The sequence below is a fragment of the Anastrepha ludens genome, chromosome 2, assembly GCF_028408465.1.
Source record: "Anastrepha ludens isolate Willacy chromosome 2, idAnaLude1.1, whole genome shotgun sequence".
In the NCBI taxonomy this organism is placed as follows: domain Eukaryota; kingdom Metazoa; phylum Arthropoda; class Insecta; order Diptera; family Tephritidae; genus Anastrepha; species Anastrepha ludens.
The window spans coordinates 168315752-168436359 of NC_071498.1; the positions used below are offsets into that span (position 1 = coordinate 168315752).

At 37.3% G+C, this 120608-nt stretch overlaps 1 protein-coding gene across 1 annotated transcript; it reads left to right on the forward strand.

The window, feature by feature from the left end:
• Positions 1-10818: 10818 nt before the first annotated feature.
• Positions 10819-113352, forward strand: LOC128855701 (serine-rich adhesin for platelets). Its single transcript, XM_054090837.1, has 6 exons — positions 10819-11065; positions 41904-42268; positions 67340-67647; positions 72869-73099; positions 86229-89491; positions 110366-113352. The coding sequence occupies exons 1-6, from the start codon at positions 10819-10821 to the stop codon at positions 111661-111663; spliced, it is 5712 nt and encodes a 1903-aa protein (XP_053946812.1). The 3' UTR covers positions 111664-113352.
• Positions 113353-120608: the final 7256 nt, after the last annotated feature.

A 120608-nucleotide genomic window follows, 5' to 3' on the forward strand; every position in this document is an offset into this window, starting at 1 on the left:
TTTAGTTGGTTTGTGAGAGCCATAAATAAGACAAATGTTTTGAGTGTTCGCATTTTCTTAGACAAACGGCGATAAAGAGGCCAAGCGAATGGGTCTGATGGTGAACGAAGACAAAACGTCTTGTTTTCAAACAAACAGTCGGTGCACTCGCGTATCGGCACCCACGTCACTGTTGACAGTTATAATTTCGAGGTTGTAAAATACTTCGTATATTTAGGAACCAGCATTAACACCGATAACAATGTCAGCCTTGAAGTCCAACGCAGAATCTCTCTTGCCAACAAGTGCTATTTTGAACTAAGTAGGCAAATGAGTCATAAAGTCTTCTCTCGACGAACAAAACTAACACTCTACAAGGCTCTCATCATACCCGTCCTAACGTATGGCGTAGAAGCATGGAGTGTTTAAGAGAAAGATTCTGCGGAAGATTGTTGGACCTTTGCACGTTTGTGACCGAGAGTATCGCTGTATGAGCTTCACGACGACATAGACATAGCGCAGCGAATAAAGATCCAGCGGCTACGTTGGCTGGGTTAAGTTGGAAACAAACGCTCCGTCTATGAAAGTATTTGATGCGGTGCCAACTGGCGGTAGCAGAGGAAGAGGAAGGCTGCCTCGTCTCCTCTGCGTTAAAAAGATCATGTGGAGAATGACTTGGCTGCACTTGGTGTGTTCAACTGGCGCTGGTTAGCACGAGATAGAAACGACTGGTGCGCTTTGTTAAACTCGGCCAAAATTGCGTAAGGGGTTATCGCGCCAATTAAGAAGAAGAAGAAGAAGAAAACAACCGGGGCATAGTATACTTCAATTTCTTATCGAAACCATGTTCGTTCTGCTCTTCTGCAAAAAATCGATGAGGTTTATTCCTCCTCTGTGGTGGACCACAGCATCATCAAAAATCTTCTTCCAGTTCACTCTCTCTCTGGCTACATATTTCCAATTACTAACGCTCATCACTATCAAGTCTGTTTCGACGTCATCAAGCCATCAAGTGGACTAATTTGACTACATGCAAAACAGCACAAGATATGTGTAGAACTTCCGACAAAAAACTTCACAATGCAGGAAATACAGAGAGGATGTTGAGAAAACTTTAGAACACCTTCTGTGCGTTTGTCCGCTATTATTAAAAACGCGTTTAAAATGCCTCGGAGCCCCACGGTTTGAGGGTCTGGAGCATCTCCCAGCTCTGCTTATATTCGCCAAAAGCGTTGACGTCTACTTTCAGTATTCATAGAGGTCGGTCTCCATCTGGTATCGCTAGGGGCCAAAAGGCAGCTTAATGCCAATCAGGCTAACCTAAGCTAACCTAACACATTTCTTTCTTGTTAGAAATATGAATATTTTCCATTTTCTACGCTTGTTTTCCAATATACAATTTTATTTACATAATTTTAAAACACATTTTTAAATTAAAGTTATTAATCATGATTAGTATCTCTTTGTTGCTTTGAAGGACTTTCAAAACTATTCTGGCAAGCTTGGGCCAATACAAATACTGTCACAGAGGGTAACTTGACACTTATACTGCAGTTTGTGTAATAGGGTTCAAATGTACCTGGCCACTTCTGCTAATCCATTTCTTATTACCCATTTGCTGGGTGTAAGAGCCATATGCTACATACATACAAAAGTATCTGCAAGTATCTGTAATAAAGATTCAGAAAATAATCGTTTCAAATCTCACCAACATATTTTTAAATGAGCGATTTGCCCAACACATAAACGCTATGCGCAGTTACTTTACTCTTCGCGGCATTCATAAAAAATATGAAAGGCTTGAAAATATAAAAACGTAAAGATAAAAAATACTCGAACGCCACTCGTTGTGAGACGTGTAATTGACGAAGCTAATAAAGCGTTAAAATATGAATTATAAATTATTGTTGGCCGCTGATTAATTAATAAAAAGGCGTTAGCTTGAAACGAAAATACACACATACATACACACATAATTACTGAAACGAGGAAATTTCTTATGTATCAAATCTATTACCAACAAGTGAAATGGGAAAGCGAAGAAAGCAATGAAATAAATGGCCACGTAATGCGTAATGCCGATGACGCACATTTCCCAAATGTAATATTAATTCATTTATTTTCATTTACGCTGCGCTGCACTAATTAACTTTCACTATGTTGCCGCATATGCAACTGCAACTGCAACTACAACAGCAATACGCATAAGGCGGGGCAATTTTGTATGGTATTTCGCCAAAATTAAACCTTAATTGCGTAAATTGCAATTATGACACTTTCACAGCAGGACGCAAGGCACACGGACACACTTATGTACATATGGCTATGGAGTAGGGATGTCGACAATCTCGTGATTCCTGAATCCCGGAATTTTTTAAATCCCGAAAACTTCGGGATTATTTGCCAACGATCTCGAGATGTTCTTCACTTGTAATTTCTTACGAAGAATGAAATGAATACAGAAAAATCCGCTTTTAGGGCAAAAAATAAAAATAACACTTACTTAAACTGTCCTCTTTGTATAAGGAGCTTTGCGACGGCAGAAATATATTCGAAGGTTTGCCATTGGCTGTCGAGCGGCACGGAGATTCGAATATTAGTCACGCGCCAACCTTTCCGATTACGGCAGTCGCAACTTTCCGCTTATTCCGCTTAAACTGTACGTGATTAAAAAATATAGCGTCAGCTGGGGTAAATATGAACATGGGGTAATTCCGAACAAACGCCGTTAGCGCTCCTACAAGTAGTGTAGAAACCAAAAAGTATTATAAAGTTATGGTGCATCGCTCGACTGATAACTATCAGCTGTTTTCCCACAGTTTAACAACACTAATTACGCCTTTCCAGTTATTATCAAAGTTCACATCTACGGAAAGTGCAAATAATTTATTGTATGTATTCAATTTTGTGACTGCCTCATCACAGAAAATCGAAGTAATACATTGTTCTCAACCATTTCATATTTAGTTATTAGTATTTCGATGAATTTTAGGCAGATCTCGTTCTCATTGATTCACGGAGGAGTGTTCATATTTATCCCATATTTTTCTTCTAATGGGGTAATTGTGAACATTTGTTTCAGAGCATTTCCTAACCGACATGCGAGTCACATGAATGTTCGAATCATTGAGCAAGCAATATCAAATAATGTGGAGCAAAGAAGCTCTCTTCTCTTCTCACCTCACCGATCAACCCCAACTACTGGAGAAGCTGGTTTTTGGCTCAATAATGACAGAGTGGGGTAAACTCTTGGTTTGCTGTGGAGAACAAAAATGGGATTGGTGCTTTCTCGCTTGAAAAAATAACGATTTTTCAGAATTACTTGGAAAGGTTTGTAATAAAAACAAAGTTGACAGCATTTTTAGAGGCTCTCTCAAGGTGATGAGAGTAAATTGGCCGTTCTCTTCGATTCACATGACCTGGCTCGGTACAAGCAACGGAAAGTCACCGAGCTGCAAAATATTCAATCACAAACACACAATCAGAACGATGAGAATGAATATAGAAATAAGGAGAATGCTCCATCCTCCAGTTAAGCAACAGAAGAGGTATGAATTCGGTAACACCAAAAGCTAAATAAAGTGGAGCAATGGTTAAGTGAGCGAGAAGAGACGTTTACAATTTCAGTGGCAGTGTGAATGAGAAAGAACAATTTTGTGTGGGAAAGTTGTTGCTGTTTGACCGGTATTAACCTGGTATTTGCTATTAACCTGGTATTTACCAAAGTGTACATTTTGAACTTCATTACTCGAGTTAATGCTCAATAAAAAATATAAAAAATCATCGCTGCTTATTTATTATAGTTTAGGAGGCTTCAAGAAGTGAAATAGGGATGGAATTGTTTTTTTTTTTTTTTTTGTATTAAGTTGTTACAAAATACTGAATATCTAAAACCTGGCACTGCAATGACCAGATCCCGAAAATCCCGAGCTCGTAAAAATCTAAAACAAAATTACATCTCAAATACGAATTTGCTTAGTGGTGCATTGGACATTTATAAGGTTGCCACATATTGCATTTCATGTATTGCAACCACATAAACTTACATATAAAATATCTGTAAATATGCCTGTGTATATCCGAGTCATGCCACATGGAAGCAGCGTCTTGTTGATGAACGAGACCCTCAAACTCAGACAACTTGGCTGGTGGCCAATTTATGCACAGCGCGCATGGAGCTTGGTCATTACCCCAAACAATTGGCCTTACCACCCGTTGCTATTAACGCAATGCACGCGTACAAATGTATGTGTTTGTGTATATAAGCACGGCCGCGTAGCCTAAATTTATCAGCATTTTGCTGATTCAACTATTTGACTTAAATGTGGCATATCTTCTTGCAGTTTTGTGATTCTTACTTTTTGGCATGTGGCATGTGGCATGTGTCGTCTCCAATTGTCCAGCAAATACACCACATTCGTATGCGCTGTCAGTTGCTTGGCTGGTTGCAATTTTAAATTAACAACGAATGCAAATTTTGATAAGCACTTTTCATGTAATTAAAATCCCCATGCAAAATGGCAGACAAAAGGAGAGAAAGTGAAACGAATGACTTTACTTGCTTTTACTTGGATGTTCAAATAAAGAAGAACTAGCGACCTCTGATATATTGGGGCTTCATTCTGGTCAATGAACGTAGATTTTCCTAGTATTGCGGATATTTGCCTTCAAACCATCTCGATCTATTGGTGAACTCATTTAGCCCCTCCAGAACTTATGGCAGGACTAAGAAATTAGTAACAAGGCACAAGCCTTGAGAAAAATGTAGATCTGAAAAGGACAAAATTTCGATCAATGCTTCAGGAGGTGCTTTTAGCCCACTAAAAGCACTTGTAATGGGAGCCAAATAAGTGTAAGTTGATTCAGCAACCTTTACATGAAACGGACGATGAAAACGGAAAGCTCTCTGTGGAATGTTAAAGCGTATCCACTGCAGAAGAGCACGAAAATTAACGAGACCACATACTATGCCGTAGAAAAACTTTGCAGACTGCATAGTGTGCAAGGAAGCAAGTGACTTCAAATCTACGAGCATACACCGGGAACAGTAAGATGAGGGGAGCTCTACAAAATTAAGCTGTTGCCAAGCAAAGCGAATGAATCTACGCTGAACTCTTTCGATTCTGTGAGAATAAAAAAATAATAGTAATTGGCGCGTACTCTTCTGTTAGGTGTTTGGTCGAGCTCCTACTCCTATTTGTGTAGGCCTTCCTCTTCCTCTGCTCCCACCAGCTGGTACCGCATCGAACTGGAGCGTTTGCATTCATTCGGACGACATGACCCAGCCAACGTAGCCGCTGGATCTATATTCGCTGCGCCTTGTCTATGTTGTCGTAAAGCTCATGCAGCTCATTGATCCAACCTATTATGTGGATCGATACAATATTTTCAATAATTTTTGCCACGGAAGGGAATGTCGAAGGTGATTATCACAACCGTTTGACCCCACAGCACGAGTTTATGATGCAACATACCGCGAATATCGAAGAATATTTCAGCCAATAAAGTCGGGCGGAAGTTATATTTGAATGATTCAGCGTAGTGAAGAAGATCGTTGAGCTTCTTGCCTTTAACTTTCAAGCGCTTTTTTTATAGAATACGAAATTTTCTTTTTTTTCTGTTTATTTTTTTTAATTTTTTATTTTTATTAGAATTCTAATTTTTGTTTTTTTTTCAAACTTTTTTTTGTTTTATAGCATTATTTTATTACGATGTGTTTTTGTTTTAGTATATTACAATAAAAATTTTATTTTTTTTATTTTTCATTTTTTATTTCATATTTTATTAGAATTTTTGTTTTTGTTTTTAAGTCAAACAGAATACGAAATTTTTTTTTCTGTTTATTTTTTTATTTCATTTTTTTTTTTATTTTTATTAGAATTTTCTTTTATTTATAACATTTTTTTTGTTTTATTACAATTATTTTATTACGATCTTTTTTTATTACAATAAAATTTTTTTATTTTTCATTTTTAATTTTTAATTTTATGTTCTATTACAATTTTTACAGAATTTTCGTTTTTTTACAGAATACTAAATTAAATTTTTTTCTTATATTTTTTATTTTACTAGAATTTTATTTTATTACAATCATTTTTTTTGTTTTTGTTTTATAACAATTTTTTTATTACGATTTGCTTTTTTTTAAAATGCTACATTTTTTTCTTTTTCATTTTTATTGTTATGTTTTATTAAGTTTTTTTTGTTTTTTTTTAAGTCAGCTAATTTCCTTTCGCTGTTTTTACAGAATACTAAATTTTATTTTTTGTCTGCTTATTTTTTGTTTTTATTAGAATTTTATTTTACTTTGTTTTTTTTTATTACAATTTTTTATTGCAATAAAATTTTTTATTTATTTTTTTCATTTTTTTTAAGTTTTATTACAATTTTTGATTTTGTTTTTAAGTCAGCTCATTTCCTTTCGCTTATTTTACAGAATCCTAAATTTCATTTTGTTTATTTTTTGTTTTTTTTTTGTATTAGAATTTTATTTTACTTAGTTATTTTAATTACAATCATTTTTTGTTTTATTACAATTTGTTTTCTTTTATTACAATACAATTTTTTATTGTTGTTTACTTTTCATTTCTCATTTCCTTTCGCATTTTTTAAAGTATACGAAATTTTCTTTGTTTTCTGTTTACTTTTTTATTTCATTTTTTTTTATTGTATTAGAATTTTATTTATTTTATTAGAATCATTTTTTTTTTTGTTTTTGTTTTATAACAGTTTTTTATTACGACTTGCTTTTTTTTTACAAGGCTGCATTTTTTTCTTTTTAATTCTTAATTTTATGTTTCATTAATTTTTTTTTGTTTTTTGTTTTTAAGTCAGCTCATTTCCTTTAATCTTTTTTTACAGAATACTAAATTTTATGTTTTGTCTGTTTATTGTTTTGTTTTTTTTTTAATCGAATTTTATTTTATTTAGTTTTCTTTTATTACAATAGTTTTTTTGTTTTATTAGAATTTTTTTATTACAATAAAATTTTTTATTTTTTCTATTTTTTCTTTTTCATTGTTATGTTTTATTACAATTTTTGATTTTGTTTTTAAGTAAGCTCATTTCTTTTTGCTTTTTTTACAGAATACTAAATTTTATTTGTTTTTTTCCTTTTATTTAATTTTTTTTTTATTACAATACAATTTTTTTTTCTTTTTAAAATTTTATTTTATGTTTTATTACATTTTTTTTTCTGTTGAAGTAAGCTCATTTCCGCAATACCGTTACCATGTTTTTATATTATTATAAAAAAATTTATGATTGCTCAACCAACTTATTGCTTTTTCCTCTCACCCCGTTTGCTATGCTTGTCTCTCCGCGTCGCATTCAACATCCGTGTCCACAATTGCATTTCCTTTTACATCATTAAAGTCATGCAGCCGCTCAACTCATGTCGCTTCTTCTTTCACTAATACTTATGCAACTCAAGTATGATTTGTGTGCTTGAATTAGTTGGGTTGGAGAGGTGGGGAAGTGCTGAGTAAGCGTCCATATATGTAGAATGTTTAAGGCACAATGAACTGTCCATAATTGGAAAATCCAACTAATTAAACTGTAAATTGTATTTTTCCTGCAAATTCATATAATTTCAACTTTTATTCTCTAGCCTTTGCTTTGCTTTGTTTTGTTTTGTTGCCGTTGCTGCTGCTGCTGCTTCTCTGTGGCCTAATGTTGTTGCCTCGATTGCTGCATCGTTAAGTTCTGTTGCTTTTGCCGCGCCAGCAGTTTGCTCTGAACTCTTTGTGGTTGTTGTATTTTTTTGCTTACTAAGGCAGAAAGCGTTCGTCTGGAAGTCATTAGCTCAGCTCAGTTTAACTCGATCCAATATGCAGCTACACTTCAACTGGCAATTCAGTTGTCATTCAATCCATGCAACTTATGCAACTTATGTGTAAGGCCACAGCTATGCAGGCAAACCTCGTTGGTTGCAGCAAACATTTTCTACTCGCATTCAAGCATGCACAATTTTTAAATGCGTGCGTGTGCGTGTGTGTGTGTGGCAGCAGTAAACAATGTGTTCAATACATTTTGCTCGATACATAACGCTTAACTTGGCTGCATTTTATGGTATTCTCACTGCAGCAGACGGGCACGCACTTATATACAGTTGGACATATTTGAAGTAGGCAGCCGCATCCCCTGTAGCAAATGGGAGTACCACTGCCAGCAACTTGCAACTACTCCTTGCTGGCTGAATTTTGAAATTAGGAGCTGGATTTTAAGATTAATTGGCAAGGATTTGTAGTCTCACATCATCTGCATCACCAGTAGTTTTTAACTTATCGGCATTCTGATTTGGAAAGAAAAATTAACTAATATAATTTGTTAGAGTACTGAAGAGAAGTCAAGATAGGATTTTGAGAGGTCGTCAAGGACAAAGAGGCTAATATTAAAAAAAAATTGGAAAGTGAATAATCTTCGAGTATTTAAGGCCTTTCGATTTTGCTGTATCGGTAGTTATTCAATTTATGAAAAATTCTCAACCTACTTGGGTTTACAGTTGGATATCATCGACACAAGCGTTCACGCAGCCAACCACTCAAGCAATTGTCTTGCTGCCACTAATGTAGCAAAGTGCTTCAAGCTGACATTTTCATTGATTTTTCTTTCTTCTTTTCTTTTATATTTTTTTTTTTATTGCAACATTGAATGCTTTGACATTTTTCCTGCCACTAGAACGTATATAAAGGGTGATCAGATTGGAGGTACTTTTTCCCACAGAGTTGTTTTGTTTTTTGACAGATCACGGTGGTTTTTTTTCCCCTTCCCTTTTTTCTCTCCCTTTCCCCCTTTCTAGTTTTCTTTAAATCTACCCGACCTCCGAGGAATTCTGAGTAGATCTTGTGGAGCCTATGAGTCAAGGTGGTCGCTTCTTAACATAGCAAGGCCAAAGACCTCGGGCCTGATTCGTGCGAAGGTCCTCTCCACATGTTGGGCAAAGTGCACCATCTGAGATGCCTAAGTTTTCCATGTGCTTCGCGCATAGAAAGTGGCCCATCATCAGACCATCCAGCTGCCTGCAGTCCCTTCTGCTTAGTGACAGGATTATTTGCCACAGTCGGTCAGACATAACAGGTAACATCAGTTTTGTCCATCTGCAGCCTCTCTCAGCCTGTGAAGCTCGCTTATGCGTTGAAGTAGCCCATTTGATAAACGCGGCTTTGATGGTTGCAGAAGGAGTTGGCTCCGGGCCAAAGAAGTTGGCTTCAGAGCCCAACCTAGCTAAAGAATCAGCGGTCTCGTTACCCATGTGTCCCGGGACGTCAGTCATAGTCAGTTCATCCAGGATTTACAGGACTCAACTACTCTCGCGCGTGGTTACTGTCAAACTAAATACTGTCATCATGGAAAGACTTTCGCCTCAACAACGTTTAAAAATCGTACTTGGATCGGCCTCGTACATCGGCAAAATTGAGAATACTTTTCCATCATTTAATGATACTCGACCGATGAGACCACGTACAGTCCGAAGTGAAAAGAATACTGTGGCTGTAAATGAGAGTTTAGCCGAAGGCTAATCGATTCGTTGCCAATCTCAACATCTTGACCCCTATCTTAGGGCACTACTTGGGCGATTTTACGCTGAGATCTTGGTTTGAAAGCATATAAAATACAGCTAGTCCAAGATTTGAAGTCGGCCGATCTGCCAAAGCGTCATAATTTCAGTCGTTGGAATTTTGAAAAACTCGTCGAAGATCCGCCTTTTGAGACCCGAATTTTGTTTAGCGATGTGGCCAATTTTTGGCTTAATCGCTACGTCAATAAGCAAAATTACCGACGCTACTTACTATACAGTCCGTGAAACAATGGATTTACTGCGTTACGGCGTCGTCGTTTCGGTCATCAAATATTCACTCGTTTCGAGTCAATGGATTAGCCACCACGTTCGTGTGATATCACACCTCTGGATTTCTATTTGTGGAGGTATGGAGAGTATGTAAAGTCTAAATGGGACACCGTAGCCGAATGGCGAATTGGTACGTGATTACCATTCGGAACTCGGAAGACGTAGGTTTGAATCTCCGTGAAACAACTAAAAGAAGGATAAGTTTTTTCTTATAGCGGTCACTCTTCAGCAGGCAATGGCAAACTTCCGTATGTATTTATGTTATATGAAAAATAATAAAATATCTGCCGTTCGGAGTGGGCTTAAAAATGTAGGTCTCTCTATTTTTGAATCAACACAAATAGAAGGAAGAGCTCGGTGGAGGAGTCCAAATGCTTTGTGGTTGAACCAGCTTCGATTGAGGCATTGAAAGCCAACATTACTAAAGTTATTCAAGAGATACCGCCCGAAGTCCTCCAGCAAGTCATTCAAAATTGGTGTTTACGGATGGTCGATTTACGGCGTAGTTGAGGCCAACATTTGAAAGGGAAATGGAATGTCATGAATGGTTCTGCACAAAAAAATGTAAGTGTTGGTTGGGCATCCAAATTTTCGTTGTTTTATTTCAATTAAAAATCCGATACCTCTAAGCTGATCACCCTTTACAAGCACTCGTATGTGTGCTCTCTTATCCCAAATGTGTCATACGTGCAATATATGGCCACACCATCTCTGTTGTTGCTGCATCAGCTAATGCCACCGGACCAACTCATCATTGCTGCACAATATCTAAAATGGATGTATGCAGCAAATTGCATGATTGTCATGCATTTCAAACTACCTTTGAAGCTGCTGCCGTTGTCGCTGCCGTTGCTGGGGTTTATGTTCTTATCACACACACTTCAGCCACACCAATCGCATAGATATCTGGCTAGCAGGCACTCATCTACTGATATACTCGCATGAGTGTGTGTGTACGTGTGTTCATGTATGTGTATAGTGGCATTGTTATGGCCTGCGGCTGTTGTGGTTGTCTGTTGTCCTCCTCATCAATATCTCCACCGTTAGCTGCAGCATCAACAGCATCAACGACAGCAGCAGCGGCATCATTATTGGCATCGTCAGCCCCAACAACCGCAATGACAATGAGAAGTAGCCACATCAGCAACAGCAACAGCAACAGCGGCTACAAAGTTGTTGGCAATGACGCTGACGACTTTGAGTGCCAACATCAGCATCCAAGTCATTTGCTGCAATGTTGTCTGCTTCTGTCCAAGCGATATTTGCACTGAATTATGCCTGTGGCCACAACGACAATGGTTGCATGGTTGCATGTGGTTGGTAATGTATGTACTTGGGTTAGTATGCTAGCAATATTTATAAGCAGGCACAGGCTTACGTATACTACAGAGATATGTGCATATATGGACACGTACCTACTTGCATATAGCCATATATCAATAATACATAAATAAATATGCTTAGAGAAGTCTTAGTCATTATCCCACCAACACACATACACACACCATCAATGTGCCATAATCAAGTATTACATTTTTTTTTAATAAAGTTGGTAGCATGAAATTCCTGGAGGTGGTAGTTAGTTCACATACTAGTTCTTAACATAAATATTTTTTTAATTATAATTAAATTTAAATAATTATCGAAAATGTTCAGTTCCTTCTCGTTCTCCCAAATATTTTACATTTTTCAACTCTAGGCAATTTTTTTCTTTTATTTATATCCCTACTCTATTGCACTGAGTTTTATAAATAATTTCCCTGAAATTCCAAAGCTCTTTTTAAAAACGCCTGACGTGAGAGAGAAAACTGTAAACATAAAAAAAAAATAAATAATTGGCGCGTACACTTCTGTTAGTGTTTGACCGAGCACCTCCTCCTATTTGTGGTGTGCGTCTTGATGTTGTTCCTCAAATGGAGGGACCTACAGTTTCAAGCCGACTCCAAACGGCAGATATTTTTATGAGGAGTTTTTCATGGCAGAAATACACTCGGAGGTTTGCCATTACCTGCGGAGGGGCGACCGCTATTAGAAAAATGTTTTTATTAATTTTGCTCTCACCGAGATTCGAACCAACGACCTCTCTGTGAATTCCGAATGGTAATCACGCACCAACCCATTCGGCTACGGCGGCTGCCTGTAAACGCAGTTCTACTATATCTGGCCCCTCATTTCGCGGATTTCCTCTGTGTGTGTGTGATTAAATATCGCACGATATTTAACATATGCATGTGTTGAGACTAACTCAATGCTCTCACCTCCTTTACGAAGTACAAAGATTTATATTACACGCAACAAAAACAAAAAGTGTGTGAGAACTTTGGCTGCATACTGAATTTGGCTATACATATAATATTATTGAGGGCATGTGACATGTACCCGATCAATGTATTAGTAAATGAACTTGATCAGAACAATGATGGAAAGAATAATGATTTTAAAATGTGTAAAAAGGTTTTAATGTTAAGAAGAGTTAAGAGAAGAAGATTTCATATTCTAATATAACTTTAAAAAGAGGAAAAAATTAAATTTTCTTTTTCAAAATATCAAATTTTATAAAACCCAAAAATTTTTCATTAACACTAAAATCTTCTCAGAGTGACCTTTTTAACATTATTTTGTTTAATAATACAGTTTTTTTTAACTTACAGTTTCGGTAGCTTTAAATTAAAAAGAAAGAAACAAACACTAACCTTAAACATTTTCGGATTTTGGGTAAAAAAAGCACTAAATTTATTACGAAAAGCAAATGGTTGGCAACACTGTGCAACTCAGCTAATTTGACGTCACGCACTCTCTGATGGGCGCAATCTTCTTTCTATCATTCTTGGGTACTCACCACCCTACCCATCACTCACGCCTGGTAGCCTTGTAACTGGCAACCGAAAGGGCAACGTCATATTCTCTCTTGCACGCTTAAGCTTAGTTTTATTTAAACTAATTAAAAGGCGAATAAAAAAAGAGGTTGTCTGTAAAGTCGGTTTACTGACGATAGTTTAACGTGATAACGTCATAAGAAAATACTGATTGAATGGTTGCATTTTTCAAAAGAAAATTTTAATTTTATTTGTTTGATAGATATTTGGTATGGATATAGAGAATGAGTTAACATTAACATAACATAATATAACATAACATAACATAACATAACATAACATAACATAACATAACATAACATAACATAACATAACATAACATAACATAACATAACATAACATAACATAACATATCATAAAGCATTCACCAACAGCTTTCATTTGATACCCATATTGTACATACACATCCGAAGGTTACCCGGGTCCACGTTTTGTTCTATATCTCGATACCCCAGTCACGGAGCGGCATGAAAAATACTCTGGACTAAAGCATTCACCAACAGCTTCCATTTGATACCCATATTGTACATACACATCCGAAGGTTACCCGGGTCCACGTTTTGTTCTATATCTCGAGACCCCAGTCACGGAGCGGCATGAAAAATACTCTGTACTAAAGCATTCACCAACAGCTTCAATTTGATATCCATATTGTACAAACACATTCTAGGGTCCACGTTTTGGCATATATTTCGAGACCCTAGTCATCAATAGGTATGAAAATTACCCCGTATTAAACCACTTATCAACAGCTTTCATTTGATATCCATATTGTACAAACACATTCTAGGGTCCACGTTTTGGTCTCTATCTCGAGACCCTAGTCACGGAGCGGATGGAAATACTCTGAACTAAAGCATTCACCAACAGCTTCCATTTGATACCCATATTGTACATACACATCCGAAGGTTATATATCTCGAGACCCTATCTACCAATAGGTATCCAAACTATACGGAAACCATCTTCAATACCTCCTTAACAATGTGTGTAAGTTTGGTTTAATTCGGTGCAAAGACACGGCGGGTCCACGTTTTGGCATATATTTCCAGACCCTAGTCATCAATAGGTATGAAAATTACCCCGTATTAAAGCACTTATCAACAGCTTTCATTTGATACCCATATTGTACATACACAACCAAAGGTTACCCGGGTCCACGTTTTGTTCTATATCTCGAGACCCCAGTCACGGAGCGGCATGAAAAATACTCTGTACTAAAGCATTCACCAACAGCTTCAATTTGATATCCATATTAAACAAACACATTCTAGGGTCCACGTTTTGGTCTCTATCTCGATACCCTAGTCACGGAGCGGCATGAAAAATACTCTGGACTAAAGCATGCACCAACAGCTTCCATTTGATACCCATATTGTACATACACATCCGAAGGTTACCCGGGTCCACGTTTTGACCTATATCTCGAGCCCTATTTCCAAAATAAAATATAATCCATGTTACTCGTGGGTGATGTAGCTTTCGAATGGTGAAAGAATTTTTAAAATCGGTCCAGTAGTTTTGAGCCTATTCATTACAAACAAACAAAGTTTTCCTCTTTATAATATTAGTATAGACAACATATCTTATAAGGTATATGGTAAATATTAAAATACATTTTTTCCTTCATATATAATAAAAAAATTAATAATACAATAATAACATTAAAACAACAGGTATTATTAACAAACTTGGTTTTATTTTAAATTCTTCAAGTGAATCAAATTAATAATAATCAATAAGAAGGCATATGCAAATACAAATACGTGAATTTATATACAGTGCACTCGCGGTAACTCGAATAGCCGCTAAGTCGAACGACGTGCTAACTCGAACACATTTTTTCCCCTATTGACTTCTTTGTAACTCGAACAATAAAAAAGCGCTATAACTCGAACAAAAAAACAAATTTATTTGTACACACATTCTTTTCAAACATGTACATTTTGTAATATACATAGATACATATGTAATATATTAGTATATATATATAAATTATATGTATACTAGTGTATTGTCCATATGAATATTTCGGCGTTAATATCCCGTTAGTTTTCTGGGAACAACATCTTGCATTGACCAAATTGCTTTAAATTTGTCATTTGTAGTATATCAGTGCACGTGAGTAATGGATCGTAAAAGGTTGAAGTGTTTAACATTAAAAGAGAGGGCTGAAGTCCTTAACAAAATTAAACGTGGACGTAGTGTTACTTCTCTAGCGAAGGAATATGGGGTAGCCAAGTCCACCATAAGTCTTATAAAAAAGAAAGATAAGGCAATTTATGGCTTGCACTAACGCTACCGGCAACCATAAGCTTAAACTTCTCGTTATTGACAAAGCAAGAAATCCTCGAGTTTTCAAAAATTTTAACTGTCCGGTGGAGTACAAAAATTCCAAATCAGCCTGGATGACTTCGGCGATTTTCAAAGACTGGTTTCATAATTCGTTCGTGCCGCAGGTAAAATCCAGATTCATTAAAACAATTGTTTTAACCAAGTAAAATGACTTTAATATTTAGGTAAGAAAAAATTTGAAAGATGGGGACTACCTGAGAAGGCTCTTCTTCTAATTGATAATGCCCCATCACATCCCAACGAAATCGAATTAAAGTCCGAGGATGGTTTAATTTTAACTATGTTTATGCCGCCGAATGTGACACCATTGATCCAGCCAATGGACCAAAATGTAATTCGTATAACGAAACTATACTACAGAAATTTTCTACTGGCTTCCATTTTCAACAATCGATCGAAAAATCGATATCGATGACTGTTTTTTTCACATAGCACACTCAATTGATAAGTCGAACAAATTCGATAAATCGAACAGCGCCTGTTTTAATTAGTTCGAGTTATCGCGAGTGCACTGTATGTACATATGCGCATATACATACATATATACGCTCACTTAAGTAGGAGAGAGCAAGATGTCGAACGTTGCCGTTCGTTTGCTTTGTTTGCTTTGTCGTTCGTTCCGCGCTTTCGCTTGCAGTTCATGCAATGCAATGAGCAAGGTAACTACATATGAGCAAGGTAACACTAAAGAGCAAGGTAACACTAAAGAGCAAGGTAACACTAATGAGCAAGGTAACACTAATGAGCAAGGTAACGACACATTTTTTCGTGCGTGCAGCCTGTTAAATCGAATTATAAGACGTTATCACGTCAAAAATGTAATTAAATAAAATGGCATAAAACTAAAGAAACTGAAATGGTTTAAAATAAATATATAAAAAACTAAATTATATAAAAAAAAATATAATATTAAATAATACATATTAGTGAATATTTAGACTTCTTAGATCCCACAATACGTAACCAGCAAATAAAATTTTTAACGAATATTTATCAAACAAAAATCGTACTCCTCTTTCGCATCAGGCAATAGATTTTTTTTTGTAAATTTCTTGCAAGTACTGTGGCTTTTCCCCCAACACTGAACAAATAAGATGGCCAACACAATTCAACAAGTTAAGAAAATTTCCCTGAAATTCGCACTTCACTCTTTAAACTTTTCAAATCGCATACCGTCATATTCTGTTCGTCTAATGCACTGAAATCTGAGGTCTCTTTATATCCGCAGATCTGTATTGCGTCTATCTTTTACTTAAGTCGGTATTAACAGTGTGTTGTTTTCATTACTTGTTGGAAGAGGTTAGATTTAATGTAAGCAAGCGATCTCTGCGAAATTTTCTTGCATTTTATTGTAACAATGTGAGAACAAAATGTGCCGGTAATGCTCCTATTTATCGTCCCGTTAGAGAATTGCATAACTAATGCATTGCTTAGCTGTGCCGCCTGATTTTTCTCTGCGAAAGGTAGTTTCTTTAAATCCCTTGAACTACGTTGAATAATTTCTTTATTTTTATTTCTTTATTCCAACTATTTTGTACTCTGTTATAAAATAAATAAATAAATACTTGTAATATGTTGAACATTTTATATTCTCACATTCAGCACAATGCAATGTACACTTGCTTAATCTGTAATATTATTAACATTTTCAATAAATGGATCATTTTCTCACTAATCTCTCCTCAAATACTAACAAAAAATCAGCCGACAGCCAATCAAAGTACAGACTTAGTACACAGCATAACAGAATTTACATAGGGGCATTCATAGCAGGTGACTTCGCGACTACATTTACATATACCTACTTTATTTTTGCAATTTGATAGTTGTATTGAAAAATTTCATTCGTAAACAAAACAATTAAGCAACAAAACACAGCATGGCACTTTGACATTCCAGCTAACAAATTGCAAGAACAAAAAAAAGTTAGCTGTTATAGCGAAGTCACTTTATGTCGCTTTGCCTTGGCATACACTCAATCCAACGAAGTTGCTGGCAATTGACAAATATTTTCTCTGATCCCCAACTGATGCGGCTGCATTTTAGATTTCCGCTGCTGACACGACATTTCTGCATGCCACAATGACATTTGTGTAGCATGCGATTTTCTGCATTTGAATTTGCCAATGGCAAGCTGATATTGGGGGTTCTCGGCAATAACCGATAGTTTCAACAGACAGCTAAGTAACTCAAGCAACCAGGCGACATGCCAGCCAACTGTGCAGCCTAACTGCTGTGGCATTTTTGGCATCAACACCGTTGCACTTAGCACTCGTGCACATACACACAAACGAAATTTGGTAACATTTCGCAAATCTGGTAATATAAATTTTACGGCAGCCAAACGAGCGCTCTGCTTTTGAAATATTGATATAGCTTAGCCTGTTGGCTTACGGTTACAATATTGCGTGTGTAAATGCATGCGGCATGTGGTATCATGGCAATGGCGTGAATTTATGCAACTTGGTTCACAACAACATTTATAAGTGTGTAAGCAACATGGCTGTCATCGGTTGAGTCGCCATCGGTATGCGCCATCAATTTCAGTGCCATTGCCGTCAACGGGCAGCGAACGACAAGTGTTTGCTATATATGTAAATATGTACGTACGCGTATTTTTCTGTGGTGGTCCATACAAACATATAAATGGAATTTTTTTAAATATAGGCAATTTGATGTTTGCTATTTGCTTGTGCATGCAGCTGGTCTGTTACATTGTGAGGAGAAGTTATGCAAGATTTAAATGGCTATTTTTTTATATTTTTTTCCTTTAGTGAATTGAAATTTTTCTACAATTAAAAACGAACATCCTGAACATACATCAATTACGTAATACGCTTTGCTAATCTCACTCAGCTTAGTTATTGCGTATTAAAGACTTATTTGCAGAGGCGCAAAATATCGCGTGCCAAAAAATCAATTACTTAATTCGTTCGAGTTGCATAGAGATTTCCTGTTTTAGGCGAAAATGCAACAAACTAAACTAAATAAAATACAATGAAGTTAAATAAAATAAAATTAAATTGAGCTCAATTCGATGAGTAAAATGAATAAAATAACGCGAAATTAAATAAATTCGAAAAAAAGAAAATTAAATGGGATAAATTAAAATGAAGGAAAATAAAATTAAATAAAGTGAAACAAAAACAAATAAAATTCAATAAGAAAAAAAAAATAAATTACAATAAAGGAAAATAAAATCAAATACAGTGAAACAAATTAGAATAAAACAAAATCACAAAATGAAAAAAAAATTAAAATAAAGTAATATAAAAATAAAATACAATAAAGTATTGTAAAAAATTAGAAACTATAAAAAAAATACATGAATAATACAATATTATATTTAAAACAAATTGAATGAACCAAAGTAAAGTAAATTAAAATAAAATTGAAACTTAGAACATAAAAATGCATTAAAAGTAAATAAAATAATAATAAAAAATAAAAACTAAGCAATAAAAAATAAAATAAAATATGATAAATTAAAGTACAACAAAATAAAAACGGGAAAATATCAAGACGCACCACAAGTAGGAAGAGGAGCTCGGACAATAGGGTGTTCTGGTATAAGAGCCAATTTATATATAAAGGGTGATTTTTTAGTTATTCTCTTTTTAAACAGTTGTTTCACTGTCAAACATCTTCAGTTTGGTCTATAATTTAACCATGAATCGTCTTACAAACGAACAACGCTTGCAAATCATTGAATTTTATTAAAAAAATGCGTGTTCTATTAAGTTTATCGCGCGCTTCTTCCAATTTATGGTCAGTTTAATCGACCCACTGAAGCGGCTATTCGAGCTATTTCGACTAAATTTAGAACCAAATTTACATTATTGGACATCAAACCACCAACACGCTTACGTAGAGCGCGAACTGAAGAAAATATCGCAGCTGTATCGGCAGGGTTAATGATGACCATCAATTATCGATTCGTCGCCGTTCGCAGCAATTGGGCCTCTGTTACCCAACAACGTGGGAAATTTTGCGAAAGGATTTAGGAGTGAAGCCTTTCAAAATACAGCTGGTGCAAGAATTGAAGCCGAACGACCTACCGCAACGCAGAATTTTTGGTGAATGGGCTCTTGGAAAGTTGGCCAAAGATCCACTTTTTTATCGAAAAATTGTGTTCAGCGACGAAGCTCATTTATGGATCAATGGGTACGTACATAAGCAGATTTTCGATTTTGGAGTGAAGATCAGCCAGAAGAATTGCAAGAGCTACCAATGTATCCAGAAAAGGTCACAGTTTGGTGCGGTTTATGGGCTGGAGGTATCATTGGACCGTACTTCCTCAAAGATGCTGCGAATCGTAACGTAACTGTGAATGGTGAGCGCTACCGTGAAATGATATCCAACTTTTTTTTGCTCAAAATGCAAGAGCTTGACTTGCATGACTAGTGGTTTCAGCAAGACGGTGCCACATGCCACACAGCACGCGTAACAATGGACTTGTTGAGAGGCGAGTTCGGTGAACATTTTGTTTCACGTTCGGAACATGTCAATTGGCCACCCAGATCGTGAGATATAACGCCTTTGGATTATTTTTTGTGGGGCTATGTTAAAGCTCATGTCTATTCAGACAAGCCTGCTTTAATTGACGCATTGGAAGACAACAGTAAAGCATTTATATGTGAGATACCGGCCGAAACATTGGAAGGAGTACGCCAAAATTGGACTGAGCGGATGGACCATTTGAAGTGGAGTCGTGGTCAACATTTGCATGAAATAATCTTCAAACATTAAATTATATGGACTGTACTATCGATTTAAATAAAAATGTCATGCATTTTTCTGAATTTTACGTGAATTTTACGCTATTAAAAGATAACCCTTTATTATTGGCTTGCAGCTAAACTGCCGCCATTTAAGGTTAATTACTCTTTCGGATGCAATAAAAAAAAATAAAAAATAAAAACAAATAAAAAAATAAAATAAAGGCAAAATTAAATTAAGCGAAGCGAAGTGAAATATAAAAAATAAAAATGAAATAAAACAGTTAAAACAAAATAAAATAAAACATAATAAAAAATATAACAAATTAAAAATAAACAAAAAACAAAATGAGAATAAAATAATATAAAAAGTGTATAATAAATATAAAAAAAAATAAAAAATAGAAATAAAGAAATAAAAAAGAATAAAAATAAAAATAAAATTAAGTGAAATGAAATGAGATAAATTAAAATTAAATTAAATAAAAAGAAAAAATGTAATAAAAAAAAATTTCAACTAAAGTCAAGTAAAATAATATTAAAAAATAGAGAAAACTAAAATAAAAACCAAAAATTGCATTAAGTTTAAATATATTTCTATTTAATTTACGCCTACTTTTTTTTTTTTTTGCTTTCTTTGTTTTTGGTGGGTTTGGAAGGGTTCAAAATGCCTTCACACTTCTTGTTACCACTAAAACAGTCCCTCCTCTTCTTCAGGGCGGGCATTCTTCCCGGCACTACTTTCTGCATTACTTCGGGAAGGCTCTGACTGGCATCCAGAAAGGACCCATTTCTATTCACCCACGTCTGGGTCCACCGTATTAGGCTCATCTTCTGGTGTCTCTATGAGGCTTCGCTTTGTTGCACTTACGACTACTTAATTAAATAAATAGAAGGAAATACATAGAAAAAGAAATAATGTCCATAGGAATCCCTTTCATTGGAAAATCAATATCTCTTTAGGAGGAATTAATGAAATGAAATATTTATTTATTAGTTATTACAAATTTGCTTACTCACTTATTAAAAAAAATAATTCATTTTTTTCGCTTAAGTTGAGAATGAATTGTTGTTTATAGACAAATATGAATGCAGTTTCAAAATGTGTCATTTCAGTGTTCATGTGTCACATACATACGTACACACATGCAGAAGGTTATACGATGCATATATTTATGTACGAGTTTACTTAAATGTGAAAGAACGGCAGCGTTGTAAATTTGTTTATAATTACTCAGATATGTACAAAAAATGTCGAAATTTATTGTGGTGCTAAAAATAAAGGCTATTACAAAAACAAGAAATGCAATGCACTGCCGTCATGGAAAGGTTGTTCAACTCTAATTTTCGCACTTCACACAATACTTTTGGGCTTAGTTTTGCGCACTTGGTCATTTTGACACAAACGTTTTTTTGTTTTGTTTTTTCTCTTTCCCCTCAATAGAGTTTCTGCGCATACAAATTTGTTTGCAGTCTGCCTGAGTCAGCAGTGGCGCGCACCCGATCCTCAATAATTATTTTGCATGCGCAACAGTCGACTATGGTTACAAAACAAACAACAGTAAACAGAACCACAACAACGCAGTAATAAAGCAACAAAACAGCAACAACCATAATAGCCTTGACTCTAACTGCACTGCTGTTTGACATACGCAATACATTTTCCAATATTGCATTGTTTTTTTTGTTTTTCCCCCTTTTTTTCTTCTCTTTGGTTTACCGGTGAATTGCGACGTGGCGGCATTTGTAATTGATAATTGCTCTCGACGCTGAATTGTTGGCAATGAGTTTGCGATATTTCTGCGCCACGTCAGTGCGGGCAACAAGTGTCAGCTGTAAATGGGTATGCGTATGTATGTGTGACATATGTATATATGTGGATATACATATATTTATGTAGGTATGTAGCTACATTTCCATACAACCGTATTTCCATATTTCCCTCTGTATTTATTTTCCTGTGCTTTGAATAGTTGCCGAGGTTGGCCAATTTAATTCAAAAACTTTTAACGTTCACGCTGCGTGACGGCGCTCAACTCCTAAAAGCGGTTAAATTGTGCTTTTGACATTTGTAAAAACTTTTTCCTCAATATTTATGCCATTTAAAGCTAATGTGTTTCTACTTGTATGAAAATATTAGTTTTTGCCTAAATATAGGGACGCTCAAATCCGAAAAATTACTCTCGTCGATGGCGATTTTTTCTTTTACAAGTAGAAAGGTCGCTAATTTTAGGGCAAATGTGGCAGGGAAACTGGTTGAAAAGCTTTGAGGTCTAAATTTTTTATTTTTTATTTTGTTTTTTTTTTCATATATTTTTTTTTTATTTTTTTTAATTTTTTTTTTTATGTATCTTTTTATATTTTCTCAAATTTTTTTTTGTATTTTTTTTTTATTTTTTTATTTCTATACTTTTTGACATTAGTTAAAGAAAGGCAAAAATTTTCAAAGTGTGACTTGATGTAGGGCATCTGTGGAAACTTCAAAAATTTGCAATATCTATTTTTTGCTTAAAAAATGGCCACTTACATCCTTTGTCGGTTGTTGGCCTAAGCCCTTAACCCTTAACCGCACATGAGCTCATATATGATAATTCAATTTTGACTCAATTTTATTTCCAAATTACAATAAATATTATAAAATAATCCAAACTATTTTAGTCCATCAAACTTATATTTAGCAATAATAAAAAAAGCAAAAAAATTGTGTATGATTTTATAAAGTTTCGAATTAACCTCACTTTTGCGCAAGTGGGTGAAAAAGCAGAATTGCAGTGTGAGTGATGCATTTTGAAAAAAATATTTTTATGGATATATCGACATAGCCATCTGTCTCGGCGAATAATAATTTTACAGTTGCACAAGAGATGTATGTATATCTGTGGTTTCATCATCCTCCAGACAGATTCTACACTCGGTCTTATTCTCAATGTGAATTTTTATGGTAATGGTAATTTAAGTAACAGTGACCTGTCAAAATACCAACTATTTTCCTTATGTCTACCTTACGTCCGCCATGCAATTCCCTATTGTGGGTAAAAGGTCTTAAACGCCTTTTGACTTGACAGAGTTCTTGTGTGACTTCCCAAAAGGTAATTATTTCAGTATTCTCTAACATATAAGTATGTATGAGGAATATTTATGGTGCTACAAAAACAACTACAACCACCAGACATTTCCCCTTCTGATTGTCAACGGTTCTTGTCGATGGCGCATAACCTGCCCGAGCAACACTTTTCGTCATATGAAGATAACAAAAATTGGGTCGATCGTGGAAATTAACAGTTGTTCCGATCTGGTATCCATATACGTATTACAAAAAATACGGAAAAAAGTGTTTGCGAATAATGGACAATACTTTCAATAAAAGTCAAAGTCAAAGTAAAAGTTCTTTGAGGAAAAGTTCAGAATAAAATGCGGTGTGTTTTTTTTTTTTTTTTTTTTTTTTTTTTTTTTTTGTTTTGAAAAACGGCGAAAACTTAATAATTTGGCCCAATAAAAAACCTTTTCTTGAGTTTTTTTTTTAATTTTGATTTATTTCATTTTTACTGGTAGAAAAAATTCCCAAAAGCATGCCTGCATTTTCCTTCACCACCTAATAAATGAAACACTCGCAGCTTATTATGTAGGTCAATGTACAAGTCGTATGAAAAATTAAACATTCTCTCATATTTTTAAAGAATTTGTTTCTCTAATTACAATTTTCAATATGTATGTAAGCAGTTGCGATTTTCAGCTGCATTCCTTTTTCCAATATTTTCATGGCCTTAATACCCGACTGAAGATTAACAAGTAATAATTGTACTGTTGTGAAATTCCTTTCTTCTCCTCTCTCAATAAATTTTTCGCAGACTAACGGGAAATTATACTTCCTGTAAATATCATTGCATGGCGAACGTGTGAATCGTAAAATTTTGCGTTCAATTAAAATCCACTAAACACACACTGAAATGGATCGTAAAATTCAATTTGCAAGAGACTAAAATTAGAAACAGCAATAACAAGTTTGCTATGCTGCCTTTGGTAGCAAATGATTTTGAAAGTATGTAGTTATGTATGTATAAATGAATGTATGTATGTATGCGCAATCGTATGTATTCTAGAGTAAAATATTTTTTTGAAGATTTTTTTTTGGAGTTTCCTAAGAAATAGTTGAGGTAATCCAATGAACTTAACTACAGCTAATGCTCGTTAATTTTTTGAAATAGTATCACAAAGTTGCAAATTTCAACTGATTACAAATTTCACAAATTTTCACAATTTTTTTGATGAGCTGTCACGGCTTTTCTTTCTACCAATCGATGTTAGCTCCTCGGATCGTACGTACATCTAATACACCAGAAGCGTGTCTTCCATCTATCACAACATGATTGATTTGGTTTCGCGTTTTCCGATCAGGAGACAGCCACGTTGATTGGTGTATTTTCTTATGCTGGAATCTGGTGCTGCAGACTACCATGTTTCGGGCCCCGGCAAAGTCGATCAGCCTCTGTCCGTTACCGGATGTTTCGTTGTGCAGGCTGAATTTTCCGACTGTGGGACTAAAAATTCCCTCCTTGCCCACCCTGGCGTTGAAGCCGCCAAGCACGATTTTTATGTCGTGGGGGGGGCAGCGCTCATAGGAACGTTCCAAGCGCACATAGAAGGAATATTTGGTCGCATCGTCATGCTCGAAGTTTTTGATGTGGAAGAAAAAAACTAGCACTGTCAACAAACAAAATTTCCAAAAATGTACAGGCTTTTGGAGTCACTTGAAACTTGCACTTTGTCATGAAATTTCATAATTTATAAAATTTTAGTCTAATAAAATCCGGTTGTTTTAAATAATCATTTTTTTCGACGATGTTGTTCATTTTCTTTATATAGTCATATATCCATGCTCTCACTACCAACAACACACATTTCATGACTTATTCCCTCCTTATCTCTCCCACTTACTATATTCTCACATCTCTTCTTCACGTTTCTTAATTTTCTCCCTTACTAACTGAGAACTTCTTTAATGCATTATCTGAACTCTTTGTTACATAACAGCAACAATTTACATTTTGACTCTCACTATCAGTTTTAAGCTCTTATTTGTTAAGTTGTAGGAACTATGTAATCTTGGTATAATTAAGAAAGCTACCAGGAAAAATGTCGTGCATTCGGAAAAAAGGTTGGAGAAAATGCGCAACATCATAGCGAAAAAAATGATCAGTTAATCAAGCAGAATTTTGGGTATTTTCAAACTTGCCTTTTATTATACTAGAATTCAATGGGCTATAAAACCGCATACCCAAAAGAACTCTAAAAATTCTGGTAAAAAAGTTGAAAATTTTGAGAAAACAAAGAAAAAAACACCTGAAATTTTGTACAAAACACGAAACTTTTAGTTATATTGTTTTTGTTCGGCGTTTTCTAGAATCACACCTAAGCTGTTGGGTTGCGATGTGCTGAGTATGAATAAGCTTCATACTCTTCCACTTCTGGATATCTTAAAATTCATCAATGAATCCAAAAAATTTGCTGGGAGTGACTTCAAAACAAATTTGTCCGTCTTCTTCTTCTCTTCTTAATTGGCGCGATAACCGCTTACGCGATTTTGGCCGAGTTTAGCAAAGTGCGCCAGTCGTTTCTTTCTCGTGCTAACCGGCGCCAGCTGGAGAAGTGAAGCCCAGTACTTCTCCACCTAATCTTTCCAACGCAAAAGAGGTCCTGCTCTTCCTATGCTACCACCATCTGCTACCGCATCGAAGTCCGTCTTACCATCCATATAACATCAATCCTGTCTCTTTATTCCTTCCACTGTAGGCTATCCAGGGGTAGTGATATGGTCTTCCTGACTGAGTGCTTGGACCTGTCCAACCCTTCAGAAATCTGAGCTAATCTAAATGATTTTGTTATATAAGGTGGCGCAAAATTAATCATCCAATTTTGGCTTTTCAATTACTTTTTTACTAAATAAAAAAATGCTTTTAAGTGATTGAGCTCTTATTTTGACCTTTACGCGCTCTTTTGCTTGTCTGTTTGCATACTGCAGCTGACTCAAGTGTGAGTGACATAGACGCCATTTTGAAAAATTATAAATCTTCGGAATAGGTGATTAATTTTGCGCCACCTTGTAGCATTAACTATATTTGTATATATAAAAAAATAGTGATGTATTTATAACTTAGCAACGGGGTGTATTTGAGGTACATGTGGACCAAATGCTTTAAGGTTGGGTCTCTCGATGGTTTGGTGCTAACATGAAAACACATTTTCACCAAGGATGATAGTTTCACCATTAGCAATGGTGAAAAACATAATTGTGTGAGCAACTTCGGCTGCTACGTCATCGGATACTCGAAAGTAGAATTCTGCCCGCCCATTTCACACACTCGTCCAATCAGTCCCATCAGTTGTTGTTGAGATGGCAAAGAAGGCAATTGTTGTGTTGTTTTTTTTTTCGTATATCACCAACACAATCTGAGTTTTTTCATAAACACATTTGCTGTTAGGTCAGCCAATCATCTGATTCCATCAAATTCGCTGAGAGCCGGTTAACGGTCTAATATTGGGCACCCTTTCTCAATTCTTTTCACCATGCCAGCATGCCAGTTATTAGAAACGGTAGCACAGTATGGGGTTTAGTGGCTGGGAATAAGAATTACATTTTTCGTTGTTGTTGTTGTTGAACTGGTTGGGTATGTCTACTGAAATAATCCTAATTAGCGACCTGCACCAGTTTACTACCACTGTCTTCGTGTGATGATTTTTTTTTTGTGTTTCTTTTTTTGTGTGTTTTTGTTTTGGTTCTAAGTCAGATCCATTTTGTGAGATCCAAGTATAGCAGTAAATTCTTTATCTCGATATCTGAGATCTCATTAATCTTACCGAAAGAGCGAAGTCGTGCCTTAGCTAACCCTGGACATTCACATTAGTAGTGGAAAAGTCTTTCCTTCACCCCTTCCGCTTTACAGCTTCTGCAGATAGGATTGAAGGGGAGGTTGAGTCTGGCTGCATGATCCCCTACCTTCCAATGACCTGTAAGGGTTGCAGTGATGCGTGGGATGTTTGGTCGAGAACATCCTAACAGGTAATTCGTCCTTGGGATTTTGTACAACGGCCACGGGCTTTTTGTTGCAATACATGTAGTGTTAATTGCTATCACCTTCTTTCGGCTAAAGCATGGTAGTGTTAAGCAATGGATGCTTTTATTGTGTTGAGTGGTTTAGCAACTGCCACCGCCTCTGCTATGTCTAGTGTCGAACCTTTTCTTGCTCTCTCATCTCATTACCCCGTATGCTACTATGACCGGGAACCCATATCAGAGTAATTTAAAGCCAATGGCTAAGCAGTTCTAGTTTCTCTCTACACTGAAAGATTAAATTGGAAGAAATGGAGTTGGAGTCTAAGGCTTTGATAGCTGCTTGATTGTCTGAAAAGATAGCAGCGTTAGTTACGGTAACTGTTATTTGGATTGAATCTCATAATTAATATACGATTAATTAGTTATTTTATCAATTTTTTTTCACTGAAAGGTATAATTTTCAGGTGATTACATATTTCAATAACAAAAAATATTATTTAACTTTATGCTTGTACACATTTACATGTATAAACACGCCCATATAACTAAAAAAAACTTTCCTTATGAAATTTAACGTCACTCACACACTTTTCGAGGTAAATGTTAGTAAATAAAAAATGGTCATAATAAAAAGTTACGTAATTAAAAAATCACAGCTGGGCAGTGAGCCTCAAAGATACAATCATCGCTTAGATTACGAATATTATCGTAAAAATTATGTGGCAATCAAAATCGTCAGCGTCAGCATCATTCTCCTCTTCCTCATGACTTTGGTGCTCTACCGCGTCGGCATCAATCAGTGCTGTCGGAGTTTTGTTTTTGGATTGGTTGGTCAAATACGAACCACATGCCGCATACTTGAACATAAATAACATTAAGCGGAGACAGTAAAACGGCAAATAGCAAAACGGGAAAAATGGAGTTGTCACCCCATAGGAATGTCTGCTTGTTTCGAACTGACGAGTTTCTATATAGTTAATTTGGAGGTAGTACTTGAGGGAGTATATGTAAACTTTTTTCTCGATAAGCTAGGAATGAGTTTTGTACGTTGGTGGACATGAAAGTATGGAGTTTTTCCAGTTGCAGCCGCTTCACTTACCTGATTCAACGGATTATATTTATGGAGTTACTTTTGAAATCCTTTTCGATAGTGTCACAGTATTTTCAATTATTTGCAGTTCAGATTCAAAAATTCAGAGCATTTTACATGTGATTAGCGAAATTTTTACACTTTTGCGTAGAAACATAAAATAGTTAATGAAAAAATTGTAAATATGTATTATACATTTTTTTTAACTAATTCCAGTAGGTTGAAAGATTCGTTAATGAACTCCCAATAAATTAAAAAAAAAAACAAAAACGCATCCAAAAGAAAATATTTACTTAAAAATCATATTAATATTTATTATAACATTTTTCTCACCAAACTTACTGTCGAATATTAACCCTCTGTTGGTTCTCCAGGTCTGGCCGGACCTTCTTTCACGACTTTGGACATGAATTTAATTTTTCTGTTATAGCTAACGACTTGAGCTTTCAGGTAGCTTTCTAAAACTTAATTTTCTATCGATTTATGGATATAAGGTTAGGTTAGGTTGAAGCGATTGTCCATTGTAGGACACACTCAGGCTCATGGCCCATTGTAATGCCGCGTGGGGAACTAGCCCTTATCCCTCCTGAAACCAATGTGTAATTTTCAAGAATTTTGTAAGATCCTTAATCTCGACAGAGCCGAGATCTTCTAATTCATTAACGACATGTCCGCCCAAAATGGCGAGTCTACGTCTGAATAGAGCAGGACAGTGACACAGAAGGTACGGGATCGTCTCTTCCTCGTCTAGACAACTTCTGCAGAAGTGATGTGCTTGCACACCCATTCTCTGGGCGTGCCTACCGATAAGACACTGCCCCGTAATAACTGAAATCAGCGTGTTAAAACTGTGCTGATCTCTTCTTAGTAGAAATACCGTGCGTTTAGCATTGAGAGTCGGCCACAGCTGAAGGGCGACTTTACAAGTGGCTTTATTACGCCATCTTTCATTCGCTACTCTTATACTTTCTTCGAGGGTACGTAGTTTACATGTTTGCAAGGCTATACCTATATCATTGTCTATGTACTCACCAGTCAATTTGGTACCGATTTTCGCTAGTTCATAGGCTCTGCAATTCCCTTCAATGTCGCAATGGCCAGGAACCAATGCTATCATTAGGTGAAATGACCTTTTAAAGCAATCCTCGAACAGGACGAAAAAAAGGATTTAAAAAGTTACACCTGCAGTTGGGCATCTCGGGTCTGGTTGGATCCCTATATATTTACATGCATTTGTGTGGTAGTATGTGGCAAATGCGCCACATTTATAATTCAACTAAAAGTATCGCAGGTTTACATGTTTAATTTCTTACCTTTTTAATTGGTTTTGGCATGCATTGAGTTACAATAATGTTAAAATAATCGCTGAAAATATTTTCGCTTGTGGAAAATAGTTTGATTTTAACTCAAGGTTGTAGAAAACAAAGTTGTTTAGAAAGAAATTTATCGTAAAATATCAAATGATATCTATTTATGGATTCGGTGGAAGGCAAGCAAAGCATGTATAAGAGATTTTTGAGTGCTGTTGACATACAGTATTCTTGCATCGGCTCCGGTTGCTTAGTTGACTAAAATATTCGTCTCGCATCACTTTTTCTGAACCCATCAACTTCCTTGCAAATACAAAACTTTGCAGTAGTTGGTAGGGTACGATCCAACAAACGTTGCATTCCACCAGAAATGAAAAAGAACAATTCCTGTCCAGTGCTTTCGTCATTGTTTGGTTTTCATGACAACTTTGACCAGACCCGGGTGCCCAAACGAAAGTTTTAAAAATGGTGTCCAACGAAGGGCTAAGGTGTTAATACTAAAGTTTTTACTTTTTTCTGAAGATTTTTTTTTCATATTCAAATTTATTTTATTGATTTAAACTTTTTTGGCAAGAATATTAGATAATACAAACAATTATTATTATTAAAAAATATTATTAGTGGAGAGTACAAAACATCGTTGTTGGTCTAGTGCTACCACCTTTAATGAATACGCCTTGGATAAATCCCTATAACAATCGACTTATGAAGCTGTATAAATAAACCCACATACATGGAAATGCCAAATATTTCTAAACCTGCTGACTGACAAGAAACTCTATGCCTTGGCGAGCTGTGTTTAGAATTTTAAATCTTACTGTAAACGAATTATCTAAATAAATTCAGTACAATTCACTTCAAACCAATTAAAAAACAAAACTCAGAATCAATAATTTATATAATTTACAAATACAGATGAAACTGTTGACAGATGCCAGATAACAGAACTGCTAAATATGTAGGCAAGTAAATATTATCTCATTTTTCCCCTCACTCAAAATTTAACAAACCAATTCTGGTATCTTCTAACTGATACACAATTTTTAGAAATATACCCAATTTCATGTTAGAAATTCTATTTAACTAGTTTAGCTGTTCCCTACCGGCATACTGAGGAACGTTAAGGTGCAATAAATCCACGCCACCGTCACTACTGTTTAGTTCAGCTCAGCTCCATACATCCAAACTTTCTCCTTACCGAAGTATAAATACGAATATGTCCGACTACCGCAGACACCACACCCAACACTCGCGCGCCACGCACTCACATACATACGTTTGAACATAATTTCTCATATGCATGTATTTATGTATGTATGTATGTATGTATGTATCAGTGGTATGGCGAACTTGAAATTGAAAATTGAAATTATATTAAGTGCGCGACGAGATGGTGATGATGATGCTGATGCTGATGCTAATGCAACGGGCGGCCGTAAAAAACTCAACACAGTGGCGAGCTATTAATGGGGCCGGCGTATGCATTTACATGTATGTATGTATGCGTGTATATTCTTATAGACACTTATACATATGTGCGCAGTTTTACATGTGTGTATGCATGTTTCCAAATATGTTGTTGTGTTAGTGCACTTTTGCGGCGGCCCAAGAGGCGTTCATGCAATTGCCAATTGTAATGGCTCTATAAAATTACGCCAACGGCCGTAGACAGTCAGCGAGACGTGCCGGTAAACTGTCGCAACGAGCGACTGGCTGGCTGGTCATACAAGTGTGTTCTTATTCCATGCATAAGCAGAGCATCAGCCGGTTGGCGTATTTTTGGGTGGAATGTGGCGACTCGCTTAGCTGCCTGCGCCTTCCTAGTTCCCTCTGGACTGCCAATGCCCAATATGAGATGTTGGCATGGATATATATGTGTGTGTGTAGTGCGCACACACACACACACACACACACACATGCCCGTATGGCACTGGTTGTTAATTGTCAGTTGTCGGCTTTCGATGCGGCTCTTCAGTGCTATGATCCGGCCAGCAGTGAGTGGCCTTTGACGTGACTATGCCAGTTGTTTCTTTTGATTTTTGCAGCTACTGTAGATTCTTTGATTTTTCTACGTGCAGTTCTGTGTCTGTTTCTGGATTTTCTCATGTCAGTTGCATCTTACTTTTTTCTTCATATTTTTAAATTGTTTATTCGGTTTTTATTTTCACAGTTTATGAGACTCCTTTTTTGCTTTCTTTTCTTATTGCCCCACTTGGGTTGCCCTGCATGGACGTGCGATTGTGGTGTATGCAATTTGTTTGCGAATATAAAAAAAAAAATTTACATCGGCCTGTTTTACTTCACTGGAGAATTTCCATGCCGCGACGGTGTGCAAAGATATCGCAGCCGTTAATAAATTTGTAAAAAAAAATAAATGTTTTTCCCTATTAATTTGTTAATCTATATTTACTTTGTTTTTGCAATATTTATTGCTGGCTGCCGTAGCTGTGTGTCTTTGTGTGTGACCACTATTCGTTCGATTCTGAGTTCGGTCCGCACAGTGGGTATTAAATATCAAATGATTGAAGGCATTTATTTTATTGTATTTATAAGCGCTGGCTTCTTTGAAGGCAATTATAAAAAATTTAAAAATATAAGCTCAGGCTTTTAAGAAATTTCTTTGCTCACAACGAAAGAATTCCTAAAAATGGCTCATAGGCTCCTCCTATTTAGGTTGCGACAGTTCTATGCCACCTCCGAATGGCAAATGGTTTTTTATGAGAAGCTTTTTTCATGGCAAAAATGCACTCGGAGGTTTGTCATTGCCTGCCGAGGCCGCTTGTTGTATCATTTTTGATGTTTCACATCTAGGGTCTCGATCGCTGACACTACAGAATTGTGGTCATGCACCAACCAATTTGGCTATGGCCGTTTTTGAATCATTGCTACTATGAAAAACCTTTAATCGTCTACTGTTCGTAGGTGACATCAAACTGTAGGCACCTTCAACACCAATACTCAAACCACAAATCAGGTAGGCAGCTCAGCCCTTGAATTGACATCCTCATCCAATCGGTGCTTGAATACGTGTTAAATGAGCGGGCAGAATTCTGGTGTCACGTCCCCGAGCACGTGGCAACCGAAGTCAATCTCACTCACTCTTATTTTTCAATATAGCTTTTGGCCAAGCCTGCTAATCTATCATCCTTTGTGCCCCCTATGCTCCCTTTTCTTTTCCTTTTCCTTCTCCCCTCAAATGGGATCACAAATGGGCCCTTACATGGGCAACCATAAAACCTAACCTAACCTAAATTCTGCTCAATATTCTTCAAACATCAGTTATCTGAAAGTTTTAATACACGTTTTTTTATATGGTTTACTGATGGGTCGAAATTAGAGGATAGTAGAACAGAGGCGGGAAGCAATGGGGCTAAATTTAAAAAAATCGATTGCAATGAGTTTTTAACCAACAATATTCCAGGCCGTCATGCCACTGAGATATGTGTGAGGGAATGTCTCCGCAGGAAAATGTAGGAACTCACATTTACATACTTTCAGATAGTCAGACGGCTTCGAAAGCCCTTCTATCAACTCTAATCATCTCAAAAATGAAAAATGACTGCTTGAACCTTCTTAATACGTTACGGAACTTCAACACAGTATTCTCATGTTGGGTTCCTGGATATGAGGGAAATGAAATGGCTGACCATCTAACCAAAAAATGGGCAAACATGCCTGTAATTGGTATCTGAGACTTTCTGTAGACTTACAGAAGTCCAAATTATCAAAAATCTCAGAAAATGGAAGGAGAAGAAATTCGTTGAACACTGGCGAAATTCTATCGGTCAGCGAAAAGCGAAACAATTCCCAATTCGAGGGACAGAGGAATGTTTGATAAGTTGCTTTCGCTCAGCGGAATAGACTTACGACTTTTAACTGGTTACTTTACAGGCTACTGTAGCCTGAGATATCTTCTCCTTCTTAATTGGCTTACGCGATTTTGGCCGAGTTTAACAAAGCGCGCCAGTCGTTTCATTCTCGTGCTAACCGGCGCCAATTGGGCACACCAAGTAAAGTCAAGTCCTTCTCCACCTGATCTTTCCAACGCAGAGGAGGCCTTCCTCTTCCTCTACTACCACCAGCTGGTGGTACCGCATACTTTCAGTGCCGGAGCGTTTGTATCCATTCGGATGACATGACCCAGCCAACATAGCCGCTGGATCTTTCTTCGCTGCGCTATGTCTATGTCGTCGTAAAGCCTGAGATATCACTTAAACAAAATTGGTCCCTCAGAGACCATCAATTGTTAATTCTGTGAGATAGGCACTGAACATTCCATATACTATCTTTGTGAATGTTCTGCCCTTGGCAAAAAAAGGCTACCACACCTTTGTCGTATTGCCGTGTATTCATATAAATGATGGAACAGTGAACCCCAAAATGTGCTAAAATTAAAAAAAAAACCTTAAAGCATAGGGTACCTCAGCAGGATTTGCAGAATAGATCTCTTTTGGTCGCAGTGCGCAACAGCCTAATAATAATAATAAAACAAAATGAAAAATTTGACTCTCCCTAATAGCTTTCATAAATGTGGTGGTTAAATTTCAAGGGCCGATGTTGAATGTGAACCACACCTAAATGTCAACGACACCGTTGGACTTCTTTCTTTGAGGTTATTTGAAAAAAAAGGCATACGTCGATAAGCCAGCAAAACTATTCAAGAGCTCAAGGATGAGATAATTCGGCACATTAACGGCATAGAACCTCAATTATGCCTCAGCGGCATCGAAAATTTGGACCATCGGATGGAGGTGTGCCGCCGAGGCCCCGGCGGATATTTGGCCAATATTTTGTTCCATACGTAATTGAACCATACCAATATTATCATAATAAAGAGAAATGACAATAATTCCCTAAAAAAATTGTATTTTATTCAAAATCAACACCGGCCCTTGAAACTTAACCACACTTTAGAAAGGCTCCAAATTTGAAAATCTGATGATTTTGGTAATTTTAATATTTTTTAAATAAGTTAAAATTTCTGCAATTGCCAGAATGCACAACTTTGTAAGAACTTGAAAAAGCCTAATTTCTCTATATGTACATACATAAGTGTGTAAAATGGCAAAATGAACAGTGACAGTTATACTTGACTCATAAACATTTGTTCTCTGTTTTCTTATATAGTTTCGATGCAAAATCATCTCAGAGGCCAACGCCTGCAATTCATATAAATTTTACATATTCGGTATTCAAAATGCGAATTCTTACACTTCACAATAGAAAACTCATTCCCACAGTCACTTCTCAGTCAATTAAATGTGTGGCAATAATTCTTTGTAAATGTAAACGGACAAATGCAGAACAGGGAAGTACTTTAATGGTCACAATGGCCTTGTGCCTGTTGTCTCTTTGTGTTAGAGTTGCCAATATTAGCGAATATTTTTTATTCCGGGATTTCGGGATATTTTTTAAGTAATAACGGGATATCGGGATTTGTCCCGGAATCGATCTTGGGATATAACTCATTTAATATGAGGAAAAATTTAATGGCTGAAATTTTTAAATGCTTCAAGAAATAAATAAAATATGAAATAAAACCGTTAAATAGTAAATTTAAGATAACTTGGTTTAAAAAATCACATATTTTTTAATTTAAGAAAATTTTTAAGTAGTACATTTGTTTCAATTTTATTTAACCCTCGATTGGGTACTCGGATCTGGCTAGGCTGGCTTTTTCCACTTTGGACGTGAATTTTACATATTTCTATTATAGCTAAGGACTTGAGGTTCCAGGTAGATTCCTAAAATTTAATTTTCTATCGATTTATAGATACAAAATTTTTTAAAAAGGATCCTCGAGCAGGAGAAAAAATAGCCAGACCCGGGTGCCCATCCGAACATTTAAAAAAAGATGTTCAACGGAGGGTTAGAGAGACACGAGGTTCAGAAATAAAATTGGAAGTGCAAGGAATTTTTAAAATAAATAATTAATATAAAAAATATTAAACGAAAATAAAAAAAAATGGACAAAAAACAAACCTTTCGTATATTCTTTTTCCTTGTTCAATCCTCTCGGGAGCATAGGGCCTCGACAAGACTCTTCCATCGTAAACGGTTCTGTGCTGTCGTTTTTGCACCGTCTCATGAGATGTCGGCATCTACTAGTTCGCGTAGCATCGACCTTCTACAAGTGTTTTTTGGTCGACCGCGACCTCTGCTCCCTTGCGGGTTCCAGTCCAGTGGTGGTTTTTTCAATGTGTGACCTATCCATCGCCACTTTCTGCGTTTGATTTGCCACAGTGCGTCGTTACTGATGGTGTTTGGCCAGAATATTCTCTCGCATTCAGCCAAAATCATATTGAAAAGAATAAAACATTATGTAATTATTGCATTTAAAGTTTGTGTATAAGAACAGCAAAGCATTCAAAATGCAGTCTGCCAACCTTTACCTGAATCTATTACATACGAAACCTGCTAATAAAGAGCATCTTTCGACCTCAATACTTGTCGGCCTCATCACTTGTCGACTGAACTAAAAGAAAGGTAACTAAACTGATAGATTGAACTGAAAGAAAATGATCTCAGATCTCCACAATAGGAAGTATAGTTTCAAGCTTTTTCTTATTTGTAGCCAAAACTGGCATTTTAGAAAAATCATACTTCAGCTCATATAGATTACCTGTAGGTTAGGTTACGGTGGTTGCCACTCTCCATAAGGGTATCCCTCTGTACCCACTCACGGCTGGAGATCCCTTTTGATACAACTGGGTTGAACTCGAGTTCACCCTATAATTCTCAATGTGACGAAGCTATTTCTTGTCTCGAAAATGTGATTAAATACTGAGGATAGTTGCCAATATCAAATCTACTAGACATCCAACGAGCTAAGAGTTAATGCAGCGATATCGCAAAAGCGAGGCAGTGGCAGGGGAAGCATTCAATACTCTCCGTCTCCGCCTCGTTACTCCAGCTGCAACAGAAGTAATTGGAGCGAAACCACATACGTTTCCCATGCCCTCACACTAGGCAGTGCCCGGTAATGGTACCCACCACCATAGCAATGTAAAGCCGGCCTCGATTGAATAGGAAACTGGCTCTGTGCTCATGAATTCTAGGCCAAACCTGTCTAGCTCTCTCGCAAGTCCATCTGTTGGCTTGCGTGGTGTAGACCGATCTGATTCGGTGTCTACTAGAGAGTAAAGTAATGCTCAGCTTATACTCGTATATCCCGTAGCGAAATTATAAAAGCACCAGATGACAATTTTTTTTTTTAATTTCAATATTTTTTTCTAATAAAAGTATACTTCATTCGCTGGGTTAATGCACTGGCGTGCAAACTTACGAGATTCTTCTGGTCAAGGGTAGAGCGGGAGCGTTTGGGGCAACTTCTGATGCTAACAAAGCATCAAAGCAACATCCGGTATGGCGGATGTCCATACCGGGCGTTGTCCGTTAGGTATTCATGCGGTGAGACTTGGGATTGCCTCAAGTCCTTTCTGCAGAAACACCTTCTCCCCAGCTGCCCTGCTCTTGTCGGGCTAAAATTCAGATATCTGGGCTCTCACTTTTTTGCTACACCTGCGGATATAGCAAGTTTAAACATCACGCACCAGGTGAATTTCATGAGCAGCTTGTAACGGTTAAGGCAATGTAATAAGACGCCGTTTGGTCATCATCTTCCAATGCTAAGTCCCTTCTTTTTTCTTTCCCTTCTTCGGTTTTTTTTTTTTACTTTTTCCCCTCAGTTTTTCTTCTGTATGACATCACTATGGCCGAATTTGATTCTTGGTTCAAGTGGACCCTCGTTTGGGCAGCCATTTATCCTAACTTAACCTAACCCACGCCGGACCCAAGGTCTAAGCGGGCGTCGTAGCCGATTGATTTGGTGCGTGACTACCATTCGAAAATGCGTAGGTGCGAATATCCGTGCATGGAACACCAAACTGAAGAAAAAAATTGTATTAATGGCGGTCGGCCCTCGGTAGGCAATGGCAAACCTTCGAGTGTATTTTTGCAATGAAAAAGTTCCTCATAAAAAATATAAAAATAATAAAAACAATCTGGGTAAAAATTTGACAAATTTTAAACAACATTTCAAACTTTTCAATCAAAATTAAAATAAAAAAAACAAAATGGGATAAACTATTATATTTTATAGCCCAGTTTGATGTCGCTTAAAATGTTCGTTTATTTTTGAACGCGCTTTAGAGCGCTCGAGCAAACTGAACCAGGTTTCTTGGAAATTGAAAAGCTTTTGTTGTAAATAAACTTTGTAATTAACAAGTTTTTACTTTGCTCAATTCGCTATTTAAAGTTTTTCACAATAAATACAACCCAATACTGGGATTTCGCGCACCAGAAAAAACCGGAATCTCGGGATTGGCATCCCTAGTATGTGTGTATATTTGATTTAGAACACCGATTTTTATTGCTTCATCATAAATTGTTCTTTGTTCGATTACAAAAAATTGAAATGAAAAGTGATTGTGCTTTTTGATTGTGTTTTTGTCTACAAATACGTACATAAGTACAAATGTATGTAAGTGTGTATATATGTAAGTAAAGCAAAAAATATTAAATTTTTGTAATTAAATGAAACTCAGAGGCAGTAAATAAAAGTTAGGTTTACTTTACTAGCCGCCGGACCATTGCCCATTTTCTTTGTGTCTACTTACGGCTTCTTGTATGAACATACAAACACATATAACTACATATGTACGCATGTTTTTAAGCGTATTTAAAGGAATTTTGGTTTATTTTTAAAAATTCTGCGCGTTTTATTAAAAAAGGAAAAACCTACAAATGTATTTCGAAATTAAATTGAACATCTGGCGATGTCTGATCGATCTGAGATAAATCAGTTTGCATTTATTGTGTGTGTACGTGTATGTGTATATCTACAGAAATGTGCGTGCTAAAGCATGCTTGTGCACAAAGCTTTTAATAGAACACGATTTCAAGTAGCGATATAGATTGCCCAATGATGGTTTACGAGTGGCTGGATGGGGCTTAAGAGGCAATATGGTTATGCTTAAATAAATTTAAACATTCAATTTTTCTATGCACTTTTTTCTATTTAATATTTGATTACAATTTTTGATATATTTTTGTAACTGCATAGCAAAAAGATTTTTAATTCAAGTACGTACATAAATACATATATGTATATACATACATACATACATACATATAATATACGTATTTTATATCTTTCTAATTTAAAAATATTATATTTAATGACAATCGCGCATATGCCGCAAGCACCTCAGTATTTTATTATCAGCAAATTTTATTACTATTGTAGCCATCATTTTGGCGCATTGCTAACACTTTCAACAGCTCAGAAATCACCAGGGTGAATATTTTTCTTCACGCATCAACGGCCGGTCTGAGTCTCAATGCAGATTTTACATATTTCAAGGGACACAATTTTGTAGTGTAGCAACAAGAGCTCCAATTGCGGCCTGAGAGTCAACCGGAAAATATAATAATAATAAAATTATAATAAACTTTCCAAATTAAACAACCACATTTGCCCGCTTTCATCGGAAGTTAGGTATCTTGTAGTGATATTTGACTCCAAGCTCCATTGGAAGCTACACATTTAAAATCGAGTGCAGAAGGCCACCACTGCTTTCTACTCTTGCAATTATATGTTGGGTAAAAAATGGGTATTCAAGCACAAAGCCTTCTTTGGACGTATAAGGCAGAGGCTCTGCCAATTCTAACGTACGGATGCCTGGTTTTGCATTTACTTCCCATCGACTTAGACGTTATTTCGATTTCTGTTCAAATTCTGTTCAATTTCTGGTTAAAGAAAGTAGACCTCTGGAAGCAATTTTTCAAGGTACATGGCAGCATCTTCAGGCAGTTAAACCCGTATTTCTCTGAACTTCGTGCAGATCTCTGTATGCGCAAACTGAAGTTTCGAGGGTCGTGCCAGGGCAATCTTTCTAAGTAGACGGGATTGCAATAAAGGGAAAATCTGTGGCGATGCTAGTACCTCTGACTTTACTAACCGTTTCAAACTGAAATCTGGAGTTTCTCTAAATCAACCAATTTATCTATTTCCTAAACACTGCCGAATACTGCTAGTGTTTTTCAGACAGAAGTCTTTGCGATCCTGCAGACATTAAAAAAGGAGAAAAATTTTAATAATTTTTTCCAAAAGGTTAGGGAGCGAGGGAGAGAAAAATTTTAATATTATAATTTTTTCCAATAGTCAAGCCGCGTTCAAGGCACTGACGACGCCATGGTGCATCCAAATTAGTCAACTACTGTAAGGAGGAGATCAAATCTCTTGGGTGCATGTCACATTTCTATGATCTAGGTTCCAGGACATAAGAGGGATGGACATAAATAGAGGGAAATGAAATTGCTGATGAGCTTTCCAGGAAAGCGTCGACTGAATTGGTGACAGAGGTCTACTACCCGATCATCGGCAACTCCTGACTTTTGCTTAAGGGGAGATGCACGAGTTATTTCTCAGAAAAGTGCAGCTCAAATGGAACAAATGGATTTCTTCGTGTGCGATTTCGTAAACCCTTTGTCTACAGTAAAATAGACGCAGGACCCTTAAAGTTTTGGGAACTCCTCGTCATTCAATTTCCAAACTCGCTGCCGTGTTTACTGAACTTTGGACGATCGGCACACACGCAGAAAAGCTAGGTTTACCATTTAGCCACATTGCAAAAGCTGTGGGGACCGTTCAGAAGAGGGGACTGAGACTGAGCTCTTTCTCTGTAAATGTCCAGGCTTTGCAGCTAGACGATTAAGGTCACTGGGCGCTCCATTCTTCGACAGCATGGGGCAGTGCGCCAACCTAAATCGCATCAATTTCCCCCGTTACATCAAAAGCTCTGGCTGGCTGTAGATATATGCCTGTTTGAGGTCTCATAATGGTATCAAAACGGCGTTTCAGTACCAGACTGGTACTTCAATCATATCACCTACCTACCTACTAGAGCTTTGGCAGTACGAGTAGCTCGACACTCACTCGAAACTCGTTCATTGCCCAACTACCAAAATATTTGTTCGAAATTTTTGAACATTTTATTTGTCAGCATTTCTGTAGTTTTACAACGACGTTAACACTATGTAACGATAATTTGCTAAACTTATAAAAAAGTGCCTTCAAAAATATTAAAATAATCTGAAGTATTGTTCGAGTTACTCGAAAAAGCTTAAGGTACACGTGCTCAAGCTTAAAAAGTTTCGAGTAAGAAATATCGAATGAAGCAGGTACGCGTTGCTCATTTGCCCGGGCTGTTCGAAAATATGCAAACCAAGTAGCAAATATTGAGACGCATTTATGCGAAATGAGCTGTGAAAATTGTTTTTAAATTCTATCTTGTTCTTCTTGGTTGGTGCAGTGATTCGGTCTGCTAACAGCGCCATTAAAGAGACCCAGAACTGCTCCACTGCGGCTACTAAACTCATACAGTTCATCGTTACATCAACTACGTTAGCTGGAGTCGTTTACCTGTAAAGGCATTAGATCTTCCGCAGAATCTTTCTTTCGAGTACTGATAAACACAATGAAATGATTGGTCCGACCAATTTGAATACATTGCGCAGGAAGATGATTCGCTAACAGATTGAGAAGAGTCGATAACAAAACTTAACTAAGAAATTTCATTACCCAGAAAGCAATTGGGACTAATTAGAATCAGTGTAAAACAAATTGGTTTTGGGGTAGTTAAATTTCCTAGCTGAGTGTTGTTGTTTGGACTCGCCCCTTTTTGTCTTTACGTAGTTTGGTTCAACGATGATAGATTGCCAGGTTTGGCCTTCAACTGATGTCATGACCGCTGTTACGTCAGCCAATCAGCTGATTCTTTCAAATTCCTGATAGCTGGTTAACGGTTTGATATTGGCCACACCGTCCAAATTCTTTTGATCATCATTTTGGTTCGTCACCTACATTATAACAAAAGAGATATTGTCAAAAGGTATTCTTTGTTCGATTTGAAGGCAAATTTTTGAAAGAAAAATCAGGCACGAGTTTTTTATGTTTTTCAAAAGCAGTAAAAATTTTAATAGAAATCTACCAAGCGGTTTTTAAGTTTTGAGAAAAACGCATTTAAAGTTTAGCTACTTGCTCCCGAGCGCTCCGGAGCGCCCGAGCGCCCTTTGTTAATTGTTGAATAACTCGAAAAGTATTTTTCGGATTCACTTCAAATTTTCTCACAATAGTTTTAAGATATTATGCTTTAAGAAAAAGCAAAAAACAAAAATCCAATTTCTTGAAAATTCTGACTACTCCTAACCCCTTAAATGTGCTTCAATGAATTAATCCCACGGCGCCAATAAACTTTTGAGATCAACAGTTTCACATATAAAAGAAACTTAGACTTCAAGCTGCTCGTACCGATTTAGTTTTTAGGTGTTTACCCCTTCATACATCAAAGCAACTTTTTCAATACTTTTTAAAATATCAACAACAACGTCACAAAACTTTGCAAGATTTCTTTACCGTCGCTGGCGCAATTTTTTAATTATTTTACCCCAAATATTTTTCGGCTTTAAATAATTTTAGCATTAAGCAACAAATTATTTTGCTTTCTCCTCTGAAATGCACCTTAGCGGCAAACTGTGTTATTACTTTAAGCACTTAAAGTATCTAATGTCACTAAAAGTAATTTGGCTAAGAAAATGTTCACCTATCTTTTCTAGTTTTTTTTTTTCAAGCAATAATGTTAACCTCATTCTTTTCTCCTTTCTACTTTCAGCTGAGAGCGACCTCTTAACTTTCGCGCAACGTAAAACGCATTTCGAGTGCGACAAGTCGATTCGCAAGGAGCTCTTCACCGCCACCACACGTCCGCCGAGTGTTCGCGTTCTCTACGAGGAGGCAGCCAGAGTGAGGCCAACACCCTCCGCCCTTTGCTACCATTCACCGCATTCGCCGCGCTCATTTACATCGGCCGATGGTTTAACGGTTTGCGAAGCCACCAACGCTGATGGCGCGCTGTTGGATGGCGCGGCATCGGTCATAGGTGCTGGCGACATTGACGAACTGGTTTGTACGCCCGTCTTTGGCAAGACCAATCGCAAGATGCGCACCAGAATTGATGCTGAAATTGAAATAAGATTGGTAAGTTGCAATAGTAGATATTTACATACATACATACATGCATACATACACACATAGGCATGCATGCACGGTGTGCCACTATAAACTTACCTCTTTCCCATTTTCTCATACTACGTTTTACTCGCCTTGCAACATAGACTTGTTTTACTATTAACGGTTTTATTACTGCTCAGTAGTTATATTCGCATTTCGCACATATGGCAGCTTGATTGGTTGCTGCTGTACTGCATCCTAGCGGCTACAACGGTATTTGCAAGCATTCGCCATATGTGTGCAATGTCTGACATTCTCTTCTAAATCGGCTGTCATGTCGTTCGCACAGCCACTTTGTAATTCCAATGTTGTAATCTCTGCTGACTATTTGTATTCGAAATGGACATGTTCTTAACTTGATTGAAAACTTTGTAAGCCAATCGCAAGAGTTTTATGTGCTCGTACATTCACACACACATACATGCATATGCCCGGCTGTATTTGGGGAGCTCAATTGTAGGTGAAAAACTGCACTGTGGCAGCACTGCATTATTTTTTCATTTCCTCTAAATGTGAGTGATTAATTAAAAGTAAGTGTACCAATGCAGCTTTTCTATACTGAGTGTAAGGCATGCAGATGTACTAGGGAGATCCATCAAAAGTCGAAGTACTGACTTTTATTTTATTTTATTACGATACCTCCAGAACTGCTCTACGTACATATGTATGTGGGAAAAGAAAATACCAGTTGCTTGCATTTCGAAATTGGTTGATATTTAATGGTGCATTAAAGCCCATGAAGTTTTCATGTACTTTTATTTTTCATATACTACAAGGTGAAGTCCAAAATAAACAAGACTGGCGTCATAAAAATGATTTTGATGGAGGTATCTTTTAAGTGATTTAGTGCGTTGGAAGCTGACTCCCAGTGAAAGCTTGGTGACATTCGGTTTAGTGGAAGCGAAGTTATTGCGTCTAAAGGGTCAGTATGTTTGTGTCATCGGTACAAAAATGAGTTTCGAACAAAGAGCTAAAATCAAAATTTGTTTAAAAATCGGTAAAACGTTTACTAAAAAATTTGAAATGATAAAAAAAAGTTGATGGCGATGTTTGTCTATCTCGTGCCAGAGTTCATGAGTGGCTTACACGTCTCAGAGATGGTTTTTAGGGCATAATTGACAATAAACATACGGCATACGGACCGCCCAAAATCAGTAACCACCGAAAACTCTATCGAAATTGTTCGAAAATTTATCAAAAATGAACCGAAATCATCATTGAAATTATTGGAATCAAAGTTGAATATCTCCAAAACATCGATCGATTTAGCGCATTTTAATTGATCATTTGGGCTTACGAAAGGTCTGTGTACGTTTCATTCCGCACAAATTAACTGAGGACCAAAAATCGGTCAGAATTCAACATTCGAAAGACCTCATTAAAGAGGCGAGAAAAGAAGAGAACTTCCTTTACAACATTGGAACTGGTGATGAAAGATGGTGTTTCCAACATTAACCTGAAACCAAGCGTCAAAGTGCCGATAGGTTGGCCCGAGACGAGCCACCGCCGAAACAATCGCGTTTGGAGAAGTCAAAAATTAAGTCGATGTTCATTTGTGTTTACGATTCCAAGGGAATTATCTACAAGGAGTTCGTGCCAATAGGCCAAACCGTCAATTCAATTTTCTATCTTGGCGTTTTGAGGCGTTTGTTGCATCGCATTCGTCGATCCGCGAAGAAGGAAACTGGCGCTTATTGCATGCTAATGCACCATCTCATCCATCCACTTTTGTGACTAATTCTTTGACTACAAATCGCATTTTAACCATCAATCACTCGTCGTATTTGCCTGCTATGGCTTTCTGTGACTTCTACCTACTCGAAAAATTGCATTTGTCCATGAACGGATACCGTTTTGCGTCCATAGAGGCCATCCAAAAGGCTTGTACCGACATCCAGAAGGACATTCCGGTCAATGACCTGGAAAACTCTTTCGAAAAGCTTTTAGATCGCGCAAAACAGTGTATCGAGGCCAGAGAGGACTACTTTGAAGAAATAAACTCAAAGTTATCAGAACAAAGCTCCTGTGGTTTCTATTTCAGCTCAGTCTTGTTTATTTTGGGATTCACCTTGTGTGCAAAAAAATTTGTTTTCTCACAAAATCGATACAAAAACACTAAAAATTAATATTTTTGAACAGGCAAGCGACAGGCAAATGATTAAACTATCCAAATATAATAATTCGTATCACTGTTAACTCGTTCTCCTATGAAGAAAAGAAGACAAATAGATATTTGGACAAAACTAATATTAAATTAAATCTTAAGAAAACAAAATGAAATAATATTTAATAACTTGTTGTGTGCCCTACGTTATTTATTGTAACTGATACAAATCGTCCTGGCATCGAATTTACGAGTGACTAAAGGACACTAAAATCCATTTTTGACCATTCCTCTTGAATAGCCTTTTTAAGCTGCAATAGGCTATCAAACTGGCGTCCACCTTTATAAACAAGCTTACTAAGAATACTCCAGAGGTTCGCCATTGAATTTAGGAATTAGTGGATTTAAATTTTACGACTAATTGCGAGCCACTTCAGCACAGGAATTCTTTTCGACGCGAAAAAGTCCTTTGTACGCCTAGAGCAGTGGATTCTGGAGCATTGTCCTGTTGATACATCCAAGACTACCCTTGAAATTCTTCGGCAATATGCCATAAAACATTTTCCAGGACCTCTCCGTAATTTTCGGCGTCCACTTTATGCGAAATAAAACAAATTCGGGCCTTATCACGGTAGCTAAAAACACAACAGGTGATACGAAAACCATCGTGGAAGTTTCAGGTGTGACGCGTTTATCGCTCACTTTATGGCTCACGAATATCTATCCTATACATTTGACAACCAACCATCAGGCCAATCGAAATTAAATTTTTTTCTACACTAAAAATGATGGATTTCCACTTAAAATTGTAACATTGAATAAAAGTTCACATCTAATTTGGTTAAGGCTGATGTTTTTATTGACAGCCAAACTTCTTATCTCTCTCTTACACCTGCCGCCAATCTTAGGCTTTGGAGCAGTTTCATTAATTTTTCTATAGTCATCAGGGCGTTTCCAAAAGTTCTTGATGGTATTTCTAATTTGATTTACTCCTCGGTAGATAGCTGCGTTCCTCATGGCATAGCGTCTCAAAAAGTTATTTTCCATGCATGAAAATTATTTATTTGCTAATGGAAACTACTCAACTTACCTCGGTCTTGTAAAAATAGTTAATATAAATTTTTTTTTGTGCACCACCTTAACATGTAACAGGGCTACATGAATAGCTAAAAATACATTATTTTTATAATCATTTGCAGAATGGTTTTCATGTGAAATATTTTTTAGTGTGAAGTATCAAACACTTAGGGCAAAATCGTAAATTAAATACTGTATCAAGCAGGGCTTGGTGTAAAATTACATTTTTTTAATTTTTCTTATTAATAACTTAAGTAGATAAGAGGGTCTTTCAAAAGAGGCGTCTAGATGTTGTTTTAAAATAAAACATGTAAAAATTCAGATTCTTTCAAGCTTCACTATTTTTCTTCAAAATACGGCACTTTATTTCTAAAAAATTACATCATTTAAATGCCCTCCGTGGTCACTATAGGTCTACAGATAAAATACGTCAAAACAGTCGATTCATGGATGTTGAAAATGAATTGTTAAGAACCGCGAAATGTCAATGCTGAAGGTTGTTCCCCAAAACTTTGCGCTACAGCAGCGCAACTATCAACAGAATGTCCAGTTTTTTGTCCGCCAGTTCTTTTTCTATCCTAGTTTCTTGAACATTTTTCACAAACCTTTGAATTGTCGACTCATTTACACGTTTAACTTCAACAAAAAATTCCGGATTTTGCGATATGTTGGTCTTAAAGATTGAACATTTTCGAAATACATAGATTTCAATAATATTTTAAAGTGTCAAATTGTACATCTGTCGACTTGACAAATATCAAAGATGGCATAAAATAAGGCATCGTCTATGAATTATTCACTACTGACATCTAGGCGTCACGTTTTAAAGGCCCTTTATTGCATGAGGAACATAGGCATGTAGTGAAATATTTGTGTAATATCGCTTTTTCACCTTCATATGCATTCATTATTTTTTCATAATTTCCTCCCTAAAACGATATTTAACATTAATTTTTATGTGTCAACCACATTCTGCATAATTCTCGTAGATGTGTATGCGTAAAACAACCCAGATATGAACTCATTTGACAACTATCGACTCCCGCGATTTACGTTCTCGATGTTATTTAGCATAGTATTAAGAGTATTTAAGAAAGTAGTCGCTGCAGTGCTTAAGAAATCACTTATCATTTCTAAAGTCTGCCTTACCAAATGTTGCGGCTTTCGGTTTCTTGCCAGTTTCTTCGAGTTAAAGTTACTGAAAGTTTGTAAAGTATTTATGCAAACTTCTAAATCAAAAACTCAAACAAGCACTTCTAGGTTAATAAAGCATTTAATCCAAGCAAAAAACAATCATCCAAACACACAGGCGAGTTTCTGCTTAAGCGTCAAGGCTCTTGAGTTCTTCTTCTACAACTCCCTTTTTTTTTTTATTTATTACCCAGAGTAGTTTTATTCCTCTAGGCTACTACGCTGTACGTCCTCTTTTGTGTTTGTACAGTAAAGCCTATATAATTGGACACTCTTACAGTTTGTACGAGGCCCTATACTCCACTGGAAGATAAAATAAACGATGATGCTGATAGTTTGTTGTGCACCAAAATGAAATACTAGTAAAAAGGTTCATATATTCCTTGCTTAATTGGCAAATTATCTATCTGGAATGTTGAAAATTAATTATAAAATTTATACACTCTGATTTTTTTTTTTCCTAAACCTTCTACTTTTTCATATCCAATCCTTATATTATTGTTTTGTTTGTGTCACTTGGTTCATCCAGTAGAAAATAGAAGAGTAAAAGTAATATATTGATATTCTCCGTTTCCAATTCGTTTCGTCGTAAAGAACTCAAGAACAAGAAAAAACCTTCAGTTGACGTCGAATCAAGATACATTATGAACGGTTTCTTTAATTTGAGGAAATATGAAACCCGAAGCTTCCAATTATTTGCTGAGTTTATCACATTTATATTAGCCGAACCATATGTAGATCGAGGCAGAAATATAACAACAGATAATTTCTTTTTAAGGCGGTTAGCTAAAAAATTGACTACTCGAACAACAACTTTGATTGGGACCATCCGGGCAAATAAACGAGAACTGCCAAAACCCGTAAAGTAAAACAAAATAAGATGGCTTTGTTATCCTCAGATTTATATAAATAAGGAAATTTCATCCATACTGTATCTAAAAGTAAGCCCAACATTAAAGCTCTCACAAACTACAAACGTCTTCCAGAATCTATTTCATACTACAGGGTTGCCAATATTCGACGGACCCATCTGGCAACCCTGTATCTTTTGACAGAGACGTCAGATCGCTTAATGACATAACGCGTTGGAAGCGTCAGTCTAAGCAGATTTTTACCATGGAACAGTACACGCCAAGCGAGCGCTCCCAATTTGTTGAAATTTACATTCAACAAAAGAAGTCAATTGTGCGTATAAAAAATTAAATAATGTGAAAAGTGCGCCTTCTAAGAACACCATTAAACGTTTGTACGAAAGGTTTTCGACTGGTGATGCTCTTTCTAATCCAAAGAGGCCAAATCAAAACCGACCAAGGCGTCGCCAAGGACATCCCAAAATCGCCGTTCTCAGCAGTTGGGCATTGCTCGGACCACTTTACAACGAATTATCCGCATCGATTTTTTTTTTAATCATTTTTTTATTATAATTTTTTATATATTTTTTATTATAATTTTTTGTTTTTTTTTTTTTGTTTTATGACATTCTTCTAACGCTCGTTTGTACACAAAATTATTAACCAATTTTTATATATATTTTTTTTTCATGATTTTGTTCATTTTTTTTTAATAATACTTTTTATTATTTTTTTTTTGTTTTTTATTATATTATTTTTTATTTTATATTTTATTTTTTTGTTATTATTTCTTATATATTTTTATTATTTTGTTTTTATTATTTTCTATTTTATTTTGGCGAATGTTGGATTTTTTGTCTTGTGACATTCTTCAAACGCTCGTTTGTACACAACATTACTAATACATTTTTATTTTTATTTTTGTTTTTAATCATTTTGTTCATTTTTATTATTGATTTTTTTTATTACTTCTTTTTTTAGTTTTTATTTTTTATTTTTTTTTTTTGTTATAATTTTTTTTTGGACTAATTTTGGATTTTTTGGTGTCCGACATTCTTCTAACAAATCGTACACAAAATTATTTATTAATTTTTTTATTATTTTTTTAATCATTGTTTTTCCATTATTTTTTTTAATAATATTTTTTCATTATTTTTTTCTATTTTTTTTAATTTTTTTTTTTTAATTTTTTTCCTATTTTTTTATTATTTTTTTAGTTTTATTATTTTTTTATTTGGCTGTAGTTTTTTATAATACATCAGCTGGTTGGAAGTGTAATTTTATTTGCTGCTATATTTTTTGCATTCCCCGTAAACTTTTATTTAGTTTTAGCAAATATCTGTAAATAATATAATAATTTTTTACATTTATAAACTCGCGTAAGTTGAATATGCCTTTCACCGCTAGTGTCTCACTTAACGCAGTTCAACTGTATTTGTAAATAAAACAGTAACTACACAAACATAATTCCCACAACAATCATAACTATTGAGCGCGTCCTTAATCTTTGAGTATTCACCGTACGAATAGGCCTTGTAAGTACTACTCTACATACACGCACATATACTTACACATCTACACATATACACATATACACATATACCCCTATACGTTATTCGCACATAAACAGAGTACTCGCACTACTAGACCGTACATACAGAGCTTTGTGATAAAACATTTGCACATAAATGTCGCCAATGCGTAATAGTGTAATTTAAGAGGCAACAATTCAAGAACACACTCAGCAACAAAATCCCCTCACCCCACTACGCCTCAAACACCCAACGTAGAGTAGTGCGAGTACAAAGCACCCGTAGCCAAGCTCACCGTGCCACCACTCAGAGCCGACCAGAGTCGGCCAAGCAGTGCTTTTAATTTGTCGCGGTCGTAAAGTAGATATGTGAATATGCAATTATGGGTAGAACCTGATACGAAAGTTATGGGATTAAGAGTAAACGGAGAAGAACTCCTGCCGGCTTTTGTTTATGTTTTCTTTGCGTTACCTGTGTAGGCCATTAGGCGCGCGAGACTCGCTGAAAGGCTTTTAACTAACTTGATGCGTAAATGTGAAAAGGATTAAAAGTCATTCCGTCAGCGAGATAGGTGAACGAGTGCCGTGTCAGCGGCCAGGCAACGCGCTGTGGTAACGCTAATGGATAAATTGATGGAGGCACCGCAAACCAAACAGAAAAAAAACAAGGAGTCAAAAAGAAAAGGAAAGCAAATGGAAATATTGCGAAGCAACGAATGGGTTTGTTGAGAATTATGTGAGCGATAGCAGTAGAAAAAGTGAGGCCATAGCTTGGAATCTATTCACTATGTGGATTGCTGGAAGTCAATTGTCTAATAAAGTTCCCAAAAGTTAAATACTTTGTGGGTTCGAGAATCCCACACCTAATTGATTTTCCGTTGAAATTTCGTTCAAGTTAGTCCCTAATTTGTTTACTCCTCCAATGTCCCAATGGACGTTGGTGTTGGATAAACAAAAATAAAGAGCTAAGTAAATATGACACAAGTGTTGGAATTGAATTGCAGCGGCACACGTACACATACACATGGAGATAGTATTCACATTGTGCCTCTAAATGTATGTATCGTACATACATATGTGTGTATATGTATATGTAAATGTATATGTGTATGTCTATGTATATGTATATGTGTATGTCTATGTATATGTATATTTACGTACTTGCTTATTCATGCTAACATTTAAATGGAAATTGTGTGCCTCCAGCGATGTAGTTACCGGAGGAAGCAGCTTAGTAGACGTAACCAAAGCCAGCCACTACTCGACTGGCCAATCAACCCACCAGCCAGCCTATCGGGCTTTTAGTCACTTAGGCAAGTAATCAGGCAATTTGGCTTTAGTTTCTGTGAATTGGCCACCAACAACGTTGCAGAAATTTGCAAATTTTCGTAGTGTCGTAACTTGCAAATCTAGACATATTCTTATTATGCATGTGTGCATATTTACATATGTATTTTGTATGGTACATGCACATGTAAGTACAGGTTGCAATGAAAGTTAAGGGACAGCGTACCAGGTGGTGGTGGTAGAGGTGTTTTCTGAGTGACACAACCCAGGCCCAATTAGCGCAAAAGATGCCTTTATGACACACCACTTGTAGGACCACTACTTGGATCTTAAGGTACAACAGCAAGCAATAAAAGCAATGTGTAGACTCCATAAATATGGTTTCTGGCACGAAGACACAGACAAAGCTTTAAGTTGCTATCTGAGCAGTATCCACTGTTTTTGGCACCTAAAGACGACCTGATACCCACAGTTTCATTTGGAAGGTAATTTGATGTCAGATTTCCATTGTGTGAGCAATGGAGCAATCCGGGGAGCATTCAGGGAGGTTTGACGGATATTTTCTTTATCGATGGGTCCAAGAATGAAATAGGGTCCGGAGCCGGATGGTTCTTAAACGAGAGTAATAAGTATCACTATGCTATGGGGGAAATGGCAACTGTTTTCCAAACGGAAATTTTTGCAATCCTGAAAGTAGCCGAATGGATGATTGAGAGGAGATGAAGCGGGAAACAGATTTGAGTTTTCAGTGACAGTCAGGCTGCACTGAAGGCGCTGGAGAACGCGAAGCACACCTCAAAATTGTTCAAGAATGTAAGAAGAACCTTAATTCACAGGCTTGTACTTATATGGGCGCCAGGACACTCCGGTGTTCGAGGAAACGAAATTGCCGATGAATTGGCCAATCGTGGACCAGCGGTGCCCCCACAGGGGCCAGAGCCAATAATCGGAATCAGTCCCGCAGGAATCAAGAATTGGATCAACGATTATGTAGGCAATCTACATAAAGAGCGATGGTCCGGTCTAGAACGCTGCAGAACTGCAAAGTGTTTTGTGACAAGTCCGAACAGAAAACTGTCAAACTTTCTACTAAAACTTAGAAGGCAAGACGTTCGGTTGATTGTCGGTATTATTACAGGACACAGTCCATGGGGTCAGCATATGACCACCATTTGAATCATTGAGGACCCGATGGGCCTGTCTTGCTTGGAGGAGGCGGATAGATCTCTGCACTTTCTCTGTGAGTGTCCTGTCTTTGCTAGATCAAGGCTACGGATTTTGGGTTTCGATGTCGTGAGAATGAGTAATATTCGTTCTCTAAAACTGGAGGATATTTACAGATTTGCCAAAGAATCTGGAAAATTCTCACATCTCTATCTCTGTCTCTATTCTTTCCTATCTCCTTCTCTGATACTTTTCTCCTTTCCTCCTTGACTATCTACCCTCTTTTCAGAGCTCTAAACACAATGGGCTTTTTGCCTGAGAATTTTAGGAACCACTAAATCTCTTGGTGCTCCTTGGCTCGACCTTTTCAAATTTCAATTTCTAGAGCACCTAGACTTCGACACTCTTACAGATAGTAAAAGGCTGTTTCCTTAGATTCTTCTTGATTGCAGCTTCTACATCTATCGTTGTACGGTCACCCCATCTTCATGGCATGGCCAGTGGCTGGTTACTATTGATTCATATGTCTGCTCGTGGGTTTCATAACAACTCGTCACTTCTGGATTTGATGAAATTGGTCCACGTTTGTTTACCTATTTTGCACGTAGACGCGCTAGTCCATCTGTCAACGGCCTGCTTCTAGAATAGCGAGAATATCTCCCTTTGGCGCGCGCACATCGAGGACAGCCTATTTTTACCGCTTCGGATTCGTTATAGGAAGCCACCTGTCTTGCCAATTCAACAGGAAAGGAAATGAGAAAGTTCCTTCCCTGCTCCTATGACCAGGTACCCAGATAAGAGTAGCTGACGTCTGTCGTGCACACCAAAGCAGTTCTTCTTTGCATTATCTGACGATTCTGAATTGAAAAAGCTAAGATGTCTGCTTGACTATCTGAAAAAATACATACCTTCGAAAGTTTTTAATTATTCTGCAAGCTTCCCTTATCCTAGGAACTTCTGCTTGAAAAACCATATGCGTATAGATTTAAAATTTTCGGTGTCCTTCGAAAATACAGCGGCGCCGACGCCGCAATCCATCTTTGATCCGTCTTTCACTACTGAATTGAAATCCTATTCCTTTTGTTTTTATAAACAAAACCTAATTCCTAAGGCAGCCGCCGTAGCCGAATGGATTGGTACATGACTACCATTCGGAATTCAGAGAGAACGGAAAAAGGTTTTCTAATAGCGGTCGCCCCTCGGCAGGCAATGGCAAACCTCCGAGTGTATTTCTGACATGAAAAAGCTCCTCATAAAAAATTTCTGCCGTTCGGAGTCGGCTTGAAATGGAAGGTTCCTTCATTTGTGGAACAACATCAAGACGCCCGCTAACAAACCAAGTCCAAGGAGTGGGAGTCTACACGGACATAGGCATCCCTGTATTAACCGATGGATTCAAGATGGAAACGGAGGTTTTCTCCAAATCAGCCAATATTTCAGTTTCCTTTAAAGTGCTGAAAACTAATAGTGTTTTCCAAGCAGAGATCCTTCAGGCATTCAAAATGCTTAGGAACCGCTGTTGAGAGGAAAAGATCAAACATCTCGAATTTGCAGGAAACATCTCTCTTATCTGAGTTCAAGAGCATAGGAACATAGGGGGAAGTAAAGTACCGATGAGGAAAAAGTCGACAGAAACAGCTTCAGTTGTCCCCAGAACAAACATTGGTGTCCACTTTACCGTTGTTTCATTTTAAAAATTTCTTATACAGTTTCTTTCTTCAAAAAACGCAAGAGAAATGGACTTCCATCTTATCGTGTGCTATCTCCAAAACACTTTGACCTAAGTATGATAAAAACAGGACGCTTAAAGTGCGAGTGATACCCCCGCATTCCATTTCTAAACAAATAGCGGTGGTCACCGGTCACTGAGTGTACGGAACTCATACGGAGATGCTTGAACTTCCATAGAACCCCCGTTCCAGATGTTGGAGCAATGCGCCAGAGAAGGAAACTGCTTTCTTTGCAAATGTCCGGGTCTGGCTGGCGGCTAGGCGCTTGAGGTTCCTTAGTGTACCTTTCGGGGATAACCTAGGGTTGTTCGGCAGTCTAGATTCCGTTTCCCTCCTCCATTACGTCAAAAGTACTAGTTCCCTATAGATGGCTTCTCTTCTCTTAAGTTGTGAGGTATCCTAGCGACACCCTAGTGCTACTTTTAGTGTACCCCTGGAACTCTTGCCATCTAACCTACCCACCTGCCATGGCCGACTGACATTAAAATTTCAACGTAATTGTTAGGCCACATAAAAAATATTGTACAATATTGTACGAATATGACTGAATGGCGCCGTATCAGTTGCAAAAATTATAATTTTTCCGATAGGCAGATTAGTTTTGCGCCGCCTTGTGTAAGCAACTCGAGAAAACAAAAAACAGTCCCTAATAACAGACTTTGTTACAGCCAATAACCAACAGAAGCCGTTAATAATTTGAATGAAACCCGACAGATGGGCTGCACATATCTGGCATATCTACTGATGATATATTAGCATTTTTAGTCGAGTATGTAATAAATGTGCACGCTTGTTGTCAAGTAGCGATGAATAGTTGCAAAATTGGTTTTTATTCTTAATTTCAATTTGAATTTCTATATTTTTTGTAGTTATGGATTGAATTTTCACGGGACACTAGAAAAAAACTAAAACAATCTTCCCACTCCCATTCGGTGTTTCTTCACTTTTTTGACATACTGTATTCGTACTATTACGCCTGTGGTGGAGGCTCAATTAGACGGCAACACTTAGTAAACACAGCTGAGGCGAAGCCAGTTGCATTTTGGCGACGAGTACCAAATACGGAGCAAAAGTGATGTTGATGGCAAGGAAGACGACGAGTCTGAACGGATATGCACAGACTCAAACTGCAGTAAATGAAGAGGTCAGGAATGCGAAATCTACCAACATGCAATTGTTTCAAATGCATATAAGTTTGTTGGATTCCCAATGGAAATTAAAATGGAAAAATTTGTATCCCGTGCGTTAATATTCAATTGGTCATGTGGATCTATAATACGAAAAAATACTTAGTTATTAATTGGGGTTTTCATAATTAATTTGTTTTCTAGGCAATGATGGATTAGAAAATTGGTTATATGGAGATTGAGAAATAGTTTGTAGGCTTTTGGTGGTCTAATGTGAACTTTATTTAACTCATTTTACCCATATTTCAAGAGGCACTTGTTTCCAGGCAGTGTAAACTTTTCACTTTCTCGAATACTTCATGGCGGTAGATATAACTGCGAGGCGGGTTCAATATATTTTCGGCATCATTAAGAAAAACAACTCGAATATTTAAGGTTCACTATATTTGCATTTTTCGAAATAGTCCCCCATAACCCCAATACACTTTTTATACCTGGAAATTAATGTTGCAATGCCTTCTAAAATCGCTTTCCTCTTGCGTTTATTGCCGCCTTGAGCTCTTCATCGCCAGCAAGTTTTTTCCACGAAGATGTTTTTTTTTTTTCAAAAATGGGAGCGAAGAGTAATCATTAAGGACCAGGTTTGCACTACACTGATTTCTATGAAACCACATTCTCATATAACGGCCTTAAAAACGCGCGTAAGTTTATATTAAATTTTGCGTTTAAAATGGATTGAATGTATTTTGAATTTTCTGAATAAGTTAGTTGGCCTAGTTGGCTGAGAGCCATCACATAGACCTATCGGTCCTTAGTGGTACCAAATGGAGCTTGACCCTTACGTTTCCTTATAGTAGGCTTCTTGTAGTAAGCCTGCGCCTTTTGCGAATCTAAGTAAGCTCTAAAGCTGTAACCCCGAGAGACATTCTAACCTCTTCTTTGTAGAGCTCATAAACATTTCGTTCAGGTTATTCCGAATATATTCCGTGAACTTTTTGATTAAGTTTGCATAACTTTGAGATACTACCTGTGAAACCGATATCAATATTATTCAAAGGTATTTCATAAAAAAATTTACCATTCCTGGATATTCGCAATTAACGAGAAATCAAAAAAATAATAGAAAAAATGTCTGCAGTAAAAAAAAAATAGTGTCAGGCGTTTCTGCTTTGCGCGCGCCTACTCCATTTTGCTACCCCAAGCGATGAAAGTGCTCCCTCGTCTTGGTCCTTCCATCAGAGGCTTAGTCTTCTCTACGTCGTTGTCCTCTAACTGGCTATTTGAACACCTTTTTTGCTGAAGCTTCTGCATCCATACGCTCAACATGGCCCAGTCAGCGCAAGCGCTAAATATTGTCGCGCTTAACTATGTCCACCTCGTCGTAGAGCTCATACAGCTCGTCGTTCATTCGGTGGTAGTAGTTGTCGCCAACACGTGGCGACCGAGGTTTTTCCGAAGTATCTTTCTCTCGAATACCCCAAGAGCTGCTGTATCAGTCGTAGATACAACCCATGCTTCAACGCCATAAAGTAACACGGGTAAGATCAGCGTCTTGTGGACTGTTGGTTTTGTCGGGCGAGAGAGGAGAGAGGTCTGTGCTACACATTTGCTTACTGAGACCATAGTAACATCGACTAGCAAGCGTGATTCGTCGGTTCATCGTCAGGCTGATCCAATTGCTGTCTACATTTTCTAGTGGGCAGCATATACTTCGTCTTGTCGTCGTTAACCACCAGACCCACTTTAGTTGAGTCTCTTTCGATAGCGAAGAATACTGCGGTAACATCTCGCTTGCAGTTCCCTATGATGCCACTATCATCAGCATATGCAAGGAGCTAGTGTCATTTCGATGAACACCGGCTCTCTGCACTATCCCTTTCATGAGGAAGTCGAAGAGGTCGCATAGTAGTGGATCGTCATGTCTGAAACTTCGCTCGGTATTGAAAGGTCCGAATAGGTCTTTTCCTACCTTGACAAAACTGGACGTGCTGCTCAATGTCATTTTGCAAAGTCGAATTAGTTTTGCGGGAATGGAAAACTCAGGCATTGCGGCTTATAGGCGTTTCCTAATCGGGTTATCGAAAGCTGCCTTATAAACGACAAAGAGTTGATGGGTTATTTCGTTATCTTTTTCATGGGTTTTTTCCAGTATTGAGCGCAGTGTGAAGTTCTGGCCGATGGTGAACTTTCCATGTCTAAAATCACACAAGGTCCAATCACTGGGCTGGCGGTGTGCGTCTTGATGTTTTTCCAATGGAGGACTTACCCTTTGGTAAATAATTTTTTATGAGTAGCTTTTTCTTAGCAAAAATACACTCGGAGGTTAGCCATTGCTTGTTTGTTAAATTAAGTTTGCCATTATTCTCCATTTACCTCCATTTCTTGATGTAATAGCCAGCCAAGGTCATCAAATTAATGTCATCATTTCCTATAGGGTTGTATTTTGTGGACTGTCACATCTGCACAGCGTTTGTTTTAGTAACTACATACAAATGCACATCCAGTCACATCATTTGCGACCAAAGCTGTCTGCCGGGGAGCCTATTCACAAGAGTCGTGCTGCGGTTCATAACAATCTTCAATGCCAGCTATCCACAATAGCAACATCGTCATCATTTACTCGAAGAGAAAAGCAACATCAGCAACATCACTGCTTTTCCAGCTACAACAACGACAATCGTCGGTAGTTGGTATTGTTGCCTTTGCCATTATTTGCTCGCCTGTTACTGTTGCTGTTGCTGCCGCTCGACCACACATCGCACAGTTCCTATGAAAGTTACACAGATATTAAGCGTATTATTTATGACCACAGATTAGAGACAACGAGGCGAACACAACGAGGCACTTACAAACTCACACACGCATGAATTATATAGTTGCACAAGAAAATATCTGCTTTTAGTTAGTGCCTGGTAGGAACTTTGGTAGGAACTGGAATTATTTCATGTTCGTACTCTCTCATGCAGTGGAAAATCAAATGTCTGGAACTCTCTTCCTTCTAATGTACATATCATGACCCAAAACAAGACTTAGGCTAGGTTAGGTGCACCGGCTCATTTAGTCCAAAGACGGAGGCTCCTTGTAATATGACACTTGGCTTTACTATGCTCCCTTGAACCCTCTAGTATCCCTGGTGAATCCATCAATTCTTTTAAGTCGGTACCCGCCATCTCATTTAGAGTGCCTAACAATTAAATCCCGATATGTGAAGGCCTGTTTCGGAACAGAGCGAAACAGTTTTAGGGATATGAGAGATCATATCTTCCTCTTCAACGTTTTTGCAGTCTCTACATCATCTTTCGATAGGCTGGACGCAGTTTCTGCATGCTTGCTTTTAAGTAGGCTTCAGTGTGCACTCCATTGATAGTGGCACACTCGAAATTGCTCACTCCTCGTGCTCGTTCCCTGTCAAGTTTGGAATAAGTCTGCCTTGAAGTTCCCAACTTTCTTCAACTTGTCTACTGGAACATTTTTTAAGTGCGAATAGGTGTACCACTTCTTACTTTGAAAGTTGCATAAAGAGAGCCAAAATGCGCTCTTTTCCAAGAAGAGCCTGCTTAATCGTAGGCTGACTCGTCATCTAAACTGCCATACAACTTCACTCAATGTCTCTATTGCCCGAGGTGGAAGTATATTTTGCTTGGTTATCTCCTGCAGAGACCGATAAAAGTCCAGCACCAGTTTAGAATTGCAAGTGGTAGAGCTCATAATTGTTATTCCAATCTGACTTTCACTAAATATGAATCTATGCCTTTCTAAAAGTTTGCTTCCGATCTGTTTCCTAGCCTTCATTACGGCTGATACGGTATCTTGGAAAGCACTACAGTGATTGAGTAATCGAAGAAAAGGCCAACCTGTATCGTATATTAAGCTTCTGTCTGTAAAGTAGGATGTCTTAAGGTAGCATCTTAAAGGTATGAAAGAATTACCAAACATGAAACAGTAAAATACTGGTTCACGCTTGAGACAAAAATAAGAAAAAAAACGGAAACAGAAGTAAATCTTTTGAGCGAGTTCTGCTGATTCAAAGGGTTTTCCAATAACAGGTGTTATTTTGCATAGCCCGCTATTTCGGTAGATGTCACTTTTGAAGCAGTCATTTGACAAGTACAAACTGCGCCATTAATAAAAATAGAACGATTCACGCTTCAACAGCGCATTGAAATTATTAAAATTCCCTATAAAAATGGTGAAAATTTGGCAGAGACGGTTCGTAGAACTCGAACATTTTTGGATCATCGTAAGGGACCATGTCGGACCGCAATACAGAAATTGATGAAAGAACTCGAGCTTTTGGGACAAGTTAGTGATGTGAAGAATAAAACCCGTGCACGACGCTCAAGAACAGCCGAAAATATTGCTGTTGTAGCCGAAAGTGTTGAAAAAAACCCAGGTTTGTCCATTCCTCGTCGTTCTTTGGAATTAGGCATTCCACAAACGTAATTACACCGTATTTTGCATAAAGATTTGGGTCTTAAGGCTTATAAAGTCCAGTTAACACAAGAACTCAAGCCGGCCGAACATCAACAACGTCGTGTCTTTGCTTGATTGGGTCGTTGAAATGCATGAAAAGGATCCAAAATTGCACCGAAAAATCATTTTGAGTGATGAGGTCCATTTCCATCTCGATGGCTTCGTCAACAAGCAAAAATGTCGGATCTGGGACTCAGAAAATTCAAGAGTTATTGTTGAAAAGCCTTTCTATCCTGATAATGAGACTGTTTGGTGCGGTTTGTGGTCCGGTAGAGACATTGGACCTTACTTTTTCGAAAATGAAGCTGGAGCAACAGTTACGGTGAATAGATTGCGCTATCCAGAGATGATTGACGATTTTTTATGGCCGGAATTGGATGGTATTGATCTGGACAACGTATATTTTCAATAAGAGGGCGCTATGTGCCACACGAGCAACGAAACCATTGATCTAATATCAAAATAACACCTCTTATTGGAAAACCCTTTATAATAAAAACCTGTCTACAGTTTCAATACGAGTAATAAATTTAAAGCAGACAAAGTATCGCCTAATCCGGGAGGACTTACGAGCTACTAATAGGTGTTCCATAGAAGAAATTAAATCCCCTTTTAACTCAGTGAATTAAATATTTGAGATACAAGTGTCTATTCTTTTTTACGTTCTAGAAAACGAAACTCCAAAGCATATATTCTGAGGACCACTACCACAACCATGCCTCAATGCCTACTTTTTCCTTCAGGGCGCGCATATTAAAGTACCGCCGCCGCAGATCTGTGCACTGTCCAGTATTTCGCTAGTCGCACATACGATTTGCGTTTTTCGCTATCTCGTTAGTTGCTGTCTTTTAGTTTGCCTCGCGAAAAGCAATGAATAAATTAGTGTGTGCGAGGAAAATGGTAATAAGTAAGTAGTCGTAAGTAGTCTGTAGTCGTTAGTCGTTAGTCTGTCTGTTCATTCATGTGGTAAGCGCGCAGGACTTCAGCGTAAATCCTCTTCCGTTCAACGAATGCCATTTGTCGGTCTTAACTTCCAACGACTGCCACAATATTGTCTTTATTTTTTATTTGATTATCTACTCTACTTTCTCTTAACTTTAACTTGTCACTGGGTTTTTCGTTTTACTTTTTTTTTAGTAGTTTTTAATTCAATTTAGCGCAAAGTCTCTGCTGCCAACAGAATTTTATTATTTTAATTTGCTTGATTGAATTTTTATACACAGCGCGGGAAGAAATTGTTTCTCGCTATAGGATTTTGGCAATTTTTTATTTCTCGGCTACATTTTTTTCGTTGTTTTTCATAAAAAGCCACACTAACTTTACTTTGAAAAATGGACGCACATGAAATCGATTGGACTGTTAGGAATCGCGTGACTTTATCGCATTGTGCACGTAGTTGCCTGTGGTGATGGAATGTCCTGCGCTTTGTGGAATATTTACATACATTTATATACACATACAAGTACATACAAAGCACAAGTTTTGAAAAAGGTATTTCGCACTGGTTCAACCCTTCGGAAAGTTAAATAGTACGCATCAGTTATTTGGAAATGGTGTCAGACCGAAACCGATTTTTCGCGTCATTCGACAAAATTTTTTTTGCATCGGCGTAAAAATGTTTAAATTAAATAAAGCCATGACCAGTTTGCATCCAAAAAACATAAGTAAATAAAATAGCAACTACTGCAACTGCTAGGCATGCAATGATGAGCCACTGCGTATATTTCTATCATGAAAAGGTTTCTCTTAAAATCCATTCTGGCATTCGAAGGCGGCTAAAACTGTAAGAAGAGGACCTCTATTTGTCGAACAACATTCAGACACACACACAAATATAGATAAGAACTCGGCCTGTACAACTGTTAAGGATGTATGCAAAAGTATATTGGGACGAGATTAGATTATTTTAGGACCAATTCCCGTAGCTTCTGTTTTCAAGAAACCATCTGGTAAGTTGTGCGTGGCTCTGTCCAAGAATCAGTAGCATCCAACAACATTTTTTTTTTTAATTTCGCCGCAACTTCTACTGACTGCTAAGCCATATCAAGTTTTTTGTTTGAAGCACTATGCTAAAAGGTAATAAAAACATAGATAAGGTAAGTTTAGGCTGGTCAGCAATGTTCTCACATAGAGGTTTGCTGATTAAAATTTTCACATTAAAGTGGGGCATGGTTAGTTCGACTCCGGCCCTTTGCTCTAGGAATTTATGATGATGAGTTCGATTGCCAATCGAGCTGCTTAGACGCCGCGTAGATTTCTGCTTGTACGATTTTTGAAGAACGAAATCTGATAAAAAAACAGTTACTTCCATCCTCAAATAGTTTTAGATCGAACCGCGAGAAAATCGTGGGTGGGTCGATGAAACCAAAGCCCTTGCTTTCATCCGGCTTTGTTTACTTATTATTATGTGTAGCCGTTTCCGGATAATCGGTCTAGTATTCTGCTGAAGTTCAATCCTCATACAATCCGATTCACTTGATTAGAGGCAACAATTCTTATGGCAGGAAATAGTTATTAAAGCAAACGTATTTCATCTAGTAATCCAAGGTTTTCCGATTATCCCAGTAAAAACTATACTTTGCTCGAAAATAAACATGCATAAAATTATTATTCCATCTAACGGTATTTCGCAGCAGTACTCGTACAACTTCAGCAGCTGTAACACTGTGCTTCATTTATTGGTTCACTTGAATAGAGAGGCGCTAGCCCAATAAGGAAAAAATAATAACAAATTTAGTATATTTTATTTTTTAAGATTTATTATTTAATGCTTAATAGTACGTACTGCAACTGGATTTGTACAAATTCTTCAGATAGCCTAATGAATTTTTAGACCAGGCCATTTTAATGATTCGAATTAAAGCATTTTTGTCTTCAAATCGTGGCCCATTCTCATAAATCTTACGAAGAAGTCATAAGGTTTTTAATAATGCTCCGATATGGGGAATACGTTGCCCATGCTCAAGTTTCAACGTTTTGGGACACAATCCAAATTTGGCCGGACGTGAAGTGTGTACAGTTGCATTTTCCTGTTGAAAGATTCAATTAAAGGTCTAAATGTTTCACGAATCTCGGAAAAAGATGATTCTAACAGAACTTTATAGCTGTTTCCCATCATTATGTAGTCTATAATTTTCAATTCGAACACCACCTTCACGGCTGTGATGTCGGAATTTGTAACTAAACTGCGAGCCATGTGCTCTCTTGCAAAATCCAGGCGGCGTTCTTTACGAAATTTATTCAAGGGTGCTTTTTTTTGTAATTGTGTATGTATCCCTCGGCAGGCAATGGCAAACCTTCGAATGCATTTCTGCCATGAAAAAGCTCCTCATAAAAATTATCTGCCGTTCGGAGTCATCTTGAAACTGTAGGTCCTTCCATTTGTGGAACAACATCAAGACGCTCGCCTCAAATAGGAGAAGGAGCTCGGCTAAACACCTAAGAGTGATGTACGCGCCATTTATATACATATATGTATGCATATCGCAGATGTGTCGCCTTTTGAATACCCCTTCGAATGGCGGAATTTCTAGCTGCAACATTTGCCATTTCTTAAATTTTTGCTTATGGATGTTCTTTCTTGATCTCTCAAACTAGCCTGGTTATAACACACGTATTTTCTTCTCTCCACGACCTATTGGCCTCTTGGAGAATATTATTTTTTATCCTTAATTTGCAAGTTGCCATGGGAGTTTCAATGTTACTTCTGTTTGCAAGCAGTGGAAGATTAGTACCCTTTCTGTGTACCTCCTTCAACATCTTACTCTATAATTTTTTTTATTTGAAAATGTTTTTTTAGCAAATAAACATATAAAAAAGTTAACAAACATGTCTGGTTAGATCATATTATTTATAGCTTTTTGTTTTTTTGTAATCTATATTCAATCAAAAATTAATATTTTCCAAGTACTACCAATACTACTATCGTCTTTATCCGTATCTTCAAATTTACTAAACTAATCAATGAAGATTGCACCATCGATAGTTTTGCAGTACAGCTACTCGCACTGAACTAGCAATTTTTTTTACGAGTCTAGGGATTTTAGAGCTCAGAATTTCGCTTAATTTCTATCCATGCATTTATCCTCGCATGTCTTTCGCTCATATACTTGTACGCCAGTCGATAATAAAAATTATATTATACTTACGAATTCATGGTTTCAAAAAGCAGTAGCACTTTCCACCAAACTGACCTCGATATTGGTGCGGTTGTTAGGTGTTGGTTGGCTTTATTTCGAATCATTTCATTCTTATTGTGCCGATTGTGCAAATGACTTTTAGACTAATAGTTTTAGAGCCAATATTCAAGTGGGTTTGAACACGTCATTTTTGTGTTAAGGCAGGACGATACTTGCCTTGATCTGGTAGTTTGCATGTACATATAAACGAATTCGGCAAACGTAATAGAAAATTTTCGTAATATTTTGGGTTGGGTTCTTTTCCTACACGCACACATTTCGTGTAAAACTTTTCTTTACCTATATATGTATGTACATTAGAGTGTCTCACCCAAAAATAAGATATTATTTTTTCACCGGAATTATACAAATCTTATTATGTCCCTGGGCTTCCGTCAAAATATTTCGGAAAATATTAAAATTTACATGAGCAGAACCGATTTGGTAATACCTCCAAAAATCGAGTTTCTTATTAAAAAAAATATATCATATTAGGTGCGCAAATAAATTCTAGCTGTTTTTTTTTTGTTTGATAAAAATACAACTTTATTCTGAAAAATGGTTATAAGTGAAACATTGAAAGCATTACCCATCGCTGGTTACTACTTTCCCCCATATTTCTGGTAGATCTCGTATACCGTCGCGGTAAAACTGTTCATCTTTTGAGTCTATCCAAGGATCAAGCCATTTTTTGATGTCTTCATATGAATGGAACTGCTGGTCAGCTGGTCAGCTAAACCATGTGCCATCGATCGGAACAGGTGATAATCGGACGGCGCAATATCTGGAGAATCTGGTGGGTGGGGTAGGTTTTCCCATTTCAGTGTTTCCAGGTAGGTTTTGACAGGTTTGGCAACGTGAGGCCGAGCGTTGTGATGCTATAGAATTTCTTTTTCATGCCTCTCCGCGTATTGCGGCGGCTTCTCGCGCAGTGCACGGCTCAATCGCATCAATTGAAGTCGATACCAATCCCCAGTGCTTGGTTTCGCTTGGTTTTAACAGTTCATAATAAATAACACCAACTTGGTCCCACCAAATACATAGCATAACCTTCGCAGCGTGTATATCCGGCCGTGGTGACGACGTAGAACCATGACCGGGCAGTCCCCATGACTTTCTTTCTTTTGGATTGCTGTAATGAAACCATTTTTCATCACCCGTCACGATGCGATGAAGAAAACCCTTCCTTTTTTTTGCCGCTGGAGCAGTTGTTCTTAGGCGAAAAAACGATGTTCAATATCCCTTGGTTTTAACTCATAAGGCACCCAAGTCGCCTGTTTCTGAATGATTCCCAAAGCATGCAATCGCTTGAAAATGGATTGGCGGGTAACTTCAAATACTGAGGCAAGATCTTCTTGCGTTTGACACGAACCCTCATTGAGCAATGCCTCCAATTCAGCGTCGTCGAAGGTGTTTGGACTTCCTTCACGCGGACGGTCGTCAACATTAAAATCATGCTATTGACAAATATATTTCCCAAAATAATGTCAGATAGTAGAAGAGTTTAAGTTTAAATGGTTTCCATACAAATATTTACAAATTTTATCAACGCAATCGAATTGATGAGATTTTCGCTGCTATTATTTGACTATTTTAGTAAGATAGATTTAAGAAAGCTTGAATAACTCACCCAAATCTTAACCGATTTAGATTTATAAGGCATCATTAGAAAGTTACTTTATTACTCCCTTTATTTCTTGGAAAAAATAAACCACTCACTCTTTAAGAACTACCCCAAACAAAGCACTGGAAGTGCTAAACAATTTGCCTGCACTAAACACCAGGTTACGCCTCTGTTTTGCCCACTCTGAATAATTACAGACAACAAATAGACTATTCTATTACTAGACTCACCTTCGACAGACTCTTTAAGACGACCATACCGCCAAACACTAAAGCCATGGAGAAGGGCGGAATTAGATTTCTATACAGTTCATTCCTGGATAGACAATAAGGTTGGCTATGGAGTATTTTCGAAAGAATTAGGACTTGAACTATCTGTTCGACTACCAGACTACTGCAATGTCTATTAGACAGAACTTTCAGCTATAACAGAAGTGGCTACGTATCTATTAGAAATGCGCATGTCGTATCAAAAACTGCAATAAATAAATGCTCGGATAGCCAGGCGGCCATTAAATCAATGAATGCGGCTATACTAAGATCAAAGGTTGCAAAGGTCAGCTTTATTTGCGTACTGGGGCACAGAGATATTGAGGGAAGTTGTAAAGCTGATGAGATAGACAGGAAAGCTACTATTCTGTTCAGTGATAGAAATACGGTTGAGATACCTATGGCCAGGAGCGAATTAATAATTAAAATTAACATTAACATTAACCAAGAGGTCATAGGGCATGGGGAGATGAAGACACATGCGTAATAGCTAGGCTACTATGGCCAAAAATAAACAAGAAAAAAACAAAGGACTGCTTAGTATCTCAAGGGAGGATATGTCGAAGGTCGTGGCTTGTTAACTGGACATTCGCTATTTGGCAGGCATTCCTTGCCGAGGCTGTAAGGTCTAAGGGAGTTGGTTGTACGGGCCAAATACCACCATAACCTAACCTAACCTAGAATATAATAAATCTTAGAATTCCGAATACCATAGCTTTATCTTCTTACCAAAGCTTTAGTAAGTAGTGGGTCCCACATCCAGCGCACAATCAGAGATCCTCAACAGTCTCCATAGAGAAAAGATTTTTAGAGGTGCATTACCTAGCAGACCGTTATTCGGCTCTGAGCGAATTTGACAGATATGCCGACTTCACTCGTTTTGTATTTCACTAAGCTAATGCTAAATTTTGTGAAATACAAAATGACGTGGACTCCAAACTTCCCTTCAATTTTTTGTTTGTTCACCATACCTAACGAGCAAACCCTTACGTTCGCCCGACAGTCGGTTCTACGTTACCGGAGCGACTCGGATTTACTATATATTCGGCCAAGGACTGTCACTCCAGCAGCACTCCCCGCACTTGTATGGGGAATGTTTTTGCCGTTACAACAACAACAGCAAAACCGGGTATCTATCATCCTCGAACAATTTCGACTTCTCACATTAGCTCGCTCTCAAACTACTTGTACCCTTGGGGTACCGTTAACCGGCTCTCAGTGAATTTGAAAGAATGAGCTGATTGGCTGATGTAAAAGAGGTCAAGACAGCGGTTTGTTTACGAAAAAAATGAGATTGTGTTCGTGATATACGAAAAAAATCAACACAGCTTACGCTCATTTTGCCATCTGAGCAACGACGATTGGAGTGTGCGAATACGTATGAAATGAGCGGGTAGAAGTCTGCTGTGCTGCCGAGTGCCCGGTGATGTGGTGGCCGAAGTTTCTCGCTCAATTTCGGTTTTCACCGTAGCTAATGGCCACACCTGTGGTAATCTATCATCGTTGAACCGAACTACATAAAGACAAGAAGGAAGCGGTCCCAACAACAACACTCAGCTGGGAAATTTAACTACCTTAAAACCAATTTGTTTTAGACTGATTCTAATTAGTCCCGATTGTTTTCTGGGTAACTGCTTTAGTTGAGTTTTGTTATCGACTCTTCCCAATCTGTTAGCGAATCATCTTCCTGCACAACCGATTCTAATTGGTCGAACCAAACATTTGAAGGAACTTTCAAAATCATTTTGTTTATCAGTACCCGAGAGAAAGATTCTGCGGAAGATCTATAGACCTTTACACGTAAGCGACTCCAGCTAACGCAGTTGATGTAACGATGAGCTGTGTGAGTTTCGTAGCCGCAGTGGAGCAGTGCTTGGTGTTTTTAATAGCGCCGTTCGCTGAAATCACTGTTTGAACAGTGTGCAGAATAATCGCCCTGGTTAGTAACTAGTGAATGGCGATCAGAAACTTTGCCCATTTGCGTGGAGCTCTACACAGGGAGCCATCTTGTATGGAAAGTTATGCACCCTAATATACATACATAAATAAATATATGCATACATGTATTGACTACTCAATTTAGTTGAAACATTCAATATCTACAAAGCAATCCCATAAATAATTCGATTATCGTACGCCCCACAATCAGTTCTACGTTAACCGGCACGACTCGGATTTAAATCCAGCCCAGTGGAGGACTGTAACTTAGTTTCAGGGCAACAATAACAACAACATTATAATTTAATTATAATTCCTTTTAATCAGATTTATGGCAACATTTCTTGCTTATGCAAATTCAAGTTCGCGTGTTTCCTTTGCTCCACTTTTCTTATAAAAATTGCAATTAATTTATCAAATTTTGACATTCTCCAAAGTGTAATTAAGTTGAATTAATTTTCTTATCTTTTTCTCCTCTCTCACCCTTTTTGCAGCCTGCCGCCATTGAAGATCTCCGCAAGTGGACTTCCAGCGAAGCGTTGGGTGACGTCACGGTCACGCCCGATTGTATGCATCATGTTGACACGTCCATTAGCACCTCGATGGTGATCGGCGACAATGGGGTATTGACGCCCGCCCTATCTCCGTCCGTGCTGTCCGCCGATGCGGTCGACGCACTCTACGCCATAAATGTCAGCCAAATTGGCGACAATACGCAACTGCCTAACGACATAAATAAAGATGTGCCTTTGAATCATCGACTGCCTTCACCTGAGGAACAATGTAAAATTATAGCTTTAAGGTGAGTCGAAGTGTGGAGTCAATGTTTTTTGTATTAATTACAATTTCACGCATGCATTCGCAGCATGAAATTCTTAAGTTTTTGTCGTTTAGTGTGAAAAAGTTCACTTCACAACTTACTTATGGACACACAGTGATCACACTATTTATTCGTACACCCTGCGTAGTACGTAAAAAATTTTACTGCAAAAGTAACGGTAAAAATCGTTTGGTTTTTACTAATATTGCTAAAACTGAAATAAAGTAGGTTATTTTTAGTTTTTCTCGCCGATTCAGTTTCAGTTGCGCGTAATATCTCGATTGAAAGTAACAAAATGGAACGAAGTGCGGATTAACCATTAGAAATGCGTAAAATCGTTATTGAATTGCATTTGGAAACAAGTCTCTGCAGAAAATCGACAACAAATTGGCAAATCGCATTATACGGTGCAAAGAGTCTTTGCTAATTTCGTTAATACTGGTAAATTGGAAGCTAATCACCACCAAGCCGCAAGGCAAGAAATATTGGATCCATGTGAGGAACGCAACATAGTAGCATCAGTCGCGCAAAATCCAAAAATAACCTCGCCGATACTATGCCGAAATATTCAAGAGTCTTTGCACAAAAAGTTAGCCCGCAAACAGTTCGGAATTGCCTGCATGACGCTGGTTATCATATCAGAGTGGGACGCCGCAAGCCCTACATTTCAGATATTAACAGAAAGAAAAGATTAAAGTTCGCCAAACGCTATATAAATCAGTCAGATTCTTTTTGGAAAGACGTCTTATTCAGTGATGAGTCGAAATTTAATGTTTCGGGATCAGATGGCCCTCGAAAAAAATCGTCTTCCTACCGGTAAGCATAGAGGAAGAAATTCAGTGGTTTGGGGGTGCATAGTCGCATCTGGAGTAGGAAAAATGATTTTTATTGATGATAAAATGGACAAACATCTGTATTTAAATATTTTGAAGAATAATTTGCATGATAGTGCCGTTAAACCACCACTGTAACCAGCTTAAAACTTCACCCCAATCACCGGTTGTGAACCCAATTGAGCAGGTCTGGGAGCTCTTAGAAAGGAGAATCAGAAAGCACAAAATAACATCAAAGGCGTCATTAAAGACAGTTTTATCCACGGTGAGCTTCTTCACCACCTGTACAAAAGAGGTCAAGCTGCAACTTAAGGTAAAAAGCAATGACATACCAATTCCGACGGTAAACAAACCCAAAATATTAGGAGTTACCTTTGACAGCTTGCTCTCTTCCTCAGCGCATACAACCACTATTGTAACTAAAGTACAGAATCGCAGCAAGGTCCTTAAGTCGCTTGCCGGCAGCACTTGGGGCAAAGACAAGGAAATGTTGCTGTCAACTTTCGAGACAATAGGCCGAGCGGTTCTAAACTATGCTGCGCCTGTCTGGTCACCTGGAATCAGTGATTCGCAGTGGACGAAGCTTCAGACCTGCCAAAACACTGCCATAAGGGACGCGACATGATGTCTCATGATGTCCCCGATACAACACCTACACGACGAGGCCCATATGCTGCCTTTGAAGGAGCATAACTAACTGCTCAGCAAGCAGGGTGCTACTGTAGGCCTCACCCATGCAGACATCTGCTTGAGCCTGAGCCAGAAAGAATTTGTTTGAAATTTTGTTATTCCAACAAAATTTCGGCTTCAGACGCCTTAAAAATGTTGCAGACAACCTATGGGGGCTCTGCTCTATCGCGTGCACGTGTTTTCCAGTGGTACAAATCGTTCAAAGAGGGCCGTACATCGGTTGAAAACTTGCCTCATGAACGTCGTCCAGCAACATCAGTAAACGACGAAAACATCGGAAAAGTAAAGGAAATTGTGCTTGAAAATCGGTTAACGCTGAATATTATTTAGACGTTTTAAAGCGTTTGCGCGAGAACATTCGTCTTAAAAGGAAGGAATTGTGGAACAACAAGTCATGGTTCTTGCATCACGATACTGCACCAGCTCACCCATCACGTCTTGTTCGCGATTATTTGATCAATGCTAATATCGTTCCGCAAGCACCGTATTCGCCTGATATGGCTCCATGTGACTTTTTCCTGTTTCCCAAGCGCAAGTTGCCGCTCCGTGGAAAACATTTTGAGAGAATTGAAGTCATAAAAGAGAATTCGAAGAACACACTCGAGCTTGACTTGTTTACAGTAGCACAGAAAACAAACTATGTGGCATATCACGCTGAAATTTGCCATGTAAGCTTATAACAGTCCTACCAAAAAACAAAAATTTATTTTTGCCATATGTCATCCGCGGACCGTTTTATTGATAACGTCTCGTTCATATTTGAGCAGAAGGTATATACCCAAAGTTTGTTCTTCTGTATAAATTTTGTGTTGAGTATCAGGTGTACCTGCTTATAAAATGTGAGTGTAGGAATAAATTGTGTGACCACTGTACGCATATACACACACATATACACATAGTAAACAGGTATTTGTCAATGACAAACAAATATCAAATAAGTGTGAAGTGTTTGGATGTTAAGATTTCCTAAATAAGAGCCATTAAAATAATGAGTTCACGCGCGCATCAAACGAATTCCTGACTCCACCACACAAATGTTTGGTTAGTTTTTCGAACTTTGTTTGGCGGCATTTTTGGAATTTGTAAGAAAAATAATTATTTGCGTCCGTCTCTTGCAGCTAAAGTTTGCAAACTTAAATACCATTACTAATTAATTACTTTCTACGATAATTAACTTCTCAACTTAAGCACTTAATGTTTGGAAAGGGTTGCTTCTTTTACTACCAAAAGTTTACTTTTTAACGAGATTTCAATTTTTCTTTTTCTTTTCAAGTATGAACAATTTTTTCTATAGGCAAGTTTTCCTTGCTGATGTGCAGCTCTTTTCTTAAGTTTAGTCGTACTTACTTAAATCTTTCGCTTAATTGGCGCGCATTTCATTTAATTGCTTTACTTATGACTGCCTTTAGTGCCTTTGGCGCCATTTACCAAGTTGGTTTCTGCAGACGAGGTTCATAAGTGGAAAGAGAAGTATGCAAAGTAAATATTAGAGCAAAATCAAATCCGTTATGTGATTTCTTTAATACCAGCAACCAACAAAACTCCGACTGGACTTGCATTTTTGTTTATGGCATTTTTACAAAGGTAATTTGCTCTAACGCCCTGAGACTGACACTAAACCTGTGGCTTTTGCTACTTGTGTAAAAAATAAGTGAACTGACCGTGTGAAAAACACAGATTTACCAGATCTACAGTCTGTGTCAGAAGAAAAGAACCGGTTTTTTTCTTGTAATTTCAAGATATATTTGGTTCTGCTTTTTGCTGCGTAAAAATCCCACTCAAAGGCTACGACGCCACTGCTAACTCAGGTTAGTGTCGTTCGCGACTTTTCCGTAAACGCAACCAAAAAGAGGTTGTCTGTAAAGTCGGTTTAATGACGATAGTTTAACGTGACAACGTCATAAGAAAATATTGATGGAATGGTTGCAATTTTCAAAACAAAATTTTAATTTTATTTGTTTGATAGATATTTTGTATGGATATAGAGGAGGAGGTAAATGGAATTGCAATGGAATAGGTCAAGTTACATTTACACAAACGTGAAAAATGAAGAAACATTTATCAAATTCATGAAAGATATCTTCAATTTCGATTGTGCATCAGACGTTAATAAGTCAACAACACTGAGAGGCACCATCATCGATTTGCCTTTTTCAAGACACTTTACACTCGAAACACTCCCTTTCATTTCCTACTTTTTCTATCATCGTCCTATTCTCAACAGAAAAATGGTTCATTACCATGCACACAGGAAGAAGGCATATGCAAATACAAGTATGTGAATTTATATACAAATGCGCATATACATACATATATACGTTCACTTAAATAGGAGAGAGCAAGATGTCGAACATTGCCATTCGTTTGCTTTGTTCGTTCCGCGCTTTCGCTTGCAGTTCATTCAAGGTAACGGCAGTGAGCAAGGTAACGACAAATGAGCAGGGTAACACTAATGAGCAAGGTAACGACACATTTTTTCGTGCGTGCAGCCAGCTAAATCGAATTATAAGACGTTATCACGTCAAAAAAAATGAGTGAGAATATGCGAAGCGTTTCGAGGGGGTATTTTTGTGGAAACAAGAAAATGGCGTCACATTAACGGACTGGCCTTCAAAGTCCCCAGACGCCAAACAACGATCTGTGATACTACGGAACGGAACGGTGGTGAGAATTCATTTACATGGGGCTCTCATTAGTTTCATCGTGTCGGGTGATATGGGCGTACGTTTACGTTGGTGAGTGTGAACACCATTAGGCAATGCCCCCGTTATAACTGAAATCAGATGCTGTGCGTTTAGCATTGAGAGTCGGCCACAATTGTCGGGCGATCCTCATTTTTTAGAAATGAGATTTACCAATGACAATTTTAGGGCCAGCATTTTTAGAAGAAAATATTAATCAATAATTATGTATATGTCTTTTTAATACCCAAGGTTTTCTTCTACCGCCCAGGCGTACTCGATTACGGAGACTAAAGAGTTGCGAGTACATGCCACCAAATATAATAAGCGGCTTCCCCTATGCAATGTTTTCTTAGCGGTAAATTAATGCTGAATCTTACCCTCAAGCTATTTTTTTTCTCATCAAAACTGACCTTATAAAACTCCTAACCCCGACCAGTAATTTGTGTTTCGCTTAGTGAGTCATACGAGCGAGCGGTGGTCCAAAATATGCCATCAACCCACTCTGCTTTTCGTACACACACACACATACACATACAATGTCGTTGAAAATTACCGCATACCCAATGAAAATTAATAAGATAACTTCGTGATCTCGTGTAATGACCGTGAATGCAATTAACCTCTAAATTATTCATTCCGATCGGCTAAGAAAACAACAGCAGCAAAATTAAAAGAAGAAAAAAAAATAGCAAGAACTAAGGCAGTTACTGCATAATGAGGACGGCTAGAATTGAAAGCAACTGTTATCCAGCCATTAAAATGCCTCTATTCATTCGCTGTTAGCGGACCCAGCCATAGCAGTTGTGCCGCCGCCGTTGCTAAACCGCCCCTTTGATCGACTATTTACAATAAAATTTTATTGTTTATCCAATCTTAGTTGCGCACCACTTACTTTTGTGCAAATGCAGGAGCATCTTGTGATCCTCTATGCTAACAATTTTCTTATTTTTTTTTAATTTGTTTTTTTTTTTTTTCTTTCTCATTTTCTTCTACCAGGTATCCCGCCGAAGTGATCTCGGTGGACACATCGGGCAAACGTTTCCAGCGCATGTGTGCGGCGCGCAAATCCACAACCGGTTGCTACACCGGCAACATGGCCGAGACGAACAATTTGAACGATGACGTTCAAACGGTGAGCCGACGTTCACGTTCGCGACGAGTGCGCGGCAAGCGACGCAACACAATCGCCGGCACCGATCAGAAGGAAATTCAAGATGCGGCAAATGGGTATGTTGTTGTCTTATCATGGTTTCGCTGCTTTAGGTTTTCCTGTTTTTAAATTTGTCGACGTCGTTGGTGGCTATTCTGCAATGCTAAGGCTGGTATGTTGGCCAATAAGTTTACAGTGTTTAGCGAAAAGCTTCATGAATTGGTATCGTGAGCACAAAAAAAAAACAAAAAACCGAATCGAGTGACATTTTAACTGCATCAAAAAAAAAATTTTAAATAAACGAACTAAATTAAAAAAAAGTGTATTAAATTAAAAAAAAATTAAATTTAAAAAAAGCGAAAATAAAAGAAGTAAATAAAAAAAGTTACATTGAATAAAAAAAATTAATTAAACTAAAAAATTTATTTTAAAAAATTAAATTATTTTAAAAAATTTAAATTAAAAAAACTAAAATTAAGAAAATTAAAATAATAAAATAAAAGAAGTAAATTAAAAATAATTATTAAATTAAACAAAATAAATTAAATTAGGAAAATTAAATTAAAGACAAAAAGTAAATTAAATTAAAAAAAGTGAAAATAAAAGAAATAAATTAAAAAAAATTATTAAATTAAAAAAATTAAATTGAATACAAAAATTAATTAAATTAAAAAATAAGATAATTAAATTTAATTTAATTTAAAAAATAAAATTAAATAATAAAAATTGAATTAAAATAATAATAAACAAATTAAATTAAATTAAATTAAATTAAAAAAATAAAACTAAAAAAAAAATAAGTGAAAATAAAAAAAGTAAATTAAAAATATGTAATTATTAAATTAAACAAAAGAAATTAAATAAATTAAATTAGGAAAATTAAAAAAAATAAAAAAATTAATTATATTAATAAAATTAAATTAAATTAAAAAGAGGGGAAATTAAAGAAGTAGATTAAATAAAAAGTGAAAATAAAAGAAGTAAATTAAAAAAAAAAAATATTAAATAAAAAAAATTAAATTTAATAAAACAATTAATTAAATTAAAAAACTTAAATTCAGTTAAAAAATATAAATTAAAAAAATTTAGTTAAGAAAATTAAATTAAATAAAAAAATTTAATTTAAAAAATAAAATTAAAATAAAAGAAGTAAATTAAAAACATTATTAAATTAAAAAAATTAAAAAGAATAAAAAAATTAATTAAATTAAAAAAAAAATTAAATTAAAAAAATTAAATTAAAAAAATTTATTAAATTCAAAAAATTAAATTGAAAAAATTAAATTAAATTTAAAATAATTTAATTACATTAAAAAAATTAAATTAAATTAAAAAAAAATTAAGTTAAAAAAAAATAAGTGAAACCGAATGAAATAAAATTAGTTGTTCGCTATTTAAAAAATGGAATTCAAAATATTTATCGCTTTTAGGTAAGCTGTAAGTATAAATAAGTCACACATATTTTTCTTTTTTGTGGTAAAGTTGAAGAAAAAGACATCATGTAGGCGTGTAAGCAGAGACCTTATTGCAAAAAAATAGTAAATTGTAAACTTTGTTGAGGCAACATTCATGTATTCCAAAGATACAATTTTTTAAAGGAAAAAAATGAAGATGTTGTTGTGGTGCTGATCCGATGCAAGCGTCTGCTTTGACTCAATAAATATCTGAAACTAAGAGAAATTTTGTAAAATTCATGAAATCGAATAGTTTTGGTTCGGATGGTACACTACTGTCTTACGGGTCAATAAATATTTTATTTGGCGCAAATCTGCTCTTATTTTTCCATAAAATTCGTGAAAAAAAATCGTCTAAAAGAGAATTAGTTGAAAACAATATTAAAAAATTCTTTTTAGAGTTCGCTTCAGAATTTATTTCGTGCTTAGTTACAGATTTTAATTTATTAAAAATAAATTATTAAACGACGCGAGCAAAATCTACCGAGTCTCAACGCTTGTCTATACATATGTACATGCGTCGAAATATCTCACTCTATTTGCTCTATTAGATGAAAGCACAATATATAATATAAAATATTGAAAATCGTGTGAAAACAAAACAATGCGTGCAAATTTTTCCTTATATCAAATTCATGGAAATAATTTCGTGTAAAAAAAAAATTCATGTAAAAAAAATCCCTGTAAAATGAGGAGTAGATGTTCACACACATTTTACTGTTAATTCATGCCATCGCACTGTAGCCACCAACGAACAGAACAACTAGAGATTTGATGTAATTTATTTATTTATTATTTATATAGAAATGCATATATAATCCTAATTTTAAATGTGAACGATTGCAATCAAAATTTATTTATCTATGGACATTTGTGTAAAATAAAATTATTGCGAAAAATACTTGTGTATTAAGAATAGATTTAATAATAAAACGACTAGAAAAACAAACCAATGTTTTTGTGCTCCAAATTACAGCATTTTTATTTACTTGTAAATATCATATGCATTTACATACATACATACTCGTGCATACATATAAACTCGATTGCATTTCTCCTCAATGTAAATAATTTTCAAAAAAACGAACTTAGGCATATATATGCATACCATAACATACATATTAGACATACATACCTACATACCTACATAAATACAATACATATGTATATGCATACACTTCTTTTAGTTATATGTATTACATAAATTTAGAATATATCACACACGCATATTATTACATACGGCCAAACATATGGCCAAGCCTAGTTGAAATTATTGTGATTTTAATTCTTTGTTATGCTGTTTGATTTCGTTATGATTATTTTTTTTTGTTGTTTTTGTTTTTTGTTTAGTTTAGTTTGAATGCATTTTTGCAAAATAAAATGACTAAATAGTTGTGAATATTTTGAATTGATTGCCTCTAAATTAATGTTTGATGTTGTGTTGAATATTGATTGCAAAACGAAAGTAAATGTTCCTTAGTTGGCTCTCAAAAGCTCTCTGCATGCTTGCTGTAAATACAAAATACCTACATACACACATACATGTGCATATTTACGTTGTTACGCTGCGCTCTCTTTTTTTCTCTTCTTTTTTTTTTGTTGCTAAATGAAACCTAACTCTACATTACACTTGAGCCTCTCAATTTCCTTTATTTCTACTGTACAGTAAATTGTTGTAATGAACGAAAATCGATTGCACATAACTGTAAAGAATATTTGTTACTAAACCAACACTGCAACCAAAAATAACAGCTTAACGAAATTTAATTGAAACTAAAAAAAAATTATAAAACAAAAAATGCGCGCTAAAAAAAATGCTATTGTAAAGCTGGAAAATCAGGCGATGCTCAACACCTACAAGCAACTACATACATACATACAAAAAACATTGCTGACGGTATTTTCAACATACAAACATATAAACATGCATACATACGAACATACAAATATACATATGTACATGCATACATACATACATAACATACATACAAACATACATACATGCAAAATACGTACATGCTTACCTCTGCATACCTTTACATACATCCATACATACCTACAAATTTATCCTTTAACGGCTTTGCGCCTACAGCCAGCATCATTGCAACCTACCAGCCAGCCCGAGCGCAAACAGCTTCATACATTTCATCATTTTTATCATCAAAAAGTTCATTTAATGTCATAAACATACCTACATAGACACTCACAATGAACCACAACAAAAAAAACGACATATACTATTATCAAATATAATGAAGAAAAAAACGGAGGAATACTTAAAAAGTAACAATAGCAAATATTGCATAACAAAATCATAAATCAACATAAGGATTTCAGTATTACAGTGACACTCAAGCTCCCAAAAAAGAATAAGACACAGCCACATATCTGCATACAGCGAGTGTACATACCCTACAAGACAATGAATGCTGAGCACTTTCGGCAAAAATTCCAACATATTTACAAGTATTATACTATTAGTCTCTAATACATGCGCATTATCAGAATTGCATAAACAACATTTTTTAATGTGGAAACAAATATTTGATTTGATATAATATTTCTTTCCCCTTCTCGGTGTGATATTATCTCGCTCTTAATAGTATCTCTCTCTTAATAGTATCTCTCTCCAATAGTAATTTCATATAAGTGAGAAATATATATATACTGTACTCTAAACGGCACACTGACAAGGGGAAATTTTCAGTTTCCGCCCATGGCTAGCACGAAAATGAGTAGTTTAGCACTTTTGTAGTAAAGGATGATAATAATAAAAAGATGACTTTACTTATATGATAGTCAACTGTCTTGTAGGGTATATTGATGTCCACTCAATCTGACAATATGCGAAAAACTTGTATGCACACACTCACATATTCCACATTCCTTCATAGTGCGCACACTGCGGCAACCGCATCTCGCTTCACAAAATATCCATAAATCTGTCCACACCATTCTTGTTTTTTTTTTTTTTTTTTTTTTTTTGTTTCTCCTCGCCATTATTGTCGATATGGTTCATCACTGCCTACCACTTATGTAGGAGCTCTCACTAGTGAACCAAATCTGCCCAATGAAGTTATTCCAATTCACTGCTTTTATGCGTTCACTGCATTTTATTCACAAGTTCTCCCAACAACTGGAGTTTGGTACTGGGCAGCGGTGTAAAGTGAAGTACATACATACATGCACAGTTTTTTGCCTGTGTACTGTAATTTGAAACCTTCGGTCGGTCGTTGAAAGCAAAAGTTAACGTCTTCTTTGTTTTTTAGTAAAAAAAAAAAACAGATTTTTGTTTTTTCTTTATCCTCGCAATATTTTTTGCCATTACGACACTCTGCGGTTCAGCATATTTTTTTATTGCTGGCCTTATAGGTTGGGCTCAAATATCAAAAATCATAAAATTCAAGATAAAGTACATACATACGTACTCTTCTATATGCATACACGCGTGTGTGTGTGTGTAGACAACAATAGGCATACAAGTGCAGGAGGTGCGAAATTGAACGAATAAGTAGAGTTGAGTGATTTTATGTTTTTCCTGGAGTTCTTCAATAAAATTACTCGTGCATAAAAACTTAGTCGATTGTTAGCAAAATGTATTACTCGTTTAGCTGGAAATACTGACTTTTCGATATTAAACAATTATGAGTAGAACGAATAATAAAAATATTGTTGTTGCTTTTCAACAATACCTGCCAGATACCAGATCGTTTTGAAGTCTTGAAGTCTTCTTTTTTTTAACCAATTCATTCAATTAGCGCGGAGTACCAACTCTTTGTTATTGCTTTTCTTGATATTTGCAATGCTGCCAGGTGCCATTCTGTCACTCAATACCAAAATACAGCAAATAGGGTTAATACACCTTAAAACATTTTAATTTGTTAAAAAAAATTGCATAATTATTCACCTATATTCTGAGCCGTTGGCCTCCTTTTTTATTGTAAAATAATAATTTTTAATTGTTGGTCCGCATTTAATAAATAAATATTCTCCTAAACATCAGTCAGTTTAGATCTTTGCGGTTCTCGAAAGAGAAAAGCTTACTCTCTACCTGTTTTTGTATATATAATATTTGTGAGCGGTAATTCCCCTGTATTAAGGGGAATACTAGTGAAGTGACAGTCCTTGACCGTTTATAAATCCGACTTGCGCGTCTGACCAGCTAAAGCTCGCACAACTGTGTTTCTTTTGCTGAGAATAACTGGCTGCGAATGATGTGGCTGTTTAATTCAAATATGGAGGTTGCCTTGTATATTTTGCGCTTAAAAATAAAAACATTAAAAAACAGTAAAAAAATAATGAAATACACTTTATTACTTTTCAAAATATTCGCTTTGGAAGTCAATACTCGTACACTTCTGCATTCGATTGGTCCAATTTTCAAAGCACTTTTGCCACTCAGAAGTGGATACTTCCAAAACGAGCTGTTTTAAAGCTTCAACAGCTTCTTTAGGCGTTGAAAAACGTTGATGTTCGTGTGCCAAATAAGAGCTGGGAGGCGGATGCCCCATGAATTTAATCTTTTGACTGCTCATAAACTCTTTGTGTAGGCCGGTACATTAGAACTCAAATTGATTTGATGAAGGATGGTTCGTCTACGGCAGTTGGTTTTTTTTTGAAAACTTCTGGCAAACAAATAGTTGTGTACCACTCAGAATTGAATGTTTTAAGTTTATGTTGTTGTAGCAGCATAAACATTCCCCATACGTGGACGGGGAATGCTGCTGGAGTGACAGTCCTTGGCCAGATATAAATCCGGGTCGTTCCGGTAACGTAGAACCGACTGTCAGTTGCACGATTGCGACATGATCAGGTTTTCTTAAAAAACAGGCGACCTTTTGGTTTGAGGCACCTCTTCCGCAGACAATTTTTGTTTAATTAAACTCGTCTTGGAACAGAATGGGTGTCGATTGCTGTTTTGTTACCGGCTTATGTGCATAGATCCAAGATTCGTCATCTGTTATGATGTCATAGGCGGGCCACTGCAGCTGAATTTCTTAAACTTTTTTTACGAAAATCGACACGACACCTTTTTTGGGCAATTGTCAAATTATGCTATTATGTGTCCAACGAAAACAAATCTTCTTGAAGGCCAAATGTTGATGAAATATTTCACATATACTGGTCTACTTATACCCAAGAATGCCTCTATCTCGCGATATGTCACTCGATGATCTTGCGTTATCAATTGACGCACAGCATCGATTGTTTCTGGCACAAAAAAAACTGTTTTGGATGGCCTTCGCGACATCCACATACCTGCATTTTACATTGGCTAAGTGTGGTGCTTCGACGAGAAAAGTCTAAGTAAGTTGAGGAATATACTCCTATCTCGATAATCCACGTAGAAAATCGTAATAAATTATAGCACGAAAATATTCACATGCAGCTTTTAGGCGAGATACATTTTTCAACTCACTGAAAAAAGAAGAAATAAAAAGCTCGTAAATAAAAATACTATTTATAAGATTAGGCTAAAAAATACCAAATTTTCGCGATAAAAATATCGAATAACGGCTCATCTTACGTAGTCTCAAGTTTCTTCTTTTTTTTGATTGGTGGTTACGTGGTTTTGGTCGAGTTTAACAAGCGCGCCGGTCGTTTCATTCTCGTGCTAGCCGGCACCTCAACGAATGTTGTCATCGTCCAAGCTTCTGCGCCATACAATAGGACGAGCATGATGAGAGCCTTATAAAGTGTTAGTTTTGTTCGTCGAGAGAGAACTTTACTACTCAATTGCCCACTTAGTCCAAAGTAGCACGTTTTGGCAAGAGAGAGAGTGTCAAGCTTAGTAGCTGTAAAAAAAGTAGTTCTCATACTGTATGAAAGGTCCATAAATTATATTTGATTATTCAATCTTTTTATCAACATCATTTCATATCGCTTGTTCAACTCTCAGACCGATATTTATGACTTACATATTTTTATGTACATTGTGTTTACCACAATAATGCAACAATTTCAATAATCGAATAGCCCGAGCACCTTGACCTTGTGCAATATATTAATATTTGTCCAAATCAGACAATTTTATGAACTTTGAAATACTTAACAAATGAATAAAGTTTTTTAACGACATACAGTACACCATTTTTAATTTACTTAAGTGCTGAAATGAAACGTCATATAATTCTTCTAAATGGATGCCTCTATTTTGCCTACCAAAAACAATATTAAACTCTACATGACCAACAATGCCAACTTTCCCCGTTCCCACTGCTCTCACAAAATTATTGTATCAAAAACATTCACTTAATGCAAATGAGTTTGTTACTTCTCATGAATGATAATGCATACGATTGATACTGTATGCGTGTATGTGTGAGTGCATTACAAATGAAGTGAAACGGGGCGTCCGATGAGTACGCAATATGTACGTGCGCCTGCCTGTCATGGCTCCACATTATCGAAATTGTTTATTATTGAACAACGATGTTATAATCTGCTTAAAAGTATGTAGATATGTACGAGTAGCTGCATAAAACAAATGTCAAATAGAACAAAAACAAAGCAATTGCAGCACTGCCGTACAACGATTAATAGCAAATGATATGAAATGTGAAGAAATGGGAAGTACTTAACGTCTCGAAATTAATCTGTGAACTTTGTTGTTAATTAATTTAAGAGAAAAAAAAACGAACGTTAATGTTTGGTGTCTGTTCGTGCTCCTAAGCTCTCTTGCATTCCTCTTTTTTTTACAAATGCGTGTATTGTTGTTTCGTGCTGTTATTGTTATTGTTATTTTTGTCGATGGCGATGATGTTTGTGCATTTATAGAGTTTTTCTTAATGTTTTACTCCTTTCCTTTTGATTGCCGTTCAACATTGGAGACGTTGCTGCATTTGTCAGCTTTAGTCTGAGAGACAAATTTCTTGATAAGAATGTTGTTTAAGTGGATTAAATGATGAGTGCAATAGCAATAACAACAGCAACAAATTGAATGGCAGAACAAACAACATGAACAAAAAACAAACAACACAACCACTAAGTCAAACAAAGCGAAAGAAATTAAAACAAAAAAACGAAAATACGTATTAAGATCACAATAATTTCTACGGTGAACTGTTTCGAGAGCCAAAACTAGTTCGATAAGTTTTTTTTTTCTTATTTATGCATACGAATACAAACATACATACATATTTATAGGCACCTTACACTCAGTACGAAAGGCTTTTTTAAATGGGGCGATAATAGCGGTAGGTTTTAAATTATTTGTGTGAAATTTATTTATTTTGTTGCAGATCATTTTCTTTTATATGTAGGGAATTTACGCTACATTTGGCATATTTTGTTTGAACTGAAATTAGAAAGAACACAAAGACTGGGTCCGGCAAGAAAATATTTAGTATTGATGTAGAACGTTAAGTTCTCCGAAAAAGCTAGCACTTCTACCTCTGCTGTTTTGAGAAATATTTTTTTTATACCAATCCAAGCAACATATTTCCGTGATTACAAGCAATAACCGCATAAGTCAGAATCATGTTTTCAAGAAAACACGCGAGGGTCACTATTCATAACCGTCTAAGTGGAGAAGAAGCATGCATTCGAGGAAAGGGGCTTTGTATGTACATATATGTGATCCCTATTTTACACAGAAACTTTGTACTTCTATAGATCGACAATTTCGATGGGTTTTTATGGATAAATTTTTGAAAAGCATTAGAGAGATGAAGTTTTGTTCATAGATACAACTCATTTCTTGCTTAAATCGACTTACGCGGTTATTGCTGGTGATCAGTATGTGTAGAAATGTGAAGGTAGGCTGACAAGAAAATTACCTATAAAGTGAAAAAAAATGTAGGATGCTCCATTCACTGCTTCGTGTAATTTAAAACCTTTGTTGAATATTTTTTTTCTAATTTCTGGTTATGGAATTATCACGAATTTTAATACATATGTGGCATTTCCTGAATTATTGGAATATTAAAAAAAATATTTTCCAGTAACATAAGAACGAGAACTTTTGGATTGTGCTTTAAATGTTATTGCTCGGAACATTTGCGAATTTGAAGGAAAATACACTAAAAAAAGGAATTTATAGATAATATTTAGGCTATATTGGGTTGAGTTATGGTAGCCACTTAAAATAAATAAATAATTGGCGCGTACACTTCTGTTAGGTGTTTGGCCGAGCTCCTCCTCCTATTTGTGGTGTGCGTCTTGATGTTGTTCCACAAATGGAGGGACCTACAGTTTCAAGCCGACTCCGAACGGCAGATATTTTTATGAGGAGCTTTTTCATGGCAGAAATACACTCGGAGGTTTGCCATTGCCTGCCGAGGGGCGACCGCTATTAGAAAAATGTTTTTATTAATTTTGCTTTCACCGAGATTCGAACCAACGACCTCTCGGTGAATTCCGAATGGTAATCACGCACCAACCCATTCGGCTACGGCGGCCGCCACTTACTTGCAATAATATTTAAAAATTCAATAATTTTGTTTTGAGGAAATAAAATCCCAGAACCTAAAAGTCGATCCGTATATTTAGGGGATAATTTCGTTTCGTTAGTGCGTATTTAAACAATTAACGGATAAGAGGTAGTTAGAGGTCCGAAAAAATGATTATTTTCAATAATTTTTTTTTGCTAGTGAATTGCTTTATTTTACAAAAATAAAAACATAGCATTAACAAAGCGTGTTTTGGCTTGACTCTAGCAAAATTTCAAAAAAAAGAAAAAAAATTAATAATTGTAAAAGTTTTCGCTGTTTGCGTGGAGCCCGTTTCTCCAGAAGTACCTTGCGGTGATCATCACAAGCCCTTGGAGATTCATCTAAAATCAATCGAACAAGAGGAATTAGTTTTATTAATAGATAATCTTGAGCCTGATCGAAGCTTTTTTTTCAAACTTAACAATATTACGGCCTCAGGAAATATTTTTCAGATTTTCGAGAAAAAAACCGACAATTAATTGTTAAAAAAATTGAAATTTTTGAAAAAAAAATTCTTCGTCAGGCACGAGTTTTTTGTTTTTCAAAAGCGGTATAAATTTTATTGAAATCTACCAAGCGTTTTTTAAGTTACAATGATCACCAGTTCAAAAAACATAGTTTTGAGAAAAATGCATTTAAAGTTTAGCTACTTGCCACCCAATATTTTTAAGATATTATACTCAAAACTAGGGATAAGGCAGCTTATCAAGCTACCAGACCACAGCAGTATTTTCCAAGCGGAAGTTTTTGCTGTGCGGAAAGCCGCGGAGCTAGCCTACACAAGAACAAGAAAGAACTCAACAATTAATATATACATGGATAGTCAAGCAGCAATAAAAGCAATAAGCTCATATTGTACATATTTAGTCCAAAAATGTTCAACGGAGCAGGGAGGCCATAGAAAGGCTAGCCGCAAACAGAAGGCTGCATATCTACTGGGTACCTGGTCACAAAGGCATTATGGAGAATGAAATAGTAAATGAGATAGCAAAAAGTGCAGAGGATGTTGAGGAAACTTTAGAACACCTTCTGTGCGTTTGTCTGGCATTATTAAAACGTTTAAAATTCCTGGGAGCCCCATTGTTTGAGGGTCTGGAGGATGTCTCAAAAACGGATCTCCCAGCTCTGCTTTTTTTTTTTTAAGGAGGTTGAAATCAAAATGTCAGAAACATCTCAAAGGTGCCGTCACACCAATGGTATGTGGGGCACGCTCCCACCACTTTGATTCGCCAAAAGCGCTGGCGTCTACTGAAATATTCATAGAGGTCGGTATCGCTAAAAGGTCTATGCGTGGCTTCTTGCCAACCAGGCTAACCTAACCTAACCTATACTTAAAAAAAATGCAAACAAAAATCAAATTTTCTGAAAATTCTGACTACCAGTAACCCCTTAAGTTGGGAGAATTGCAATATATGAAAGTTTGCGTATACATTTTTCGTTTTGACTTCAGTTGAATTTGGAGGCTTTTTGTTTTAAAAGACTTATGAATCAGAAGAATTTTACAGAAAATAGTTTTCTGGCACATTTTAGTAAGTTTAGAGGGATATCCTCTGGTATGAGTAGTCTTGCCCTTTTCAACAAGACACAAAAAATAACTATTTATTGAGGAGTTATATATACATACATATATAGGGTCCGCAATATAACTTTACGGAATTAAAAATGCTATAAAAAAGAAACTACTCAATATTTTTCCAAACTTTTTTTTTTATTTTGAAGTACAATCCTTGATGGAACACAACTTCATTCATATGGCTGCCTCGGCTAGCCATACACCATCCCATACGGCGTCATACCAAGGTCTTTAAGCAAAATTCGTCTCAATGATGTCTCCGAAATGTCCAATTGTTGAGAACGACGGTGAACTGATGTTCCTGGTGATTCACGAGCACTCTCGGCCACAGCAGCAATATTTTCGGGTGTACGCACGGTTTCTGGTCGGTCACGCGTTGGTCTGTCAATAAGCAACCCAGTTTCTCTTACGTTTTTCGCAAAGTAACGCACATACGCTTCATTCGGTGCTTTTCTTCTTCCCATTGCCGTACGTAATTTTCGTACACATTCTGCAACATTACCATGATTTTCAAAGTAACGTCGCAATATTTCCCAGCGTTCTTTGAGCGTATACACAACCATTTTCGTTCAGCGGAAGAATAAAACTAATTTTCTGTCAAATCAGATAACAGCTAAGTGTTACCATTCTTCAAATAATACCTAATTCAAATCCGTAACGATAGATGGCGGGCCCTGTATATATATATAATTGGCGTGTACACCCTTTTTGGGTGTTGTTCCACAAATGGAGGGACCCACAGTTTCAAGCCGACTCCGAACGGCAGTTCATATATTGAGCAGTTAGAGGGTTAAAATGCTCCACAAAAATATTTACTTTAAATTAGACTATAAGTTTTTTAACACAAAGAGCCTCAAAATTCAACATAAGTCAAAACAGAAAATGTTTGCGGTAACTTTCATATATTAAAATTCTACCAAATCAATTTTTTTCAATACACACGAAGAAAATTAATCCACACAGGGATCAAATTGTAAATTCTAAAATATTATTTCCTCAACACAAAATTATGGAACTATTTTTTACATATAACTGATGAGCACAACAAATATCTAAAATGTAAGGATGACATATGTAGTTTTCCATGCTGATTAATCATAACAATATGCAATAGGGAGAAAGCTTAAACCCACCTCTAAATAAAATTCAGACCTAAACTTTCAAATTGACAATATACGTAATTTTCTATTTCCCCCTCTCTACCATTGTCGAAACCATGCTTTTTTGTGTTGTACAGTGTATTTAGAGTTTAAATTATAATTTACATTCAGATAAAGCAAAGGGATCGACCACCAAAATATTTACGGAATCGATTTTGTACTAACGCCATTAAGAATAGGAAATCTCTCTTTGAATTCCTTTTTTGGATTGTCCGAATATGATTAGTAATAACATTTTTATAAATAACGGCTTATTATTTTTATGTTACAAACCCTTTTTCAAACTCAAACAGCGTTTTCTTCGAAAATCTTTAGAGCAATAAACTACTATCATTACCATTTGTACCTTCCTGAAGGCCTTTCATACTGAGTGTAGGGTATTTTTAAGTTTAGTTCATTATTCCCCTAAATTACTTACTGTAATACTGAAATCTTTCGTCGCCATTTTACTTACAACATCATGCCGCTGAGCTCATTTCTTACAAACAAAAAAAAACTAACAAAAGCCAACCATTATTTTTCTTTTTCCACACATTTTTGGTTCGTTTTTCGTTCGTCGATCGAAAAATATAAATTTTCCAATATAGTGACTCGACAGCAACAAGCGGTGAGATTAAAAGCGCCGTCGGCAAAACCAATTCAAACGTGCCCATAGGAGCCAATGCCGCCGCAGCTGCCGATGGTAATGACGAGGATGTGCGTCGCAGCGATAAATCGAAAAAGTTCGGGCGCAGCAAATCGAGCGATATTTTAAAAAAAGATGCTGTTGCCTTGCCCTACGATAAGGGCAAGAACACATTGACACGCCTAAATTCGCTTAAACAATGGGGCCGGAATCGCTTCAAATTTATGCAACGCACCGAGACAACGGCGCAATCGGCCAGCGATAGTGGTGCTCATGATGTGTCGGCGAGCAGCAGCAGCAGCAGCAATAGTTCGCAGCAACAACCGCCGACGCCTGAAAAAGCGGAGACGAGCGGTAATAACGTCACAATCATGCCGACGAAGCCAAGCCAATCGACGCGCACCGAGACGGGCGACATCGATGATGAATGCGTTGTGCATGAGCTGGTGAGCCAAAAGAACGAAGGTCGCTTTTCGCATGAACGAAAACCGTCATATTCGTCGTCGGAGAAGAGCATGAGTGTGAGCAGCAGCGGGCACCTTAAAGGTAAACTGCATCTGGCCACCTGTGGTAACGTGAAATTGCGTGATACCTCATCGTTGAATCGTCAACGGCGACTCGGTATCACCGCCAACGATGCGCTGGGCGGCAAAGAGGAACAACCGCATTCGTCTAGCGGCAATTGGAGTGCTAGCTCTGAATCGGGGCGAGCTTCTATAGGCAGCGAAATTACTATACAACCGAAGTCGAGTGCTTCAAATACATCGCTTAATGTGTCAAGCTTCCATCCAGGTAGTGGTCCGCCATCGTCAATGATGAGTCGCCGTCGCTTCTTGAATACGTCCGCCTCGAGCAGCGTAACTAGCGAGGGTACTGCCACTCCCGATTTACAAGTAGCCGATGGCTCATATCCCAATCATTTGGATGATGAAACAAGCTCAGCTTATTCGTGTGACACAGAGGGCTATTACACTTCATTTCACATGGACAGTGGTCTGCGCACGCTGAAAGAAGAAGATCCGCCAATGACGCCATTGCAACACAATCAAATGTTGCATACGAGTAACTATTCTTTTGGCAGTCAGTCCAACCAAACTGTGCTAACGGCCGAAAACGAATATGAACTCTTCGGCAAAGGCTCCACATCCACCACGACCAGCTCGGCGGGCACTGTTTGCACAACTCTGCTGGTGAGTGGCGAACAAAGCAGTCTGAATAGCGTGGGTCCAGATGTGCCCGAACGCATCAGCTCATTGGGTAAGTTGAACAAGAATAACCACAGTAATAGCGCCAGCACTAGCACGCTTGAACGCAGCTACTCCAGCAGCACCATAGGTAGCACTTTAGAACGCACTGGCACCATAAAACGCAATGTGAATGCCGGCCTTAAACTAAACACCACTGGTGATGCGAACGATATTGACGGCATCAAGGGTAACTTTGAAACGCCCGAGTCACAAGAAGACGAATTTGATTTTGAAAAACGTATACGACGTCGCTCAGCGCAGCCGTTGCCCGCAATCGTTCTGTCCGAGGTGGAATGCTCCGAAAGTTCCGATTTGGAGGGTGTGGAACGTATTGAGCGCATCAAACAAAAGACTGCTATTAACGCAAAGCGCATACCGTCTATGTGCATCATAACGCCAACCACTAGCGATGACGAGAACCAAAGCAAAGATGGCGGCGATGGCGATGACGCTTACGATCCAGACCGCACTTTAACACCACAAAGCTCGCCATGTTCGAAAGCTGCTAGAAAAGGAGAAACCACCCTTAAAGTGGAAATAAACGAAGTGTCCGACTATTGCACTGTGGATGGCAACAATGCGGCGAGAAAAGTGGTGGAAGCACCACTCACCCCCACAAAGGGTGACAAAGACCACAATTTGAATGTGCTGAAGCGAAATTCAAATTATGCCTTGAACATGTTCGAAAAACTGAAAGTCGTCTTGCCAAGCATTAAACGTTCGCCCAGTAAAAGCTCACAGCCCGAGAGTGTGGTCGATGACGACGAGCTGTACGACACAGCCGGCGAGTATGTGACCATTGCAGACATTAGCAACAACAATCGGCACAATCAACTACCAACGCCGAAAGCAGTAGGCGCAAGCTGCCTTGGAATCTACTATTCCAATGACATAGTTCGACGCAAACTTGGTGTTGCCTCTGCTGCCGCCGATGCAGCGACAAAAGCTCACGAGCCCAACAAAACGCTTGCGGCGGGCAGGAAGCGCGAGACCGAGTACGTTTCATTGAATGAGCTGCCACAACATTTGCGTAAAGCTGGTGGCAGCACATACAGCAGCGGTGCAGCATTGAGTGCAACAGCCAACAATGAAATTACTGCCACCGATGGCAGTGCAGCCACGTTCGAGACGGAAGCGATGCAAAAACAGACGACGACTACGGCCACGCAGTGCGCAGAATCCGCACAACAAAGCAAATCGGTTGTTCAATCCGCCGTGCCCATGTATGCCGAAATCAGCGAAGTGCGAGAGCAGTCTTCAGCCTCTCCACTAACGCAACACAAGGGTGCTCGCGTGCGTCTAAATTCGCAGGGTAAAATTATTTACGAATCGGACAGCTTGAAGCGACGCAAGGGCGCGCACACAACATTCGCACCTGGTCCGTATGTAAAAGAAACTGAAAGTGCGCTGCCCGAAATCACAAGTGTGAACGCACAACGCACGCAGCAGGCGCAATTGCAAGCCCAATCCCAATCCCAGTCTCAGTTGGGCAGTGAAAGTGCAAACGCAGCGAAAGCGAATATTTCCGTGTCGGCGAAGACAACAGCGGCCAAATTACTTTTGCTAAATGGTGGTGTAGCGGCGACCAGAAAAATCGCCAATGTGCGTCCCATTGTTGCAACGTCACCATTAACTCTAGCCAGACAACAACAGCAACAGCAGCCTACGCAGCAACATTACACCGGGCAGACAGCTAACAGCCATTCAAATATGTCATTGTCGTCTGGCTTGTATGAGGAGCCTCGTGCCACACTGCCGTACAGCAGCAGTTACCAAGACAACAAGAATCTGTTGGCCAACAATACAAATCCATTCTTCCAATCGAACATCATCACCGCCGCAGCACCGGCATCAGCGCTAAAGATGATGCCCTCTCCATCGACCAAGTCCACTTCGTCCACGGGCTCCACCATATCGTCGAGCACATCAACGAACACCAGCAGTGGCACTTCGAGTGCATCCTCTGCCAAGGAAGAAGGTAAGCAAATTTCAGCCAATACGGCCACCAAACCCAATACGCATAAGAATTGTAAGCAAACCATAACCCATACCACTTATACTTTTGCACCAAACAATGCTATCCAACAAACCAATGCTAGTGATGTAAATAACACCGAACGCTTACCGAACGCAAAGACAGACAGTGTAGAAACCAGTAGGAAAATAGGCGAAAGTTTTGAAGTTTCCACAACTGAAATTAAAGCTAATGCCGTACCTTGTTTTTCCAGTCCACCTGATGAGAAGTCAGAATCAGAAATTTCATGTGTAATATTCGAAAGTGTACTCCCCAGTCTACCCTTAGCGCAACCACCGCACTATGATGTGCCAAAAGCGGTGGTGGAAAATCAGCAATCAATGGCCCCCACGCGTAAGCAGTCTAAGGACTTGCCTCCACCGCTGCCGCCAAGAGGGCACATAAAACTAAATGGTGTAGCAGATGCTCGCAGCAATGCATTCACGTCTGCAGCCATTACGTCGCAAGCACACGTCACCCACACGCCCCTGCCACCGGCACTGCAAACGTCCCCCACTGACTCTCCGGGCACTTCTCGTGCGGCAGACGATGATGTTGATTTTGGCGTTAGCCAAGTTGCTACTACGAATTGTAGTAAACGAATATCGATTTCTGCAACTGCTGACCCAATTGCTGCAACGCAGCAGTTTTCCATTTCGACTGATGCAGCTATAGCGCCCACACCAGCCCCGCCACCGCTCCCTTCACCGCCACCACCTACAACAAGACAAAATGCGCAGTCAGCACTGCCACTGCCATTGACATCCACGCCAACACAACGTCGCCCACTGAAACGCAATAACAGCTATCGCCTTGCCAATGACGAGGTGAAGTTGGAAATGAACAAAGAAAACGTTCTAATCTATGCGGAAGACAACAGTTTGCTAACACTGACAAAGGGCACTTTCTTGCCGCCCACACAGGGTAATAAAAGCCAACAAATATCTGAACCGCACAACAGTCAGAGCAACTCGCATACGTTGCCGCATGCATCAGGTGCCATGAAAATGAAGAATGCCACCAATTTGGCGAACAGTGGCGACAAGGGCAGTGGCCAGCGAAAAATCGCAAAGTCCTTCGAGCGTTTGGTCGATGAGTTCTCATTGTCCACCACTTCCACTGATTCCTCGTATTTGCGCAATAAATCGCTGGAGAATTTCGATGATTCACCTTCAATACTGAACAATAATGCAGGTGAACATAAAATGGGGCATTCCGATGTTGAGGACTCGGATAGTGATATTGAGCTGGAGCTGTCGCCTCCGCCATCACACACAAAGTTCCACAAATCCTTTGTGGAGAATGTATTGCTTAAGCCATTCAAAGTTGTGCGACCGACTGACGAAAATGACCCTCGGAGACGTAGAATTTTGCAAAAATTCGAAGTAACCGAAATTTGGTAAGAATGAAAAATTTTAGAAGGTTGTTGTCTTTAGAACTTAGTTTAAATGATTAATGAATATTAAGATAAGATTCGCTTAACGAAACTTTGTTTGACCATTTTGACAGTTTTCCCTCAAGCGCGCTTCCTCGGGCACATTTCATATTTTTTTTATATTAAACGCTTCAAATTATCAGAAATTTTTTAAGACAAAATTATCAGATGGAAACCCACAAGGAGAAGATTAGGAGTGAAGAGCTAGGGCTAAGAGAGGCTTGCTGGCTCCAAACTATAGGGCTACGCCAGGCGAAACCCCTACTGGGAAGGTAAAACTAACGAGGTTTGAAAATCTCATAACTCTCCCTAAGGATGAACTGAGAATGCTCACGGGCATTCTCACAGGCCACTGCGAAGTCATCTGTCGTTTCTGCAACCAATCTCACGAGACTCCAATGCACCTTCTCCTAGAATTCAGAGAGAGAATATAGCGTGCAGAACAATTTATAGAAGCTCAACCAAACATTCAATAACTGACGTGCGCCCCAATATACAGGGTGACCAATATGGTATTTGTTTTCTTCAAAACAACGAACCAAAAACGATTATTTTCAATATATTATTGATTTCTTCGAAAAAGCAAACGTTCTCAATGTTTCGGCTCTGAAAGTATTCAATGCGGTACCAGCAGTTGGTGGCAGAGGCAGAGGGAGACCTTCTTTGCATTCGAAACAACAGATGGAAAAGAACTCGGCTTCACTTGGAGCTTCCAGCTGGTGCCGGTTAGCACGAGAAAGAAACGACTGGCGCGCTTTGGCCTTAAGCTCGGCCAAAATCGCTTAAGCGGATATCGCGCCAATCAAGAAGAAGATGAGCGCTCCCATTATTTATGGATCTCGATTTCCTTCATGTGGCTGCCTCGGCTAGCCTCGAAATAGTGCTTCTGCTAAACCAGTTTTCCAAAGATCTTGGTGGTGGTTTCTGGCCCTAGAGCGTGCTCGATATTCGCCTCAAGGGTCTGAATCGTTAATGAAATGTTCAAATAACAGCGATCCTTAATGGCACCACACAAAAAAGTCTAAACGCGTCAAATTGCAGCTCCGAGATGGTCAACTGGCATCGCCGGTACGGCCGATAACTCGATTACGGAACTTAGTGCGCGAAGGAGTGATTTCGGAAAGGGTTCTGTGGTCATTCTGCTAAAACCAAAGATTATCCAAGCCCATGTCTTCAATTACAAAAAATTATTTATCTCATCCTCTGCAGCGCTTGACGTTGACCGAAACAGGGTTTTCAGCAGTTCATGTCTTCAATTTTCGGCTACAAGAAATCTTTAATCATGCCTCTGCAATGCTCGTCATGGATCGAAACGGGGTTATCAGCAACATTTTCAACGAAAAAGGCGCAAAGATATAACTACTCCAAAATTCGCAGCAAACTGTCACTCTCTGAGGATGCATTGGCTTCTCGACAATCTAGTCCGAGTTTTTCGATCACTAGATGAAGCAGTTTTGCTTGCTAACTTAACCGCCTTAATGAAAACCCGCTTCCTAAGAAAATAAGTTTTTTCGAGCAAGCGATGATGAAGCGATCCTATGCCGTCAATTTCTAAGTCAATTGGATCTTGTAAGGGAATAATGGGAGGCCTTTGTGTAAAATTCGCAACAGACGGGTTCATGAAATGGTGCGTTGTTGAGAAAGATAGCGAGTGGTTGCTCCATTTCTCCCGAATTTAAAGGAGCACCCAATTTCACTGTCAAAATTGAGCGCTACAAATAAATTATTCCCAACTTTTTGGCGCCTCGCATCTTTACGATTTATTTAAAAGCCACACTGGACCTGAAATAATAGCTTTATTTTACCGATCTTTTCTCAATAATCATTCCAATAAATGCGCCTGTCATTTGGTCGCAAGGATCGTAAGTTTTGGTCCTTCAATGGCTCGAGAAACTTACTCTACAAGGAGCGCACAACCGCATGAGGCTAATTTGGGTACAAGGACACAGGGATATAACTGGGAATGAAACACCGGGTCGCATTGGTGAGATAGGCTGCGACCTCGCCTTTAATAGGAATCGAGCCCTTCCTTGCTATGGGACAGCACACCATCAAAAAGAAAAGCTTAGGATTGAAGAGCTAGAGGCTTGCTAGCTCCAAACTATTGGGCTACGCCAGGCGAAACCACTACTGGAAGGATAAAACCAACGCGGTTTACAAATCTCATAACCCTCCCTAAGGATAAACTGAGAATGCTCACGGGCATTCTCACAGGCCACTGCGAAGTCATCCGCATATGGTCGGTATTTGGTGTACGAACTCTTGTCGTTTCCGCGACCAATCTCAAGAGACTCCAATGCACTTTCTCCTAGAATTCAGCGCTATAGCGCGGTGAAGATTGAGACATCTTGGCCAACTGCAGCCAGAAGAAAGGTACATACGTGCAATCCAACCCGGCTCCATCCTGAGTTTGATAAGGGAACTCTGTCTGGATGAGGTACTGTGATGAGTAGAGGGCAGAAAACACCATGAGGTCGAGGTGCAAACCTCATAAAGAATCTAATAAGCATAAGTTCAATGAGATTACCTTTAAAGAGAGCACTTCAAATTACTCGTATAAGATATTAGCGATGTAAGGTCTGTTATGCTAGAAAAAACGTCTCGAAATTAGACCAACCGCATAATTATCATAAGACGCAGCCGTGATAGCAACATGACCGTTCGCCCGCTCGGCAGGCCATGACAAACCGCCAAGAGTATTCCCGCTAAAAAAAGGCACTATCTGACCTTCTTCCTTCCTAGCTGCCCGAACTGTACTGTGTGTTGTATGTAGAGGAATAGCTACAGCTATTGAATAGACAAGCGCATTACACACTTCTTTGTGTTATACACAGAATGTCTAAATATCTTATGCGAAATTATTCTTAAGGACCATCACAAAAATAGTTTCCTTAAAAGTTCCTTGGTTCCTCAATTCAAGATTGCACTTATTAACAGCCTTTCTTGTGCGCATAATGAACCAGCCACAACCGGAAAAGTCATACACATCTGTTCTACACACACACACATACATATTTCCGCACTATGTTACCGTTAAGTGCGCCCATGTACGTGACCGCCCACAATAGGTGCTTGCACTTATTTAAATTTTCGTACGTCAGCACTCGGCTGCTAGTCGCAAGGCTAAGACAAAAATACGCTGTGGTCTGTATAATTCTGCTCCCATACATACATACATACATACATACATACACACTTACATGATATTTTCGCAATTAACAAACTTGCAAAACTGTCGCCTTTTGTGTTCCTTGTGTTTGCATGTGCTTTCTTTTACACTTCGTCTACGATAATCGACTATCTTGCAGTTTCAAGTGCGATTCTAAACTTGACCTTTTTGCCACTGCCACTCAGTGAATAGATGGTGAATCTGCTTCGCTGCTTTTTCTTGGCTTTGCTTTTTTCTTCTTCCATTCACATCAGACTTAAGTGTGCCTTTAGAATGAGCATTACAATGCTGGTGTCAATCTCTTTGAGTAACTTGCGGATGCCACTTTTACACAGAAAAAAAATATAAAAAATTGTAAATTTAGTACTTAGAAGAGAAATTGAAAATTATTAGAATATTAAAATATCTTTATTTAAAAAGAAATTCGGGGAAATCATTTTCAATTCCTAATTTCTTAGATAAAAAAATATTCTTTGTTTAGAATTTCGGATTCCGAATCTGTTAGCGCGTATATATACATACATACAGTCCATGATTCAGTAAAAAAAGATTTGCTCAGTAAACAGCTTTCTCGTTCCCTCTTAACAAATCGGCTCCCTTAGCAAGACTCTGGATTGTTAGCTCTGGAAATTTTGAGTCAAAGTGGAGGAATAGTAAAATTTGTAGAAAAAAAAATTTCATTTTCAAAATGGTCTGCTTACGAGCAACAACTCGCTCAAAGGTTTAGATCGGTATGTCCAGGACTAGAATGGCATGGAATACATGGCGCCATACCGTTTAAGTCAGGACATAATAGAGTAATTGAATCAATCCGATATCGATACATTAATTGAGAATCGAAGCTTTGTTTCTTAAGATGTGGTTATTGTGAAAGAATTCATATTTTGCAAAAAGCTAACATTTCCCAAAGGGTTACCACAGGAAGAATAATTGAATACTCCCATCGCGATCGATAGCATTGCAGTTCTCATTTTAAGAAAGTTAAGATTGACGGAACTCGTTTCCAATGAGAAGTGTCCAGAAGAGGCTTAGCAAAGAGTAGCAGCATTCTGAGTATTGCTAAAGCAAAATCTGCTTCAAAATTTTAAACTGTTTATTTAGAATTTTTAGAAAAATTGTGTGTATGCAGTTTTGTAGATCACTAGCTTTAACCCGCGGCCCCGCTCGCGTAAGAGTAGTTTTGAGGGATTTAGGATATGTATATAAAATAATTGCAAACAATAATTTAATAAAAAATAATTTGTTATTAATACCCAAATATTACAATACACGGCATACGTTGCTATGCCTTGAATAAAATCAAAACAACCAATCAGAAAAATATCAAGCAAAATTATTTTTATTAATTTTATGTCTCAAACCGTTTTTGAACTTTGCATTTGGGTCATAGTTGAACAGCTTATGCGAGAAATAGGAAAAACTAAGATTTTTTAGATTAAATTTAAGCAAATATTCGATTATTAGTGACGAATGAGAGTGGTGGCGCGGCCTGGGGGCTGTAGGAAGGTAGTTCCATCATAAAAACATGCCTATAACCTTCATTGGGTGAAAATATGAATATGTAAACATTTTTACGTCATTTGGTGTTGTCGTTTCGTAGTGATGCACAGACAACGTACAGACATTCACCTTTATAGTATAGATAGTATAGATTAAAGTATTTTTTGTACAAACAAAAAGTTGAAAAATAATTTTCATTGCCTATTATTAATGAATTGTTATAGAACGATTTATCTTTTGCTTAAAAATGTCTCGGTTTCAATGATAACCTCTTCATTCGAGCGAAATTTCTTACCGGCGAACATTTTTTTAGGTCTGCCTTACAGTCAGCTGAAAGCCAAATCTGGCGAATACGGTGGATGTGGGAGCAATTCGGACTTCAACTCAAGTAGTTTTGCCATTGCTTAGAATCAACAATACGTTCTTGGATTTGGTCAACAGTCAGCAAGCGCGGCACCCATTTTGAACAGAGCTTTCTAGTAGTCAAATGCTCATGCAATATAAAGCCAAGTGGTTCTTTTGATATCTTTACGATGTCAGCTAACTCACGCAACTTCACTTTTCGATCATTCAAAATTATTTTGTGAATATTTTTGATGTTTTCTGGTGTTACCGCCTCATTTGGGCGTCCACCGCGTTGTCCATCATCGGTGTCTCTACGACCCGTTTGAAGTCAACAAACCATCGTTTTTTTCTTGTTTCTGATGGAGCGGGTCCCCATAACCATTCTCAAGCTATTGCTTTGCTTGAACAGTATTTTTTCCCATCAAGAAGCAGTGCAAAATGAAAACAGGAAATCCCTTTTGATCCATTGAAAATAACAAAATTATCGTCACTCTTAGCGCAATAACTCACGAACTAATGAATAGATTATCATGAAATTTTAACAGCTAGCTTTTTAAGATTTGTACTCACTGAAAAAGAGGTGAATGCAATAAAACTAGTGCCATCTATGTGTTAGGACCGGGTTTTTTCCGTCCATGTGTTATATCGTCTTTAATCACGGGGCTCAACAAGAACGTTAAAGACCTATAATTTAGCCTTCAGGATCCCAATGAAGGTGATCAATACTATTATCGAACCAGTTTACCGAAATTCTCATTTATTTTGAAGTTGAAAAAATGACCTAGGCATGAGAAATCGTCAGCGTTTTCGAGGTCATCTCAAAACCGCTTAATCACGCAGAAACATGGGCGCGCGATAAACATTTCTTGCCGTATACTTATTTAAAAAAAAATAAGTTTGAATGTTAGGTTTCCAGTTTCAGGTGGAAGCTCACAACAACTCGTTGCTCTATTAGCACTTTTCTGGCGAAAAATCCCACTCTACTGCGAACAAAGGCTACTGCTCCAATGGCTATACTGATTTGATTACATAAACACGGCGGAGAGAACTCAGAGAGTGTGGCTCTCAGAACGAATCAGCTGATTTCCTGACGCAACTGAGATGGTTTGGTGAAGTACGAAAAAATTAACGCAATCACTTCGCATGTTACTTCGTTGACGTCTAAAAAACAACTGCTTGAGAGACAATGGAGCGAATAATAAGATGGTGCCGATGGTGGTACCGCCACTTTCAACATCATCATCGGTTTCTGTGTCTCCCACTGGAGCATAGAGCCTCAGTTAATCACATCCATCTGGTTCTGTGTCTTGCAAGAAGCTTGATTTCGTTTAAATTTCCTTCTGGACCGTTCTCCTCCAAGTCGCACTTGTGCAATTTATTCGTGTATTGTTTGCGTAGATAGAAGATATTTCTTCTTCTTGCATTCTTGTTCTAATTTTCACATCTCTCTCATGCAAATGCACCAGTGTGATGTCACGCACTGTCTGATAGGCGCAAACTTTTTCCTTTCATTCTTAGATTGATTAGAAGACATATTTTGACTTCATTGCATTCGTCGCTCTCTCTCTCTCTCTCTCTCTCTCTCTCTGTCAAATCTCCATTAACGTGGCAACTAAAGTTACTTTCACAATATCGCTTCGGATGGCCAAAATGTATAATCTATGATCCTTGCACATAACCATAACCATTTGAAAGAGAAGGTTGCACCCCAAATAGCTGAAACTCATTAAGGGTCTTCACACCGAGCTCGGTGCTTCGTTACTTGCCAGTTTTTGCCTATGTATTGAGTTTTTGTAAATCCAATGAAAGTGCCTCAGCGCCAAGTATCATAAGAAACGCCACCTCGGAAAACTTGGCAATTTGAACGGTAGTTGGCAAAAATAACAGCTGTTTGAAGATTGGCATTTGATGATCAGGCGCGAAGTTTGAGTTTAAATGTCAAAAAGTGAAAGAAAAAATTGTGTAAGTGGTTAACGCGCCAATCAGGAAGAAGAAGAAGAAAATTGTTATTAAGTTAAAATGTTCGAGTCAAAATTCTGAGGTATTGAATAGAATTTATGCACTGTTAGATGAATTTTTTTAAACTAATTTATGGTACTTGCGATCAAAATAATTTGCACCGCAGCGCTTTTTATGAATTGATTAATAATTTTTACTTTCTCGTTAAATTTCGAATTTTTATTTTTTTGTTCTGAATTATACGAAATTTTTATAAATCAGTTGGTGCGAAAGAGCATTGCTAAACTAACAGAAATACAAAAAGTAAAAAAACAATAAATCACATTTACCGAACTGTTAACTACCAAAACGCCAAAGTAACGAATGCCCTTATTGTCATTTAGCGCACAGGCACCTCTTCTCTAGCAGCTTCAGCTTCATCATTTAGAGGCTACACTTGGTTTATAAAATATTTTCAGTTTAAGCAAATTATTAGAGGGATCTCCGTACGACTACTTGAATATTCCGAGTACAATATGAGACTAAAGCTTAATTGACTTAACAGATCAATCAACCAATCAGCATAATCTGGTCACCCAAGGTCCATTTCACATCAATTTAATAAATCCTCTACCTCACTTGACTATTTTGTCATGTGTGCGGTCATGAACACTTTTCAATGTCAGTCCCTGTACACAGCCAGCAGACTAGTCGGTCTGGAGCTGTTAAGTGGTTTCCTTTTATTACTATCTCAGGCAGTTGCGTACTTACCACGCCCGCCACCTCTTTTTGATTTTAATATTTTATTTTTCATATTCATGCTCCACAGTTCTACCTACATACATACATTATGGTATCTATAAAAGTGTTTGCACAAAAACATATACCCATACCTACATGTGTGTGTGTGGTGTGTGTTTGCGTGTGTAAAGTAAGCAAGACTAAAAGTGTTTTCTTAACTTTATAGCTCCACAAAGCTGCTCGCGCAATAGTCACGAACATACAACCACTCTTACAATGGCAAGTTAGGCTGAAAATAATGAAAAGGTTATGCGGTTGTGGTTATGCGAAATGCGAAATGCTTCAGTCACTGCATTTACATAGAGTAGGAGTAGGCTTCGTAAACTCTGTACAGCATAGGAGTAAGCAATAACAGTAGAGACCTTCTCCCGGTCGTTGCATGTGCATCTCTCTGGGGCGACTGCTGGAGGCGGCGAAGAACGTGATTAATTTGTTTGCCTTTTTGTATTTACCCGGATAAGTTTTAAAAGCAAAATGCTGTCATTGATCTTATGCATCATGCAAATATTACAACGGAAGTTACATACCTATGCACACACACACATACATACATGTATTGTATGTATTTGCATTACTATTTGCACTCAACTCAAGGATTTCGGAATTATGAGGACGTTTGAGTCTTTTTATTGCATGCTTTCATAATTGTGATGTGTCCCCATAGTGCATACATACATAAAATTACGTGTAAATAAATAAAATACTAAATAAATTAATTAAAAGAAAAAGTGCAATGAATGGATAGTTTCAGGTAAATAAAGCAGAAATTAAGCCATAAATGCGCTGTCGCTATGTTTGCGCCTATATTACGTGAAATTACATATAAACAGGATAGTCCATATAGTAATTTCTTTTTGAAAATTTAAAAATAAAACAGGGTGGCCCATATAGTGACTTCTTTCTCAAAGGCAAAGAATGAACACAAAACAAAGAGGTTGGCCCACATAGTGCTTTCTTTTAAAAAATTCAAAAAATTAACAAAATGCAAACAGGTTGGTCCATATAGTGCTTTCTTTTTAAAAACTGCAAAAATTAACAAAATTCAAACAGGGTGGTCCATGTAGAGAGTTCTTTCTCAAAGTCAAGTAATGAACAAAAATCAAAAAGGGTGGTGCATAAAGGGATTTCTTTATAAAAATTAAAAAAATAACAAAAATCTAACAGGGTGGTCCACATAGTGCTTTCTTTTTAAAATTTCCAAAAATTAACAAAATTCAAACAGGGTGGTACATCTAAGTGATTTCTTTTTAAAAATTCAAAAAACGAACAAAGTTCAAACAGGGTGGTCCATTCAGTGATTTGTTTTTAATAATTCAAAAAATTAACAAAAATCAAACAGGGTAGTCCATCTAGGGGTTTCTTTTTAAAAATTCCAAAAATTAACAAAATTCACACAGGGTGGTACATCTAAGTGATTTCTTTTTAAAAATTCAAAAAACAAACAAAGTTCAAACAGAGTGGTCCATTTAGTGTTTTGTTTTTAATAATTCAAAAAATTAACAAAAACCAAACAGGGTAGTCCATCTAGGGATTTCTTTTTAAAAATTCCAAAAATTAACAAAATTCACACAGGGTGGTCCATCTAAGTGTTTTCTTTCTCAAAGTCAAAGGATGAACAAAAATCAATCAACCAATCAAAGGGTGGTACATAAAGTAATATCTTTTTAAAAATTAACAAAAATCAGTTTATTCCATGTAGTGATTTCTTTTAAGAAATCCAAAATATTAACAAAAATCAAACAGGGTGGTCCATTGAGTAATTTCTCATTAAATATTCGAAAAATTAAGAAAATTCAAACAGGGTAGTCCATATAGAAATTTCTTTAAAAAATTATATTAAAAAAACTAACACAAAATAAAAAGGGTGTTCCATATAATAATTTCTTTAAAAAATTTCAAAAAATAACAAAAATCAGGCACAGTGGTCCGTATAGTAATTTTTTTTTAAATTTCAAAAAATTAAGAAAAATCAATTAGTTTCATATAGTGTTTTCTTTTTAAAAATAAAAAATACAAGTGATTTCTTTTTGAAAATTCAAAAAGTCAACAAAAATCAAGCAGGGTGGTCCATATAATGAAAAAAATAAAAATAAAAAATTAAAAGAAAAAATAAAAAAGTAACAAAAATCAAAATTTTCCATATTTTATCAATCCATTCGAAAGATCACTTCCCATTATTTATGGAACACGATTTCATTCAGGTGGCTATCCCGGTGCCTGTTAACCCAGTTTTCCAAGACCGTGGTGTCGGTGTCACGGCTTATCTTGCGAATGGCTGCTCGCTATTCGTCTCATATGTACATCTGAATCGTTAATTATTTGTTCGCATAACATCGATTCTTTACGGCACCCCACAAAAAAGTCTAAAGACATCAAATCGCAACTCCGAAGTGGTCAATTACCGAGACGGCTCATGACTCGATTACCGAACTTGACGCGCAAAAAGATGGATTGTGGCATGGCTCTGCGTACCGCTGTAACTAAAGATCGCCCAATTCCACGTCTTAAATTTTCGATCACAAAAAATCGTTTATCATGCCTCACCGTTGACCGAAATGGTTTCCAGCTGAGTTTAAAAAAAAAATGTGGCCAATGATGACAGCGTTCCGACGTACACACCAAACTGTCACTCTCTGAGGAGGCATTGACTTCTCGATAATCACGTGCGGGTTTTTTTATACCCAGATGCGGCAATTTTGCTTGTTGTCATGGCCGTTGAGTTGGAAATGCGCTTCGTCTCCATAGATAAACGTGGATTTCCGGATATTAGTAAAAATAAGTGCGTTTTCGTTTGCACGGCTTTCACATTACAGTCAAACCTTTCCTGGGGCGGGCACTCACTGTTAATCAGCTTTTGTCCATCCAATAGAGGTGTCCATTCAAAAGAGGGGAACTTCTTCCGATTTCACTGTACTTAATTTATTGAACAAGGTAGGAAATCTCTTTACAATAAATATGAAAATAGTAACGTCGTCCGAGATTCAGAAAACGAAGTGTCCATCTTCTTATGCCAGTGTTGCCAACTTATTATCCAGCATATTCCAATTTAATTTTGACTTAAAAATTTTCAATAAATGCCGGCCAACAATATTTTCCAACGTTCTTCAGGCTTTTAGTCTTCTTTGATTTTCTTTCTCTCAAACTTTCGAGCTCCTTCCCACTGTCAAAGTAACATATGATTAAAAATAAAACATTATATGGGCCACCCTGCACATAAATTTGCTTGCTATATTTACCTGATACCCGCCTCGATATTTACCTGATACTTACCTACATGCACTGTTTGCTTATGCAACTACTTAATTGAGCTAAGTATAGCTTCAGACTTCAAACTGCGCTCTCAATGAAATTGTTGCATGCCACTTAGCGCGGATATTTGCCCATGCGATTGCAAATTGGCATTTCAAATTGCCTCTAATTTAGTTAGCAGCTGCAAAAGCAACTCGACGTTAATTATATAGAAGCTTTGATGGACAGATCAATGCATCTGCTATCTATGGATATTCAGAAATACATACAACGGTACTTATTTGTCAAGTTAATTGAAATGGCGGGAGTTAATTCAGGTGATCAGTGTTTGCGTAAAGCGTGCGTTAGTTAAAGGCCAACGAACGAGGCATAAAAAACTGATAAAAGCTAATACGGCTTTTCAGTTTATTTGCTTCATAGAAAAGAAAGGGAAATAATTAAAAAAAATTAGTTGAGATGTGCGAGGGATACAATCATGAAACCACCATTCACAGCTAACCGCATAGGCTGAGGTTAGGTTATGGTAGAAGTCACAAGGAGTTAAATCACAAGATCTCGGTGGCCAATTGTGATCACTTCTTCGAGAGTTAACACGAGCGGGAAACTTTTCCTGTAAAAGATCAATGGTTCCGGTGCTTGTGTGGCACGTAGCGCCGTCTTGTTGAAAATAAACGTTGTCCAGATCAATACCCTCCAATTGTTAATCATCTCTCGATAGCGCCTGTTAACACCTGTTATTGGAAAACCCTTTAGTATCATGAATATCTCGAAATGCTTTCAATTTGCTTGCGTTAAATTTGATTGTTTCCCTAGGATTATGTATAATACTAAAACTACGAGTATGTAATTTTATTAACTTTAAATATTTTGTCAGCGGTAGACCTTCTGGTGGGAATAACCATATGTACATATATGGTACTTATATACATATTTTGATATTGTAATGTAAAATTCATGTTCTAATTTGAATCTTAGTAGAAGTACCCGTATCTATCTCCTCAGCTTTTTGAGAAAAGTAATAAATTTAGGAGAGAAGTAGGTTCGAATCTCGGTGAAACACCAAAATTAAGAAAAACATTTTTCTAATAACGGTCTCCCCTCGGTAGGCAATGGCAAACCTCCGAGTGTATTTCTGCCATAAAGAAGCTCCTCATAAAATATCTGCCGTTCGGAGTTGGCTTGAAACTGTAGGTCCCTCCATTTGTGGAACAACATCAAGACGCACGCCACAAATAGGATGAGGAGCTCGACCAAACACCCAAAACGCGGCAACGTGTACGCGCCAATTATATATATATATATAAAAAATTTGGTTTGGTGTGTGACTACCAATCGGAAATGCACAGGTTCGAAACAACGGTCATGAAGCATCAAGAAAAAAATATTTTGTAGACAAGTGTAATTACTTAAAAATAAACCTTTACGGAAAACAAAACTTTCGTCTATCTCCCTGTATAGGATACTTGACTGAGAGACATTTACAAGTGCATATGTATGTGTACATACATACATATGTATGAACGTACATTATTACCCAAAATCCTTATTCCCACTAAACTGAAATAGTTCTTACGACATTTTTTTAACTGTTAACTCTTAACCTAAGCATTCTTTAAACTTTTATTTTGAAGCATTTTCGCCATTACTGTGGTTTTTATTTTATGTTTATATTATATAAACTTTACTTACATACCAAACATTTAACGCTTAAGGCCTGCTGTACCCCACCTAATTGTATGTGTTTTTAATGTGTTTCTATGTGTATATGTTTCATGTACGTATATGTGTATATATGTGCGGTAGTTATGCACCTACAAATAGTCAGTGTACTCTCTCCCAAGCGGACGGGTCCGAAAACCTTTTCCGCTTATGGGAGGTGTCCGCTTATGGGAGGTTTCCCCTTAAGAGCGGTGTCCGTTAGAAGAGCGTGCACTGGTTATGTACTAAATAATTGCGTGCACATTACACAAAATTAATAATTCTGTATTTATACATACATACATACATACATGCATAAATTTATTAACTGTTTGTATAGTAAATATAATAAATAACTGTAATGTGTAACTAATATTGCATTAATGTTAAAAACATAAGATTACATAAACAATTTTAAAACGCATCCAAATTTTTGTAAGCATTCTACTTAATTATCATACATACCTACATATGTACATTTGTGTATAAAAAAATTTACTTTCTGCACCTGAAATTAACACAAAGTAAATAACTCCATATACTATACCTACATATATACATACATACATAATTATTATGTAAAGTTTTTTGCACTTTTATGTTATGAGAATTAAGCATTTTTGAAGAACTATGAAATGTGTGACTTGCATATGTATATGTTTATGTTTTTTTGTTTGCAATGAAAATATGCGAAATATAAAGAAAATGGAAAAAAATATGTTTAATATTACAAAACTACCCATAAAATATAAGAAAAATTATTATGGGCACTAATTTTTCAAGTGCTAATCACACTAAAATTCAGTTTGACGCGTCAATTCAAAAACAGAGCAAAACACATACATACATACATACGCATGTATAGCTTTGAACGTGTTTGCTACTAATTTCATAATAAATAAATTGTGCAAAAGACTTCCATTACTTCCGTATGCAGCACCGTGTGTATGTGTGTGTGTGCGTGTATGTGGTAGTAGTTGAATTGTTTTTTTTTTTGCTAAATAGTATCTCACACATCCTCATATTCACACATGTATACATGTACTACAGTTATAAGTATATTGTTTTTGGAATTTTTTGTTTCTTTGTCTACTAATTTCCTCAAACTGGATTTTTGTTCTAACCTGCATTGGTAGCTTGAAAAATTAGTGCCTCTCCGCTTAGCAAGAAATAATTATGACATTTTATATTTGTTATGCCATTAATCCACATGTTGTTGTAATTTCTTTTATTTTTGTTTCATATATACATAAATATCCCTGCTTACATGCATACTTACGTACTTAGCGTATGCGAGAGTGTGTAAGTAAGCTTTTGTTCACTAGTTTTAAGCACAAAGTTCATGTTGAAGTCACTGAAAAGCGTTTATTTTTTACGTTAATTATTAAGAAAACAACTCTTAAATACGTAAGTATAGCTACATACATACATACATACATACATATATATGTATTATAATTAATTGTTCAAATCCAACTCAGCTGTTTCACTTGCCAATGTCTTTAATAAAACAATGCACAAACTAATTTCATCATCATTTTTGGGTGTCATTTATTAAATATAGTCTTCACAATGGGTTCACAATGATCGGAAGTGGTACAGTCCTCATATTTCCATTTAGATTTCGGTAGCGGTGTGGCATAGGTATTTACGTAAATGTATCCCCCCACAAGTACACACAAAAAACTATTTATTTGAAATGTTATCAAATAAATGGAAATGGAAAATTGTTGGGGCTTCTTATTTTGGTCGGATGATCAGATTTAAATAGTAATAAAAAGGTTTTAAAAATTAAAAATCCTCTTAAGCTCCCTACATACCAATCTTAATATGGAGTAGCAGTAATGACATTTCTTTGCTCAAGTAAAATTTTTTAAGCGTCTAGCCAATAGTGAGCCATATCTCAAGATGTATACAAAGTATCCCAAAAAAATTGCAAATTCCATAAGTGATTACGAAAAGCATACCTCACAGAAATAAGTATATGTGCAAGGGTATTTTCAAATGAAAAACTAAATATAAAGAAGGTTCAACCAATAATTTTAATATATATTTAAGAAAAATAGGAACAATAAATTATACAACAAAAATTGAACTTGACTAAACTTATTAAATTAAAAAAGAAATTAAAATAACTCCATATGAAATAAGTATATGTGCGTTGCCTTTCTTTACACTTTTTGCAACGTTTCTAAAACTTTCGATTTTCTAATAATTAATATGTTTTTCATTTCGAGAAAGGACATCATTTATACGCTTAGGCTTAGAGTCTGTCAAGTTTTGAAGAGTGGAATCACCTATCTTATCCCACTCTTCCACTACAGCACCTTTCAGGTCTTTGATTATCTCAAACTACCGACCATTTTTATAAATACGGGCCGACAATATTCCCCAGAGGTCCGCAATTGGGTTTAAATCGGGACTTAGTGCTGGCCAATCCTGAACTGAAATTTTTCTTGACGATAGGAAGGCCCTTGTTAAACGAGCCGTATGGATTGGGGCGTTGTCTTGCTGGAAAGTCCAGTCGTCTCCGTATATGTTTCCCGCAAACTTAATGATAACATCCTCTAATATTTCAACAAAGAATTCTGCGTTGGTTCTTGTCAGAATAAAACAAATTGGAGACTTTCCACCATGTCCGAAAGCGGCCCAAATCATCAAAGACCAGCCACCGTGCTTCCGCTTATGGCGCGTTTGCCGTGGTTGCCTAAGGTCCCGCCAATATTTCTGGCAACCATCAGGACCATCTAAGTTGAACTTTTTTTCGTCCGAAAATATAACGTTTCGGAATTCATTAGTACAAAATTTACATTTTCCGGCAATTGCTAAACGATCCTTAATGTGGCGTGCCAATAGTCTTGGTAACGGCTCCCGCAAACAATATTTAAGTGTTTCGTCCTCGACTAAAATGTGATGTATTCGTCTATCGGTGACCTTACAACTTAAATGGTGTTTGATTTTCTTGCAAGAAATTTCTTTTTGAGCAGCCAGGCGACGAATTTCTCGTTTGCATGTGCTGTCGATGTTAGTTGATCTGCCTCTTCGGTTGAGTTGACTATATGTTTCTAGATTTTTAAGAAAGTTGCTAATGGAATGTCCTATAAGACTTTTGGATAGCCTCTACGGACGCAAAACGTTTTCCTTTCATGGTAAAATGCAATTTTCCGAATAGGTAGAAGTCACAGGAAGCCATATCAGGCGAATACGGTGAGTGATTGATGGTTAAAATGCGATTTCTAGTCAAAAAATCAGTCACTAGGATGAATCGAGATGAGATGGTGCATTATCATGCAATAAGCGCCAACTTCCTCCCTCGCGGCATTCAGGGCGGATTCGACGAATGCGATGCAATAAACGCCTCAAAACGTCAAGATAGAAAATTGCATTGACAGTTTGGCCCGTTGGCACAAACTCTTTGTAGACAATTCCCTGGAAATCGTAAAAATAAATGAGCATCGACTTGATTTTTGACTTCTCCAAACCGATTTTTTTGGGTGGTGGCTCGTCTGGGGCTTCCACTCGGCACTTTGACGCTTAGTTTCAGGTTCCTGTTGGAAACACCACGTTTTATAACCAGTTAAAATGTTGTAAAGGAAGTTCTCGTCTTTTCTCGCCTCTTTAATGAGGTCTTTCGAATGTGGAATTCTGAGCAATTTTTGGTTCTCAGTTAACTTGTGCGGCATGAAACGTGCACAGACCTTTCGTAAGCCCAAATGATCAAATAAAATGCGATAAATCCATGTTTTGGAAATACTCAACTCTGATTCCATGAATTTCAAATATGATTTCTGTTCATTTTTGATAAATCTACGAACAATTTCGATGGATTTTTCGGTGATTACTGAGCGGCCCGTATGTTCATTCCCATTTATGTCCTCACAACCATCTCTGAGATGTGTAAACCCCTCATGAACTCTGGCACGAGATAGAAAATCATTGCCATAAACTTTTTTCATCAATTTAAATGTTTCGGTAAACGTTTTTGTTTTTTTTTAACTGAATTTGATATTAGCTCTTTGTTCGAAACTCATTTTTGTACCGATGACACATACTGGCACTTTAGACGCAATAACTTCACTTCCACTAAACCGAATGTCACCAAACTTTCGCTGGAAGTCAGTTAGAGATGTATTTTGTTTATTTTGGACTTCACCTTGTAATATTTTGATCAATTTTTTACCATTCGACATTAGTCACACTTCTAAGGCTTTCAACGCTGTCTCCCATTTTTAAAAACCGATTGAGAAAGTATTGTTCATGCATTTAAGGTCACGGCTGCAGGCAGGCCATTCAAAAATTGCTATTTTTTCGGTGCCAAAAACTCTTTTCTTGCTTTGGAAGCATAAACCCCTCCACTTACACGCTGGAAACTCCACTCCTCGTTGAAATTATCATCAAAAAAAGTAATATTTAGATACTTCGTCTCAAAATTCTACATACTTGACACTATTTACTTTTGTTTTTTATTAGACATAAAGACGTTTGGCCCTTGACACTAAAGACTGCCCAAATCATGATAGAAGTCCCTCCGAAATTATGAGCCATTCCCTCCTCCTTTTTCTTCCGTTTATCATGCCAATACATTTGGGAATCATCTGATCCGTGCAGATTGAATTTTTTTCCCACCGAAAATTACTCTTTCCGATTCATCTGCCCAAAATTTGTACTTTCCTACAAATGTCAATCTGGCGTGTGGCTAACTTAGGTTTAGGTACTCATTTTACATATTTCAGACTAGAACCCGCTTGCGAAATTTACTGCATACGACGCGTAGTAACTGCCAAATTCAGATTGTGTTTAATTTTAACGGGGCTATTTGATTTATTCATAGCTAAACTTTTGATTTCCCGAACATCTCTAGCGTTAGGTTTTGGTTTTCTGCCAAATGGAAGTAAGGCAAAACCACAGTTTTGCTTCTTTTTAATTTTGAAGCAACCTCTCGCCTTGTAAGACCTCTCTCTCCATGCTAAAATTTGTCCCTGTTCAAGTTCAGACAAAGCTTTTCTGCTTTTTGTTTCCAAAATATCCACATAAATATGAAAACGAGATAAAGCGATCAAAAATACTTATAATATACAATAATATAATAATTTTAATATGATAATTTACATTGTAAACTTGGTGATATACGAAAAAAGCCACACAGGCTTCGCTCCGTCTGAACAAATGTCGAAATACGTGTCAAATGAGCGGGCAGAATTTTGCTGACAAGTACCCGATGACAGAGAAGAACACTGTTGAGCACTTTCTCTGTAAATGTCTCGGTTTGGCAGCTAGACGGCTAAGGTCACTGGGAGCCCCTTTCTTCGACCCAGTACGCCAACCTAAATCCCAACAATCTTCTCCATTATATCAACAGCTCTGGCTGGCTGTAGATATCTGCCTGTTGGAGGTCTCATAATGGTTTCAAAATGCCGCCAGACTTGCACTTCAACCATTTCATCTACCTACACTTACCATAGTTGACGGCAAAACCTGGTAATCTATCATCTTTGGCTGATACCAGGTTTTTTTTGTTACCGATACTGGATTCTTTTTCAATTCCGAAGCCGACTTGCTTTGGCTGAAAGACTTAATTGCTTCAATAAGCGGACCCTTCTTGGGTATATCCGTACCGCTCTGGTTTCTCTTTTTCTCTCTAAGTGGGTAAAAATCGGCGAATTGGTGACTCATTGAATCCTGAATGTCTAGCGATTTCGCATTTTTAGATATTTAAACGTGCTAATAAAAGAGGAACATTTTTGCAGGTTTTTTTCGCAATAGCTCATAAAGAATTTTGTGTTAATTCGTCGATAAATCAATGTATTCAGACCTATTTTCATCGGCCACAGTAACGAAATGGGTTCGTGCGTGACTACCATTCGAATCTCTGTGCATAAAATAGCAAAATAATTGAAAAAGTTTTTTTTAATTACGGGCGCCCCTCGGCAGGCAATGGCAAAACCTCCGAGTGTATTTCCGCCATGAAAAAGCTCCTCATAAAAGCCATTTGACACTGGGGGTGGGATATGGTACACTAGACAGGGCTAGATTACTGGGCAGCAGCCCTTGGTCGGGAAAAACCCGAGTCATTCGGGTAACGTAGAATCAGCTGCCATGGGAATGAGCCATTTAACGTTCCGAGCCGGGTTGAAACTGCGGGTCCCTCCATTCATTCATTCATTCCATGGAACAACATCGAGACGCACGCCACAAATAGGAGGAGGTTCTCGCCAAACACCTAACAGAAGTCTACGCGCCAATTATTATTTTTCTATTTATTTACGTGTCCTTACTTAGTTCAGTATGCGAGTTGATCCAAATAGTTTACATTGTAAATATTGTAATAAAACACAATACACCTGGGTAGGTTAAGCACCTTGCACTCTGCACTATTATACGTAGACCCGCATAGATCTTCAAGGACCCTTCTTGTCCTGCGCTGCTGAGGTAAGTAAACTTCCCCAATTTTCTTTATGCTTTGCTTACTGCTTCCAAGTAATATTACTCGATTTAGTAGATCCTTAGTTCCAATATAGTAATTAATATGATTTTTGTAAATTAACTGTAAATATTATAAAAATTGCTAAATTTCAAATTACTAATTCATTCTGATAATTTTCAACCCTGGTGTACTTGCATAACAGCTCCTTTCATTCAAATACCACTCACTTACTCGATTTTAACTTACACATTTCGTTTGTCTTTTCCATATTCTCCGTAGGCTATCAACGTTTATATAAAACGAGAGATCAGCAACAGCCACTGCCACAACCACCAGTTGAATCGGTACCGCAATCACAGGTGGAGGCATCGCCCTTCCAGCGCAACACGCCCATCTATTGGACGCTGCAGAATCGCAGACAGCAAAAGGCGCCACCCAGTAGCGTGACATGTCGAGACGATCTCTATGCCACGCCCATAAAACGTTCAGAACGTATGGCACGCGCAGCAGCGTCTGCAGCCCAAAATGGTGCGAACAGCGCCAGCAACATATCGCCGATTGTGCCACGTAACCGTAGTGGGTTCCAAACATCCACACCCTCGCGAGGAGACGATGCTGCATTGGCGGCGCTAAGTAATTCGCCTTGCAGACAACCACTCAGTCGCAATCCGACTTGGGCTGATGATAATTCACCAGAGCGCTACAACACCTGCTCGGATCGCATCGGGCATAGTAAGACGAGTTTGCTGGATTTCAAGAAGCTGCTACTGGCCAAATCGGTGAAGACGAGTCCTGTTCAACGGAAACTCTCCGCAGTGGAGTTGCTGAAGAAGACCAGTCCGGTTAATGTATCACCGGCAGAGGCATCAATTAATAAACCATTGCCTGCTAGTGGCACGCAAGCGCTGAACGGCAGTATGAAATTGCTAGACTTGAGCGGTTCACCGAAAACGTTCGCCAATCGGCGTATGCTGCGCCAAGGACAGTTCGGTTCACCATCTAAAAATTTCGCGCCCAAACTCAAAGGCACCACAGGTGGCAGCATAGCTAATGCCGTGCAACGCACCAATATTATGTCTACCACCATACCGGAGGTGAACAGCGAGGAAGATCACTCGAGTACGTCGTCGAGTACGAACAGTTCAAAGGACAGCAGTGAGCTGAAGACAGTTTTAGGTATGGCGGCAGCGTTGGATGCAACGGAGAATAGCACCAACCGTTCGTACGACCTGAAGCGGAATTTCTTCTTGCAGACGGAGGAGAATAACTTTATGCGTGGCGAAATGAAGGCGGCGTTCGGCAAAAGCAGCACACCGTTGACGTCACCAGTGCCAATTGCGGCAGTGCCAGCGGGAACAGCATTGGCAATGAGCAACAACAAATATGTGGGTGGGCAAGTGAAATCCGCCAACAGTAGTCCCTTGCGCACTGCCACGATTTCGGATGTCGTGAATCGTCATTACGCGCCACAATCACCATCTGCGGGAGCTACGCTGACGTTGGCACCAGCAGCAGCAGCAAAGGCCACGGTAACGGCAACCGTGACGCCTATGCCAGCGTTGGAGACGGCGCTTTAAGCGCATGGTGATGTGCAGCATCATTTGTTACTGTCAGCGTAACACACACACACACATACATATGCACATATGAAACGAACGAAAAGCAATTTCGAAATCAATTAACAAACGTACGATGTTTATTACGGGGCGTTTCCGAGGAATGCGAGAAGAGTGAGAGTGGGGAAGAGAAGTTGGAGAGTAGAGGAGTAGGAGAGTAGGATAGTAGGGGAGCAGAGTAGCATCGAGGCGGAGCGCAGCTGCTGCAAGAGAATGACGCTAAACGCTTGTTGCCTATTTTCATAATATTTTTATCATACACATCCACACATACATACATATAAAAGATGCTTACATCAACACACACACACACATACATGCTTATACTACCTAATGAACGCGTGCATACGCAGTTAAAAATGCGTTCAGTGCATACATTTTAGAGGTGAAAAATTATTTATAATATAAACGAAAAAAAAAACAAATAATCGCAAATTTTACAATGCAAAAACAACGCGTAATAATTTAGGTTTAGACAGTCAAATGCATTTACTTAAAAATAAATAAAAATACATACATATGTATGTATGTGCACACCCATCTAAGGGTATATTTAGTTGCATCCATATATTAAAATGCGTTTATACATGCATACATATGCACGTGCGTACATATGTACATAGCAACAATGTGCACCTAAGCGCAGTAGAGTGTAAGGCATTTGCCGCATACATTTAGGCGTCAAACGCTTAGACGACACCAGACAACGCAAGCAATTACGCAAATAAGTAAATATTAATAAAAATAATGCACTAGTACATACATACATGCACGCATACATACATAAATACGTATACCATTTGCTCACAAACACTGATATTTACTGCAATTGAAGCGCCAAAATGCATGGAATTTGCGAAAAGAAACAAGAAAAAACAAAACAAAAAAAAACGTTGAAACAAAAAACTAAGTAGTATTTAAAAACAACAACAAATTACAATCTAACTTTCTACACTTTATGCTTCGATTTTTGAAGTACCCAACAGCCAGCCAGCTAAATGTAGGAAAAAGTCAAAAAACAAACAAAAAAACACAACAAAGAAGAAAAAATGCGACCGACCGAAATGCCAACACAACTGGCCAATGGCTAATGTCCTTGCATCGCTGGCCGACCATCTACTTATATGTGTGTATATCTATATTATAATGCATACACGCATACATGCATACATATTTATATTATATATTTATTATATATTATAATTTAAGACATAAACAAAACACTTTCAATTCCTAAATGCTGAAACGATTGCCTTTTCTCTTCGGTTAAAATTAGAATGAAAAATAACAAATAACAAATACAACAATAATTACATCTTTATTGTGCTAACAATTAAATAATTAGTTACCTAATTTTGGCTAAGAAAATATCGAAATTTACTCGACGAGTGCTTACAGTGATTACCACAATTATGCATACACACTAAGCACACGCATACATACATACAAGTAACTAATTGTAAAATCTGATTTTCTTCTAAAATTTGCGCATAAGTTTTAACATTTGACAAACAATAATTTATTGCTATTTATAATTTATTTAAGTTAATAAAAAATGGTTTCAAATTTTAGCTAATAATTTATATAGCTGAGCAAATAAAATATTATAATAAAGCAATGCATAAAGAGGAATAATAAGCAAATATACAATACATAAAATATTATCGAAAAAGGTGTTTTACTGATTTGGCTTTTAAGGGGTATCCAACTAACGGGGATGTCACAATGGGTACGTTGCTTCCGTTGCGGCAACGCATTTGCCTGGCGTGACATGTAAAACGTATCGTGGTGCCACAATGAAAGTATTGCCGCAAAGCACCGATGCTCTTGTCGTGAAGGCAAATATTTTATTTCTTTGTTAATAATAAAACCATAAACTCTCATACTCCTAAAATTACTTACTTGGCTATTTTTTTGTCTCTTTTGACTGGACTATGTGTATTAACAGGTTTTTGTTGGTTGTGAAGTATATTACAAAATTAATGCTTCTTGAAGTGAATGAAGGTTTTATGGCAGTCGTGCACGGTTGATGTGACCGTAACTTTAAAATAAAGGACAACTTGGTTAAGCCAACCGCGCTGTATGCTCGGCATACTCCAGTTTATAGAGAGAGGCGAGCAATGTGCGTCTTGCGGTGAATGAGGGTAAGACAAAGTACCTGCTGTCAACACACAGGGAATCTACGCGTCTTGGACAATATGTCAGTATTGACAACCAACAATTCAAAGTTGTGAAGGACTTTGTCTACCTAGGGACCAGTATTAATAACAGAAATGACGTCAGCCTGGAGATTAAACAGAGAATAACTTTTACCAACAGGTGTTATTTTGGGCTCAGTAGGCAACTGAGAAGTAGAGCTCTCTCTCTCGAAGGACTAAACTGACACTTTACAAAACGCTCAGAATTCCCGTCCTAATATATGGCGCAGAAGCATGGACGATGTCCACAGTGGATAAAAAAGTTTTGGGAGCCTTCGAGAGAAAAATTCTACGTAAGATCTTTGGCCCCCTCCGCGTTAGTAAGGAGTACCGCGTACGATGAAACAGCGAGTTGTATGAGCTATATAGGGACATGGACATAGTTAAGCGTGTAAAAATACAGCGTCTACGCTGGCTTGGCCATGTTGCCCGTATGAAAGAATACGCTCCAGCAAGGCAAATTTACGATACGGTACCCCAAAAAGGGCCGTCGTAGCCGAATGGGTTGGTGCGTGGCTACCATTCGGAATTAACAAAGAGAACGTTGGTTCGAATCTCGGCGAAACACCAAAATTAAGAAAAACATTTTTCTAATAGCTGTCCAGGCTTGGTAGGCAATGGCAAACCTCCGAGTGCATTTCTGCCATGAAAAAGCTCCTCATAAAATATCTGCCGTTCGGAGTCGGCTTGAAACTGTAGGTCCCTCCATTTGATGAAAACAACATGAAGATGCACACCACAAATAGGAGGAGGAGCTCGGCCAAACACCCAAAAAGGGGGGAAGGGGCCAATTATATATATATATATATATAATATTATCATAATAAAGAGAAATTACAATAATTTCCTAAAAAAATTGTATTTTATTCAAAATCAACACCGGCCCTTGAAACTTAACCACCCTTTAGTTCTGGCGAGGATAGAAGGACGACTGGCTGAGCAAACTGGAGCTTTTGATGTAATGTCAACAGTTCAGACGTTTCCAGAGCTTAAACACAACAGGCGGATCGAGATTGTTGAAATTAATACGATAAACTGCCAGCGAGTCCTTGAGAATTTTAAATCTCGTATGACTGCCTGTCGACGTGATTATGGTGAACATTTAAATTATGTAAGATATATTGGAAAATATAGTCGAACATTGGACTGACCGAATGGATCATGTAATTTGTAGTCGCGTCGGCCATATCTACCCGATTACAATACAAAAAATTCAAATCCAACAATATTTCTGTTGTATACCATCATTTTAAGCTCACAAGTTCTTAAAAAAAACACCCGATATAATAGCGAGCATAATAGACAGTTAAAGCTTGCACTTAGCATGTTTTACTGGAATTTCATGAGCCGTGTTACATTGTGAATATTACAAAAAAAAATCATCACCAGTTACGCTCGAACGAAGTTGAAGGAGCTGGACAAATTCTTCGCCATAACTATAGTTTTCTTATATAGGGTGGGCCATGTAAAATTTGCTTTTTGAATCGGCTATAAAAAAAAAAAACTAATCAATATTTTTTCAAACTTTTTTTTTATTTTGAAGATTGAAAATTGTCATTTGTGAATGAAAAATAATATCGTTCAAATGAGTGCCACGACTGGCTTTACAGTAGGCCATTCGATCAACCCAATTTTTAAGCACATTTACGATTGTTTGGGCTCCAATTTCATGAATGGCAACTTCGATTTCGTATTTTAAAGCATCAATCGTCTCTGGATGGTTCGCATAGCATTTGTCCTTAACGGCTTTTCAGAGCCCCAAATCCGACAATTTTGCTTATTGACGTAGCCACCGATGTGAAAATCAGAAAAGAAGAAGAAGACTCACCACTTTGGAAATAGGTTTTCAATATTTCCCAATTTTGTTCAAGCGTATAGCGTCCCATTTCGTAAATGTCAAACCTTTAAGTAAATTATGAATACATTTGACATGTCATTTGTGTTACCATTCTCAAAAAACTAGGTGCTTCAAAAAGCAAACGCTATATGGCCCACCCTGTATAATATCAAAAGCAAAATGGTATATACTAAATTATAATATCCATCGAGACCATAAAGTAAAAACTGTCCATGAAGAAATACGCAACAACAGCTTAAGACACACAAATCGACTACTAGAGCATTCTAACAGGAAAATTCGGCAACTTCCATTAAAAGAGGAAACCGAGACGAGGAGGCTTAAGGGAGGGGTCTAGGGTTTGAGCATTTTTTTTAATGAATTTTTGAGACTTTGCTTTAGAGATAAGAATAGTGAAAATGTATTTAAACTTTTTGTACATTATAAAGCATCATTTCAACAATATTGTACTAAATTTTTGTAAGAAAATATCGGGAAATAAGCCGGTGAGGTAACTTTTCCGAAAACGCCTTTTCCAAAAGGTGATTTGCGGTGACTATCGTATCTAGTTGTAGAATCACCTGAAATAAAAAAAACAGAATTATTTGGTTAAATTATCACCAAAACCTCCCCCTCCACTGGCTCCGATTTTTTTTTTCATTTTTACGTTGCCAGCGCGTTTTTGAAGCAAAAAGTGCGATTTTCACTGATTTTTTCGCTGTATAAGTGGAAACCGCCCTTAATGTAAAACAAAAAAGTGAAAAATCTCTCAGTGGGGGGAGGTATTTTATATATAGAAGTTGTATACCAAATTTGAAAAGGATCGGTTAAATATTGTTGAAGTTCTAATAGTCACGGACTTTGGAAAAGTGGTTTCGAGAAAAACGTAACGCTCCGCTCCAAACGCTCGCAACTGTCGCAGAGGAGTGGGGACAAAAACGTCTATAACTCCAAAAGTTTTGCTCCGATTGAGCTGAAATTTTGGGACAATATTTTTGAGATGATTTACTATAAGAAAAATCTATTTCCAAAAAATCGATTTTTTGAAAGTCAAACCCTAGACCCCTCCCTTAAGCGCAAACGACCAACTGACCTGCAGATTTAAATGGTGTCACAATTTTATGAATAAGAATGAATCAATATATAATTAAATAACGAACTAATTTTTTTTTAAATAAATGTATATAGTGGTGAAACCCAAAAAGAAAGAAAAATTGTTAATATTTTAAGTTGAAATAAAAATAATAATAAAGGGTTAAAAAAAAAAGTTTTAATAATAAATACAAATACAAAAAACCAAAACCAAAACAAAAGTAAATCAGAAAATAAATACGTTTACCAATAATATCTCACAACATTTCATTGCAATCGGATGAACGGCATAAAAATGAATGAATGTACCCAAAAGGTATTGAGTTACCCGAACAGTCTAGACTTAATGGTGGGCACCCGAAAGACTTAATGTTTTGACCTCTAAACCAGTTGTAGTTGTAGCAGTATAAACATTCCCAATACTTACAAACGGGGAATGCTGCTGGAGTGACAGTCCTTGGTCGCATATAAATCCGGGTCGTTTCGGTAACGTAGAACCGACTGTCGTGGAAACGACCTCTAAACCAGTCATACTTGACGTTTGCGTGGGACAGTTTTGCAAGGACAATAGAAGTACATTCACACTTCCTTACCAATACATTCACAATTCTCTCATTGTCTTCGTCACTGACTATGATTTTCCGACGGCAGTAAATTTGGCAAATGATCGGCGGCGCTTCGTGGTAATTCGCAGAAGGATCGAAGTCAGCGCAGGCAATTTGTACGAAATGATGCTAACAACGCACACTGTGACTTTTTATCGTTTTAGGATGCCAAAATTAAAAAAAAAATTTCTGCGAAAATGATGTTCTTTCGGTATGTTGTGTAAAAATGACCAAATTTTACGACAGTGTACTCAAAATGTATCAAAACAATAGTTTTAAGAAAGATAACCGTTTACAAACACAAGCCGGTGCGTCAGTTGAATAATTTTTATTTATTATCCGAATATCGCTGTGAAGTTTGTCAAAAGATATAATTCGAATAAGTATCAATTTTATAAAATTGAGTATTTGCTGATTAAATTTCAACAATTTTGTACTTCAGGGGTAAGTAAGAGGATTATAAAGTTTTTACTATCGATACAAATCCGCTCAGTAAAATATCACTAAAACAGCCATAGCTTAATATTATTTTTGATATTTTACTGAGAAAAACTTATATTGGTCCATCGAGTTCCGTCCATTCTTTAACAGCGAAACGACCTTTAGGATTCTGTGTTTCAGATACTGGAATAAAATTTAGCTACAATTTGCTACCACAGCTTTAAAAGAAGTTTTCATGGCGATTCCTCGGAAAGAACTTTTTGAAATTTGGCTGACGAGCTCAAAAGAAACGGTGTTAGAGAAAATTTTTGCGGTGATCGGAAGAGACGTGGATACTAAAAAGCTAGGAGAGCGTATAAAAAAACTGTGTTACCAATTTTCTTCAAAGTGGGAGGGGTCTTGCCGAGTTAAGACCCGTGTTCTAGCCCGTAATTATAGTTGGTTTTCCAAGAGTGAAGACTTTGGAAAATACCGTCTTGATGTTGGGCCATCAACTTCATCCTCTATTAGATCCAATGTAGGTAGACCACATGTGGCGTTTTCCGATTCTTCTCTTCGCACAAAGAAAAGAAAAGCAAAGAGTCTTTTATCAGTATCAAATAGCGAACAAGTGTTAATGGCGGCAGAAATGGGACTTAGATCAAACGGTAAGAGAAATTCCGCAATATTATTTAAAGAGCAGTGTTTGTCTTCACCGTCAAGAGGTACTGTGTTGAAAAAATCTCGACTTTCGAAAGAGCGCAACAAAAGTTTATCGCCAGACCAAGCACTTGCGCTGATAATAGATGCAAATGATTCAACACATGACTATAATATGCATAGACAGCATACAGCAGAAATAAATCCCAAATTATATCCGTCGTATAACTGCATAAAAAAGTCCAAAGCCTTATGTTACCCAGAAAAAATCACAGTAACCGAAACGTATGCCGAAATTGAGTTGCAAGCGCTATTGATCATAGTATAAAAAGGTTGTGTAACGCACAAAAAGAAGTACTGCTGTCGATTCTCAGTATTCAAGAAGTTTTCGTGACTTTCAAATGGGGTCGCGATGGTTCGGAGCAAAAAGGGTATAAGCAAAAGTTCAGCGAAGAAAATCAATCTGATGGCAGCATGTTTTTTGTTTCACTCGTACTTCTCCAAAAGTATACTCTAGTTAATGAACGTAGAGTTGTTATATGGAGGAGCCCTGTTCCATCATCAACCAGATATTGCCGTCCCATTAAATTTTTGTTTGACAAAGAAACGCGAGATGCTATTGTGAGAGAAGTAAAGATTGTGGAAGACCAAATTTCTAATCTTCTTCCTACAATAATTAAGATGGAAAATTTAAACTTTAAAGTTACTAGTACACTAATTTTGTGTATGATTGACGGTAAAGTATGTAATGCACTTTCAGCATATACCTCATCTCAAGCGTGTTATATATGTGGTGCTTCAGCGAAGGATATGAATAATTTTAGCGCTTTGTCGGAACGGAAAGTTGACGCAAACATGCTAAGATTCGGCATTTCACCACTTCACTCATGGATACGGTGCATGGAGTGTATGTTGCACATTGCATATCGGTTGGAACTAAGGACATGGTGTGTAAGAGGCGCCGAAAATAAGGAAAAACTGAAACAGAGGAAGGAAAGCATTCAAAGCAGATTTAGAAACGAAACTGGGCTTTTCAATCGATATGCCAAAAGAGAAATCTGGCAATACAAATGACGGAAACACAGCACGACGTTTTTTTAGTAATGCAGAAGTTACTGCAGATATTACAGGCATTAACTTATGTCTCTTAAAAAGGCTTTTCACCATATTGTCTTGCTTAGGGTGTGAATTTCAGATAAATGCTGAGGCCTTTGTGGTATACGTGAGAGACACACGCGATCTTTATTTGAGGGAATATGAGTGGTACAATATGCCAGTCAGTCTGCATAAAATACTGCTCCATTCAAGACATATAATATCGTCATGCATGGTTCCTATTGGGCAGCTTTCCGAAGAAGCGCAAGAATCGAGAAATAAAGATGTCAGAAATTATCGCGAGGTATACAATGAAAAGTTCACGAACTCAAACCAATGAGGATTTATTGCACAGGCTTCTAATATCACCCGATCCCTACATTTGCAGCTTACGTAAGCCATCGACTTTGCCTCAAGATGAAATTGCATTGCTGGCCCAGGAAGAAGTATTATGAATAATTGCTTTCGAATAAGTATTTATCTTTTGTTATGTTTAATCTTTAGAAACTGTTTATTGGCTATTAATAAAATAAAGATTAGTGACATATTTATCATTGAAACAATTTGTGATTATCTCCTTCATTGAGCAGTATAATGTAGTATAAAAAGGTATTCAGAGGCTGAATGAAATCTTTTAAATATTAGTCATAAGCTTCTAAGCTAAAGTAAAGAAATCTAAACAATTTGTATTTAAATTGGCACTGAAAAATGCTTTTCAAGTAGAAAATATGATTATGTGAAATTTTACCTTATATGTATCACGCCCATTTTTATTCTCAAATCAGATTTAGGTATCTGCAACCACACTGCAAAATTTGAAATGAATTGCTCCATTGGTTTGGCTGTTATTAATTTTGGCATCCTAAAAGTGAAAAAAGTCACACTGTGCAACGGTTGCTTGAAAGTGAATTGTCATTATAATTGTTTGGGCGCCTAAGTTACACAAACAGGTTTTCACTTTTTTGGTAGCTAATAATAAATTTTCTGTTGTTCGTGGGA

Coding starts and splice junctions, on each gene's coding strand:
- LOC128855701 (XM_054090837.1), top strand. CDS start 10,819: ATGGCCTGCGGCTGTTGTGGTTGTCTGTTGTCCTCCTCATCAATATCT. Junction 67,648..72,868: donor TGTAAAATTATAGCTTTAAG/GTGAGTCGAAGT, acceptor TTCTTCTACCAG/GTATCCCGCCGAAGTGATCT. Junction 73,100..86,228: donor ATTCAAGATGCGGCAAATGG/GTATGTTGTTGT, acceptor TTTCCAATATAG/TGACTCGACAGCAACAAGCG.